At 49.9% G+C, this 143,312-nt stretch overlaps 1 protein-coding gene and 1 pseudogene across 8 annotated transcripts; one reads left to right on the top strand and one right to left on the bottom strand.

The window, feature by feature from the left end:
- Positions 1-4,806: 4,806 nt before the first annotated feature.
- LOC132497942 (nuclease EXOG, mitochondrial-like) lies at positions 4,807-16,869 on the top strand (annotated as a pseudogene).
- Positions 16,870-39,993: 23,124 nt separating this feature from the next.
- SCN5A (sodium voltage-gated channel alpha subunit 5) lies at positions 39,994-127,890 on the bottom strand. 8 transcript variants are annotated; one of them, XM_060109993.1, is made up of 27 exons: positions 127,606-127,890; positions 124,982-125,112; positions 117,513-117,593; positions 116,072-116,200; positions 108,763-108,854; positions 105,296-105,526; positions 103,869-103,932; positions 102,339-102,480; positions 101,639-101,836; positions 100,460-100,639; positions 99,223-99,594; positions 93,231-93,363; positions 92,070-92,305; positions 82,792-82,965; positions 81,148-81,504; positions 76,247-76,687; positions 74,664-74,825; positions 71,872-71,992; positions 70,804-70,958; positions 55,603-55,776; positions 51,525-51,647; positions 49,406-49,687; positions 47,213-47,266; positions 46,499-46,640; positions 45,734-45,834; positions 44,250-44,520; positions 39,994-41,234 (listed from the first exon to the last, which is right to left on the bottom strand). In XM_060109993.1, exons 1-27 carry the CDS (start codon positions 127,876-127,878, stop codon positions 39,994-39,996), a joined length of 6,060 nt encoding a protein of 2,019 aa, XP_059965976.1. In that variant the 5' UTR covers positions 127,879-127,890. The 8 variants fall into 8 exon arrangements, with proteins under 8 accessions (XP_059965976.1, XP_059965970.1, XP_059965974.1 ...); XM_060109987.1 differs by lacking the exon at positions 108,763-108,854 and adding an exon at positions 108,989-109,080 and having other exon boundaries at positions 45,734-45,838; positions 46,503-46,640; positions 127,606-127,878; XM_060109991.1 differs by lacking the exon at positions 108,763-108,854 and adding an exon at positions 108,989-109,080 and having other exon boundaries at positions 44,346-44,520; positions 45,734-45,838; positions 46,503-46,640; positions 74,664-74,822; positions 127,606-127,878.
- Between the last annotated feature and the right edge of the window lie 15,422 nt (positions 127,891-143,312).

Below are 143,312 nucleotides of genomic sequence, written 5' to 3'. Positions count from 1 at the left end.
TGTCTACATAGACTGGTGCTGCATCCACACAGGACCTAAATATTACATATTCTCCTTCACTGATATCCCAGAACCCAACCTCATATTCAGTGGGAATCTTGTGTATCAACACATCCCTGAGTTGATAGGACAAAAAGGGATCATTTTCAACATTTGCACATCAGTAATTTATGGTAGGAATTCTTTATGCTGTAAAGGGAGCCTGGATGGAGAGAAGGAAATGGGATGTAAGAAAGGAATATCCTGAAGATCTAACCTTGGCTATCATTAGGAAAAAAAGAAAAGTACTGTTGCAGTAAAAATAGAAATGAAGTTTTCCTTCTCCTGAGAGCAAGGAAAACAAAGGGAACAGTGAACACACAGGCTAGAGATGAAACATAACCTGGCCTGAAACAGTTAATCACTCCTAGTTTTATTTTAACTGCTACTTATCTGTAGTGTCTGTAACTAGATTTGTTCTTCACAAAGCTGACCTCACTCCCTGACACTATGTAAATTACATTCTGCACCTATCACCCCTAACCCTGTGTGAGTTACATCCTGGGCCTCTCACTCCCTAACCTTATTCCATCCCTGCACTTACATTTCCTATGCCCCCTTGTAACAAATCACCCCCTGTAGCTTTTGCATTTCAGAAAGAGGTCGCTGGCCCATAAACCAGAGACAAATGGACCCAATTACCAGAGTGCTGGACCCCAATTACCCGGCTGCCTGACGCCAGCTTTGACTGTTTTGAAATAATGCAAAGGAAAAAGAATGCAAGACATTCACTACTTTGATCCTTATCACATGCCTTGGGCTGCGAGCCCCACGTATAAAATCTTCTCTGATTCCCCAAGGAGGGGGTCACAGTTCTTGAGGTGCTAGCCTGCTGTGTCTTCCCTTTGCCTGGCAAAGAAAATAAAAAGCCTCTCTATTTCTTATCCTCCAAATTTCCGCCTGCGTATTTCTATTTGGCATCAGTGCACAGGGAGCCAAAATTTGTTGGCAACAGTATTGAAAGCAAATTTGTTAGGTAGGACCACCAGTGGTAGAGAAGTAAATGTTTGCAAGTTCTAAATACATGGGATTTCAGCAAGAAAAGGGGACACAGCCGCTGATCTGGGTCACAAATTTTACCTGAGAACCTGCCATTTCTTCCTCCTCCACTTCCAGGTTCCTTTCTCAGGCAATTTTATGTAGATACATGGCACCTGTACATCTTTGAGGGATCAGCACAGCGCCTCCACCTGCTACCCCCACTCTCAGAGGCAGGAGGCCCCTGAAATGCAGAAAGACCACGCTCCCCTCTCCTTTGTCACGTGACAGATTCAGGAGGAAATGCGCTCCTACATGGAGACCAAGGATATTCTCCTTCCCTGTTTTCATACGCCCTTCTGTCTCACAGTCAGCCAGGAATGCTGCTACGGCAATGGGCTATGCGGGGTGCACGGCCCTGACCCACCCACCCAGACTCTACTACCTTTCCTTAAACCAAAGGCTGGACTCAAGTCTCACACCACAGAAATATGAGAGCCCTCTTGCATAACCCTTGTCTCACCCCGGAATTGCCTGGGAACGTAATTAAAGCGAATTTATTTGTAATCTATATAAACCATGTTCACCTGAAACTATTTGTAATCTATATAAATCATGTTCACCTGAAACTATGTTGAAACGCTGAATCAAATACAATATTGTATGTCAATTATACTTCATTTTTTAAAAATGCACACTCACCCAAGCCAATAGACAGAATCTGTGAGGGAGGTCACAGGTAATAGTAGTAATTAAAACTCTCCATGTCATCTTTATTGTAAGCCTAGAGTGCAAAGCACTTATGTAAATCTTGCCTCTCAAATTTTAACATGTATACAAAGCATTCAAGCACCCATGGAAAAAACTGGGATTCTGCAGGTTTGGAGGGGGGCCCATGAATTGGCAGCTTTATCAAATTTCTTTCTTATACTGAGGATGCTCCCCCAGACCTGTTTTTAGTAGCACTAGAGAAAGCAGGCACACCACACCTCAGCCCCTTCCACCAAATACCTTCTCTCAAAGTGACTATTATTGGTTCTGTGTACTTAAAAAATTATTCACAACCTAAAAGTTGCGAGTTATGTTTAATTCAGCAGGAATTTTTAGGGCTTCAAGCCCGGGAGGCAGCATCTCAAGTAACCCTGAGAACATTGCTCCGAGGAGGCGAGGTGGGGAGCCAGGTTATATAGACATTTTGCAACAAAGGGCAGGTAGTCAGGAACATAAAAGGATTACTGTTAATTCAAGAAAACCAGATATCCCAAGTTAAGGAATTTAGCGCTTTTCTATGTATGGGAAGATGCAAGAGTCTGGGCTCACTGAAATCATTCCTTTGATATGCACCTCAGCTATCTGAGGCCAGTATCCTGTATTTTCACATTCTGAGTTTCCTCAGGGCTCACGGTAAGGAGTGGCTGCAGTCTGATGGCTGCTAGATGGCAGGTATTCTTTCCTTCCTGAGTTCCCTCAGGGCTCACCAGGTCTCATTGGAGGGCTGCAAGTGCTGATGACTGTGACATCCTTTGTTCACTGATATGGCAGGAAATACTCTTTTTCTCAGTTCCAAGAAAGACCATCATCAACATCTTGAAGGATCACATGTTTGGCTGGCACTTTAAAGTTTACAGAAGGCAATAAAGGCTGTAACATCTGAGTAAGTCTCTATTTGTTAAACAACAGGTATATAGTCATTAGTGCAACGATTATTGAGCATCTACTACTATGTGTTTACATTAGGTTATGGTTTTGGAAACCTCATGGATATTATTGGAGTTAATCTTCATAATACCCTGGGATTTTGGCACTAGGAGTCTCATAATAACCATGAGGACATAGATACTAGGACTCATCTTTCTCTCTCTTCTTCTGTTTCCCTATCATTGATTTTTTTAAAAAAAAGTGTTTGCAGGACTTCCCTGGTGGTGCAGTGGTTAAGAATCCACCTGCCAACGCAGGGGACATGGGTTCGATCCCTGGTCCGGGAAGATCCCACATGCTGTGGAGCAACTAAGCCTGTGTGCCACAACTACTGCGCCAGCGTGCCACAACTACTGAAGCCCGCAAGCCTAGAGCCCATGCTCCGCAACAAGAGAAGCCACCGCAATGAAGCCCATGCACTGCAAGGAAGAGTTGCCCCCGCTCACCTCAACTAGAGAAAGCCTGTGCGCAGCAACGAAGACCCAACACAGCCAGAAGAAAAAATTGTTTGCATACAATAGAAGCTACCTATAGATGGCTTCCTCTTAATTCAGCTCCGCCTTAATTCGGGTAACCTGTCTTTAGGTAAGGTCTCCAAACAGGGGTGTGGAAATGGGAGGAAGAGGCTCAGATGGAAAGCAAAGAAGGAAGTTTCAGGAGAACTTGCAAGAGAAAAAAAGGCCACAGAGATGAGCAGAGCCTGATCCACAAAAATACCAGCACTTTTACAAGCCCTGCATTCATGGCCATCAGCTACGTTTTCAACGTACCTACAGCCACCCAGGCCTAGAGCTGGAAAACTGCAAGCCCAGGAGTCAAGCCAGGTATTACAGGGTCCAGAGTCCTGCCTCTGGAGAAATAAAGGGAAGTCAGCCCGCAGACAGCCTTCACGCTGTCCAGCCACTAGGCCACCAGATCAGGCCGGAAGGGCCCCCATCAAATGCCAAAAGCAGACCTCTGTCCCCTATTTGAGGCGAGGCAACTTGAGCCAGAGGGTCAAAGCCACTCGGTAACCAAGCCCTCATGTCTGCCCGCGACCTTGAAGTTGCTCCAAAGCCGTCTCCTGGCCCTGAGGTCCAGCCAGGGAGCCTTAGCTGGGTTGCACCAGTCCTCTGGCGCCGCCTGGCGGATGTCCGCTGGAACAACAACTCTCAGCCCTTCAAACAGCCTCCCTCCCCTGCCCTGGGGGCTACACTGGCCTCGGGCACCAGCCCGCCTGATTTCCTCTCTCCCCTCCCTCTAAGGACAGTGAAGTGCCCCACTTAGGGTCCTACTGTCTCGCAAAGTTTCCCAGGGCACTCATCCCTCCCTACAACACCCATTACTTTATTCCAATTAGGCCTTAAAGTGACTTGATGTGACCTGGCTTTCAATCAATCAGCTCTCCCTCAGTTCAGGTGCCCTGGCTTTAAGTCAGGTCCACAAACAGGGGTGTGGGGACAGGAGGAAGAGGCTCAGATGGTAAGAGAAGAAGGAAGTTTCGGGAGATCTAGCAAGAGAAAGAAAGGGCACAGGGATGAGCAGAGCCCGACCCACAAAATACCAGCGCTTTTACAAGCTCTGCATTCACTACCAACAGCCTCGTTTTCAACATGCCAACACCCATCCAGGCCTAGAGCTGGAAAACTGCAAGCCCAGGAGTCAAGCCAGGTATCACTGGCTAGGGAGTCCTGCCTCTGCTGGCCCTGGGCACCAGCCAGCCTGATTTCCTACCTCCTCTCCCTCTAAGCTCAATGAAGTGCCCTATACAGGGGCATATATATCTCTCAAAGTCTCCCAGGGCACTCACCCCTTGATATTTCACCCCACTACTTTAAATCACGCAGCCTCTGAAATCACCTGAGTCTGCTTTAATTCAGGTGACTTGAAGTCTAGTGACTTGACCTTGCTGTAAATCAATCATCTCCACCTTAATTCAGGTGAGCTGGCTTTAGGTCAGCACTGCCGTGGAGGGGTGTGGCAACAGGAGGAAGATGCTCAGATGGAAAAGGAATAAGGAAGTTTCTAAAGAACTCTTGAGAGAAAGAAAGGGCACAGGGATGAGCACAGCCCACGCACTAAAATACCAGCACTCTTACACACTCCCGAGACATGATCGCCAACCCCCTTTTCCAGATGCCAACACCCACGCAGCCCTGCAGCTTGAAAACTGTAAGCCCAAGAGTCAAGGCAGGTATTTCTGGGTCCAGAGTCCTGCTTCTTGAGAAACAAAGTGCAGTGAAACCGCAGACAGCCTGTTAGGCTGTCTGGCCACTGAGCCAGCCACTTGCCAGGCTGGAAGCGCCCCCTTTGCAGGCTGAAGTCAGACCCCTGCCCCCTTTGTGAGGCGTGGCAATTTTGGGCAGGAGAGTCAGAGCCGCCCAGTAACCAACACCTTCACTCTGGGCACCACCTTGGGGTTCCACCAACCCCACCTCCCGCCCCATCTCAGAGCCTGGGAGAAGCAGTTGGGCTCCGCCGGTGCTCCTGAGCCCTCTTGCGTCCATCCCCTCTAACGACAGCTCTCGTCCCTTCCTCCTGACCGCCCAGCCCAGGGGCTTGCTTGGCCTTGAGCACCTTCCAGCCTGTGTTCGTTCTTCCTCTCCCTCTAAGTGCAATCAAGTGCTCTACAGAGGGGTGTTTCTGCCGTAAGGGTCCCGGGGCGTCTGTGATAGCTCAGGTCCCGACCTCTTTTCTAGGTGAGGCCACCCTCGTCCCCTCCCGCCTGGTGCTTTATCTCAGAGAGGAAGGAGCGCAGAGGGACTTGGCTGAATCAAGGGACCTGCTAGCTTACAGATGAGTTTTAAGTCAGAACGCCTCAAGACGCAATTAAATATTATTGGAACCTACTGTAGGAGCGGGAGGGGATGTTAGGAGGCTGAGTCCGACCGCAGTGGGTCCAGTCTTGGGACCCCGCACAGGCCCCCCCCCCCCAACCTCGCTTCCCCGCCTTCAGGATGAGGGGCGCTGCGACTACAGCCCGGACTCTGCACCTCCCCTCCCCAATTCCCATCGGGACGCGCAGGGCGGCCCCTCCCCACCCCGGGAGGCCCGAGCAAGCCGGGCGGAGGGCACCGGCGAGAGGAGGGACCAAAGTTCCCCTGGACTAAGACGCTGTGTGCAGCTCTTCCTAAAAAGCTGCAGTAGCAGCCACTTTGAGCGAACCCAGTGCGCCTGGAGCAGCAGCCCGGGGACGCGGTGCAGGGTCGGGACCGACTTACCTGGCGCGCCGCCCGGAGGGCAGACGGGGTTTCGGCCGCCGGGGTCTGTCCCGAGCGCAGTGGCAGTGACTCTTTGGGCGGGGTCGGGGGTCGCGCCGCCCTCCTCTCAGGCTTTGGGACAATCAGCGACCGTGGAGGCAAGAGAAGCGGAGCGAGGAGTTCAGGGTCCTTGCGGACCCGCGCGCCGTTCTGGGCGGTGGGGCGGGGCGGGGCGGGGGCGGGGCTACTTGGCCCACAGTCAAGTGCCCGGCCTCAGGTCAGGTGCCCCAGCCTAACGCCAGGTGCCCCGGCTTACGGTTGACAGCAGAGTCCTGGGATTTAGGTATCGTTCATCAAGAGTGGAGCTTATTGTAAAGCAATTATACTCCAATAAAGATGTTAAAAAAAAAGTAGGATTAAATGCTTGAAGCTGTAAAAGAGAAAATAGGATATATGAGCAAGGCACAATTTATTCTCACAAATAACCAAGCCAACTTGGTAAAGATTCAAATACAACTTCTGGAAACAACATTTCCATTGGAATAAAATCCCCAATGGATGAGTACACCTAAAATCAGACATAGTTGATAAAAGAAGTAGTAAACTGAAAGTTAGATGTGAAGCACTTCCCCATAAAGCAGGTTAGAGAGACGGAGAGAGAAAATATAAAAGAAAGAAAGAAAGAAAGAAAAAAAAAAAAAGAATGGAGCTTATGGTACAAAAAAGTATGGGTGGCTCAGAAGGAGGTTGAAGACTTCTACCACAATAGGTAGAACAGGGGCCGGATAATAGAGGGCTTTGTACTCCATGAAGACTTTGATTTTACTTTTGAGACACTGAGAAATCATAGGTTTTTTAAGCACGGATGACGTGATTTGGAGTGGGTTTTGTCAAGAGTATTCTGGCAGCACTCTGTAGAGTGGTAGGTGAGGAAGCTGGTGTTTGCATGAGAGGTCTGAGGCAAGGAGGTGAACTGAGACTTGACTGCAGAAGGCCATGTGGAGAAATAGAGAAAGAGTAACCATGAATTCACTTTTTGGGTGAGGAAGAGGGAAAAATTCGGGAAGACATCCAGATTGCAGTTAGTTGAATAAATGGGAGGAAAAACTTTTCTTTTAGACGCTTGGATTGTTTTTTTTCTTTAAGGTGAAGTTTTTTATGTGCAAGATATTTGAGAACTTTGTGGACTGAAGGAAAGGAAGATTGAAGATATAAGAGACTGTAATTAATGCTGTGAGGGCTGTAGACAGCTCCTGTTGATGTCTAAGATTAAGGATTCTGCCAGGAGGGTGGCTGAATGGATGTACTGTGAGATCTACAGAGGGTCGGGAATGAAGTGGGGTGAGGAGGAAGAAAGGTGATACAGTCAGTAAAAAGAGAGGGCTTGAAGGACTTCCTGGAAAGTCAAAGAGGAGGTGTGTTTGGGGGAACACCAAGTAGATGTTTAGTAAACGCTGCTTAGGTTACATGATTACTTAAGGGAGTCTGTGATAAAATTGAATGATCCCGGAAACAGAGTTAGGAAAATGAAAAGAACTTTAGGGTATATTCTGTCCCACTTGACTGGCTTATTATCTGCCCATATGGCTCTGATGAGCAGTGATGTGTAAGTCTCCAAGTGTTCACACAGGTGCTCACACCCTCAGAGTATGCCAGGGGTTCTTGTGGGAGTGAAGGAGTGGCAACAGAGTTAGTATTCCAAGCAGAGTAATCTCTCTCCTCTCATCAACTTACTAATTTTCGTATTTTTTTGTAATATTAGAAGAAAAAATGGCTTAAAGCTCTCTATATTCTCTTATTTTTCAAATACTAATTATTCTTGAGCTCTGGTAAATCCTCTTTACTCTTACCTTTGGAAAATAGGTTCTCCCAGCTTTTACTTCTACACCTTAAGTAATCAAATTACAGTTTTGTGAGTGTTGTGTTTTCATAAAATTGAAAGATTTGTATGACTAGCTTACCGTGTAGTAAAAGAAAAATGTATACAAAGTTTAAAAGGGAACATTAACCAGTAATTAAGGGCATTTCATGAAACAGCTTCTTGTGTGTGTGTGTGTGTGTGTGTGTGAATATTTCTCTTAAATGTGTTTTGGGGCTTCCCTGGTGGCGCAGTGGTTGAGAATCTGCCTGCTAATGCAGGCGACATGGGTTCGAGCCCTGGTCTGGGAAGATCCCACATGCCGCGGTGCAACTAGGCCCGTGAGCCACAACTACTGAGCCTGCGCGTCTGGAGCCTGTGCTCCGCAATGAGAGGCCACGATAGTGAGAGGCCCGCGCACCACAATGAAGAGTGGCCCCCCCTTGCCCCAACTAGAGAAAGCCCTCGCACAGAAATGAAAACCCAACACAGCCTAAATAAATCAATAAATCAATAAATCAATCAATAAATAAAAAGCCAAGCATTTGTAGCCCTTAAAAAAAAAACTTGTATAAGCAATCGGCAGGCTAAAAGAATAACCTCATGTAAAATGCAGAATCCAATTACCATTTTAAAAAAATGTGCTTTGGCCAAATGCTGTCGTGGAAAGTTGTTTTTCTTAAATTGGATATAATTTGTATTATCTATCTGCTGAAAGGGCCTAGAAGCAGTGATATGCTGTTAGCAATGTACCTTGAGACCAGATCTTCGTTTCTAGAAAAAACATCTCCTGCTGAAAGAACCCAGCACTTGCAGAAATGGATGATTCCAGGGATGGTGCAGGGAAAGTACAAACTGGAACATTTTGTGCCAGGAAGCAAGAAAGTGCTCAAACAAATGGTGAGGTCATGTCAAAAGGACACAGGAGTCCGCTTTATGGAGATCTAACTTATCGTGTCAGGAACTATTTGATATCAAAATAAAATGGATTATAGAACTAATAAATAGGAATCCATATTTTAATACATAAGTAAACACGTGGGTGTAAGGAGAAGCTTCTGTGTACCATGGACTGTCAACTAATAAGTTTGTAAGAATGAAAGAGAAAAATCATTTCACAGCCGTCACGGTAGTAAGTGTTTCAGACAATCATCAGTGGATGTTACAACTAGAGAGTGGAAGTTTTATGAGGAATAGGACATGTATATAGTCTAAAAGAATCCCACTGCAAATTACTTATTGATAACAAAGCAAGAAATGATAACTTCACAGTAAAGAAACTCCCCCTTAACTGAGTGATCAAAGTTAATATTGCGTGTATGGGACTTGCTGATAAACTCTACTTCCTGGTGTGATGCGCTAAGAAGGATACAGTATCACTTCTGTTATATTTCTGCACAAAATGCATAATGTTGAGTCTCATCATGCAGGAGTATCAGGCAAACCCCAACTGAGGGACATTACATGAAATAGCTGACTTATATTCTTCAAAAATGTTAGTGTCAAAGATAAAGCCTGAGAAATAAACTGTTCCAGATTAATGGAGACTAAAAACTAAAGATGAAAATGCATGAAAACAAATTGCATTGTGTTATCTTAGATCAGATCCTACATCAGAAAAACAAAAGTTGCTAAATAAGACTTTATTAGGACAATTGGTAACATTTGAGGTCTGTAGATTAGATAATTATATGTTATCAATGTTAAATTTCCTGATTTTGATCATTGGACTGTGATTATGTAAGTGAATGTCTCTGTGCTTAGGAAATACATCCTTAAGGATGTGTCTATGACTTATTTTCAAAAGGTTTAGGGAAAAAATATATATAGAGAGAGGAAAAGAGTGATAAATTGGGAAAAATGTTGAGTTGATGAACTTGGATGAAGGGTGTGCAGGTGTTCCATATGCCATCCTTACACATTTTAAATTTGCAATTAATTCAGAATGAAACAAATATATACATACATACCTTTTAGTATATCTTTTCTATAACAGAATTCTTATTACACTGGAATATATAAAACTAACCACTAAAAAGACTTAACCTTGTTTCTCCTAAATAGTTTATCAGTGAATGATATTCAGGCATGCTCAAGTAGCCTTGAAGAGAGTTTCAAAAGAGACCTATCAGCTCTTCTTACCCTAACTAGTGTCATAATGATGAATGTATGAGGGCAGTCAAGATCAGCTTCCTGAAGAGCATACTTTGAGTAATGGTCTTGTTTTCTTGTTTTTATTTTAAAGCATTATTGGTCTTTGGTCTTTTCTTTCAGATTCTGGGCCTCTGAACCTATAACAGTAGTTTTCCATGTCTATATTAATTGATAGGACCTATTCATGCTCACATTGGCAAATCTTTAATTCAACAAATCTTTAAGTATCTCTCATGTGGGAGGAATGTATATGGAATTATAAATGACATGCTTCAAACTACACTCTTGATTACTTTCTCCCTTCTTCCTCTATTTCACATCCTGAGAGTCATCTCTCTCTCTTAATTTCTTTGGTGTCAGCAACTTTTATCAGTTCTTTTACTTAGTAACTTGTACTCCGATTTTGCTGAAGCTCTGAACACCTGCAATATTGCTGCAGCTTCCACTAAGTTTCTCTGCACTTCCTACTTTCTGGCATAACAGGATGTTCCAGACTCATCTTGGGCAAACTCTGGAATCATCCATTTCTCTTGGTTCGTTTTAATGGGGACTGGTATTTAGAAACCAAGATCTGGGCAAGTTGATTCTCGAGTACTCGGTCTGGTGTTTGGCTTGTCATGTGTGTTCACCACATTTATTTTTAGACTTTTTTAGTGGGTGGAGAGAGCCCCGAAGAACATAGTATATGAATTATTTTGCCTTTAGTGGCGTACTGTTGGGAAGGCCTTTTTTCTCCATCTTCAATATTCCTATGCTTTTTGAGAAGGAGATTTATAGACCCTGGTCATAAGGGAAGCAGATTACCCTGTGTGTTATGTATGTGTATGTAAAGTTGGATGTTGATAGGAATCTATATCCCTGGATGGGTATGTAGTTTTTCATCTTTCTGGGAAGCATATCAAAGTGGCATCTACTTTTATATACATATTTATGTTTTTCACTAACAATTTCTATTATATCTTTTGTTAGATTTGGCATCATTTTTCAGATGAAACTTGATTTCAGGTGGAATTTTAAATTTAAAAATCTTTAGTATGTCTATTAGCATGAAAGCAAAATATGACCCTTTAATAAATTAAATTGGAAAAATTGTCTCAGAGCTTGCCATTTTAAGAATTTAGTTGAGCCAAAAATATTATATGTGTGCATACAAATATATACACATATAAACTTGGGCAAATTTGGTTAAGGAAAATAGACATGGGAGACAAAGGTAGGCAAGGGGAAGAGGTAGGAAAAGGTAGGATGTGTGCTGAGAAACAGTAAGTCCCAGACAGTTGGATTAGAGCACTTGTATAGGGAAGGAGACAAACATAAAAGGAAAGGATAAACAACAAGGACCTACTGTATGGCACAGGAAACTATATTAAATATCCTGTAATAACTGTAATGCAAAAGAATCTGAAAAAGAATGTATATGTGTGTGTGTGTATAAAACTGAATAACTTTGCTGTACCTGAAACAAATACAACATTATAAATCAACTATACTTCAATAAAAAGTTGTTTTGAAAAAAAAAAGAAGAAAAAAAAGGAAGATTTGCACCAAGTGGTAGAAACCTTTAATGCCCAGCTAAAAGTTCCAGTTATTTTCTAGCAATTCATAATAAAATCATTGTGGATAAAACCATGTCCTTTAGTGATGCTGAGAAAGGGGACACAGCATTGCCCAGCCCTCGAGGTGGGTCTGTTCCTCTCAAGGGATAAATACGTATTTGAATCATGAATTCCTGTTTCCCAGGGAATGTCTTACAATTATGTGTGGCAATTCAGAATGCCTGAGAAGTGGTCGTGTTTTGTTTTCTTAAATCCAGCCATTTAATATTTACTCCTTGTTTATGACTGTACTCTGAACCTTATTTTAGGAGAATATACCTAATAAAAGCGAGGTATTTATTTACTTTTCTATCTAGGTAATGAAGCATATATGTGTCTACTTTGGAGGAAGTGAAGCGGATGAGCTGGTGTTTATCGAGGGCCGTATATACCACCCGGTGTGTAGGTAGCTTTGTTCACGCCATCCCAGTCAGTCCTCACAAACGGCTCTTACAAACAAGCAGTGGTTATCTTCTTTTATAGGCAAAGAAATTGAGGTTTTGAGGGGTCATGTCCAAGTCACATTGCTAGTAATTGTCAAGGGGGAACTCCAAAGGTGCGTCTCTCTACTTGTATGAGAATTGCCAGTCATTCATAGTATTGTTTTTTAAGATCTCATAAGTCTACAGTGAAAGGATTGCTGTGCTCTTCATATATAGAAGCTTAAGGCCAGGAGGTAAAACATGGTGTGGATGGAGAGCAGTTACAAGTGATATTTGCTAGCCTGCAAAAATAAGAACAGAAAATGGGCCAAGAGGAAGATTCGTTATAGCCAGGCAGAAACGTCTGCTAGAATATGTAGGAAAGAATCACAGCATCATACGACTTGAGTAAATGTGAGCCTGAGGGAAGATTGGTAGCAATGATTTTATCAGAGTGAGTCATCTGACAGCTCTAATCAGAATCACCCCCTTTATTATAGCTTAGGTCATCCATGTGCCTATTTCTAGAAAAGACTGAATCAAGACAAGTGAAACATACCTGAAGATCCTGGCCTGAACATTATAATTGACTTGGCAGGAAAGTGAGCTTCAGATTTGACAGCTCAGTAGTGGTGGTGGTGGTGATGTTAGAAGTACTTAACAGTCTGGGTTTTCCTTCTACAGCATTGTTTTCCAAACTTCCACAGTTCCTGGAGGGGGAGGAAATTGAAAATATGTCTCCAGGGATCTTGAGGCATCAGCTGAAGTGATCGGGAATTTTTTTTGAAATCTCCTCTTTTATCTTTAGGCAATCTTCATTTTCATATCTGTTTTAATTGAAATTACTTCTTTTACTGGTTAAATATTTCTTTACCCCCATCCTAAATCACCCAGTGGAATTGACAATTTGGGAAAATGTGCTTATTTCACTGGCCTGGCATCTCCCACCTCTGCGCCGGGTGGGTGCCCCGTCTGAGAAGCACCATCTCCCAGGGTTTGAGCTCCCACAGAGGCTTTACCGGTAGCACACGGGGCTGCCACACCCTTGTTGACTCCCCACCCCTGTGATTTCCTCACTTCTGGTTCCTCTCTATTTATCACACTGTCATGGTATCTTTCTTTCACTTGATTGGCATGACTTTATTTTAAGGGCTTTATCTCTTGATGTGTCCAGCAGTTTTATTTTTAGAATTTCTTTTTTTTGTCTTACCAGGGGAATGTAACCAAATATCTATCTATCTATCTGAGTCTTGCAGGTACATATTTTTTCCTCACGATGCTGCTTGCTATTTCACTTAAGGCACAGTTGCTGCAGATATGACATGACAGAGGGCAGGCTTAGCCTGGGTATTGTTTGCGACCAGTCTCTGCTGGCACTGAGTCAGCATGAAGACCCAGCTCTGTGTGTGTGGAGTTGGGGGTGGGATGGGGGAGCAAATTGTCATCTCTGTCTCTTGGATAGGAGGGAACGAGCGCAGGCCAGCACGTACAGAAACTAATTGCAGGTCACGAGTGCCAGCTTTATGATTATTATATATATTGTATTTTCTAGTGATTCCCAGTTGATTTCCAGCTTTTGTTACAGCCTTGACAAGAGTTCAGTGCTTTCTGGTAATTTAACAGCAACAAAGATTTCCTTTGTAAAGTATTTTTATACCTAAGTGTTATATGAAAAGGATTATTGATGATTTACTGATACTAAAGACTTGGTTCACGTTAAGCCCCCGAGTCCTTTGTTTAGAGCATCATTTGTGTCCAACCTGTTTTCTTCTCCTGAAACCCTATTGTCCACCTTGAACTGGTCTAATCTTGCTTGATCCCATGTTTCCCCACTATCCCTCTGCAGAACCACCTTTTGTACCAAATGCAATTGCATTCCTGTCTTTTGAATGACATCTGCTACAAAAATAGCTTTTTACATAGGCCTTGCAGATTTCAAAATATTTTTTTTAAACTAACCTGTCTTTATATCTTCGGAACTATTCTATGAGATAGACAGCTTGGGGATTGTTATTACTCATTTTATGAATGAAAAAAGAAGATACCAATGGTCGTGACTTGCAACTTCATGTGAAAGCCCCAGGTCTCTGGGGTTTCAATCTGCTGAACCATTCTGCTTCAGTACCCTAGTTTCTAGAAACATTTCCAGTTTTCCCAAAAGTGGGAAGAATTTATTATGTAGGTTGAGTTGTCTACAGAGAAGATAGCTCTAAGATATTTCAGGTTTGTTTTTTTTTTAAGTTTTAAAATCAGGGAAGAAATAAGTTCTCTGAATTTCCAAATAGGACTGGTTCCTATATTAGATGGGTTAAATATTTTTACTTCCTGAGAGCAAAGTGGACTGAATCAGAGAAGATAGTGAGTTGGCTAAGTTTTCCTTTTTCTCTTTATTTCTGGGACTAGTATTTTATCTCCTCTTTGTTGAAATATTGTAAGTCATGGGTGAAAGAGTCACACTTTGTGGTTCTTAGTAGAATTTCTGTGTTCATGAGGTTTCTCAAAGGTAGTATTAGAGGTCCTCTAGCTATGTGAGAGTTTTTGAAAATCTGATAGAAATGGTAGATTTCCATGTGGTAAATCCATGGATCTTAAAATGTCAAGCTTCTTTACTTTTGGCTGGAATTTAATGCACCTGATTAGAAGCCCTGTTTGGCAGCACATGGGCATGACTGGTTAATTTTTTTGAGAGTTGTCATTTGTTTGTAGACAAGGAGTCGGTGAGGAGAGAATATAATCAAGTGACTGGTCTCCTAAGGCTCCAGATACTTGGGAGTCTGAGATCTGTGCTGCAGTGAGGGAAGATGTCCACCAGGTGGCACCAAGGATTTGCTTAACTGTTGGCTCCCCAGCTAGTTAGTGACTGGACCACCTGAAGCCCATTTAAACTTCTCCCCCACCTTGTAAACTATGGCTCAGCTGCAGCCACACCTTCAGCTCTGGTCCCTGACTTCCCCTGCACCCACCCACTCAGCGCTGCTGCTGCTGCTCTGTATCGGCGTCTCACCACACTGTGGGTGTTGACTCTTCCCCTGGATGGGAAGCTTCTTGAGAGCAGCGCCAAATGAATTTACTTTAAAGCTTATTCCTTTCGCTATTTCCAGCAGTGCCGGGCACAGGACCTCTGAGTTGCAGTGTTGAGTTAATATCTCTTGGTGATCTGTGGGCTAGTTGTGACCCTCCATTGCGTTCACTTTCAGTATGTTTTTTGTCTTGAAGGGCATGTTTATTTTCCCAGCTGCATAAATGACTTGCTGGAGGGGGTTGTGTAGTTTCATAAACCTTACTCTAAACTGCCCCCTGACCAACCACTTTCACTAACTTCCAAGACAGTTATAGAGACCATTCCTGTGGAATGATGGGTCTTCCCTGCAGCCCTGCAGTTGGCCTTGGCGGTGGGACTTCCCTGAGTGTTAGGCAGCAGATGGCCTCGGAGTTGTTAGGCTGTGCGCCGTGTGGGTAGGAGCTTGGGAAAAGCAGAAAAGAATCCTCTGTAGCTCTCATCCCTCTGCCTTATCTGGGTTCCCAGCGGGGCCTCCCACAGCAAGTGGGTTTGGCCTGGAAGGGAGGCCTCTTGCCAAGGAAGGGCCGGCCCGGGAGGAGCAGTAGTACCACAAGCATATAGTAGCTGGATTGTGTCATTTTATTGGAGACCATTAAGGAAATGGACGTTCATTTTTTTCTTTTTCAGAAAGCAGATAATGGCTTCTAAGCCAATTGGAAGGAAATTTGAAAAGGTTTCATAACAGTGTTATTTCATTATTACAGCCAACCTCCACAGGCAACCAAGTTGTTTTCAGGCCTGACCCTGGCTCTGGCTTTTTCGTTGTGTGGATACCTTTCCAAAGTGTTTGATCTGATGACACATTCAGGGGTTCTGTGTTTGATAGCAGACCCAAGAGTGTGCAGAACTCTGAGCAAACAGCATTTACATTTACCTAATGTAATTTTTAAAATGAACCACAGTCTAGGTGATACTGGAGATAGTAATACTGATGTGGTGTGTCTGGCTGCTTCTTGAAAGGCTGTTTGTTTAGCTCCCTAGTGAATTTGGTAAACCAAGGCCATATTTCTATTTCTAGAGCTGGGAGTTCCCCAAGCTGGCCGTTTTGACCTTTGAATGTTAGGAGCCCCAAAAGTTCTGATTATGAGACAGAGAGAAGGTGACAGCTTTTCTTGTCCATTAAAAAATCCGGGACCCACTCCTGGCATTCCTTTGTCCTACAAACAGAGCAGAGAATGGGACCCCTGCTCTTTGGGGTGGTGGTACTTTAAAGACAATCAGAATCTACCTGTTAAATGCTCATCTTCTCTGTGAGTCTGTGTTTTGGTTTATTATTACCTTTGGCAGTTGAATTTAAATCCATTGGGGGTGGGGTGGGGTAGGGTAGTTTGTAAGTACGTTTTCAGAAATGCATCTAAAAGTCTTTTCAGGAAAAATTTGGGACCTGCTAGTGCAAATTAGCATCGCTAATATGGCTGCTTTGTTTTTAGGTGATTGGCGAGGACAATGTGGCGGTGCCCTCCCACCTCTACAAGGTGATCCTGGCGCGCAGAAGCCAGGGATCTACTGAGCCCCTGGCACTAGGGGCCTTCGTGGTGCCCAGCGAGGCCATTGGCTTCCAGCCCCAATTAAGTGAGCTCCAGGTGAGCCTGCAGGAGCTGGAGTTGTCAGGACTAGTGTTTTTCCCTCATCTGGATGGAAATAGTGACATCAGGAACATCTGCTTGGTGGACACCTGTAAGCTCCTGGATTTCAGGAAGTTCACTCTGAGCACAAGAAAGATTCAGGGAGCCCGATCGGTACTCAGACTGGAAAATCCTTTCATGGAAAATTTGCGGAACGCAGGCATTGAACCCAGTGAGGACTTCATGACTCACTGCAAGAAGAAGCTGGAAGAACTCAAAGCTCAGAGCAGTCAGGAGTCCTGGAAAGAAAGCCCTCGTAGTTCACCTCTCAGAAGTGTGACGTTGTCTGTAATGAAGCAGGAGCAGCCTCTTTGAGATACTATGTTTTAGTGGCTCTGCTTTAAAATGATGGACTCCTAAATTTCAGACTAAATTTCTCCCCCAAAGATCAAAGATGTCAAATGTTTTGGCTGGTATTTTATTTGACGTGGGAAACTAAGGAAACTGTTAACGCCTGCAGATCACGGGCTGGTCTTGTGTCAAGTTAACAGGAGGGCTGTGTCTGTAGGATGACTCTGTGTGTGTGTCCCTCTGGATGTATTGTATGTGAAGGCATTATATTTTCTGCCTCCAAATCATACAGTGTCTTTGATGTATCTGCTCAGCCTTCGTGGAACCCAATATTGTACGTGTTCTTTCCCTGGGACTTGAACTGGTCTTAGAGATGGCTTTTGGATGTCCCCTGTGCATTGTCCTGACCATGTGTGTCATATATTTGTTTCTTGTTCCTCCCCTCATGGGCCTGCTGTTCCTCCTCTTCTGTCAACTACATTTTCTGCTCACTTAGTATGTTCTATATACTAAGCTCAGTGCTTTACATGTATTATCCTACAACTACCCCCTGAGGGAAATACCACTATCCTCATTTTACCCAAGAGGAGATTGAGGCTTAGAGAGCTGAAGTATTTTTCCCAAGGTTCATCTTCCCAAAGAAGTAATCCACAAGGAATGGGCACACAACAATGGGGTACATTAAAATCTTCCCTGACACAGAGGCTTTTGACTCAGAAAGACATATGTCCTGAGTGATGTAAGGGGTGTCTGTGATCCTGGGGCCTGCTTGGTAAGAGGGGTCTGGTTCCTTGTCTGCCATCAAGCCAAAGGGACTTTAATGTCCTCTGACTTGAACCCTCCTTAGTTCTTTGGGAAGAAACAGTCACAGGTATTTGAAGGTTAAAGGTCAGTGCTTTGGGGGGTTTATCAGAGTCCCTATCTGCCTTCAGAAATGCAATTCTTCTAGTGCCTGGCTGGTGCCAAATCGATGTGTTCCCTGCTTTCCAGATGGGCTTTTTGTTCTAGAGATTGAGGAACCTTAGAAGGGTCTGTGCCCACAGATTCACCAGCTTGTGGCCCACTCACCTTTGTGCCAGCGTGCCTACCTGGATGGCATACATAGGGCTGATGGTTGGCCCAAAGACCCAAAAACAGTTACCTCTGGGGAAAACAGTGGCTGTTTTCTGAGCCAGATCTCTAGATTTAGGTTTATGTGGAATCCTTTCATGGGCTGTCATAAGTGTAGGCAGTAAAATATCTTAAAATAGGACACAGGAACTTGTCTGACTGTGTCCTATCACTGCTGTCTTTCCAAGTGCTGTTACTAGAACAGTTTTCATGGTGCTTTGTGTTTGTCTCTAACAGACATGCCAAGGCTTTAAGATAAAGGTAAGATGATAATGACTGACATTATTCTGCTTTATTTGGGTAAAAAAGAAAGAAGTTGGAGGGTCAGAACACCGCAGCCCAATTAATACCTGCCTGTTTTATCCCACAGTTCCCCATTAGCTCGTGCCAGTCTTTTTCTTCTCAGGAAGAAAGAGCCAAAATGTCATTGTGACCAAAAAATCTGTTACTTTCTCTCCTTGTTGGAGAGGTGACAGTGGGGTCTGGGGGTTTTTCCAGGAGCCCGAGGGCGGCTCTGTGGGAGAGTTCCTACCGCCCATCTCAAGAGGCAAGCCCCCATCCGCTGTCCCCGGGGCCTGTCACTACATTCTCCTCTGACCTGAATTTCCAGCAGCCTTGGGGTTATTCCCATGCTGTTCTCACTCCTGTGTCACCACCTCAATGGTAGAGAATCTTGATTTTTAGGTCAATAAATTAAAGTGTCTTAACATGTTTTTAGTTCCTATGAAAAATGTTACCTGGTCATTGCGAAAAAAAGAGATAACTACTCATAATTAAAAAAGCAGTCTCCCAGTCCTCATTTTTATATGTAAAAGTTTTCTTGATATACGACAAGTGATGCTTGAATTGTTGTCTCAACACTTCCTCTAAGAGTCCCTCCAAAACAAACTTTGAAATGTAGACACTGGGTAGAGCTCAGGACTTTCCTTTGGATCAGATCACTTCCGCCTCCCCCGTGGGACTGTTGAGTACTTGGACTCAGATGCAGCAGAGCCCTAGGCCTCCCCCCAGCATCAGGTGTGTCCCTCTGGTCAAAGAAGCACCTTATTACTGACCTGAGCCAATCACCATCCAGCCGGGCCCTCTCCGGGTCCTGCCGTGGTCTCAGGCTGCACCTGGGACTCTGCCTTCCACTCTGTTTATGCTCAGGGAGCCCCTGGTCTGAGGGAGGCTGCCGAGGGAGAAGGACCCAGGTTCTGCTGCTGGGACCCCCCTCTGGGGGCGAGGGACTCACTCCCTAATCTCTCTCCACCTGCAGTAGCATCTTTATTTCGAGACTTCAGGCTCTTTGGTCTATGGATTGAGACTATTTCACCAATATTGTATGCAGCAAAGGGGAACCTTACACAAGTGGCAAAGGTAGGATGGGTGTGCTAGCCCCTTAAACACCTGCTAGTGTTTCTGCCCTTGTGCCTCCATCTTCAAACGACTGAAAACCTCCTTCCCTCCTTCAGGACTTAGAATAGAGCCCAGCAGGAGATACAGAGTCTGATCTTGAGGGAATGGCTTCCTGCAGAGCTGGGCTCAGCCTGCAGCCCTGCTCTTGGAGTGACTGTGAGTATTACCATGTCGCCTGTGTTCCCTGCCTTGATCGCGAGTCCATAAATATCATTGGCGTTAACAAGATGAATCTCAAATTTCCCATCAGCGGCCTGTCCCCGACCCCAGGGTCCACTGTTCTGTTCCCTGCTAACTCCCTACCACGTCCACCCTGTGTGCCCTTCCCCTTTCTGGGCCCTCACTCTTCTCCTTGAGCCTCTAATCTAATTCATTCTGGTGGAGCTGGTCAGGGGTGGCCTCACATCGACCATGGAACCCCTGCTCTTGCCCACCTCCATGCCCAGCCTCTCCATCCGGCCTGCTTTTCTGGATGTCGTCATGGAGACGGTCTATCAGCGGATCCAGTGCTGCTTTTCCAGTCCAGCCCCACCTTCAGGGACCAACCCTCAGGTCATCAGAGGGCCGAGTGGGATGCACTGCACTCTGTATAATTTGGGGCAGGGGAGATGGGGTGCTTGGATGGGCTTCTCTTCCATGTTCCTGAACTTGACAATTCGGCCAAGGGCTGGTCCATCCTGAGTGCACAGCACCTCTAGGGGTCACTGTGGCCTAATGCCACACCGCTGGGACCTCATCCCAACACAGAGCCTCAGTAGGCAGGCTCCAAGCTCTCAGGCTGGATGGGACGGGAGCGGGTCATCTCTTCCAGTGCGCCTCATGTTTGGCTCACGTCAGAGAAGCCTAGAGAGTTTAATTTTGCCCCCCAATTTTATTTTGAATAATTTCAAGCTTTCAGAAAAGTTGAAAGTGCAACGAATGCCCTGTCCCTCCATACTGTGTCTCTTTTGCATTCTTGTCTTGAACCATTTAAAAGTAACTCATTGTCTAAAAAATGTAAGTTGTAGACACAGCACTTCACTTTTTTTTTCTTTTTTTTTTTTCTTTTTTCTTTTTTTCTTTTTGGCTGCGTTGGGTCTTTGTTGCTGCACGTGGCCTTTCTCTAGTTGTAGCAAGTGGGGGTTACTATTCATTGCAATGTGCGGGCTTCTCGCTGCGGTGGCTTCTCTTGTTGCGGAGCACGGGCTCTAGAGCGCAGGCTCAGTAGTTGTGGCACACGGGCTTAGTTGCTCCACGGCATGTGGGGCCTTCCCGGACCAGGGCTCGAACCCGTGTCCCTTGCATTGGCAGGTGGATTCTTAATCACTGTACCACCAGGGAAGTCCTTTGCTATTTTTTTACTTTATTTTTTTTAATTGAAGTATAGTTGACTTACAATGTTAATTTCTGCTGTAAGGAAAGTGATTCTGTTATACATATATACATTCTTTTTTAAAATATTCTTTTCCATTATGGTTTACCAGAGGATATTGAATACAGTTCTCTGTTCTATACAGTAGGACCTTGTTATTTATCCATCCTATATATAATAGCTTACACCTGCTAAACCCAACCTCCCACTCCATCCCTCCCCCAGTCCCCTTCCCCTTGGCAACTACAAGTCTGTTCTCTGTGTCTGTGAGTCTGTTTCGTAGGTAGGTTCATTTGTATCATATTTTAGATTCCACATATAAGTAATATCATGTGATGTTTGTCTTTGTCTGTCTTACTTCACTTACTATGATCATCTCTAGGTCCATCCGTGTTGCTGCAAATGGCATTATTTCATTCTTTTTTTATGGCTGAGTAATATTTCATTGTCTATATGTACCACATCCTCTTTATCCATTCATCTGTCGATGGACATTTAGGTTGTTTCCATGTCTTGGCTATTGTGAATAGTGCACAGCACTTCACTTTTTCATACTTCAGCCTGAATACCTAAGAAAAAAGACATTCCCCTATTTCCAAAGTAACTATTATCACATCTAAGAAAATTATCAAGAATTTGATATCGTCTAATAAACAAGCTCAATTAGAATTTGCCTGCATGTTCCCCAAATGTTTTTTATACTTTTTTGAAACATCCAGGCTTCATTCAAGGCTCCTATATTATATTTTGTTAATTATGTCTAGTCTCTCAATCTAGAATAGTCTGCCTGGTGAGCTTCAAAAGAATAGTAGATTCTCCAACCCCAGAGTTGAAGATTTTGATTCAGTAGATCTGATGTGAAGCTGGAATCTGTATTTTCTAAACAAGCAACACTGGCAATCCTGAGGAGCAACCAGGATTTGGAACCGGACCATATGCCCTTCTTTGCTCCCACCCTCCCCCAAGGCACACATTCCTTAGACAGAAGTCTTCTGGCAAGCAGGTGGTCTTTGAGTTTGACCTTGTGATTATCAAGGGAAAACTTTCTCCTATCCCATTGGGCCCCCAGGTGCCCAATTTTCTTTATAGAGGAGCTGTATAACATTCAGCTGAAACCTTCCCCTGTAACTCCTGCTCATCAATGACAGGCCCTAACCGCCTTTCCAGGCTACACAGAACTGGCTGGCACCTCCTTTCACCTGATAGCCCTTTAGAGATAAGGTGCTCCTAATGACATCAGGGCATCTCATTTCATGCCCAGGCATTCATGGATTTCAGACCCTTCACCATGATTTCACATGTCTTCCTGGTGTGGCGACCACGTCTGGACAAAGCGTTCAGGGTGAGGTGATAGCAGTGCTGAATCGAGGTGGGGGATTGACACCCCACTTTTCTCACTATACCACTGGTTCACGTGGGACTCGCTCCAACTAACGGCTTCGGGTCTTTTCCACATGATCTACTGTCAAATCACTTTCTCATCATGTGCTCACATAGTCAATTTTTGGAACACAAATATGGCATTTTATGTATGCCCAACTATTAAGATTCCACTTGATTATAGTTCCTACCCATCTTCAGGCGAGTTCACATTCTGGATGATGCTGATTTGGCCATCTGACATGTTAGCTATGCCTCCCAGCTTTGAGATTGCAGATTGGAAAAACAAGCCTTCAATGTGTCCGTTAAAAACATTGAAGGAGACAAGAGCCAAGGAAGGTCCCTTTGGTAAAAAATTCATTTTACATGGCAACCTGCTTCACATACCCATGCAGCAAGTTTCATGTGATAATAATGGGCTCTGATATTTTCAGAACTTAACGTTCAATTCTCTTCCATGTCTTTAAAGAAACAAACACTAAATTGATTGTACAATGCAGAAATAGGTCTCCATGAAAATTTGCCTGTGAGTCACTCTGGGACAGGGAGATTGCCCACTGCACCTCTGGGTGCACACAGCACGGCTGGGCCAGCACTTTGGACACCTGTGCTGTGCAGGAAGACTGCCCAGCCCATCTTCCCACTTACACATCTGATGTTTGCCCTCCACCCCGCAAGGCTGTTGCCATTATTTTACTTTGCTTTGTAGTTCAGTCATTCATCATTTACTTGTCTTTGCCCTCCAAGGCCTGCTAACTCCCTGGAGGCAGGCAGATTGCAGAGTTGACTCCTTTCTGGGGCCTCCAGAGGGTTCTGTAAACAGCACGTGCCCAAGACGTGTTATGGAGTTACCAGCAAGTCAGAAATGTTGAGCTTATCCTGCTTGAGTGTCACTGTGCATGGTCCCTGTGAGGGAACCCAGGAAGGCTGAGGACTAGGGCCTGGCTGGGGGGCCAGTCCCCCTGCAGGGAACAGAGAGACAAGCCTCTGAGACGATGGCTTCTCAGAGGAGGGAGGAAGGCACGTGCATTGTTCTGGCTGTGAGCTTGTGGGCAGGCGCTGCGTGGAGCAGGGCCCTGTGCCTGGGATGACTCCTGGAGGCATGCTGAGCACCGCTTCCAGCCGGCTGGAGTTCCCTGGGCGCTTTCCCCACTCACTTTTCATCAGGATCCACAGGGTCTGGTCCTGAGGCCACCCATCCCAGTGGGAAGATGAGAGCAAGGAGGTGCCCGTCAGAGTGTGCTGAGCAGGGCTTTTGTGTGTTTGGCCCAGAGAGAAGCGGAGTTAAATTTAGGTCTTCCAGCTGTGTGCAGGTGTGGAACCCTGCCCTCTCCCCTGCCCCCAGCCAGGATCTTGGAATTATTTCTCTCCTCTCCCTCCCCCAGCCCCAGTTCCTCGACAGGCACAGGATGAACCATCATGCCCCTGGTGATGCCAGGGCTCATTTCTGCCCATATGTCTTCTAAGGCTGGGGACAGTGGCAGACAGTGGCCTTGAATTTGCCAGGCCTCCCCAGCAGCTCCGAGGCCTTGGCACATCTGGGGCCCGACTGGCTCTCTCTTAGCCCACTAGGCAGGACACATATTTTAGTTACCACCACCTCCCATGATGGGCCCTGACTTCTCCCCCGGCCTCCTGATTTCTGTGCTGTGTGCCCCCTCTCACCTCTCTGCCCCGCACTGCAGAGGGAGCCTTCAACCTCTCACTGTCATTGCCATTCAGACACGGGCCGAGACCTTGGATCTTCTCCAAGGTCAGTGGAGTCCAGGACAGTGTGACGTGTCTGTGTCCTCTTTCCCCATATGAGGCTGAAACTTGAATAGACTGGGATTCCTCAGGGGTAAGTGTGCTGCGACGCCTCCTTCACTGTGCCCCTGGGACCCTTCCTCCGGGGTCCCTGGCTGAGGCTCAGAGCCTTACAAGCTCTGGTCTAGGGTCAGAGCCTAGCCCTGCTCCTCTGCATACTTGCAATATGATTTCAGGTAAGTGGCACCCCCTTAACGCCTAGTCCCCTGTGTGCAGCGTGAGGTTGGGCCGGACACTCTCCAGGGTCCCTCTGTGTTCGGTGTTCTGACTATCCAGGGCAGAGTATTCCTTCTCAGAACGCAGCCTGCAGGGGTGCTTTGCAGGGAGACATGCAGGGGCAGCCTGGAGGCGCAGGGGATAGTGGGCTGAGGGGCCTCAGAGGAGGCGTGAATGAGGGAGAGGCTGAGCAGGCCGGTGTGGACAGCCCTGTCCCAGCCCTATCTCCCGTCCGCGACACCCTCTCCACACCCCAGCCCCGATAAGCGGGTGTGAGCCATGGCCACCTTGTGACAGGCCCTTTAGTGGGGAGGGGATGGCGGGGGTCCAGGCCTCTGCTGAATCTGGACGTCAGCGCCGTCCACCCCCACCCCCTTTTCCCTGCTGGGCTGGACAGGCCCAAGCAGCCCTATCCTCCCTGACACTCGGCCAGCGAGGTTCAGCCTCCTCAGGGGTGCAGGGAGCAGACCCCCCTCAGTCCTTTCTGGCAAAGAGCCGAGGAGGACGGCCACCCCTGCCAAGCTGCTCCTGCAGTGACCGTGGGGCTGGGGCCTGGCTGGTCCTCTCGTCTCCTGCCCTCACCCAGTCTCCTCCAGTCCCTGTGGCCATCAGCTTTCAGTCTTCCCCCCTCAACTCTGACTTTGGGGACACTGTTTCATCAGGGCCCACCTTCTTTCCTCCAAGGCCCCAGCCAGTGTTCACCACCAGCAGGCCAAGGCCAGAAACCCCTAATTTCTGGGTTTGTGGGCCTAGGGGTCTGAGAAGAAGAGAAACTGAGCTTGGAGCTCTCAGGAAGGGGAAGGGAAAGGCAAACAGGCTGGGCTAGAGGCTGCAGGACACCCCCAGGAAGGAGGGTCTTTGCCCCCAAGCCTAAGGCACTCAACTCGGAGCTTCCTTCTGCTTTCTCAGAGGCTCGCTAACATGTTCAGAGCTGAAGATGGCTTTGATTCTCAGGCTGCCACCATTGTGCATCGGGCAGCCCATCCATGTGCATTTGGGTGTAAAGATGTGCGTGTCCTCTGTGTGTGTTCCCATCCCCGGGTTCTGTTCTCAGCCTCTGCACAGCTTATGAGGCATCGAGGTCCACTGGCTAAGAGCACAGACTCTGGAGCCAGGCAGATTGACCTGGGGTCAGATCTCAGCTCTGCCGTCTTAACTGCTCTGTGCCTCAGTTCCCCCATCTGCAAAAGGAAGATGACAACGTGGACGATAGTACCACACACCTTGTAGGACTCTTGCAAGTATCAAATGAGTTACTACATGTAAAGTATTTGAACAGCACCTGCCACAGAGTAAGCACCATGGAGTTGTTGGCCATTATTATTTGTGTAAATTTTACTTTAATGTAATTTCACATATATCCTTTATGCAGAGTCACCAATTATTTATATTTTGCTCATTAATTTTTTAATTCTCTCTCTACATTATGTATAATATACTGTATATTCTATATTGTATATATACTATACATAGTATATACACATACACACTTTTTTCTCTGAATCACTTGAGAGTAAGTTGAAGACATCATGCCTTTTTACCCCTAAATACTTGAGAGTGTATTGGTGAGGACAAGGATATTCTTTTACAAAATCATAATGCAGTTAACAAAATCAGAAAATTTGTTATCTAATCCACAGGCCATATTCAAATTTCATCCATTGTCTCAATCATGTCTTCTTTCTATTTATTATTTTTTCCTGTTCCAGGGCCACCTGTTGCATTTAGTTGTCATGTCCCTTTAGCCTCCTTTAATCTGGAAGAATTCCTCAGCCTTTCCTTGTGTCTCTTGAACTTGACATTTTTGAAGAGTTTAGGCCAGTTATTTTGTAGAATGACGTTGCTCAAGTTCTGTTGCTGTTTCCTCATGATTTGTTTTAGGTTATGCATTTTTGGTAAGATTACCACAAAGGGGATGTTGTATCTCTCTCGGAGTATCACATGGGGAGGCACGCAATATCCATTTTCCCATTTGGTAACGATGTTGTCTCCAATCACTTGGTTTAGGAGGTGTGTACCAAATTCCCCTGCTGTTAAATTAAGAAAATTAAAGAGCAGCTGTGGGAGGATACTTTGAGACTATGTTCCTCATCAAACTTTTATCTTAATTTTCATCCATTGATGATTTGCTACTCCCTCCCTCCTTCTAAACTTACTAACTGGACCATTCAAACTGGCTTTTGACATGTATATACCAGTCTAAGCACTCTCTTACTTTCTAGGATGGTCCGGGGCTCTTCTTGTATTTTTTCTCTGCTCTAGCAATGAATCAGCCATTTCACCAAGGAGTCCAATTTCCTTTGAATGGAGAATGGTATTTAGAAACCAAGACTTGGGGCTGCCTGTGCCCGTTGATACTGGTGTATTATTGTTCCTCCTTGACCATTTTATCATCTGTTCACTTGTATGCGAAGGTTGGGGCAGCACCAGTGAGACTGCAGCTTGGAGATGGGAGGGGCAAAGGAGCAAGGTGACCTGCATAGAGTCCCCTCTCCTCTCTGGCTCTCTGCATCCTCCCCGCCTTCTCTTTCCTTCTTTCCCTCTTCATCATGACCTCATGTCCCCCTTCTTGGTCAGAATTCCTCTGGAGATTCCAGCTGTGGGAACCTCTGAAACCATTTCCCCAGCTACGTGTGTGATATCAGAGACAGACAACTATGTAACCTTTGTGTGTGAACAGTCAAAGGCAAAGATAATTTACAAGAAAGTTTTTGCTTAGAACAATCTGGTGACAGGGTGATTGGGGAAGACACATTTGGAAGATTTCCACCTGGAAATGTTCCTTTTTCCGGCATGAAAAGCACACAGACCCAAACCTGTGCTGAGGTTAAGGCTGGGGTGCCGTTGGAGGTCTGCTCTCCAAATAAGCCTCTGCAAGGCTCAGGGGACCCGCAGGAAAGGTTACAAGCCCCGTGCAGCCCCCTTGCCATGTCCACAGGTAGCAGGCACAGGTGCGGCTTAAAAAGAAACTGCCTGGAGTCCGGGGAAGGCCACTTGGCTGGCTTTGTTAGTTAATCAAATGTAGGGTGAGTACATATCCCTGGTCCCCCACTTGGGTGTTAGTTAACTGTTTTGAGTCTATATTCAAGGCTTCCTCTGTCTGAGATCCGGGGTATGGAAAGCTGGCCTCTGGAGGAAGTGCATTAATTTACAGAAGGACCCAGAGCCTCTGAGATGGAGGAAACAGTATCCAGTTGCTACTTCCTGAGATGAGAAGGGAAGGAGGTATACTGTGGGGGAGTGGCGTGACCACAATAAAGGCCTTGGACCAGGGGCTTCTGAAATGAAATGAAATGATCTTGGGGAAGCAGAGGTCAGGTGTAGTGGCAGGACCCCAGCAAGGGCTCCCCCGTGTTTCATGGGGGAACGCTGGCTTCAGCGTGGAGTCAGGCTACTGTTGGGAGGTGCTGAGCTGTGCTTGTGCTCTCTACTGGAGACTGTGGTTATTTATCCACAGGAGTGTCACCTAGAGATGAATCAAAGTGGGATTCCCTCCCTGGGCTCCCCGTGACTTTGAGGAATGGTACCACCTTCTGGTAGCCTGGGCTGGATCCTGCGAGGTGTCCAAGTGTCCTCAACAGTGACATGACAGTGCCATCAGACCTCAACCCCAATTTTGTTTTGTAAACAATTCAAGCAGAAGATGAAGTTCCCTCAAGAGAGGGACTGGATATGTCATGTAAATTCTTGATAGGTTGATAGAAAACATTAAAAGCTGATTGAGAGTGTTCCCTGTCAGTCCAGTGGTTAGGACTCTGAAGCTCTCACTGCTGAGGGCCCAGGTTTGATCCCTGGTTGGGGAACTAAGATCCCCCAAGCCGCACAGCCAAAAAAAAAAAAGCTGACTGAGGCCGCCTTTGTACTCTATGCTCAGGGGGCAGTTCATATAGCTACATTCACAATGCCCAGAGAAGTAGTGTTTTCCTATCAGCAGCGACATGGTGCGATGCCTCAGGCAGGTACAGGAACTTGCTATCTTGTGGAGCTTCTGCTGCCTGTGGTAGATATAGGAGGTTCTTTTCCATTATGGGTTATTACCAGATATTTTCCATTATGGGTTATTACCAGATATTGAACATAGTTCCCTGTGCTATACAGTAAGTCCTTGTTGTTTATCTATTTTATATATAATAGTGTGTATCTGTTAATCCCAGACACCTAATTTATCTCCTCCCCTTCCCCTTTGGTAACAGTAAGTTTGCTTTTTTTTATGTCTGTGAGTCTGTCTCTGTTTTGTAAGTAAGTTCATTTGCGTCATTTTTTAGATTCCACATATAAGTGATATCATATATTTGTCTTTCTCTTGCTGACTTACTTCACTTAGTATGATCATCTCTAGGTCCATCCATGTTGCTGCAAATGGCATTTTATTCTTTTTTATGGCTGAGTAGTATTCCATTGTCTCTGTGTACCTCATCTTCTTTATCCATTCCTCTGTCAATGGACACTTAGGCTGCTTCCATGTCTTGGCTATTGTAAATAGTGCTACAATGAACATTGTGGTGCATGTACCTTTTTGAATTATGGTTCTCTCTGGATATATGCCCAGGAATGAGATTGCTGGATCATATGGTAGCTCTATTTTTAATTTTTAAAGGAACCTCCATACTGTTCTCCATAGTGGAGAATTAATTCTTAAATAAAATAGGCCCCCAGTGAATCATCCACCCCGCTTGCCAAGTACTCTTTGGGGCAGATGTCAGAGGCCTGAGGGCCAGCCCAGGAGGTGGCCTGAGGAGGCCGATAGCCTCTTGTGGCACCTTCCTTGTCGTCCTAGTCAGAGACCAGAGGCACCTCCTCACCCATTTTTGGGTGCTGTGTTCTCCAATTTTGCACCCCAAATTGCTCCCAAGTTTCTCACCCTCCACCGTCATCTCTCCCTACAGAGACCACCTGACCTGTTTCCCCTCATCCGTTCTTATGCCCCACAGATCTTTCCCTCAGAGCAAGAGGTAGGATCTTTCTAAAGTACAAACCCAGCTGGCAACCTTGCCCTTCCCTGCAAATAGAATGTTGGCATGGATATGGAGCAACTGGAACTCTCATTGTTGGTAGGAATGAATGATGAACAACCACTTTGGAAAACATTTGACAACTTCTTATAGAGTTAAACATACACTAATCAGATGAAACTGATTAGTTGTCCCCTGAAACTCAATTTCTAGGCATTTACCCAAGAGATAAAAACATATGACCATACAAACACCAGTACACAATGTTGATAGCAGCAGCTTTATACCTGATGGTGAAAAATTGTAAACAACCCAAATGTCTATCAACTACTGAATGCAAAACCAACCACGGTACATCCATATAATGGAATACCTCTCAGCAATGAAAAGGAACAAACCAACACAGGCAGCAACATGGATGAGGCTCAGATGCATTATGCTGAATGACAGCAGCCAGACACAAAGGTTATGTGCAATATTATTCCATTATATGAATTCTCCAGAAAAAGCAGATCTATAGCAACAGAAAACAGCTCAGTGGTTGCCAGGGGCTGGGGTGCAGGAAGGGGTTGACTATAAAGGAGCATGAGGACGTGATGGAAATATCTGATATCTTGATTTTGGTGGTGATTATACTGCTTATACATTTGTCAAAACTAACCACACTGTGCATTTAAAAAGGGTGAATTTGGGGACTTCCCTCATGGTCCAGTGGCTAAGACTCCACGATCCCAATGCAAGGGGCCCAGGTTTGATCCCTGGTCAGGGAACTAGATCCCACATGCTGCAACTAAGACTTCACATGCTGCAGCTAAGAGTTCGCATGCCACAACTAAAGATCCCATACATGGCAACTAAGACCCAGCGCAGCTAAATGAATAAATAAATATTAAAAAAAAGGAAGAAACAAGGGCTAAAATCTTAAAAATAAATAACTAAAAAGGGTGAATTTGTTATGTGTAAATTATACCCCACGGAACCTGATCTAAGTATAGAAACAGTGGCTGGAGAGGATAGAAAGTACGATGGTCGTTGTTGCCTCATTGCGAAAGTGACATCCGATGAAGGAGGGGAGCCACGCACTCTCTGGGAGAAGACTGTGACAGAGAGGGAACAGCCACTGCTGAAGCCCTCAGGTGAGGCGCGCACGGCCTGGGCAGGAGCCAGCAAGGAGCTAGTGTGGCTGAAGTGGAGTAAGAGCCGGGCTTGTAGATGGGCTCAGACAGGCCCTGGGGAGTGGGGTGCATTGGGGGGCTGCAGAGGGCTCAGGCTGTTCTCTGAGTGTGATGGGGGCCACTCAGGGGTTCTGTGCAACTTGCCTTTTTTTTTTTTTTTTTTTTTTTTTTTTTTTGCTGTACGCGGGCCTCTCACTGTTGTGGCCTCTCCTGTTGGAGCACAGGCTCCGGACATGCAGGCTCAGCGGCCATGGCTCACAGACCCAGCCGCTCCGTGGCATGTGGGATCCTCCCAGACCGCGTCACGAACCCGTGTCCCCTGCATTGGCAGATGGACTCTCTACCACTGCGCCACCAGGGAAGCCCCAGCTTGCCTTTTAATAGACGCCACTGGCTGCTGTGTTGAGAATGGTCTGGGCCAAGGACCAACCAGGAGGACTTTGTAAGAATCCAGGCAAGAGGTGTTGGTGGCTCAGACCAGCATGGCGACGGTGGTGTTGAGGAGTGGTCTGACTTGGGATATAGTTTGAAGGCAGAGCCGACAGGATTTCCTGCTGGATTGGATGTGGGGTGTGTGAAAGAAAGGAGGTAGGGATGATGCCAGGGTTTTTGGCCTGAGCAGCTGGAGCTCCAGCTGAAAACCCCATGGGGGCTGCTGACTGGTGTTACCTGTCCCCTGGGGCCTGTGGCTGAAGTCAAGACAGACACGGGGGAGGGCTCGGCCCTGATCCTGGCTCTGGGGCTCAGGGGATGGGCTGCCTGTACTGGTTATTCCATTACCGTTTATTTATTGGCCTTATTGGCTTTTGTCATTTCCTCATTGTCTCCTGTCTGGAGAGAAGACTATAAATGTGATGGATTGATAAAGGATACAGGAGGCCCAATTATCTCTGTCGAGCCAGCCTCTCCTCTTGGTCAAACCCTCCCTGTTCTCCGTCTTTGCATCATCTCTCATTGCCTTGCAAGCAGAAGCAGCCTAGTCCCTGGCTGTCCAGGAAGAGGGAGTGCAACCCAAGAGGGTGAGTGGCAGACAGACGGTCCCCTGGAGACACGGCTCCAAGAGCAAATACAGGAGGCAAGCTCAGCCCCACAGAGGCCGGGCGGAGGCCAGCGGGGTGGGAGGGCAGGACGTACCGCCGCAGGTCAGCCCACATCCGGGGAGGGGGGCTCTGCTTCGACTTGCACGCCTTTCTGGAATCCGAGCTGGCGCCTCCCTCCACAAACGCTGGGGTGATGGGGCTTTTCTCTCCGGCAGCAGGTGCCTGGCAGCTGCCCGTGGATGCCAGCCCCGTGAACTGGCCTGGGAGGAAGTGCTTGTCGGAGTGGTGATTGTACGTGCTGGGCTTGGGCTTGGGCTTGGCCCGTCCCCGTCCCCTGCCCTTCAGGCTGACTTGGGACACCTACAGGAGAGCGGCGCCTTGGGTGGGGGCCCCCGGGGTCCCTCTGGGATCCTCCCCAGGGTCCCCTGAGACAGAGCTTGGCAGCTTCCAGGCTTTGAGTGTCATTTCTGAACCAGATCCCTCGGCCCCCACCTCAGGCCTGTCTGCCTGCCTCTGTCCCTGGGAATGTCCTGAGGCCCCTGGTCCAGGGTGGTTGGGACAGGAAGCCTGAGGTTCCTTCTTAGGATTTCAGGCATCTCCCTATGGTCACGCCCTGCTCGCTCCCCAACACGGACCCTGGTTGCTGTGCCTTGAGTGTGCATGTGTGTGAATCCGCACCTGCCTCTCCATGTAGGCGAGGATCTCATGTAGGTGGCGTCCTTCCAGAACAAACAGTGGAAGGTGGGACTGTGGGTGAGAATAGGAGCCGGGGACCTAAGAGGACAGAAGGGCAGGAAGGATTCAAATGGAGGAGAGGATCCAGGTGAACCCAGTGGACAGTGAACGGCTGTCTTGCCCCTCCCATCTCCAAGCTGCAGTCTCACTGGTGCTGCCCCAACCTTCGCATACAAGTGAACAGATGATAAAATGGTCAAGGAGGAACAATAATACACCAGTATCAACGGGCACAGGCAGCCCCAAATCTTGGTTTCTAAATACCATTCTCCATTCTTGTGCCAGCATTCCGGGGCTGCTCTCTGTGCCAGGCACGGGGCGGGGGCCAGAGAGTGTGGTGCGAGCGGGCCGGCCTGGCCTTCCCCAGCCCTCAGGCAGCGCACAGGACGGTGTCCTGGAGGTGTGTGCAGGCGGGGCAGGAGACAGTCCTGCGGCTTCCCCAGCCCATCCGCGGTGGCCTTTGGCATCTCCTAGCTCTCGGCCGCTGCCCGCTCTGTCTCCGCCTGTAGGAGTGAGTGCCTGTGCTCTCTCCCTGCCCCTCCCAGCCTCCCAGCACTGAGTCTCGTGGCCATCAAGGCTGAGGCGGAAGAGCGGCTGGCACGGGGCAGGGAGCAGCCAGGGTCCTGGCCCCAGGGTGAGAACTGACGTCTGTCCAGGAGCATCTCTCTCCCTGCCAAGGGCTGAGATCCTGGGCTGCATGCCTTCTTTCTGACACAGGAGCCGGCATCCGTCCCTCACGGAACCTGGACCCCAGCCTCACCCCAGAGTGGCCGGGTGACAGCTGTGGCGGTGTGGTGACCGCAAGGCCCACTCTTGCCTCCCTCCAGATGCACCTGACACCTCCCAGGCCAATATTTTATATTGGGGGTATAGTTGATTAAAAATGTTGTGTTAGTTTATTGTCAGTTTCAGGTGTACAGCAAAGTGATTCAGTTATACATATACATATATCCATTCTTTTCCAGATTCTTTTCCCATATAGGTTATTACAGAGTATTGAGTAGAGTTCCCTGTGCTATAAAGTAGTCCTAGTTGATTATCTATTTTATATATACTAGTGTGTATATGTCAATCCCAACCTCCTAATTTATTACCCTCACTACCTTTCCCATTTGGCAAACATAAGTTTGTTTTTTTTTATGACTGAGTCTGCTTCTGTTTTGTAAATAAGTTCATTTGTATCAATTTTCATATTCCACATATAAGTGATATAATATTTGTCTTTCTCTGTCTGACTTACTTCACTTAGTATGATCATCTCTAGGTCCATCCATGTTGCTGCAAAAGGCCTTATTTCATTCTTTTTTATGGCTGAGTAATATTCCATTGTATATATACACCACATCTTCTTTATCCATTCCTCTGTCAATGGACATTTAGGTTGCTTCCATGTGTTAACTATTGTAAAGAGTGCTGCTGTGAACACTGGGGTGCATGTATCTTTTTGAAATATGGTTTTCTCTGGATATATGCCCATGAGCGGGATTGCTGGATCATATGGTAATTCTATTTTTAACTTTTTAAGGAACCTTCATACTGTTCTCCATAGTGGCTGTTACGAATTTACATTCCCACCAACAGTGTATAGGGGTTCCCTTTTCTCCACACCCTCTCCAGGATTTATTCTTTTTAGACTTTTTAATGATGGCCATTCTGACTGGTGTGAAGTGATACCTCATTGTAGTTTTGATTTGCATTTCTCTAATAATTACCAATGTTGAGCACCTCTTCATGTGCATTTTGGCTATCTGAATGTCTTCTTTGGAGAAATGTGTATTTAGATTTTCTGCCCTTTTTTTTTTTTTGCGGTATGTGGGCCTCTCACTGTTGTGGCCTCTCCCGTTGCAGAGCATAGGCTCCGGACACGCAGGCTCAGTGGCCATGGCTCACGGGCCTAGCCACTCCGCGGCATGCAGGATCTTCCTGGACCGGGGCATGAACACGTGTCCCCTGCCTTGGCAGGCAAAATCTCAACCACTGTGCCACTAGGGAAGCCCTTCTGCCCATTTTTTGATTGGCTTTTGTTTTTTTGAGATTGAGCTGCATAAACTGTATATTTTGGAGATTAATCCCTTGTTAGTTGCATCATTCGCAAATATTTTCTCTCATTCTCTGGGTTCTCTTTTTGTTTTGTGGTTTCCTTTGCTGTGCAAAAGCTTTTGAGTTTAATTGGGTCCCATTCATTTATTTTTGGTTTTATTTTCGTTACTCTTGGAGGTGGGTCCAAAAAGATACTGCTGCAAGTTATGTCAATGAGTGTTCTGCCTATGTTTTCTTCTAAGAGTTTTATGGTATCCAGTCTTACATTTAGGTACTTAATCCATTTTGAGTTTATTTTTGTGTATGATGTTAGAGAATGTTCTAATTTTATTCTTTTACATGTAGCTGTCCAGTTTTCCCAGCACTTATTGAAGAGACTGTTTTTTCTCCATTGTATATTCCTGCCTCCTTTATCATAGATTAATTAACCACAGGTGTGTGGGTTTATTTCTGGGCTTTCTGTCCTGTACCATTGATCTATATTTCTATTTTTGTGCCAGTATCATACTGTTTTGATTACTGTAGCTTTGTAGTATAGTTTGAAATCAGGGAGCCTGATCCCTCCAGCTCTGTTTTTCTTTTTCAAGTTTGCTTTGGCAATCTTTTGTGCTTCCATACAAGTTTTAAGATATTTTGTTGTAGATCTGCAAAAAATGCCATTGGTAATTTGCTAGGAATTGCATTGAATCTGTAGATTGCCTTGGGTAGTGTAGTCATTTTGACAATATTTAGTCTTCCAATCCAAGGACATGGTATATCTTTCCATCTGTTTGTGTCATCTTTGATTTCTTTCATCAGTGTCTTACAGTTTTTGGAGTATGGGTCTTCTCCTTAGGTAGGTTTATTCCTAGGTATTTTATTCTTTTTGATGTGATGGTAAATGGGATTGTTTCCTTAATTTCTCTTTTGGATCTTTCATTCGTAGTTTATAGAAATGCAACAGATTTCTGTGTATTAATTTTGTATCCTGCAACTTTACTGAATTCATTGATGACCTCTAGTAGTGTTCTGGTAGCATCTTTAGGATTTTCTATGTACAATATCATGTCATCTGCAAACACTAAGTTTTACTTCTCCTTTTTCAATTTGAATTCCTTTTATTTCTTTTTCTTCTCTGATTGCTGTGTCTAGGACTTCCAAAACTACGTTGAATAAAAGTGGCAAGAGTGGACATCCTTGTCTTGTTCCTTATCTTGGAGGAAATGCTTTCAGCTTTTCACTGTTGAGTATGATGTTAGCTGCGGGTTTGTCATATATGGCGTTTATTATGTTGAGGTAAGTTCCCTCTAGGCCCACTTTCTGGAGAGTTTTTATCATAAATGGGAGTTGAATTTTGTCAAAAGCATTTTCTGTATCTATTGAGACGATCATATGGTTTTTGTTCTTCAATTTGTTGATGTAGTGTATCACACTGATTGATTTGTGGATACTGAAAAATCCTCACATTCCTGGGATAAATCCCACTTGATCATGGTGTATGATCCTTTTAATGTATTGTTGGATTGGTTTGCTAGTGTTTTGTTAAGGATTTTTCCAAGCAGCTGTGGGCTCAGGAAGACTTTAAGCAGCCTGTCTGCTGATGTGTGGGGCTGTATTCCCACCCTGTTGGTTGTTTGGTCTCAGGACTGGAGCCTGCAGGCTGTTGGGTGAGGCCAGTTCTTGGTGACAAAATGGCAGCCTCTGGGAGAGCTCACACCAATGAATACTCCCAATATCTTCTCCACCAGTGTCCTTGTCCCCAGAGTGAGCCACAGCTACTCCCGCCTCCCCAGGAGACCCTCCAAGTCCATCAGGTAGGTCTGGCCCAGGCTTCCATGAAGTCATTGCTTTTTTCCTTGGGTCCCAGTGGGCATGAGACCTTGTGTACATTCTCTTGAGAGTGGAGTGTCTGTTTCCCCTGGTTCTGTGGAGTTCCTGCAATCAAGCCCTGTTGGCCTTCTAAGCCAAATGCTCTGGGGGCCTGACATGGGGCTTAGAACTCTCACTCCCGTGGGAGAACCACTGAGATATAATTATTTTCCAGTTTGTGGGCCACCCACCCTGCGGGTATGGGATTTCATTGTATTGTGAATGCACCTCTTCTACCATCTCGCTGTGGCTTCTTCTTTGTCTTTGGATGTAGAATATCTTTTTGATAGGTTCCAGTCTTTTTTGTCAATGGTTATTCAGCAGCTAATTGTGATTTTGGTGCTTTCGTGTGAGGTGGTGAGCTGAAGTCCTTCTACTCCGTTGTCTTGTCTCACACCCCTCTCCTCATGTTGTTTTCACTCCTTTTGCTGCAATTTCTAATATAAAATATATTTTCTTTCACCACCCAGTGTACATACAGGCACTCACCCAAGTTTTCTATGTATATCTAAAACAATAGCTTCACAAGACAACACTTATCCTAAGCACATAGCATCCACGGCTATTTTAAATTCTGATATCATTTTAAAAAAAGCTGGTCGTGGCCCACTTCAATGGGACATGGCCTGCGCTTTGAAACGCCCTGGTCTGGTTGGGGAGACAATTAAACAAGTGTCACAGGAGGTTAAAGTGGACTGTCTCTGCCCCTGTTTTGACCAAGGGACTAATACCAAGGGTTTCAGGGTGCCAAACCATGTGTCCCTTGTATGCAGATGGCTTACAAGGGAAATGGAGCCGGACATGGGGACCCCATAGTCACATCAAGGATAGGAAAAGGGAACCTGTTGTGAGTGGGTTTCTTGCAGAGAACTATCATGAGTTGTTTCTAGGACCCTGTGGCCTTCTTCTGGGGGATGGCCTGTGTGTGGAGGGTGCCACCTTCTAACCCAGGCCTGCTGAGGGGGGCTTCCTGGGCCTTCTTGGAGAGCTTTGAGATGGAGGACTGGGCCTCACTGGGCCTGAAAAGCTCAAGTGGACCAGCCCTGGCACCTGGAGGGAGGGTTGCTCTGGTGGTGGCCTTGGAGCACACTGCTGCCGGGGCCTGGCCGCAGGCCAGTGTGGGTGGGGCAAATGTGCTTAGTGCTTCCTGAGGACCAGAGGCAGCAGGCAGAGAGGGCCTGTGTGAGCCTCCACAGCAGGGCTACCAGGAAGGTCCAGGGGCTTGGCAGGAAGAGGCTGGGAGTAGACCCACAGGTGCCCACAGGCAAAGGAAGGGTCACGGGGCACCCGGAAGAGTGCATTCCTAGGGCTGAGGAGACTACAGGGAGAAGGTCCAGTAGGGAGTCTCCAGAAAGCCAGAAGATGCCCGTATGAGAGTCCCCTCTAGCCGTCCAGCCACCCCATCTCCGACTGTCATAGGACTGGACACTCTCAGGATGAGGCTAAGATGGTATTTATAATAGAGTGGCTGAAGGCTGCTGTTTCACCCAAGACTGAGTGGAAAAGCCCCAGCATTGGCCTGTTTTTTACCCGGCGCCAGGGAAGATTGTCTCCACTGAATGAAGCTGAAAGGGACAGGAAGAGGCAAAAATAAAGGCTGCATTTGATTACACTGGGGGTCACCTTTGTTTACATACCGGCTTTGTGGGTTTCTGCAAAAAAAAAAAAAAAAAAAGTATGTGTGTATATATATATATATATATATATATATATATATATATAACTGAATCATTTTGCTGTATACCAGAAAATAACACAATATTGTAAATTTGTAAATCAACTCTGCTTCAATAAAAAAAAAAAAAGAACAGAGTCCAGGCCAGGTCATGTAAGCCATTTATTGGTTTGTTTTAAAAATATGTATCTTATTTACGCACGAAGTTTGGTGAGAAGTGCTTGGGTAGTTCAGACAACGGCTGGCACTTGGTGCAGCCAGCGTCGTCTGTCAGCGGCCAGCCCCGGGCACCTGCCTCAGGCTCCCAGGCTGTCCCCACACACAAAACCCCAGTTGCCTTCCGGTCAGCTGGGCCTGCAGGCCGGCCGGCCTCCCAGCCTCATCCCTGTCCATGCAGCAGGCTCTGGGTGCCAGGTGCCAGGGAGGGCACACATCTCTCCAAGCCTTAAGAGCACAGCACAGAGAGCTACAAAAATAAGATTTCCACTCAAGAGAAGCATCGCTGGGACAGTTAAAAACCACATCCCACACTGAACTCAAAGGGAACATGGGAGAAGAGAAATCACTGGGGTGGAAGGGGGTGGAGGCTAGGGCTGCCACCAAGGGAACTCAGGTGACAAGAAGAAACATAATACTTGTCTCGCCGGCAGTGTCCCCTTAGCTCCCCACGGCTAGCTCCCTGACGGCTCGGCGAGGTAGGTTAGGACAGCCAGCTTCTGGCTTCCCGGGCTGCCCTGAGAGGTGGCCGCCGCCAGGTGGAGGGCGGCTTTGCTGGAGAGCGGATTTGGGCAGCCGAGCCCCTGCCTGCACAGGCTCCACCAGCCACCGTCACTATCAGGGTGACAGTTCTCTACATTAAAAGATTTGCATATGCTAAGTAGGATTGTCAGCAGCTGAAGAGGCCCTGGGGGTGGTAATTGGACTAGAAAAAGTATTTTTCCCTGAAAAGGCCTGCTCATAAGACCTATGGGCAGCCTGGCCGCTTCCCTAGGAGGGCCTGCATGTGGGTGCCACCAGGACCCTGGGCTGAGCGGGAGGGGCTGGTCCAGGGTCACACTACTCCCTTTCCCAGGGGGCCTGCGGTCCATTCGCCTCCCAGGGCACAGGGACTGGGCCTGAGCCTCCTGAGGCCCCTTCTCTGCATAGGGCGCAAACAGCCCTCCCCACTCCCATGCCGCTGCATCTGGAGAGGAGCAGGAGGCCACATGGGCATCCCCTCACCGCTGGGCAGAGGCAGAAAGGTCCGGAGAAAGAGCCTGGGTGATGACAACAGACCCCCTTCTCCACATGGGCCGGGGGCCCCCGCCCTGAGGGCTGTTGAGTTTCTCAGCCCTAACCCCACGGGCTCAGCCTTCTCTTCCTCGCCTGTGGGGCAGGGCCGGCCAGGCTGGGCAGCAAGGACAAGCTGGGTGGCAGGAGGTGAGTGGGGCTCCTCCCTCAGGCCCTTCGTTTAACGTTAATACTCTAACAGAGGCCACGCTCTCCAGGGAAAGAAAGGCAACGTCAGTGCCGAGGACCAGCCCTGGGACCCGGGCCACTCTCTTCTGGAAGCTTGTTGTATTTGTAGAACTGACCCCAGGGTGGCCTGCATAAAAATACAAGGGGAAAATGGAAACTTGGGGACAATGGAAGGCCGGGATGAGCCCCGGCTGACAAGAATCCCACCCATGGGGGCCGGGAGGAAAGGCATGTCTCCCTTAGGCTAGGGTAGAAGAGGCTGCCTGGTGCTCACCTCAGGGAGCCCAGGCCACACGTGGCCTGTGTCTGGCCTCTGTGTGTATGAGAGTGTGCACACGCATGAAGGGGAAGGGGTTCAGCCCTCTTGGCACCTTAGCCCAACCCCTGGGCAGTGAAGGCCTGTGGGACCCACAATGGATTTCACTTTTGCTCTGACAACAGAGTCCCAGCAGCTCCATAGACACTCTTGTGCAGAGTTAAGAAGAAGCAGCGGGAATTGCTGCCAATCCATCCATGAAAAAAAGTTAGTTCTTTGCTCAAGTAAAAAAATATCAAATATAATAAATTTATGAAAGCCCGTTCACAACACATACAGTCTCAGTTTTGTATTTTGTCTCAGCAGCTGGGATGGAGTTGCTCGTCAGAGCCCTGGGGTGTTGCCTGACCAGACCCTTCCGCCAGGACTGGTACACTTCGGGCCTCTAGGGACAGGCCACCCCGAACGGCTGGCTTAGCCAAATGCTTACAGCTGTCAGCATAGTGCACAGGACTCTGCTTTGTCGGTCCATGGGGCCGAGGCTCATCTCTCACTCCCGAAGCCCAAGGCAAGGACAGATGGCTCAACGGCTGCTGGTCTGGGGCTGCATTCGGGTTTGCCATGACACTGTGCGCTGGCCCACCGGGGCACGCTCACACAACAGATTCACGGTCCCTGTCTGGGGACAGGGGCATGTCCGTGAGATCCTCGCTGGGGCTGTAGTCAGATGCCCGCGCCTGGGGGTTATCGCTGGTGGCCCTGGTGACGCTGTCATAGGAGGGTGGGAAGGACGTGGAGGAGATGGAGGAGCTGGAGGGTGGGACAAGGCGCTGGGAGAAGTTCTCGTTCATCATGTAGGCGATGAGGCCCTCCTGCTCGGGGGCATCCTCTTCAGAGAGGCCGCTGCCGCCCGCCTGCTGCCGGAAGAGGAAGGAGGCGTGCTTCATGGAGCGCTGCAGCAGGTGCCTGCGGAAGGCCCTCTGGATGATCGTGGCCGACACCTCCTCATGCTTGCGCCGGAGTGTGGTGGTGATGGGCTCATACGAGATCTTGGACGGGTTGGCCGCCATGAACTTCTCCTCCATTTGGATCTTCAGGGCGTCCATCTCCCCAGACTCACCCAGAACCCTCTTGGTGAAGGCAAAGAGGATGTCCATGCAGTGGATACGGTCCCCGCTCACCATGGGCAGATCCATATTGATGAGGCTTATCTGGTTGGGCTTGGCGATTCGGAGCGGCTCAGACAGGGCGTCAGCAAAGTCGGACAGGGCCGAATACTCAATGAACTGGGTGGCCTCCGGGTCAAACTTCTCCCAGATCTCATAGAACATGTCGAAGTCATCCTCGCTCAGGGGCTCCGTGCTCTCCTCCGTGGCCACACTGAAGTTCTCCAGGATGATGGCGATGTACATGTTGACCACAATGAGGAAGGAGATGATGATGTAGGTGGTGAAGAAGAGGATGCCCACGGCGGGGCTCCCACAGTTCCCCCGGGAGCCGTTGCTGTTGGGCAGGTTGGGGTCGCAGTAGGGAGGCCCCGTGTTGAGGATGGGGCTGAGGAGCCCGTCCCAGCCTGCTGACGTGGTGATCTGGAAGAGGCACAGCATGCTGTTGGCGAAGGTCTGGAAGTTGAACATGTCATCAATGCCAGCCTCCCACTTGACGTAGGCGAAGTTGGCCATGCCGAAGATGGAGTAGATGAACATGACCAGGAAGAGCAGCAGCCCAATGTTGAAGAGGGCGGGCAGGGACATCATGAGCGCAAAGAGCAGCGTGCGGATGCCCTTGGCCCCGCGGATCAGCCTGAGGATGCGGCCGATCCGGGCCAGGCGGATGACTCGGAAGAGCGTTGGGGAGAAGAAGTACTTCTGGATGATGTCTGAGAGCACAGTGCCTGTGGGAAACAATGCAGACTGAGGCCACTGATGGCATTGCTGTCCTCCCTCCAGCCCTGCATCGCTGGGAGGTGTCTCTGTACAGCAAGGAGCCAGGGAGCGGAGGCCTGGGTCACCTGGGGCCTGCAAGGACCCTGCCTCCACCCACCTCTTTGAGTCTCCATTGCTGCAACTGTGGTCCAGAAAAGGAGGACCTACAGTACCTGCATCTTTTGCAAAATGCCTTCTTAGCACTCCGTTCCTTAGTCTCCTGAGAACACCTGCAGAGCCGTATCAGGCTCATCTTCCAGATCTTGGGTTCTGAGGCCTCAGGGGACTTTCTCAGCATCTTGGTGGCCCACCTCGGACCAGAATTCGGGAACTTTTAGCTCCTTGCTACTCAAAGTGTGATCCAAGGACCAGAAGCCTGATCTCCTGGGCACGTATCAGAAATGCAGAATCTCAGCTCCGCCCCAGACCCACTGTGTTTTAACAAGCCCAGGTGGTTTGTGTGCACACTGAAATACAAGAGGCACTGGCCAGGCAGTCGGCCCACTCCCCGCACCTCGCCTCTCGCATCTCAGCCTCTCTGAGGTGCTTCCTATGACCCTCCCAACTCTGCTAGCTGCCAGGCCTGCCCACCCATCTCTACTGACTAGTCTGGATTTGGAGTTTCAAGGAGCAGGGATGTAAGTTATAGGAGAAAGAGTGGAATACACTTGCCTTGTATTGGCCCAAGTGACCTTTCCAGACTCCTCATATGATAATAATGTCACCGGCTGACATGTGTCCAGTGTTCACTGTCAACAGGGCACTGGGTTGAGCAATTCATACCCATCCATTTAGTCCTTCCAACAGAAGAAAGGGCTTACCCTAGGAGGTAAGCTGATACCATTATCCTCATTTGCCAGAAGAGGAAACTTATCCAAGTTACCACCTAGTCAGTGAGAAGCTGCGATTTGACTCAGACACTCTGGCTCCAAGTCGACCTGTTAACTGTGCCTCTCTGGTACACAAGCTCTGGGATCAGTAGGTGTTCTTGAGTACAGACTGCACCTCCTGGAATCTCTGAGACTATGCCTCAAGGGCTCTGTTCCTGTTCCTGACACCCTCATTCTCTAAAGCTTCTCTCCAGTCCCACCAGGCACAATCTCGCCCTCACCCCTGCCTGGGATCTCTCGGAGCATTTCCTGACCTAACTTCCAGCTTCTAACCATCTGCCCATCACTGCAGCCATAGCAGCCCCTGCTTTTGCCTCTGAGTCACTGAAGGCAGGGTCTGAACATGGCAGAAAGATGAAAGCTAGTCACCCCAAGGCAGAGGTCTGTGGGGGCAGGGTCAAGACTGGGCCCTGAACACAAGTGACAAAAGAAAAAAAATATTGATAAATTGGACTTAAAAATAAAAGCTTTGTGCTTCAAGAGATAACAATGAAAAAAGTGAAAAGACAACCTATAGAATGGGAGAAAATATTTGCAAATCATATATCTGATAAGGGACTGGCCTCCAGAATATATAAAGAATTCTTACAACTCAATAAAAACATAAGTAAGTCAATTAAAAAAATTGAGCAAAGGATTTGAAGACATTCCTCCAAGACATTATTCTTATTATATACCAAGATATACCAAGGAAAATGACAAATAAACACATAAAAAGATGTTCAACATCATTAGTCATCAAGGAAATGCAAACCAAAACCTCAATAAGATATCACTTCATACCCACTAGCGTGGCTATAATTAAAAAATACGGAAAATAACAAGTGTTGGTAAGGATGTGGAGTAATTGGGACCCTCATACATTGAGGATGGGAATGTAAAATGGTGCAGCCACCTTGGAAAACAGTTTGGCGGTCCCTCAAAATTTTAGATTACTGGTTGCCAAGGGGATGGGGAGAGGGAAAATGGGGACTGATCGCTAAATGGGTACAGAGTCTCTTTTGGGGATGAGGAAAATATTCTAAAATTAGAGTGTGATGATGGTTGCACAGCTATGTGAATATACTAAAAAGTACTGAAGTGTACACTTGAAAGGGTGGATTTTATGTTATGTAAATTATATCTCAATAAAACTGTTGTTAAAAAAAGAACTTGGGCTCTGAAGTTAAACAGATATGGGCATGTGCTATGGTCTGAATGTTTCTGTCTCCCCCTAAATTCATTATGTTGAAATCCCAACTCTCAAAGATGATGGTATTAGAAGGTGGGAACTTGGGAGGTGCTTAAGCCATGAGGGTGGAGCCCACATAAATGGGATTAGTGCCCTTATAAAAGAGGCTCATGGAGCTCCCTAGCCCCTTCCACTTTGTGGCAAGAAGGTGCAGGTTATGAACCAGGAAAAGGACCCTCACCAGAAAACATGATTATGCTGGTGCCTTAATCTTGGACTTCCAGCATCCAGAACTGTGAGAAGTAAATTTCTGTTGTTTATAAGTTAACCAGTCTGGTATTTTGTTATAGCAGCCTGAGTAGACTGTGTATGAATCCTGTCTCTGCTTCTCCCTAGTTGTATGATTTCCCTGCCTCAGTGCTGACTTTATAAGGTAAACTGCATGAGGCAGGTGATGTCCGAAGGAGCCTGGCACATACCTGGGTGGCTAGACTCCAGAATTTTCCATCTCCAGGGATAACTTCTACTTTACAGGGCCACCTGCCTCCCGACTCTGGAACCTCTTCCTCCTTCAGCCTAAGGGGAAGGCTTCCCTTGGGAAGGCAGGAAAGCCCCCACAGGTCCCATTCCCTTTTCCAGACTCATCCTCGAAACTCTATAATCAGAGAGATGTGTCCCAGGGTTCCAGGGAGGGTGGGGCCAGGAGGGGGTGCTGGGTCCTCTACCAGGTTGGCCCCTTGGCCTGATTGGGCCCTCCCAGATGTGTGTGTGTGTGTATGAGATGGGGGGAGAAGCAAGGAATGTAGAGAGAAAAGAATGCAGGAGCCTGGTGTACTTGTTATTAAGTACAGATCCAGGGCTGGAGGAGAGGGAAAGGCCTGGCCTGGGGAGAGCTTTTCTGCCTAGCCGACTTGCATACCCACCCACGATGGAGAGGATGACAACCACGAAGTCAAAGATGTTCCAGCTGTTGGTGAAGTAATAGTAGCGCAGGGCAGCCATCTTGATGATACATTCGCCTGTGAAGATGGCTACGAAGAGCAGGTTGATCTTGGTCAAGATGTTGACCTTCTCAGGGCTCTGGTCATCTGTCTCCACCATCATGGTCACCATGTTCAAGCAGATGAGAAACATGATGGTGACATCGAAGGCCTGCTTGGTCACAATGTCGAATATGAAGCCTTGGTACTTGTTCTGAAAGGAGGGGCAGAGGACGGGCTCAGCAGGGGCCTCAGACAGGCTAGCATGCCCCCATTGCTGCCTCTCAGCCCAGGCCACCTACCCTCTTACTTCATCCTCTGGGGCGGGGGGCAACGCCCCCAGACAGTCACGGAAAGAGGAAGAAGTCAGGATGCTGGCCAGCCTGGCTCTCCTGCTGAAAGCTCTCTGGGCTTCCAGGCCCAGCCCTAGGCTCTCTCTTCCCTGAGACCATCTCTGATGGCTCTTCAGAAACGGACCTCTCTTACTCCGAGTTTCCTCAGCACATCGTTCATCATGCTTCCCTTTTTGTTCCCACTGTCTGAAGGCTCAAGGTCAGATGTAAAGTTCAGTCCTAGTAATTGTCTCAGTCCTCAGGTTAACAAATTTTCTCCACTCTTTTCATGGAATTTATTTTATTTATTCTACTTGGGACTTCCCTGGTGGTCCAGTGGATTCTACTGACTGTATTTTATATGTCTTTAATTGTAAGATTATTTGGGGGAAGAGAGACGATTATAAATAAGTGAAAACACACGTGTGCACGTGCGCACGCACGCACACACACACACACACACACACACACACACAACTAACCTAGAACCAAGCATGGAGAACAGGAAAGTATCAGATGAAATGGATGAATTAGATGCAAAAACTGGGGCTGCCACTTACAAGCTAGTGATTTAGGTATCATTCACCTAATTAACCTCAGTACTGCCCCCATCCTGCTCCAATACACACACACACACACACACACACACACACACACACACACACACTTTTTTGGGCCAAGGGAGTCAGCCTAGCAGAGAACCCAGCACCCCTCTGGGCCCCACCTACCAGGGAAGTCTACTGCTCAGGGAGTTGCAAGGATGAGGTTATGCACGGGGGTGGGGGCAGGCTGCCCTGCGCTCCCTGGGGAAAGCCTGCAGCCCTGCAGGGAAGAAGGGGGCTCACCGAGAGGTTCCTGTGGGAGGGGAGTGTCCCCTGGGCTGCCATAGCCGTCTCATGCCTTCCCCTCTATCTCCATGAGACTGAGGCCCCTGTGCGTGGTTATAGGTCCCTCCTTTCCTGGACAGGCTGACGGCCCTGGGCTGGGCCAAAAGACTGTGAAGAGGCCCTGATAGCTGGTCCTGTGGCGTGGGGCCTTCTCAGGGTCCCCTCGGCTGATCCTCCCCACTCCCATCAAATCGAGAGCCTGACTCACCAGGGGCCGTGGGATGGGCTTCTGGGGCTTCTTGGAGCCCAGCTTTTTCATGGCGTTGTAGTACTTCTTCTGCTCCTCTGTCATGAAGATGTCCTGGCCCCCTAAGTGCAGAGAGATAGGCACCAGCTTCATTTTGGAGTTCTCAGAGCCCCCAGCATGGAGGGCACATGGATCTTGCCTCCTTGATGAGGGTGCCAGGGTTGCACTCCTCCACACTTCCTCTCCCAGGGCAGAAAAGTGTGCCTCTAGCCTGCACCAGAGATTTCCCCCACCCCCAGACCTGCTTCTCCTGGGTCCCTGTCCCCATTCTCCTTGAGCTCTCTCTGACTTTGTGACTTGCAAATCCAGTCCCTACTCCCATCCTCTCCCCTGCCCAGTTCAGCCACCTTGGAAGTTCTCTGCCCACTTGGTTTGCCTGCCACCCAATCAGGGCCCCTCTGATGGAGCTCCTGGAAGACCCTGGCCTTTGTGCAGCACCGCCCCCGCCATTGTCCCTGATCACGGACCAGGTAAAAAGACACAACCCTCACCCCAGGTTCTCTTAGGAGCCTCATCTCTCAGACTACGGAGGCGTGGGCCCCCTTGTTACAGGCTTACAGCTGTAAGCAGGTCACATCATGGACACACTTCTCTCCCACCCTATCCCAACAGGAGCAAGAAGAGGACCATCCCCAACAGGAAGGAAAAATGGGGCCAGGAGCCAGAAAGGCTCCCAAGTCCCTGGCATCCAGCCTTGCCCTGTAGCCTGGGGAACCTGCACTCTACGTATCTTTTTCTTCTGCTGGTTGAAGTTGTCAATGATGACACCGATGAAAAGGTTCAGGGTGAAGAAAGACCCGAAGATGATGAAAATAACAAAGTAGATGTACATGTAGAGGTTGTATTCCCACTGGGGCTGCTCTTCATACTAGAGGGGAGAAACCAGACGGGAGGTCAGACAGGCGGGAATGGGGGTGGGCTGGCTGCGTGTGTCAGAGGAAGGTCACCACATAGGGTGTATGTCTGAGTGTGTGTGATGGGTGGGTGGGGATGGAGTTGAGAAGAGTAGATGGTGGCAGGTGAGGAGGGCAGGCATGCTGGGCTCAGGGCTGGCACAGCATCCCTGCATGGCTCCTTCCCCTGGGCCACTGGGAGGTTTGAGTATATGGAGGCATCTCTCAGCCTGTAACTGTCAGTGTGATGGGGGTGGAACACAAGGACAGAGGAGAAACTTGATTTATGTCTCTGTTGGTTCCACCCCATCCTCCTGGGGTAAGACTTCGATTCAACTAAATTACAGTGAATTTAATTTGAAAGATATTTGCAAATTTGGGGACTCCTTGGGAGACCACACAACCTTGCCCCAGGGCCAGGCCTAGGCATTCCAGAGAGGCTCAACTCTGGGTTGACACAAGAGACCTGGCCCTTATGGGATGTAGACCAAGCATCTGGGAACCTCGGGTGCCTGACTCAGGCAGAGAGGCCAGTGTGACAACCTACCCCCCTGGAGTCCACAGCTGCATACATGATGTCCATCCAGCCTTTAAATGTTGCCTGGAAGGAAAAAACAAGAGTAAGGAAATCATTTAATTCTGCATCTATGGAGCTACTTAGGGCTCCTGTCTGGGCAGATGAGGCCAGGAAATAACCTCCTACAAGAAGCAAGCAGTCCATCCCACCCTTTCAGCAGTATCCAAATTGCTGGGTGGTCAGGGAAAGGCCTTCTTGTTCAGGGCTGAGGAGGAGGGGAAGCCAGCCAAGCAGACACCCCAAGAAGGTCATACAGTGGGAGAATAAACTTCTTGATGTTGGCCAAGAGACTGCTCTTCAGATCCACATTCATTTCAGATTCTAAAATGACACAGAAGCGCACAGCAGGTATCAGGGAGAGAGAGGTGGCTCTTGGGCTCTCAGTTCTTACTTAAGGACTCCAGGGCTGACCTGGTCCCCTTTGTCATGAGCCTTATGGCTTCTGCTTCATAGCTTTTCAAAGGAAGTCCCCGAAAAATCCCAACCTTCCCTCATACTTAAGGGGGTCCTTTTGCTAGTGGTGTGTTGGCAAATGGCTAACAAATGGCTTTCCAGAAGAAAAAGAAAAGCCCTGATTGTTGTGTTTGCCAACTTCTCTGTGTAAATACTCCCATCATTGCCATCCTTAAGTTGCCAACACGTCGTTACTGACCACAGAGTCGGGAAGAGATGCACAGAGTCGGGAAGAGGAGCACAGCGTTGTAATATTTCCACTGTATGGATATAATAGGTGTGAATAACCTCAAGAGCATAGATGATAATAAGTGGTTATGGTGAGTTTTGATTTCGTTTCAATATCATTGAGTTAATTACAAGTTTATAAAATCTAATTTTTAATAATGGCTTGCAAAATATTGGAAAATGTAGCAATTGGCTCTTGTGAGTCCATACATGCTGGCGCTGGCATGGCACACAAGGCAGGAAAGAGGAGGCCAAATAGGACAAGGTCCTGGCACTGGCTGCATGGACTGCCCAAGTCTGGGATGCTATGATGATTCAGAAGAGCCTGAGGGACATGCTTGGTGGTGAGACCAATTGCCTAGCGGATCTCACTTGTGTCCTTGGCAAAATCTGATTGTGTCCTGAGCCTACTTTCAGGGTATAAGCTGGTCTGCACAGACTTTCCATGTCTGAGAGTTTTTATGAGTCAGGCAGGGCAGAGGGAAACCAAGGTGGCCGCAGAGAAGGCAACTGCTTCAGCTCCCTGTGCCATGGGGCCCTCACCTGTACAGAGAGGTCTGGAGATGTTGTGGGACCTGCTGGGGACCACCCAAGTTTACGAGATGCCCGTGACCGAATTCTTCCCAGCCACTGTGCGGTTCTGTCTGCAACAGAAAGGGGGCTTTCCTTCCAAGTTCTGACATTCAGAAGGGACAGTCACAGGGATGGAAGGTGCTCCGAGTTTGGCTCTAATCATGTTCCCCACGATGTATTTCAGGGGAGTCGTTGGAGAAAGCTATCCCTGTGATTTAAGAGGTGGGTGGAGGTGTGAGGGGATGTGCCAAACTTCCCTCTATTCTGGGGACTAGAGACAGGTGTCTGGGCTTTTGGTTGGGACAGCAAGAAGAACAAGCTGCAGCTTTGCATGTTATGGTTCAGATTGATTTCTGTTGTCAAGGTTATTTGTATGCTGTGCATTATAATCACTGAAGCCACTGTCCTCACAAATCAATGGAAACTTTGGAAAGACTGGGGAAGGCCATGCCTGTTTAAACATCACACATCTTGCACATTAGGGATGAAAGGAAATATATTCTTTTAACAACGCAGGAGATATCACTACATTTTATAACAGAGGGGTGGCCAGAGTCACAATTTTGCTAATAGTTCAGTTCCTGGGTGTCTATGGTCATTCACTTGCAATCTGTGCCATCATACTGCCAAACTGACTGCTGTCTGGGGAGCTGGTTCTGCCATAGTGCTGAAGCCCCATGCCATACTTGGAGAATGTAGCATCTTCCTTAGAATGGAAAATCTGGGGCCTTCCCAAGAAGCCAAGAATTCCCTGGAGAATCCTAAGCCTCCTTTGGGCAACATGATCCTATTGTGAGGATCCAGAGTGGCCCCGCTCTCCCTCTCCTGCCCACAGCACAGGGGAAGGTGCCTGTGGCTGGTCAGCCAGTAGGAGGAAGGAAGGCCCTTCCCTACCCCCACAGGACTTACCACCTGCAGAAGGGCCAGGTACCCGGCTCCCACGTTGTCAAAGTTGACTTTCACCTTGGTCCAATACAATTCGCCAGTCACGTTGAAAGACACACAGTCGCTCTTGTTGTTCACGATGGTGTAGTTCAAGGGCAGGTCTCCCTCAGTCTGGTTGATGCATCTCCCAAACTTCCCCGCGAAGAGGTTCACGCCCATGATACTGAAGATGAGCCAGAAGATGAGGCAGACGAGGAGGACGTTCATGATGGAGGGGATGGCGCCCACCAGGGCATTGACCACAACCTCAAGTGGGCAGAGAAGAGGCTCAGTTCCTGGGGGTGCCCAGAACACACACCCTTTTCAAGGCCCCCAACCTACTGAACCTCCTGGGTATAGGTCCCTATGGGGGTGGGGAACAGTTCCTGTCCCCAATGAAGGGGAACCCATGGCTGGAAGCTCTGGCCGGCAGTGAGGGGAGTGAGAGAGAACACACACGCCTTTTGCTTTGCACCCTGAAGTCTGACACAGCTCAGAACATCTGCCTTTCCCTTCTTGGCTCTGCCCGGAATCCACGACCTTCAAACTTAATTTTCAGCAGGGTCTCTGCTGGACGAGTATGCCACAAGTCTGATGAGAAAGGGCCTCTGGACATACACTCTCTGAGCTAAGCTTCTGGTTTCCTTTGGGGTTGCTGCTACCGGGATGGATGGGTGTTCTCCTGTAAAGTGTGCCCAGGGGACCTCCGGTGGTATGGGTGGTACGTCTGGAGGGCGCTCTGACAGCCTCTCATGCTGCGGTGGGAGCAGGGCTGGCAGGGCGGGTGGTGTGCACGCTCCCTGTGCCTCTGCCCTCCCCAGGGAGAGGCTCTCTGACCCCATGGGGCCATGGCCCCATGTTCCTCATTTAAACTCACAGCACCCAGGAAAAGTATCCTTGGCAAAAATAACTGGGGACTCCACTCCAGTGAGGGACCTAGTTCTCAGCTGTCTGTGAGCCAGGAACGTTTGCCACACAGACTAGGAGCGGAGCTGGTGTGGGGCTGGGCGGTGGCTATGGTAATGCTGACACACGCAAAGGAGGGGGTCGGTCCGTGGCCCCCCAGCAGGCATGATGAACCTGGGAACAGGGTGGGAAACCAACTCTCCCGTTTGCCCTTCTCTGGCTCTGTGGCCGGCAGCCACAGCAGAGGCATTCCTGGCAACTAGTGTCTCCCCCATGTCCCCTTGTCCCAGAACAAAATGTCCTTGCTCCCAAAGAGACATTTAACTTAGGTCGGATTATTCACTTGTGAATGGCTTCCCACCAGAAATAAGCAGTTTGTCTCTCCATGGGTTGGGGGTGTGAGCAAAGTTCAAAACCATCAGCCAAACTGGGGCTGTGTAATGGTGCCTGCTGTGTCAGTGAGAGACACACAGACGTGTCTGCTAAGTCACAACAGAACTGTGCGCATTTTGTAAAAACAAGAAACAAAAAAACCCCCACACGCAAACACATGGGTTTGTTTTCTTGCTATATAAGATGGATAATGTTTTTTCTTAGTGGGCTTTTCAATTTGCCTTATATGTGCACATCCTTTGGTAAAGTTTGGTGACTTGAAAAAAACACAGAGGGCTCTGCACTTAGAAAATAGTGCCAAAGAGTTTACTAAGCAAATACAAACTGCTCTCTGATGGTGAGAATACAGCTGGCTCCTTCCTTGCTTCCTTCATCCTCCCTAGCACTGCCCTACTGCCTATCACAGAGGGAAGGCAGCCTGTGATGGCCAGGAGGCAGGGGACAGGGCCGGACACATGGAGCCGGGGCACACACAGACACGAGGCCCCGCTGGAGAGCAGAAGCCGAAGGGGCCCTGGGCCGGTGGGGCTGGCTGCAGCTGAGACACGTGTGCCCCAGGCCTCACTTCCTCTCCGTTATCCAGGGCTCTCTGACCCTCATGGAGCCCACAGGGCTGGGGGTGGCAGGCCTGGGGGGAGGTTCTCACAGCTCTCCATCTCCAAGTGCCACCAAGCCCAGCCGTGCTTCCTGGAGATCCTGCACATGCTCCCCCCAGGTCAGGGCCGCCTGGACAACAAGTGGGCCTGTGGGTCCCCTCCATGAAGCCACCTCCCACTGCCCCTGTGGGAAGAGCCACCCCTCTTACCCTCATGCCCTCAAATCGTGACAGGGCTCGCAGGGGTCGGAGCGCACGCAAGGTCCGCAGTGACTTGATGGGGCCCATCTCAGCAAAGCCCAGCGCGTTGGCCACCAGGCTGATCAGTGAGACCTGTGGGAGGCAGGGTGGGAGTGGAGCCACGGGGACAGCTCGAGACAGTGGCAGGGCTCCTGGCCCACCGAAAACAGGCTGGGTATGAGAGAGCCAGCAGGCCTTCCTGTGTCCAGTCTTTCTGATTCCCGGCTGGATCGTCTTCACAGGCTGTCCTGTGTTGGGCCAGCCTTCCTGCAGCCCAAGAGGCTGGGGGCAAACCCAAGCATGTCCCAGCTTTCAGACCTTCACTGAGGGCCTGCTGTGTGCACTTCACACACACACACACACACACACACACACACACACACACGTCTATAATAGCCGCACTCACCCCAAGACTTGGAACGCACCTCCCAATGCTACAGATGAGAAAACTGAGTTCCAAAGCCACCCACTAGTGTGGAGGAGCAGGGCCACAAAGACTGGGCTTTAGGTCCCATGTGCTTTCCTTCAAGTCAGATTCTTGGGCCTGCCCCTTCCCTGCCCTAACGTAGACTCTCTGGGGAAGGACTGTCCTGAGTTGAGTATGAGCAGACAGACAATCCTGGGGCATTTCCCCAAAGCTGGACCTCACAACATTCTGCCGTCTTCAAAGAAGGGAAGCGCAGATGGAGCCCCTGAGGACTGTTCTCTGCTGTCTGCTTTCTCTGCCCCGCCCTCACCGGGGCATTTCCACCCAGTGGATTTTATCCTTCTAAAGTTCCAGGGGCATCCAATCCCTTCTTATGTCACTGCTGGCCGGTGATCACAGGTTAGAAGTGGCCTCCTGCTTGACCTCGCCGGCAATCACCATTACCACCACCCTAGCTCTGAGGGCAGCCTGACGGTGGCGAGGGGCCGCAGGCGGGGCCCTGACTCCCGGACCCTCCTCCCAGGCTTGGAAGCAGCAGGTTGGGAGAAGGCTGGGCAAAGGGGCTTGGACGAGGAAGACTCCCAGGATGGACTTCTGTGCTGCCCCCACCCGGGAGAGGATGAGGGGCATCTCTCAGGGACTTGCTGCTGAGGGCAGCCAGGTCTGGCCAGTCTCCCCGCCTAGCTCCCAGCAGGCCAGCCTCGTCTGCTGCTTCCAAAGCTCGCCCTGCCTGCTCCACCCAATGTCAGTTGATGACAACTCCATCCTTCCAGCTGCTCAGGCCACAAGCCTTGGCATCATCCCTGCCTTCTCTCTGTCTCTCACTCCCTACATCCAACCCATCAGGATTTCCTGTTGGCTCTGCCTTCAAAATATGTCAGAAGTCCAAATATTTCTCACCACTTCCACTGCCACCATCCTGGCCAGGCCGCCATCATCTCTCCCCTGGATCACTTCCACAACCTCCCAGCCTTCTCCTTGCCTCCACTCCCCTCCCCCACCACCCTGACAGGGCGATTCTTTCATAACATGAGTCAGATGATGTCACTCTTCTGTCCAAAGCCCTTCAATGCCTCCCCATTTCATTCTAAATAACGGCCCATGGTTTTCAAAGGCTGCACCCGTTCTACCCCATGCAGTCTGGCCTCATCTCCTGCACTTCCCTTCCCCACTCCTCTGCTCCAGCCACTCTGGCCTCCCTGCAGTTCCTCAGGTATCCCAGGCACCCTCCTATCATAGGACCTTTGCACTGCTGTTCCAACCTCTGTTTGGAATGTTCTGCAGACATCTGCCTGGCTAACCCCAACTTCCTTCAAATGTCACCACAGTGAGCCAGCCCACTCTGGCCAGCCTGTTTTTTTTTTTTTTTTTTTTTTTTTTTTGCGGTACACGGGCCTCTTACGGTTGTGGCCCCTCCCGTTGCAGAGCACAGGCTCCGGACACGCAGGCTCAGCAGCCATGGCTCACGGACCCAGCCGCTCCGTGGCATGTGGGATCTTCCCAGACCGGGGCACGAACCCGTGTCCTCTGCATCAGCAGGCAGACTCTCAACCACTGCGCCACCAGGGAAGCCCTAGCCTGTTTAAAGTTCTAATCTCTATCTTCCTTTCTGCCTGAGTCCTGGCCCTCCTAACCCCCTTCCCTCTCTACTTCCTTTTCTCCATGTGTATACATCACCAGCGTAATATAAAGCTGGCTCATGTATTATGTTTCTGGTTCACAGTCACCTTCCTGTGTGCAGGCAGGGGTTTTGTCTGTTTTGTTCCCCAAGATCCTCAGCATCTACAATAGCACCCACATACAGTAGATGCTCAATAGTATCGAAAAAATGCATGAATTGAACATGGAAACATCCTTTTCCAGACCTTGAGGCCTGAAGTCCACCATTTCCATGAAGTGTGGGGATAGGGGGGCATGGCCAGCATCTGGAAAGCTGGATTCCAGCACCCACTTCCTTCTCCTTGACCTTGGGCCAGGCCCTTCTCTGCTGTGAGCCTCAGTTTCCTTCTCCACAGGCTAATTCTCCAATCTTGAGAATTCCAGGCCCTTAGGCCTGGCCTCAGCAGAGTTCCCCAAAGTAGCAGGTGGTGGGAGGTGGGTGGGCTTCCCCAGAAGTCTTTGCAAACTCTATCTGGACTGCCCTGGCGGAGTCCCAAAAAGCTGCAGGAACAGCTGGGTGAGGGGGCCTCAGGGCAGAGCTGCCAGGATCCCAGGGCTTCCCCCGGCCCTTTGGCAAGGAGGCTTCAGGGGTCCTCTCCCTCATCTCAGGGAGGCTCTGAGGGCTCCAGGCTGTAAGAGCATCCTGAGCTCCCCCCGTCTCTGCCACCTCAGCACCTCTCACCCCAGCATTAGCATCGGCCACTTGGGGTGATGAAAGAGGCCTGGGCTGGAGGCCCAGCAACGTGGATCTGTGTCTCCACACATACTCTAGCCCACGGAGCCATTCATGTTTGTCCTCCCACCCAGGCCTGGACCCTGGCCAGGCCCACTGGCAGCTGAGCCCCTCCCTTTAGCTTCTGGGCCTGAAGTGGGGACAAAGCACAGGCCTAAGCTCTTCTATAACTATAAGAAGGACAGCCCCTGCTGGTGGGCAGAGCTACGAGTGTCTTCTGGAAAGCTCTTCCCAGCCTGCAGATCCTGACCCACATCCTGCTGTGCGAGACCCACCACAGCTAGATGATGAGTCCTCGCCTGAGCCCTTCGCCATGTTCCCTCTGCCCTTAGGGAGCACAGAACCAAGGTTACCCCGCATTCTGAGTCTCAATTCTCACCCTGCTGTGGCTACTCTCCCACCTGACTGTGCTCAGGAGCCCCACAAGACCCTGCAGTCACCCTGCTTGGTACCCAGCAGTGTCCTGGGGCCTGGGGAACTGTGGGTCAGGGGCCTCCCATTCCATTTGCCAACTGGGTGCTCAGGGGATATGCCAACCTCCTACCCCAGGTCCCCTGGGCACACCAGAGGTCAGGCAAGCCCTGCCAGCTGCCTGATCACCCAGGGCAGCCACCTGGAACCCCTCAGCCAGTGTTCACACTTTCCTCCTTCTCACAGGTGACTCCAACCCCTCTCACCCTCCCCAAGTGGTACCTTCTACCTGAGCCAGGAGGATCTGCCTGCCCAGCACCCTTTCCCCAATCCTGTGCCCTCTGGCCTTTGGCTCATTCCATCTCCTATACAACACCTCCTCTGTGTGTGAACATGTAGGCTCTTAACTGGTCATCTGTGTAGTGGGCCTGACAGACACTTCACAAGGTGCCGTGGTGAGGGCTGCAATACGGGCTCATTGCTCCCCTTTCTGGACGTCCTGAGAGGGTGGGACCCCACTCCTGCCCTGGCTCACACCGCTGCCGGAACTGCACTTCACTATCCCCCGTGGTGAGTACAGTTTCTCCCAGAAGCCTAGGTTTCCCTGTGTCCCCAGTCGGGGGTTTGATGGCAGAGCCCAGGTATCCCCTCTGTGACCCCAGACTCGGGCTTCCTGCCCCTTTGCCCACGGGCACAGCCAAGATGCTCCACTTCGTCCTGCTGCCCTGTCCTTCTGTCCTTCTGCCCTCGGCCTCAGCTCCTTCTCACACTGGCAACGGGCGCCCCCCTCCTCTCTTCCCTTCAGGGGCCACACTTACGTCCACAATGAGGAAATCGAGCCAGCACCAGGCATTGGTGAAGTACTTCTTGAAGCCATAGGCCACCCACTTGAGCAGCATCTCCAGCACGAAGATGTAGGTGAACATCTTGTCGGCATACTCCAGCAGGATCTTGATGGTCTTCCGCTCCTCCAGGTAGATGTCCTCGAAGGCCTGCAGACCAGGGTAGACAAGGTAGACATGATATCCTGACCCAGCCAGTCCCACCCTGCACAAGCCTTCATCTCTGACAGTATCTGCTGCTCAGGAGGGCGGGGCAGAGGGGAGCCATGTCGTGGAGGGGATTCCTGAGTGTGCCCTCTGAGCCGTGTGTGCACCATTGCCGGGTTAGGAAATGATGTTATGTGGTGTGTGGACAACAAGGCAGAATGTGTAGTGAGAATGCTTCTTCCTTCACTTTAAAGAGCAAGTCTCAGTTCAGTGCTAGTGCATTGTTAAGACCTCTCTAAAACAGCTCAAGGCCTGCTGCTAGAAACAGCATACACTTTCCCCACCCCCTCTATTCCACTGTGTTTTTACTCAATTTACTTTGGCAATTACCTACTTTTCATAGGAAACAATATTGGTTTCCAATGACAATGATCATTCAAAGTTGCCCTTTAAAATAAACTTATTTAAACAAACAAAAAAACAGTGAATGTTCATCTAAGGCAAAATTTTAAAGAAATGATAGTAAAGGCAGTTTGTAGATATGAAGAGTAGGAAACACAGGACTAGATGAAGTCAAACCTCCTGCAGTGCTCAGCATCTGGGAGTCAACATTCCTAAAATGCTAGAAGTTGTTGGTCTTTTCCCACCTCCTCACTGCTGCCTCAACCCAAATCCCCAAGCCAACAGAGAGACTCAGATGGCCCCAGCTGCCCTCTTCTAACTCCAGGCTTCTGATCTGTACCTGCCCCTCCTGAGTTACCTTCCCCTATCCAGAATGTGCTCTGAGGCTCCCAGTCTAGGCAACTGAATGCGTCACTGAGGGCCCCAGGGAGCTGCCTCCACCTGTCGCTCTGGGCCTCCCTGTCTGACTGCAGGGCCTCTGTGAGCTACAGTGATCCAGGGGGCTGGTGCTGTCAGCAGTCAGATTAGCAGACCACATAGCTAATCTGGTCCATGTAGATATGACAACAGGATAATTCAGGCCCCAAAATGGACTTTGGTAGTTGTTCAAGACAGAAAGTAGGCCTGTTTTTTTCTGATTATAAAAATGTATGCCTCCTATAAAAAATGAAATAATACAGAAATTATAAAAAAGAGAATAAGCAACAACAAAAAAACCAAATAACCCAATCAAAAAATGGGCAGAAGACTTAAATAGACATTTCTCTAAAGAATACATACAGATGGCCAACAGGCACATGAAAAGATGCTCAACGCTGCTAATTATTAGAGAAATGCAAATCAAAACTACAGTGAGGTACCACCACACACTGGTCAGAATGGCCGTCATTAAAAAGTCCACAAATAACAAATGCTGGAGAGGGTGTGGAGAAAAGGGAACGCTCATACACTGTTGGTGGGGATGTAAGTTGGCACAGCCACTGTGGAAAATAATACAGAGGTTCCTCAGAAAGCTAAAAATAGAATTACCATATGATTCAACAATCCCACTACTGGGCCTATATCCAGACAAAACTATAATTCAAAAAGACACATGCACCCCCTATGTTCATAGCAGCACTATTCACAATAGCTAAGACATGGAAACAACCTAAATGTCCATCAACAGAGGAATGGATAAAGAAGATGTGGTACATATGTACAATGGAATACTACTCAGCCATAAAAAAGAATGAAATCATGCCATTTGCAACAACATAGGTGCAACTAAAGACTACCATACCAAGTGAAGTAAGTCAGAAAGAGAAAGACAAATATATGATATCACTTTTATGTGGAAACTGAAATATGACACAAATGAACCTATCTATGAAACAGAAACAGAATCACAGACATAGAGAACAGACTGGTGGTTGCCAAGGTGGGGGGATGGGTTGGGAGAGGGAGGGAGTAGGAAGTTGGGGTTAGCAGATGTAGGCTTTTATATACAGAATGGATAAACAACAAGGTCCTACTGTACAGCATAGAGAACTATATTCAATATCCTATGATAAACCATGATGGAAAAGAATATAAAAAAAAAGAATGTATATATATGTATAACTGAATCACTTTGCTGCACAGCAGAAATTAACACAACATTGTAAATCACTATATTTCAGTTAAAAAAATTGATTAAAAAAAAAGAGAATAAAAGGCATCTCCAATTTTATGACACAAAAGTAACCTCTGCTAACATTTAGGTGAACATTCTTTCAACCCTCACTATTTGTATGTATATATTTGAGTGCACGATTTTATAAATAAGCTAAGATATTTTGCTTTGAAATTTCTTTTTCCATGAAACAATCTTTTGTGAACATTTACTTACTAAGTAATGTGAATACATACAAGATCTATCATTCTTTTTAAAGGTTGCATAATATTTCATTATTTGCATATACTACTGTTAATTTAGCCATTGTTTCCAATTTATCCCTAGTAGAAACAATATTGCAATGAGCACAGTGTCTGATTATCTTGAGGATAAATTTCTAGAATTGAGGTGCCAGGTCAAAGTTATACTTTTGGTACAGATTAGGAACAGGACCTCCAAAAGGGGACACCAATTTGAGACTCCTTCCACAGTGCATGAATGTGGCTCTTTTCCCACCAACCACACTGGTGCAGTTTCTCCTTTGTCACATTTCCCAGACTAATGAATGAAATTTGTATTTGTTACATTTTAATTTATCTTATTACTAGTGATACTGACATCATCTCCTTGGATATTTGCAGTGTTCTCTTTATAAATTGCCTGTTCATGTCCTTTACCTATTTTTTCACTTGATGGTCTGGTTTATTTGGGGACATTAACTCTTTGTTTTATATACTTTATCCTAGTTCTGTGCCTTTAAATCTTGTTTACTTTTGTTTACCGTACTGAAGTTCTATAATTTACTTTCACTTATTATTATATCATTTAATATATTTATATCATTTGTTATGATTTTCATTTAGTAAAACCTTTGGCATCATGTTAAGAAAGTCCTTGCCAGAGACTCCCTGAACAAGATGGCAGAGTAGAAGGACTTGAGCTCACCGCCTCTCATGAAAACACCAAAATTACAACTAACTGCTGAACAACCATTGACAAAAAAAGATGGGAAACTACCAAAAAAGATACTCTACATCCAAAGACAAAGAAGAAGCCACAACAAGATGGTAAGAGGGGCACTTTTGAGATACAATCAAATCCCATACATGCCAGGTGGATGATATACAAACTGGAAAATAATTGTATCACAGAGGTTCTCCCACAGGAGTAAGAGTTCTGAATCCCACATCAGGTTCCCCCAGCCTGGGGGCATAGCATTGGGAGGAGGAGCCCCCAGAGCATTTGGCTTTGAAGGCCAGTGGGGCTTGAGTACAGGAGCTCCACGGGACTAGAGGAAACACAGACTCCATACTTGGAGGGTGCACACAAGGTTTCATGTGCACTTGGACCCAGGGCAGAGCAGTGACACCATAGGAGCCTGGGCCAGACCTACCTGTGGGTCTTGGAGGGTATTCTGAGGAGGCAAGTGTTGCCTGTGGTTCACTGTGGGGGCAAGGACACTGGTGGCAGAGGCCCCAGGGAATGTTCATGGGCATGAGCTCTCCCAAAGGTCAACATTTTGGCACTGAGACCTGGCCCAACACAGCATCCTGCAGGCTCCAGTGCTGGGATGCCTCAGGCCAAACAACCAACGGGGTGGGAACAGAGCCCCACCCATCAGCAGACAGGCTGGCTAAAGATGTCCTGAGCTAACAGCTGCTTGACACACCCCTGCCCACCAGAGGGACAAGACTCAGCTCCACCCACCAGTGGGAAGGCACCAGTCCCTGCCACCAGGAAGCCTGCACAAGCCCCTGGACCAACTGGACCCACCAGGGGGCAAACACTGCTAGTGAGAGGAGCTACAATCCTGCAGCCTGAGCAATGGAGACCACAAACACAGAAAGTCAGACAAAATGAGATGGCAGAGAAGTATCTTCCAGATGAAGGAACAAGATAAAACCCCAGAAGAACAAATAAGTGAAGTGGATATAGGAAATATACCTGAAAAAGAACTCAGAGTAATGAAAGTAAAGATGATCCAAGATCTTGGAAAAAGAATGGAGGCACAGACTGAGAAGATACAAGAAATGTTCAACAAGGAGCTAGAAGATTTAAAGAACAAAGAGATGAACAATACAATAACGGAAATGAAAAATACACTAGAAGGAATCAATTGAAGAATAAATAAGGCAGAAGAACAAATAAGTGAGTTGGAAGACAGAATGGCAGAAATCACTGCTGTGGAACAGAATAAAGAAAAAAGAATGAAAAGAAATGAAGACAGTTTAAGAGACCTCTGGGACGACATTAAACATACCAACATTACAAGGATCTCAGAAGGAGAAGAGAAAGAGAAAGGGCCTGAGAAAATATTTGAAGAGATAACAGCTGAAAACTTCCCTAACATAGAGAAGGAAACAGTCACCCACGTCCAGGAAGCACAGAGAGTCCCATACAGGATAAACCCAAGGAGGAACACTGCAAGACACATATTAATCAAACAGACAAAAATTAAAGACAAAGAAAAAATATAAGAGCAACAAGGAAAAAGCAACAAATAACATACAAGGGAATCCCCATAAGGTTATCAGCTGATTTTTCAGCAGAAACTATGCAGGCCAGAAGGGAAAGGTATGATATGTTAAAAGTGATGAAAGGGAAAAACCTACAACCAAGAATACTCTACCTAGCAAGGCTGTCATTCAGATTCAATGGAAAAATCAAAAGCTTCACAGACAAGCAAAAGCTAAGAGAATTCAGCACCACCAAACCACCTTTACAACAAATGCTAAAGGAACTTCTCTAGGTGGAAAAGAAAAGGCCACAACTAGAAACAAGAAAATTAAAAATGGGAAAGCTCACTGGTAAAAGCAAACATGCAGTAAAGGTAAGAAATCATCCACACACAAATGTGACATCAAAACCAGCAATTGTGGGAAGAGGAGAGTACAAATGCAGGATATTGGAAATGCATTTGAAATTAAGAGACCAGCAACTTAAAACAACCTTGTATATATACAGACTGCTATATCAAAAACCTCATGGTAACCACAAACCAAAAATCTACAATGGATACACACACAAAAAAGAAAAAGGAATCCAAACACAACACTAAAGATAGTCATCAAATCACAAGAGGAGAGAACAAAAGAGGAAGGGAAGAAAAAAGACCTTAAGAAAAACAAAAATAATGAACAAAATGGCAATAAGAACATACATATTAATAATTACCTTAAATGTAAAAAGATTAAACGCTCCAACTAAAAGACACAGACTGCCTGAATGGATACAAAAACAAGACCCATATATATGCTGTCTACAAGAGACCCATTTCAGATCTAGGGACACATACAGACTGAAAGTGAGGGGATGGAAAAAGGTATTCCATGCAAAGGGAAGTCAAAAGAAAGCTGGAGTAGCAATACTCATATCAGACAAAATAGACTTTAAAATAAAGACTGTTAAAAGAGACAAAGAAGGACACACAAAAATGATCAAGGGATCAATCCAAGAAGATATAACAATTGTAAGTATATATGCACCCAAAATATATACTTACAAAAAATAGGAGCACCCCAATATATAAGGCAAATACTAACAGCCATAAAAGGAAAAATCAACAGTAACACAACAATAGTGGGGGACTTTAACACCCTACTTTCATCAATGGACGGATCATCCAGACAGAAGATCAATAAGGAAACACAGGCCTTAAATGACACATTAGACCAGATAGACTTAACTGATATTTATAGAGCATTCCATCCAGAAGCAGCAGAATACACATTCTTCTCAAGTGTACATGGAATATTCTCCAGGATTGACCATATGCTGGGCTACAAAGTGAGCCTCCGTAAATTTAAGAAAATTGGAATCATATCAAGCATCTTTTCCAAACAAAACACTATGAGATTAGAAATCAACTACAAGAAAAAAACTGTAAAAAACACAGACATGTGGAGGCTAAACAATATGCTACTAAACAACCAATGGATCACTGGAGAAATCAAGAGGACATCAAAAAATACCTAGAGACAAATGAAAATGAAAGCATGATGACCCAAAACCTATGGGACATGGCAAAATCAGTTCTGAGAGGGAAGTTTATAGCAATACAATCTTACCTCAGGAAACAAGAAAAATCACAAATAAACAACATAATCTTACACCTAAAGCAACTAGAGAAGAACAAACAAAACCCAAAGTTAGTAGAAGGAAAGAAATCATAAAGATCAGAACAGAAATAAAATAGAAACAAAGAAAACAGTAGAAAAGGTCAATGAAACTAAAAGCTGGTTCTTTGAAAAGATAACAAAATTGATAAACCTTTAGCCAGGTTCCATCAAGGGAAAAAAAAGGGAGAGGACTCAAATCAATAAAATTGGGAATGAAAAAAAAGAGAAGTTACAATGGACACCACAGAAATACAAAGGATCATAAGAGACTACTACAAGCAACTATATGGCAATAAAATGGACAACCTGGAAAAAGTGGACAAATTCTTAGAAAGGTACAATCTTCCAAGACTGAACCAGGAAGAAATAGAAAATGTGAACAGACCAATCACAAGTACTGAAATTGAAACTGTGATTTTAAAACTTCCAACAAACGAAAGTCCAGGACCAGATGGCTTCACAGGTGAATTCTATCAAACATTTAGAGAAGAATTAACACCTATCCTACTGAGACTATTTCAAACAATTGCAGAGGATAAAACACTCCCAAACTCATTCTATGAGGCCACCATTACCCTGATACCAAAGACATATGAAGATACCACACAAAAAAAGAAAATTACAGGCCAATATCACTGATGAGCATAGATACAAAAATCCTCAACAAAATACTAGCAAAGCAAATCCAACAATATATTAAAAGGATCATACCCCATGATCAACTGGGATTTATCCCAGGGATGCAAGGATTTTTCAATATCCACAAATCAGTGTGATACACCACATCAACAAATTGAAGAATAAAAACCATATGATCATCTCAACAGATGCAGAAAATGCTTTTGACAAAATTCAACACCGATTTATGATAAAAACTCTCCAGAACATGGGCATAGAGGGAACCTACTCAACATAATAAAGTACATATATGACAAGCCCACAGCTAACATCATACTCAGTGGTGAAAAGCTGAAAACATTCCCCCTAAGATCAGGAACAAGGCAAGGATGTCCACTCTTGCCACTTTTATTCAACATAGTTTTGGAAGTCCTAGACACAGCAATCAAAGAAGAAAAAGAAATAAAAGGAAATCAAAGTGGAAAAAGAGAAGTAAAACTATTACTGTTTGCAGATGACATGATACTATACATAGAAAATCCTAAAAATGCTACCAGAAAAGTACTAGAGCTCATCAGTGAATTTGGAAAAGTTGAAGGATATAGAAATCGGTTGCATTTCTATACACTAGCAATGAAAGATCAGAAAGAGAAATTAAGGAAAGAATCCCATTTATTATCATCTCAAAAAGAATAAAATACCTAAGAATAAACCTACCTGAGGCAAAAGACCTGTAGTCCAAAAACTATAAGACACTGATGAAAGAAATCGAAGATGACACAAACAGGTGGAAAGATATACCATGTCCTTGGATTGGAAGAATCAATATTGTCAAAATGACCATACCACCCAAGGTAATCTACAGATTTAATGCAATCCTTATGAAATTACCAATGTTATTTATTGCAGAACTAGAAAAAAAATTTTTAAATTTGTATAGAAACACAAAAGACGCTGAATAGCCAAAGCAATCTTGAGAAAGAAAAACGGAGCTGGAGGAATCAGGTTCCCTGACTTCAGACTATACCACAAAGCTACAGTAATCAAAACAGTATGGTACTGGCACACACAAAAAAATATAGATCAATGGAACAGGATAGAAAGCCCAGAAATAAGCCCATGTACCTGCAGTCAATTAATCTAAGACAAAGGAGGCAATACTATACAATGGAGAAAAGACAGTCTCTTCAATAAGTGGTGATGGGAAAACTGGACAGCTACATGTAAAAGAATGAAATTATAACATTCTCTAACAAACATCATACACAAAAATAAACTCAAAGTGGATTAAAGACCTAAATGTTAGACCAGATACTATAAACTCTTAGAAGAAAACATAGGCAGAACACTCTTTGACATAAATTGCAACAATATCTTTCTGGATCCACCTTCTAGAGTAATGAAAATCAAAACAAACACAAGCAAATGGGACTTAATTATACTCAAAAGCTTTTGCACAGCAAAGGAAACCATAAACAAAACAAAAAAAGTAACCCACAAAATGGAAGAAAATATTTGCAAACAAAGTGACCAATAATGGATTAATCTCTAAAATACACAAACAGCTCATGCAGCTCAGTATCAAAAAAATAAACTCCCCAGTCAAAAATGGGCAGAAGATCTAAATAGACACTTTTCCAAAGAAGACATACAGATGGCAAAATGCACATGAAAGGATGCTCAACATTACTAATTATTAGGAAATGCAAATCAAAACTACAATGAGGTATCACCTCACACCAGTCAGAATGGCCATCATCAAAAAGTCTATGAACAGTAAGTGCTGGAGAGGGTGTGGAGAAAAGGGAACCCTCCTACATTGTTGGTGGGAATGTAAATTGGTACAACCACTATGGAGAACAGTATGGAGGTTCCTTAAAAAGTAAAAATGGAACTACCATATGATCCAGCAATCCCTGGGCATATATCTGGAGAAAAACATAATTCAAAAGGATGCATGCACCCCATTGTTCATTGCAGCACTATTTACAACACCCAACACATGGAAGCAACCTAAATGTCCATCGACAAAGGAATGAATAAAGAAGATGTGATACATATATACAATGGAATATTACTCAGCCATAAAAAAGAAGGAAATAATGCCATTGCAGCAACATGGATGGACCTGGAGATTATCATAGTGCGTGAAATCAGACAGAGAAAGACAAATATCATATGCTATCACTTATATGTGGAATCTAAAAAAAATGATAAAGGGGCTTCCCTGGTGGCGCAGTGGTTGAAAGTCCGCCTGCTGATGCAGGGGACATGGGTTTGAGCCCTGGTCTGGGAAGATCCCACATGCAGCAGAGCAACTGGGCCTGTGAGCCACAGCTACTGAGCCTGCATGTCTGGAGCCTATGCTCGACAATAAGAGAGGCCGCGACAGTGAGAGGCCCACGCACCACAATGAAGAGTGGCCCCCACTTGCCACAACTGGAGAAAGCCCTTGCACAGAAATGAAGACCCAACACAGCAAAAATAAATTAATTAATTAAAATCAGTTGATGATAATCTATTGAAAAAACAAACAAATAAATAAATAAATAAAATGATATAAATGAACATATTTACAAAATAGAAACAGATTCACAGACATGAAAAAACAAACTTATGGTTGCCAAAGGGGAAAGGTTGCGGGGGGGGAGGGATAAATTAGGAGTTTGGGATTGATATATACACACTACTATATATACAATAGATAATCAACAAGGGCCTATTGTATAGCACAGGGAACTCTACTCAATATTCTGTAATAACCTATACGGGAAAAGAATCTGAAAAAGAATGGATATATGTATATTTATAACTGAATCACTTTGCTGTACATCTGAAATGAACACAACATTGTAAATCAACTATACTCCAATATAGCATAAAAATTTAATTTAAAAAAGACTATAGGGACTTCCCTGGTGGTCCAGTGGGTAAGACTCTATGCTCACAATGCAGGTGGCCTGGGTTGGATCCCTGGTCCAGGAACTAGATCCTGAATGCATACCATAACTAAGAGTCTGCATGTTGCAACTAAGAGTCCATGTGCTGCAACTGAGAAGTCTGCGTGCCGCAACTAAAGATCCTGCATGCCACAACAAAGATCCTGCGTGCCACACTTAAGACCCGGTGCAGTGAAAAATAAATGAATGAATGAATGAATGAATCAATGAATAAATAATTTTTTTTTTTTTTTTTTTGTGGTACGCGGGCTTCTCACTGCTGTGGCCTCTCCCATTGCGGAGCACAGGCTCCGGATGCGCAGGCTCAGCGGCCATGGCGCACGGACCCAGCCGCTCTGTGGCATGTGGGATCCTCCCAAACCGGGGCACAAACCTGTGTCCCCTGCATCGGCAGGCGGACTCTCAACCACTGCGCCACCAGGGAAGCCCTAAAATTTTTTAATGTATAAAAAAATAATAAAAGACTACAAAAAAATTTAAATTGAGGTACATATGAAAAAAAAGAAAAGCAAAAAGAAAGCCCTTGCTTATTGCAAGGCTAGAAAAAAAATGACCTTCCTTTTCCTTTTCCTTTATTCCTTCCTTCCTTCCTTCCTCTCTCCCTCCCTCCCTTCCTTTCTCGTTTCATTGTTTTATATTACAATTTTAAAAATCTAATATATTTTGGTTGGAGCAAATATATATTTTAATATTTTTTTCAGAGTGACTAGTCAAGTGTCCTAACACTTTATTAAAGAATCCACAGAGTAGAAGTCAACACTATCATCTACCACATTTCTATATTTGCTTAAATGTATTTCCAACCTCGGTGTGGTTCTACTGCTCTCTTGGTCTATTCCTGAATTAGTGTCATATGAATTTTCCTGGCCATTTTTCATAATATTTAAGATAAACTTAAGCAATGTTTTTTCGAATTCCCTTTAAAATGTTAGAAATTTATTACTGCCTTGAGTTTAATAACTCATTAGTTTTAGGAACTAATACAGTCTTTCTGCCCAAGACCAGAGTATATTTATAGTATGTTTATCTGTTTGTCTTATTTTACACTCCTTAGGCAAGTTTAATAGTTTTCTTCATGTACCTCTTATACATTCCATGTTATATTCATTCCCAATTATTTTATGGCTACAATGCCTGGCATGTAAGGACTATTGGAGAAATGTTACTTGTGACTAAGTGGTTTCTGTTAGTATAAAACAACAGCAACATCAACAATTATTTGTATATTTGTTTTCTAACTGGCCATATAATGTTTTTAATAGGTTTTAAAATTTTTCTAAGCAATCACTATCTACAAGTAATGATATATTTCTATTATTTTAAACTCATTTTATACTTGACTATATTAACTTAAATTCTTCTGTTTTTCTGATTTTTATACTGTATGTTTAATTTTCTTGATTAATTGCACTGGCTAGTACTTCAAGATTATTATTAAATAATGAAAAACAGCTAAAAGGTAGTTAAATCATCTTTTTCTTTTTCCTGACTTTAATAAGAATGTTTCTAGTGCTTTACTACTAATGATGATGGAAGAAGTTAATTTGAAAGTAAGTTTTTCATTAAGTAAAGGAAATATATTTTATTTCTATTCTTACCAAAGTTTTAAAAATCAGGCATTCATTGAGACAATTAAATGGTTTTTCATCTTTGTCTGACTCATATAAATAGATTTCCTAGCAGGGCATCGTTCTGACTTCTTAGGATATACCTAGCTATGACTCATTTAGTCTTTCAAATATTTTACTGGATCCTATTTGCATGTATTTTAAGAATTTTGCATCACTATTCACTAGTACAGAGTATGAAAACTGGTCTGTGGTTTTACTTCTGGTATACTTAAGGTTTTAAAAATCAGCACTATTCAGCTTTCATAAAAAGAATTTGTAGATTTTCCATCTTTTTTCATACCCTAGAAGATTTTAAATAGGATTGAAATTATTTTCTTCCTTGAAAATATGAAAGAATCCACTCTTGGAGATGTAAGAGCTTAGACCTAGTGGTTTATTTGATTGTTTTAATTTTTGAAGGAATCAGCTTTGGAAATTTTATCATATTTACTATTTATTTTCTAATTCATTAATTTGTGTTTTTATTTTATTAATTACTTCCTTTGCTTTATTAAAAATTTTTTTTTACATTTGTTTATTTATTTATTTATTTTTGGCTGTGTTGGGTCTTCATTGCTGCACGAGGGGTTTTCTCTAGTTGCGGTGAGTGGGGGGCTACTCTTACAGTGCACAGGCCTCTCACTGTGGTGGCTTCTCTTGTTGCTGAGCACAGGCTCTAGGCATGTGGGCTTCAGTAGTTGTGGCAAATGGGCTCAGTAGTTGTGGCTCGGGGGTTCTAGAGCACAGGCTCAGTAGTTGTGGCGCACAGGCTTCATTGCTCCATGGCATGTGGGATCTTCCTGGAACAGGGCTCGAACCCGTGTCCCTTGCAATGGCAGGCAGTTTCTTAACCATTGCACCACCAGGGAAGTCCCTCCTTTTCTTTCTTTAAGATTATTTTGTTGTTGTATTTCTACATTCTTGAGTTAATGAATTTATTCTTTCTATTTAATAATGAAAATGGTTAAGTCTATTAATTTTACTCATTACAGCTTTGGCTGCATCCCACATGCAGTATTACTGATATTGTTATTTTCTAGTTTCTTTCACCCTCTCCCAAGTCAAAGTTTTTTCTATACCTCTATTTTTCCTGTCTTATTTTTCTAGATTTCAGGTGGACAAAACTGGTTGAACTGTAATCTTTGATTTATGACACACTGTCATCTTTGGTCCATGAATAGTCTCTATTTATTTGCTTACTTATTAATATAATGAACACCCATGAACCCACCATGAAACTATTTTCTGTTTGATCCAAAGTTTAAGAATAACTTTTACATTTTTAAGGGTTTGCTTTCAATCTTTCTATTTTTGCTACACTTAGCAGTCTTCTTATCTGTAAAACAGTGCTTATCCCACAGGGTTATTATGAGAATTAATGTATTAATGTTTGTAAGATGTTACAACAGGGCCTGGCACATAGTCAGTACTATTTAAGTGTTAGCTACTATTTTTATTATTATGTTAGATCAAATTTATTAACTATACATATGTTTTACATATCTCATTGTCTTGTTCTTTCTACTTGATTGGTCAAGCGCTAATAGAAGTGTGGTAAAATCTCACTGTACTACTGCACTGTTGCCACTTTTTTTCTGATTTTGCTTTGTATAAGTGCTATGAAACCCCAAGTAAATATATTCATAATAGTTGTATTTTTATTATAGGTTGGACCCTGTTTATCTCAATTTTTGCCTTGAATTCAACCTTGTTTAACATTAACAAACAAAAACACTCTGATTTTTGTTGTCATTGTTTGCAGTTGTCTGCTATATCTTATTATTTCCTTTTACTATTTCTGAGTCACAGTGTTTCAGATTTGTCATTTGAGAACACATAGCTGAAGATTTTTTTTCTTCAGTCCATTTAGAGTCCTTTTCTTTTAAAAGATGAATTTTATCCAGTTACACTTATTATTAAAACACATGCTTGATCTTGCCTTTGCCATACTGTTTCCTGATTTAATGCCTCCTTGTTCCTTTTTTCCCCCTATCTTTTGCTGTAAAATCTCTGTGTTCTTAAAAAATTTTTCCCTTCAGCAATTTCAAAGTGATACATAGTCTGCTTTCTGTTAAACAAGTTTATAACTTTAAATAACACACTCCGACTTCTTTTTCTCTGTATATCATTGATGTGTGGTTTTTTTTTTTTTTTTTTTTTTACAGTGCTTGGCTCTCTACCCTGATGAGATTCACCATTCGCTTGCCAAAACTCCTCCTCACTCATGCTAGGCTGAGCTTTTCCTCCACAGCCTAGACTAAATGGCTCTGGCTGCCCTTGTTTGCGGCTGTTTAAAAACAAAACTCGTTAACATATTGTCAAATCCTCCTTCTCTGAAGCCTACAGAGATTTGGCTCTAGCTGCTGATGGTAAAACAGCATGTAGCCTGCAAGCCATGGCTCCAGGCCCACTCTGGAACAGGGGCAGGGCAGTACAGGGTGGGATGGGAGGCCCAGAGGTTTAGAAGTGATAGCTGCAATGTCTCCCCATGGCCTGCCCCGACAGGAGGCAGCATGTGCTGGAGACAAACAGCCTGGGATCAGAGTGGCCCTCTCCCTCTCTATAGTCCAAAGCATTCCTTGTTAGTTGCTCACCCATGGGGTTCTAAACTTCTCAACAATATCAAGTGCTTGCTCCCTCTGGGCTAGGAAAGTTTCTGTTTGTTCTGATCACCCCTCTCTCTGCCCACCAGCACCTTTCACAACCCTCTCCAGGGCTGTTCCATCTCCTAGAAGGGCTCTGAGAGATGAGTAAGGTGCTTGGGAACCAGATAGGGCATCCCTGGAGTGCCTCACTGCTCCTCCCAGCCTCACCAAACCTCCCTATTTTCCATAGTCCAGTTCCATCTGCTTCCTCCAGGGAGTCTTCCTGATTGCTCCAGTTCCCCCTGACCTCCCATCACCCTGAGTCATCTACTCCATTCTTACTCAACTCTCTCTCGAGCTGATCTCTGACTATCTCAAACCTGCTGAATCTGATTTCTCCAACTAGACTGGGAGCCCCTGAGGCCAGAGCCAGAGTCTCTTCTTCCTATTGCTCCTCCATGGCTCACAGGACCAGTAGATACAAGGAGAGCTTAGTAAAGACCTATTGAACAAATGGAAAGTCAAGACAAAGGACTCGGAATCTGACTCTCTTGGCTCAAACGCCACATCTGTTGCTTGTGAGTGGTGGGGCTTTGGGTGAGTTACTTAATGTTTCTACAAAGGGTTGCTATGGGGATTAAATGTGATAATGTGTGAACTACATAGCTTGGCCTCTAGCCCTAGAAGACATGGAATGAGTGGAGCTACCAGTGTAATATCAGCCTGCATTGTTAATTGCATTGAACCAGTCTGACAGCGTGTCTGATGCTGTGTGCAGGTGGGTGTGTCACCAGGGCTTGGGTGTAGGTAACTGGTGACCTGCGACCTATGCCAGCTGTGCACTGTGATCTGGGAAAATGACTTCCTTTTGTGGAACAAGGAGGCCTGGAGAGATGACCTCTGTGAGCCCTTTCTGCTCTGACCTCCATATGTGCTGTGGGTGTTGACAGTTTATGAGTTGGTCCTGATCTGGGGCCCTGGGGGAATGCATTTTCAACAGAGACTCCGCCCCAGTTTCTGACCTGGTTTTCCAGCTGGAGATCTCCTTTCTCTACCTCCCCTCCTCCTCCATACCGCCCTGCCCAATCCCCAGGAGGGTACCAGCGTTCCACTGCTGAGCAGGATCATGAAGATGATGAACGTCTCGAACCAGCTGTGCTCCACGATGTGGTAGCAGGTCTTGCGCAGCCTCCACCAGACCTTCCCTGGGGCCTGCGTGGTGTCCACGGTGCAGCAGGGACAGCGCCGGACACAGCCTTTGGGGGAGGGAGAGGAGTCAGACCCAGTCCAGGGCCTGCAAATGCCCACATCTGATGGCAGAAAGTTGAATGGTTGAAAGAATGACTGAAAGAGGTTACAATGATGGGTAATGAACTGGGCAACATGGTGGGTGGGGCCATGGCAGGGGGTGGGTGGCAGAGAGGGGTGACTGTGAGTGCTGCCCTCAGGAGCCCACACTCAGCAGGTACCCTGTGGATAGGCTGAATGGACTAGGCAACCAGTAAGTAGATGAAGGGGCTGGCAGTTCTGGGCAGGGGCAAGGCTGGGGTTGGGATGAGCTCCAGCTTGTCCTGTGCTCATCTGGGAAACTCTCCCCCTGGGGGAATGTACCAGAACCCCCTGGGGTGCTGTGTCCCTGGCCTTTCTCCATGTTTGCAGTTTCTGAGCCTTGGGAAGGGCAGACTCCTCACTGATAGCCCCAAATGATGTGCCACATGGAGGGCAAACCCTCATTTTATCCCCAGCTGCCCTCCGAATATACCATGGATTCATAAAAGCTCTAGATGCCAGTCACCAGCACAGCCACATGCCACACCCACCTTGAATATTTACAGAGGGCCTACTATATGCCAGGTGCTATGCCAGGGCCTGAGGGAACAGGGGGAATTAGATCCAGTCCTTGCCGCTGTGGGGACACCTGGTCATGCTACCGTCCCACACACGCAGCCGACCCACAGCTGCCCAGCCCAGCACGGCACGGGCACACTTGCCATGACTCACGTCACAGGCAGGTGGAGGGGCCCCCAGGGTCTTGAAGAATGGGGGGGAAATGGCAGGCACCCAGGTCAGAGTGGGGTGTGACATGGCCCTCTACCCCCAGGAGCTGCAGGTCCTCCTGCCCCGGTGGACAGGGCTGAGGCTGGGCCAGAGGCCCACCCAGGGCAGTACCTTTAGTGAAGCAGTCCTCTGGATCCTTGATCTCCTCTTCGAGGTCGGGGATCTGCTCCAGGAGGTCAGCAGTGTTGGTCATGTCTGCTGTGCTCCCCTCAGAGTAACTGTTCTCATGTGTCTGTGGGCAGGACCGTGGGGTAGGGTGGGTGAGGGCACGAGTGTGGGCCGTGTAGCAGCCTCCAGCCTCAGGCCCAGAGTCTGGGGGGAGCCTGGGGCTCCCAGAGTGGAGGTGCCCAGACTATCCTCCATTGCACACCTGGGGAATCTGAGCCCGGGTGAATGGGAACCTGCCATAAAGGTCACCTAGCCTGGACCTTAGGGCTCCTGAGTTTGTGATTCTAGTCTACTGGTGTCTAGGGCAGGGTACAGGGGGTCGGGGAAGGGTTCTGGGAAAACCCTGGGAATGGGGAAGGCATCCAGGTGGAAGTAAAACAGACATGGGGTGCAACAGGGACACACACTGGGACATGGACACATAGTGGCAGCTCGGCACACACAGAGGAAACAGGCATGCCACACCCAGAACAGAGTCAGAGCCAGGATCATGGGCACACACAGGTACCAGGTCAGACATGTGAAGAACAGGCCAGCAATCCAGCCCACATTTCTCACTCAATTCATGTGGGTGCTGGTGTGATGCACAGAGCCTGGAACAAGAGTGAGAAGGTGCTGGAAGCTTTCCTGCCCAGCTGTGCAGGGTTCTGCTGCCCTGATCCCACATAACTTGATTATAGAGAGGTGTGTGCAGGTGCCCTTATGAGTGTCTGTGTGTGTCACATGTGGGGTGCCAGTGTATAGGGGTGTTGTAGTCCTGCCCACTTCCCCTCTTTGGGCCAGTGCACCCGTCTCCAGCTGCCATGAATACTGTTTAGCCAGCCCCTTCTCCAGAAAAGTGTCTTCAGCCAGGGACCTGCAATCCCTGGAAATGGCTCGGTGGTTACATCGAAGCCAGGGGTGGCTGACGACTAGTGACTGACTGATATGAAGGACACCAAGCTGAGGCTGGAATCCAGCCAGCATGCCATCTGGAGCTGCTTCTTTTGCCTCATCCTGCTTCTATCACTTCCTTATGGGTCTCTCCTGAGGGCACTCCCTCAACGAAACATTAGCACAGGAAGCCAGGCTCCAGCTCTGCTTCTAGGAGCCCACCTTAATGATAAGTATGGTGGGGAAGGGGGTTCTGTAAAGGAAGAGCAGCCTTCATTTGCTTCAGATCATGTCTACATCCCCCAGTGCAATTGGCCAGCCTCATGCCACTCAAGCTCCACTCTACTTAGGGGCGAGCTGGTTTGAGTTCTTGGGCAGCCTCTGCTCTCAAAGTTGCCTTCTTTTTCCTTCCTTCCACTACTCACTCCACCGCTGTCTCAAAGTCCTCTTTAACCCTGAGGTTTGTGATAAGGAAGGGCTGGATCCTGGTGAGAATGCAGAGAGTGCTCCTGGGTGCAGGGTGGTCTCCCGTGGCTTTGAGGGTCATGTCCTTCTCCCAGCTTCGTTGAGCGGCACTGAGCTGGGAGAGGCACAGTCAGAGGTCTTCATGCAGCTTTTCTTTTCAGACACTGGAGCTGTCACGCAGGAGGACAAGTACTCAGAATCCCGCTGCAGGTGAGATGAGGGGTCCTTCTCCCAGGAAAGCCCCAGCCCACCTCGCTCTCCCTTGTTCCCACCGCGACCTGATTTGAAGAGGTGATGAAGTTACAAAACTCGTTCAAAGGTCAACGTTCTAGTACAGCAGCCCCTTCTGTCCGTGACCTTCTGCTACTCCTATGTCTTCCTGTTCCCACAAGCCTTGGTGTGTCAGACCCTCCAGGGGGAGAAGTGTGACCTGTACAGTCAGGATGATGATTCCACCAGGCCCTCGTGCTTACAAACTGGCCATGATCACAAAGCCTCCAATGGGCCCATCTCATGTAAGGAACAAGGCAAAGGAGAAATATCCTGTTGGAGCAAGTCACAGCTGCCTGACTGAGGGCCGAGGTCAGGCAGCAGTTCAAGGGCCCCTGAGTGCTGTCTCTGAACATATAACCTCCACCTTCCTTGATGCTTGGCAGAGCCGGGGTGGGGTGTAGTCAGCTGTACCACAGTCCAGTTAGCTCAGGGGTTGCAAGCTCAAATGCTTACAGGGCCAGGTAGGTGATGGAATGAGGGCAGGCAGGTGGGAACTGGCAAACCGGAGCGCTCCAGCCGGTGTCAAGGAGGCGGCGGTTAACACTCGTCTCCAGCAGGGCCGCTCTTCTTGCAATTTTTTTTTTTCAAGAGAAGCCCGAAATGCAGATTTTTTTTTACATAAAAGCTTCTGGGTTTTAAATGTTGGTAGCAAATTCAAATTAAAACCCTTTTGTGTCCCGAAGCCGTCCGGCAGGCCTTGTGTTTGCTGCCTCTGCTTTTGTCCAGGTGAGAAGCAGCTGGTGGCTCGTGTGCCAAGGACTTGTTCTCAGAGCTCCCCACAGCACCCTGGGGTGGGCTGATTCACAGGACAAACATGTGCCGACAGGACCAAAGCAGAGGAACCGAGTGAGGAGGGGGTGAACAAGCAGAAGTTTGGGGTTAGTCTTGCATCGTGGTCCTGAGGGGCTGTTTCCAGAATTTCCCCATGGCTCTGGGCCCCAAGCCGTGTCTCCCCTATGAGGACAGGGCTGCCCATGCCCCCCTCCGCAGACGGGTCTCCCACACTGGCTGTGACGGCGGCTGTGGTTCCCAGCAGCAAATGCAGGCCTGTGCCCAGGGCCTCTCACAGCCTCTAGTCCCAGCAGCAGTGCCCCACCGGCTTCAGGGACAAAGGTGTGCATTACCTCACTGCACCCTGGGGCTGGGACCTCTGTTCTCCGCTGCTGCCGCAGGTCTGCCTGAGCTGCACTGGCCTCGGCCCCAGTGGAGGTGGTTTCTGACACCTGGCTCCAGGGCCTGGGCTCCGGGAGGGCCTCTGGGCTGCCAGATACAGGCTGGGATTCCTGCTGAAGAGACCCCCCACCCCAGCCCATGAGCTACCAGGTCGGAGTATTTCTAGGACCCTGGCTCTGCTTCAGGCCCTGCCCATGCAGCGGGGCACTGCCTCCTGCCCTCTTCATGAGGTCTCATCTCACTGAAGACCCCTCCCTCGGGCGTCCTGAGGCTGAAGAAGGCTCCTGATAGGTTCGGGCAAAGGGCCTAAGGCTAGACAAATCTCCCCCCTCCCACTCCTTGAAGGGTACAGCTGGGCTATGATGCCCAGCTCCCAGATGCTGGCAGCTCTACTTAGGAAGGACATGCTGACTTTTCCCAGAGTTCCCATTGGACCCCAGCTTGCTTGATTGTGTGCCCGCATGTGCACACACACACACACACACACACACACACAGGCCCCAGGGAGCCAGGGCCAAAAGGCTCAAGAGAAGGAAAGGAGGAGGAAAAGGAGGGGCAGGTGGAATTCCACTCCTGTGCTGGGAGTGTCCTGGAGCTAATTGGAAGCTGTGGTCCTGGCAACGCCAACGCTCCCCCTCCCCCAACCGACACAGTGGCTGTCCCGCAGCCCGACTGAAAGGGCAGAAGCTGACCTCTGGGACCACAGGGAGGCAGGAGGATGTGGAATCAAGCCTGGAGCCTCAGATCAAATTCCATGCAAGGGAACAGCTGCTCTTCTCAGCCAGACCCACCCAGTGCAGGCCCTGAGGAAGCGGCCAGGATGGGCCCAACGAAACAGAGAGAACCAGTCCTCGCTGTTTGACCTGAGACCTAGGGAGAAGCCATCTGAGCCTAGCTCAGGCCATGAGAAAACTGAGGGAGCTCGGGTGGCGGTGAGGGGTACCATCCCGGTTGTCCAGACTCTAGTCCCAAGTGTTAAAAATAACAGGTTGGGAGATAAGATAGTGCTGTCTCTGACACCTGCCATCTTAGGGATGCTTATTTTTAAATCTCAGAATTAGCCCTGGGCCTGGGAGGAGGGGAAGGGGCAGTGGGGAGGTCTGGAGGCCACATTCCTCCCTCACCAAGACATTCCACCTTGTTAGTCCTGGAGGTGACAAGGTCAGGGCAGGGTCTGGGGGCCAGGTGTCCTAGCTCTGTCCTAGATGCATGAGGAACTCCTAGCAAGTCTCTCTCTTCTCTCTCTTGCTGTGCCTCAGTTTCCCTTTCTGTACAGTTAGCTGCCCGTGACCAGCCAGGGGATGAATGATGGACAGCAGTCCCTCCCAAGACGCCCTCCTGGGCTGGGCTGGGCTGGGGAGAGAGGGTTGAGAGCTGGTTTCACCACGCCTCCATGAGGCTGGTTTTTGGGGGATGGCCTGTCTTCTCCCTCCAGGCCACACCTGCTGGGGCAGATGCTCTGAGTGAGGCTGGGTCCCCTGGACAGTAGGTGCTGCACACACGGTGTGGGGCTGGGATGGGGGATGGGGCTCACCTGCTTGCTGGACTCTTCCTCTGTGCTCAGGTTGTTCTCCTCATCCTCCTCTTGGTCATCCGTGTCTGACTCGGCCACGGCGATGGGCACACACACGGGCTCTGGATCCCCGGGTGTGCCCTGGCCTGGCCGTTGGCCCTCCTCAAACCGTGTCTCCTTGTGGGCTGGCAGCACCTTCTCTGTCTCTGAGGGTGGTGGGGGGCTGGAGGTGGTGATGCAGCCGGGCAGCTGGCCCTGGGTGGCGAGGGCCACAGGCTTCTGAGCCCGCCGCTGCAGAAGCCCACAGCAGAAGTCCCAGGTGGCCCGCTTGATGAAGCGGAGGCCCCGCTTGATGCGGGCCAGGGCCAGCTGGAGGTTGTTCATCTCCCCGTCCTCGTCAGGGGCTGTGAGGTTGTCTGCACTGAAGGAGCTGAGCAGCAAAGCCAGGAAGAGGTTCAGGACCTGTGGAGATAATGCCGTGCCCTGCGTGCTCAGCCGGGGCTATGATGAGCACTGCCAGAGGCAGACAGCTCAAGGCTTAAACCTTGGGCCCTAGGCTCTCATCCTAACCCCTCATACTCCTGAATATAGAGAGTTTGGCTATAAAAGGAAAGACAAATTCTCATCCTGAGGTAGGCGATAGGCCCCAGGCTAAGCAGCTGCAGCTGGTCTCCCACTGATGCTTCAGATGGGATACCAGAGGGAGCACTGGGCCCTGATTGGGTGCGTTCTCATGGATTTTCTGGCCTGACACATGCTCAGAGAAGGTCCTCAGTCTAGGGGAAGGACAAAAGGAGGGAGAAGACGCCAGCTGGAATCCATCTTGGCTGAGAGATGCGTGCCCACACCAGGACCAGATATGGAGATGATTGGCCAGAAAAAAAATCTGGAAAACTGGCCCTATTTAAGCAACCTAAGCCCCTCCCTCTGAGCTTGCCTGTGTGCTCTTCCACACACACTTTGTTTTTTCCACACTTATTTTGTTTCTTCCACACATATTTTGTTTTTTCCACATGTACTTTGCTTCTAATAAATGCTTTTATCTTTTTCACAATCTTGGTCTCTTTGCTGAATTCTTTCTTCAAAGAAGAACTGAGGTCCTTCTTCCAGCTTTTCACTGCCAGAATCAATCCCTCCTCCCGAGGACTCAGATACAGTCTGAATTGAGGGTGTTCAAACCCAGGTTTCTTGGGTGTTGGCCCAGGTTCAATGAGAGAACCATGGGTTCATCTGATGTCAAAGCCTGCAGATGGGGCCTTGCTGTCTTGGGAGTAATGGGGGGCAGTGAGGTCAGGGTGAGCACAGGGCTGCTCCCTGGGAAGTGGGATCCAATCTGGGATCAGCAGGGCCCACCCATCCATTCATTCATCCATCACCCATCTGCTTTTGGGGCTTTCCTGGGAAAAGGCCCCTGCATCTGTTGGTGAAGGAGGGGCAGTGATATGCCTCTGAGTTCCCCACTGAAGCTGGGTCACCACTCAAAGATCTGGGGCTCCAGCTGTGGAGCACTCTCCACCTGTGTCCCCAGATCCGACCATGTTTTCCAGGTGAAGGACGTGGGAGACTGAGCAGAGAAGAGGGCAATGCCAGGAAAAGAGGCCAGGTGGCAGCCCTTGGGCGCCTGGGACTAACTGTAGGGTCAAGCTACTGAGACGGAGTTGTGTCCAGGCAGTGAGGGGTGCTTGGATGGGTGCTGCATGCAGGATTAGACACTTGGATAGAGTGGAGAGACCTGGGGCTGGTGCCAGGGGAGGGGCTGAGGCTTCAGAGGTGCCAGAGCACACAGTCTCTGCTTAAGTTATTTATTAGGGGTTATGGACTTGATGTCCCTAAGGGGGGTTTGAAAAATCTCTCTGTCCTTGGATGGTTCTGGACTACTGCTTGTTGTTAAACCACGTTGCAAGTGTGAAGTTTTAGCTTTTGTTAAAAAAGAGAACTTTTACTGAGCGACAAGGGACTGGGCTTGGGTCCATTTCCATCTCAGGGAGAGTAGTTGAAGATGGTGGTGGGCTCATTCCACACAGGGGTCAGACTGGCTCGTGAGCATCACCAGGCCAACAGGACAGAGACCCAATCTCCCCACCTTGGGCTTGGGTCTCCCCTCTGCAGCCACTCCCAGAAGGGAGTCCAGTTGAATGGGGGCCCCTATAGCAGGATGGTGTGTGAAGGTGGACACCCAATCTGAGTCCCTGCTCTGGCTTCTAACAAGCCCCTGAGACATGCTTGTCAGCGAACTGGGAGTGAGAATTCTGGCGAAAGCAGTGGGCAAGGTTGGAGTGCCAGGCCTCAGAAACCTGCCTTTGGTTTAAACAGTAACATTCATGTGGACAGTATGGAAAGGTTAAGGAGTAGGCTCTCCTGTTCTATCTCCACAGAGAGATGATCACTTTTGACACTTGGCAGTCTCTTTTATGTCGTCACTGGGGGGGTGACGCATGTGATGTGATGCAGAGCTGCTGTCTACACTGACCTCTGGCCAGGCCCCTGGCCTCTGTCCACACTGGCCCAGGCCTGGCCTGCCTCAGCTCCTGGTAGCCCACCCTGGGTTCACATCCCCTGACCTCCAGGCATCCGGGGCCAGGCTGGGGGCAGGGCAGGGGGTGCCTGGGCAGCCTTGTCCACCCACAGAAGATGCTAGGGCCTCCCTTGCCGCTGGCTTCAGAAGTTCGGCTGCTTCCGGTGCTTTCCCTGTCAATCACACTGCTGCTCCCCAGCCCCTGCCTGATGATCACTTCCCATTTCAATGACAATCTTGCTTCCACCCACGCCCCGAAGCAGCCCAATTCCTGAGGCAGCCAGGGAGGGGGCCGCGTGGGCTGCGTTAGCTTCCCTCCTCCAGCAGCCTCTAATCTTCTCATCCCCAGGCAGATCTGCTCGGAAGTCGCAGGCTGTGTGTGCATGAGGGCAGCTCAGCCTGGCCCTGGGCTGAAAGCTCTGTGTACTCGCATCTTCCTTGGAACACAGAGTCTGGCAGCCCCAGAGCTGTGCCAGGGGCTGAGCGAGGGGCACCTTGAGGGGCGGCAGGTTTGAGGGGATGGGAGGGGGGTTGCAGGGCCCACCAAAGAGCTGGGTTCCACTGGCACTGTGCACTCTGCTTCCTCTCTGGGCTCCACCCATGGAGGCTGAGGAAGACCGACCCCAACTTGGCCTGGTTAAGTCACATGGGAGGAGAAAGCAGGCAGGTCTGGAGAAGGGCTCTGGAATCTGCAACCCACAGTACTCACATCACCTAAAACCCCTCTATGAGCCGCTGTGAGCCTGCGCTGCCCACACCATGGGCAGTGGGAGCCAGACACTGCAGGTGTAGCGTTGGAGCATGCGTGGTCCCCCTGTGTACCCAGGAAGGTGGCTGCATGTCCACAGTGGACACTGACCTCTCCCTGAACAACGGACCCCTCTCAAACTTGCCTCTTCCAAAGGCTCCTTCTCTGGCATTTAGATTTTGATATCTCTCAACTCCAGAATTGCCCACATTGTAAAGACACAAGGCAAGATGCACTTTCCCTGGGACAGACAGGTGGCCATGGGAGCAAAGACCTGGGCTCCTCATTACAGGACAGCAGGGACTCTCACCACAGCTATTCAGGATGACATACAAGGTTCTCTCGGGCCCCACCTCACCTGGACCACCACCACCTGCCTGTGCCTCTGCTTTGCTTACCTTGCTTCTTCCCTCTCTAGCATCACCCGTCAATCAGGTCAGTGCGAACCCCTTCCACCAGGAAGCCTTCCTTGATTTCCCCAGCTGAAGGGGCTCAGCACCCATGGGCTCCCTCTTAATGGCTCTGACCATTCTGACCAGCTTGAGAGTTATCTCAGGCCTGTTTGAACTCTCCACCTCCTCACTCTCTCAAGGTGGTGAGCAATGTCAGAGCCACATTCATCTCTGTATGCCCAACAGCATCTGGCACAATATTCTGCACGCAATGGGAGCTCAGCAAATGTTTGTTAAGCTGAATTGAACCAGGTGATAAATCACTGACAGTGAATAACTAATAAAACAATGAGTAGATGAGAAAATAATTAATGGATATAAAATGAATACATAATGAATAAATAGGTAAATAGATGGGTGAATGAAAGAATGAGCAAATGAAGAGTGATGTGCATGAATGGATAGCTAAATGAGTGAGTGAGTAGATAGCTGGATGGATAAATGAGTAGATGGATGGGACTGATGAATGAGAGAATAGATGAGTGGGTTGATAGATGGATGTAGAGGTGGATGAATGAATAGAGGGATAGATGAGTGAGTGGAAAGATGGCTGATGGATGAATGAATGGATGGATGGGTGGGTGAATGAATGGATGGGTAGATAGATGGGCAAATGGATGGATGAATAGGTGTGCGTGCGTGTGTGAATGGGGGTTGATGGATGGATGGTTGATGGATAGGTGAATGGATGGGTAAGTGAATGAGTACATGGAGGTTGATGGATGAATGGCTGGGTGAGTGAGTGCATAAATGGGTAGGGATATTGGTAACTGAGTAGGCAGATCGATGGAAAGGTGGACAGGTGGATAGGTGAGTTGGTGGGTGGGTTATTGATGAGTGGATGGATGGCTGGATAGGTAGATGTATGAATGAGTAGAGAGATGAAAGAGTGAATGGGTAAGTAATAGATGGATTGATGATACATGGATGGATGGGTAAGTGGGTGCACAGATGGGTGAATGAATGAATGGGTGAGTAAACAGATGGAATGATGGGTAAATGAGTAGATGGATGGATGGGCTAAATCGATGGATGGATGAGAGATTGATGGGTGGATGGATTGTTTGATAGATGGCTGAGTGAGGGAGTGGACGGATGGAAGGAAGGGTAAGTGAATGGACAGATGGATGACTGGGTGGGTGGGTAGCTGGGTAGATGAATGGATGGGTAGGTGAGTGAGTGTGTGTGAGGCCCCTGGCCAACTTACCACGAGGTTGCCAATGACCATAACAAGCAAGAAGACCAGCAGGCACAGTGACTGCCCAGACACCTCCATGCAGTCCCACATGGTCTCGATCCATTCACCACAGAGGATGCGGAAGATGATGAGGAAGGCATGGAAGAAGTCCATCATGTGCCAGCGAGGCAGCAAATCTGAGTCACTGATGCGGTGCCTCAGCTCTGAGTAGTTCTTGCCAAAGAGCTGCATGCCCACCACAGCGAAGATGAACACGATGATGGCCAGCACCAGCGTCAGGTTGCCCAGTGCCCCCACTGAGTTCCCGATGATCTTGATGAGTGTGTTCAGGGTGGGCCAGGACTTCGCCAGCTTGAAGACCCGAAGCTGCGGAGGGAGGGGTCCTTGTGAGGGGCTCTGGCTCCCACTGCCCATAGACACCCTCACCCCAACAGCTCCTGCCTGAGAACCCAGGGCACCCTTAAAGGTCACCGACACCTGTTTCTCCTCATTTGTCCAAGAGCACACACTATTGCTTCTCTCCACAGCCTGAGGGCAGCTTCATCGGGTCCTGCTCTGGGAGTCAGGTCAACAGCTCCAGACTCCTCCCCCAACCCACCCCTTCTCTTTGTACCCACACCAGCCTCCTACCCACCTTGGTCTCACTTCCAGGAACCACCCAGTAGATTCCCCATCATGGAATGTCCCTCTTCCAGAACTTTCCTCATCAGGTATCCTTCTGGGCGAGCTCAAACCACCCCTGACTTGCCCAGTCACCTCCATCTTTCTCTCCTCTCAGTCATCACAGAGAAAGGGAGCTGGTGTTTAGCATTTATTAAACACCCACTGTGCCAGGCCTTATGTTTAGGATGGATCAGCTCATTCAGAACTCCAAATAACTACATGAGGGTGGCACTATTATTATGTCATTTGACAGATGAAGAAGCCAACCCTTAGAGGTGGAGAATCTTGTCTAGGTCCCTTGGCTCTTGGCAGTGGAGTCGGAATTAAAACCCTCAGCCTAGGCTTTCTATTTTGCCCCCACCAGTCTGCCTTCCTAGCCACAAGTGAAGCCACTTCCTCCAGGAAGCCTTCCCTGACCTACCTCTAGCCCCATGCCTGGACCTCTTAGACATTTTGAACTCAAAGCAGGGTCCACAGACCCATAGCTTTGACATCATCCGAGACCTACTGAATCCACATCTGCACTTTAGCAAGATCTCAGGCAATTTGTGTGCACATTAAAGTTTCAAAAATGCAGATTCCAAAAACAGCAGGTAGAGCCTCAGCAGACTTGGTTCCACCTGTTGCTTGTCATGTGGCTTTGGGAAATTGTTTCATCTCTCTGAGTGTGGAATGGGAATGTAGTAATACTAGCTCCTCTCCTGGGATCCTATGAGGACTAAAGGGGGCATGGTGAATCATTAAGGGCTTTGTAAATCGTCAGGATGGATGGACACCCCAACTGCCCCTCTGGAGGGAGGGCTATCTCCCTCTGTCTTGCCCACCTCTGTGTCCCCCACATCACCAGCACTGGGGTACCTAGCAAACAGCTGTTGGGTAAGGCATGAAAGATCACAGTAGGGGTGATTGAGTGGTGACTCAATCGGAGGGGGTGTGGCTCAGTACCCCAGGCCCCCACCCACTCGCCCCCTGCCGGGCCCAGCCTTGTACCAGGCGGAAGGAGCGAAGCACCGACAAGTTGCCCATGCGGGACAGGCCCAGCTCCATGAGGCTGAGGATGACGATGATGCTGTCGAAGATATTCCAGCCCTGCTGGAAGTAGTAGTAGGGGTCCAGGGCGATGATCTTGAAGGTCATCTCTGCTGCGAAGATCCCTGTGAAGACCTGGGAAGCAGCGGGCATCAGGGGTTCCCGACGTTTAGGCTGGAAAAAGCCTCTGGAAGCAGGGGCTCCCTGCCTCCTGACTCTTGCTCCTGTAGGGTCCCCATTCTGGGCTGTCAGCTCCGACTGCACCCAGAATCCCAGTGGGTGCCTGCTCAGCCACGGCCTGGTCCCTTGGGGACACCTCCAGCCCGATGCCTCCAGCCAGCTCAGCTGTTTCCCAGGCATGACCCACCAGCCTGGGCCTCAGAAACAGCCAGGCAAACTGCAGGCTCTGCAGGGACTCACAGCTCTGGGAGGCACCTGGGATCAGGGGAAGCTGGGGTGGGCCTTGACACCACAGCTCCAGACCCCTTCCAGCCCGTGTGTCCACAGGAAGTTTCACACACGCCAGATACACACATTCCCACAAACACGCTTTCATGGCTCATGGCTTTTGCCCAGGCTGTTCCCACTTCCTCCCTGTCCACATCCTGACTCTTCTCACTGTGATAACAACCAGCCATCATCTCTTGAGGCTTGACTATGTACCAAGAGCTGGCTAAAATGCTTTGCATATGTTGTTTCTTTTAATCTGTCCAACAACCTGATGAGAAAAGTATCATTAACCCCATTTTACAGGTACAGAAACTGAGGCACTGAGAGGTTAAGTAACATGCCTGGGGTCAAGTAGCTCATAAATTTGAGAACGAGGAGATGAACTCAGTGCAGTCCTTCAAGATTTAGAGCAACCACTCTCCCTTCTAGAAACGTTCCTGAGGTGGGCAGGGGCTGGGCTTCACCTGGTTCACTGACTCATGAGTCCTGAGCAGCCCAGCTTCAGCCGGCAGAGACTCAAGGTTAAGGAGTCCATCGTGTGATGGGCCAGGCAGCCCCGACCATGGCCTACGGCTCTGAGCTGTGTCAACTGCTATGGCAGGAGGGAGCATGGCTCTGGGAGGAGGGGATATCCCCTGAGGGTGCGGCTAGCAGGAAGTTGGTGCCTGTATATCAGGCCTTCCTGGAGCCAGGTGGGGTAGGGGGTGGGGTTATCCTGAGGGTGGTGAGGAGGCTCTGCGGTCTTCTGCAGGGGAGGCCTGAGGTCAGAGGGCCTCAGTAGCTGTGGAGGTCAGAAGCAGGGCCATGGCTGAGGCATCTCACTGAGGTCAGCACTCAGGAGTGGGGGTTACCTTGTCCTTGGCACCTGCCCTGAGGAGACTCTGTGCTGAAAGGAGAGAAGGAGAGGCATCTGCACCTGTTGGTGGCCCCAGCACCAGCCCTTTCCCTTCTCCGGAAATGAGGCCCTGTGGCAGTGGGCTGGGGAGCAGGGGATTGCTGTTGGCCCAGGGAGGGCACTAGGATGGCAGGTGGGTGGGCACCTCTGCACTACCATACAGGGCACCACCCATCAGCGCAGCCCATGTGACTTCAGTGGTCCCTTTAGTGCTTGTGCCCAGAGAGAACTGTCCCTCCACCAGCTGGGGTCTTAGGGAAGGGAGAGCCCCCGAAATCCTCCAGCCTCTGCTCAAATTCCTAGGCTGCCCTCACATGTGAAGAGGCAGCCTTGGGTTCCGCCCCTTTCCCTGCCCCCCAAATTTTTCCATCTCTCTGACCCCATCTCCCACTACTCTTCCAGCCACGCTTGCCTCCTTGCCGTCACCTCCTCAGGGCCTCTGTACCTGCTGCTGCCTTTCCCTGGATCCTCCCCTCCCCAATCCACAGGACTCACTCCGTTCAGGTCTCTGCTTAAAAGCCACCTAATCAACTCAACAAAACTTCTTAACACTTAAAATCGGGGCCCCACCCACGATTGTGCTTATCCTCTTCCTTGCTTTATTTTTTGTTCCCTCATGCCACCCTGACATACTGTACGGTAGCTGTGTGTTTGTATGTTGAGTCTCCTCTGGCTAGACTGTAAACTCCACAGTAGGAGGGACCTTTCCTGTCTTACTGTACCTGGAACAGTGCCCAGCCTATAGGCGGGCCATCAATATTGGCTGAAAAAGCATGCAAGTGGTTGGGCCTTAGACCTCCTGCAGCGCCCAGCTCCATGTCCCTGTCTTCCTGAGGCCTTCCCTACTCAGCAACGGCCCTCACCCAGCTGCATTCCCTGCGCTGGGCTTTGCTGAGAGCCCCTAAGTGTGGGGCCTGGATTTGCCCTTCCTTGCCCCCAGCCCTCTGGTCTCCCCGGCCACTGCCTGAGGATGCCAGGGTGAATGTGTGCTTAAGACCCACGAGTGCTAATACTCATGTCTCGGTAAAGGAGCTCAGGAAAGATCCCCCACCTCACTTTGCCCAAGTTTGCAGCTGTTCTGGCAGCAAAATAGCAGATACAAGGTGGTGTTGGAAGTCAGCAAGAAAAAGACAGCAGAGGGAAGCTCTTGGGGGTTGCCTTTGGGGAGGTGATGAGCAGAAGAACCAACAGCATCACCTGGAAGGTCTTCAGAAATGCAGAATCTTGAAGGCCCCAGACCTGCTGAATCAGAATCTGCATTGTGACCAGACTCACAGGTGATTTGAAGTTTGAGAAGTGCTATTTTTGAGCAATGGTTCTTAAACTTGGTTCGCCTTGAACCCCCTAAGGAGTTTTAAAAATATTGATGCCTGAGTCCCACTTCCACAGATTCGAGTTAAGTTGGACTGGAGTACCCAAGTAGCGAGAGTTTTATCATCTTCCCAGGTGATTCTAATGTACAGCTAAGCTTGAGAACCACTGCTTTAGAAGTACATGAATTTTGGTGTGACTCCTTCCAAAGGATCACCACTGGCGTTGTAAGGACATGAGATCAAAGCTGGATGGTTTAAGATGTGCAGAGAATGGCAGCCAGACCCGAGTTCCAAAGTAGGGTCTGCCACAGAGGGATCTTGGGCCAGTTTCCCCATCTGTCTGAGCCTTGAGTGTTCCCATATGTAAAATGGGGATAATAATAACACCATAGGTGGTTTCTAAGAGTTAGAGCTAATGGATGTCAAGTGGATACTGCCTAAGAGAGGGCGGTTGTTGTTCTCATTGGCCTCATTAATTATACCTGCTGAAAACTCCAGGCCCAGGCAGGGGCTTCAGATACAAACGGCTCTGCATGATATATAGGCTCACTGGGACCTAGCAGGCAGGCTGTGAATGTGGGCACCCACCTCCCCTGACTCCTGGCAGGTGCTACATGGAGCCATCAGTGCTAATCGTGGCTTCCCAGGAAGTGGGAGGACTTTTGAGAAACCCCAAACTCTCCTGACCTTGGCTAATGTCTTTAATGGGATCATCCTGTACACACTGTAAACTTGCTTTTGAAACGTAACACCTTGTGAACATCCTTCCATGCCATTTAAACATCATCTACAGCATCATTTTCTTTTTCCTTAAAAAAAAACTAGTTGTGGGATATCCCACGGTACAGATGTGCCGTAAGTAGTTTAACCATTTCTTTGTGATGGGCATTCTTCTGTCCCTATTAAAAACATTGCCAGGACTTCTCTGGTGGTCTAGTGGTTAAGAATCCTCTTTCCAATGCAGGGGACGCAAGTTCAATTCCTGATTGGGGTACTAAGATCCCACATGCCTCGGGGCAACTAAGCCCACGCACCACAACTACTGAGCCTGTGTGCCGCAACGAAGAGCCCTCGCGCCAAAACGAAAGATCCTGCACGCCGCAACTAAGACCCCACGTGCTGCAACTAAGACCTGATGCAGCCAAATAAATAAAATAAATAAATTTTAAAAAAACATTGCCATAATAGATATCCTTTCACATACATATTTTAAAACAACTTGCCCAATTATTTTCTTAGTATAAATTTCTGGAAATGGAATTGCATAGCCAACAAGCATTTTTAGAGATTCTGACACATAACTGCTAAAAGATCCTCAGAGATCGGTTTTAACCAATCCCATGAACCACATGGGATAACTGTTTCCCTCATAAAAATGCTAATTCCTGTCCCACTAACCTTTCCAATCCAATAGGACAAAAGCCATCTTTTACTGTCGCCTTGTTGGACATTTCTTTGAGTTTTGTATTTCTCCTTTTGTGAAATTGCCTGTTCATATCCTTTACTTGTTTTCCTATTAGGGTGTTTGCCTTTTTTTGGTGTTGTTTATAAAAGTACTTTATATATTAAGGGTATTATCCCTTTATCTACTGTGTGCATTGCAATTTTCTTGGTTTGTCATTTATCTTTGTTGTTGTACTTTCTAAAAATTATAAAATATTTTAAGCATATAAACAAGTATAGAATAATATGATGCATCCTTTGTACCCACTACCAAGCTCTACCAAATATTAACATTTTGCCATACTTGCTGCAAATCTTGTTTCCTTTTTCCCTTAAAATAAGAGCAAAGACTTAAATAGCATTTACTATATGCCAGGTACTGCACTAGTGCTTTACATATATTGAATCACTTAATCCTCACAATAACTCTATGAGATATTATTGTTATCCCCATTTTACAGATAGGGAAACTGAGATACAGAGAAGTTAAGTCACTGGCCCACATGATGAAACCTGACATGAGCCTAAACAGTTGGCTTCTTCTGCATAGTCTTGATCACCACCTGCCATCGCAGGTAAAACCCATAGAACTACATTCACTCCGAGGTAATCACCATCCTGAATTTGATGTTTATCATTCCCACGCATGTTTTTACAGTTTTGATGCATAGTATTTTTGCAGTTTTAAGGTTTCTATAACCATATGTGTTCTTTTTTGCAAGTTCCTTTTATTCTTAACATCATGTTTGTGAGATTTATCCATATTGAAAGATGTATACATATTCTTTCTAATTGTGCACAGTATTGCACAGCATTTCATACTGTGCACTAATTGTGCACAGTATGAAAACACCACAATTTATCCATTTTTAAGTGGAGGGATAGACATTTAGATTGATTCCAATTTTCCCTGTGACTAACAATGCAGCAAAGAGCTTTCTTGCACATGTCTCCTTGTACAGACATGTGGGACTTTCTCAAGAATATGTATATCTGAAACTAAGTTATAGGGTATGCATATCCGTGACTTATCAGATACTGTACAACTGTTCCCTGAAATGGTTGTACCAAACTGACACTCTTACAAAGTGTGAGTTCCCACTGTTTCATATCATTGCCAACACACAGAAGTTTATTTTTGATTCTCTAATGGGTGGGAAATAGTATCTCAATGTTGATTTTATTTGCATTCCTCTGTGTTTCTTTTCATTGGTTTATAACTATCTGAATTTCCTCTCTGTCATTTCTTCTGTCCATTGTTGTGGTTGTGTTTTTGCCAGTGGATTGTCCCTCTTCTCTTTATTGATGTGTAAGCATTCAATGTATATTCTGGACTCCATGTCTTTCCAGTTAAATACTTTTCATAACATCAATTCCAGTTTGGGGTAGTGATTTCACTTTGTTTACCATATCCTTTATTGTACACATATTACAAATTTTTTAACATAGGTAAATTTAGCAATCTTTTCTTTCATGGTATAAACTTTTTGTATGTTGGAGAAAGCCTTCCCAACCTCCAAATTTTAAATATTCTTCCACATTTTTATTCTGAAAGCTTTAAAATTTTATTTTATTGCTTTTAGGTGTTGAATCCATTTTCCCTGCAACTAATTAATGAATATGGTATGGGGTAGGGATCTAATTTATTTTCTTCCATAGAGATAACCATTCTGGGGACTTTCCTGATGGTCCAGTGGTTAAGACTCCATGCTTCCAGTGCTTCCACTGCAGGGGGCGCGGGTTGGATTTCTGGTCCAGGAACTAGGATTCCGCATGCCATGCAGTGCAGCCAAAAAAAAAAGGAGATAACTATTCTTCCCAATCTTATTTATTGAATATCTGTCATTTTCCTATTGATTTATAATGCCATCTCTGTTATTTATCAAGTCTCCAAATATGCATTTCTTATTTCTGAGTTCTTGATTCTGTGTTACTGGTCCATTTTTCTATATTGCACCAATACTATAATGTTTCAATTACTATAGCTTTATAATATATCTTATACGTGGAAGGGTAACCTCCCCAGCTGTTCATTAATTTGTTTCATAGACATTATTTTTCCATATTAATTTTAGGATTGTCTTTTCAAATCCCATGGGTAAAAATGTGTTAGGATTTTGATCAGAATTACATTAAACATCCAGGTTAATCTGGTAAGAACTGATATCTCTATTCAGAATTTCATCCATGAAAATGGCATATCTCTTCACTAGTTTATTCTTTTATATTTTTCAATGGTTTTGTAATTTTTTTCATATAAAATTTACAATCTTCTGCTACATTTATTCCTAGATTCCTCACAGTTTTTATTGCTATTGTAAGTGTTAACTTTTAGAAATTACTCTCCAACTGATCATTGATGGTGGCTAGGAGCAGAATTAGTTTTAGTATGTAGAGTCTGTACCTACTAACATTGCTGAACTCTCTTACTGGTTCTAATTGTCTTTCTGTAGATTTTCTTGGATTATTTCTATAGATAAAAACATAATCTGGGAAATAACATTAGATCAGTTTTCCTTCCTTCTTTCTTCTTTTTCTTCTCTTACCACATGGACAAGGACTCCAGTATAATTTGGACTCGAAGCAGGGAGACGGGAACAAAGCTAGAGCTGCAGCACAGCAGTGTAAGGCACTAGGTAAGAGGATGAACTCTAGATACAAATGGCTTGGATTTGAATCTTGGGTCTTTCGTTTCCTGGCTGTGTGACCTTGGTTAAATTATTTCACCACTCTGTGCCTCTGTTACCTTATTAGTAAAATAGGGGTAATAATAATATCATCTCCCTTACTGGTTGTTATAAAAATTAGGTGTTCAACAAGTATTAGCTATGATTACCAGGATCACTTTGTGTGTTAATTTTTCAGACATAGGTTCCAGGAACACCCAGGTATAAATTTGAACTCCAAATCTGTATAAGGTCAGATTCATAGTCACAAACTTCTGGAGGTTACTTTCCCCACTCCCTCACCCCCCTCCAGCCCTGGCTGAGACTGACAACCTTCCTTCTTTATTGTTTCCCAGGGTCAGTGTGTGAATTTATTTTTAGTTCACCATTTTACTGAACATAGGGTCATATTCTTATGGGGCTACTCAGTTCCAAACCCTACCTGCACTGTCCCAAATACCAAGTCCTGTCCCTTCGTGTTCACAGAAATCCAAGCCCCCAAGATTACTCAAATCAGCACCCCTCCCACCCCCTAGGGCAACTACAGAACGATTTCACACGTTTACTGCTATGGTTTTTAAGTCCCTCTTTGTTTTTGGCACTTGGGGGTTTTTGTTACTTTCTCATGAACTTTACTATGCATGTCAAAGAAAGTTTGCTGTATTTTTAATTGTTTCATAGTTGGAAACATCTCAGGTTTCCTTGTCCACAGTATTGCTAGGAACAGACATTTCATTTGCCTTTTACCTTTGTTTATATGATGGGCTAAACATTAGTGAAATCTATCAGTCTTCTCCTTTATGGAATCTGTCTTTAGTGACATGCTTAGAAAGGATTTTTTCACACCAAGATTATTTACCTATGCTTATTTTTGTGATTTTGTTTCTTTACATTTAATATTTAAACCATCTGGAATATATTAACTGCAAGACAATCAAAACCTTACATACTAGCAATAAAGCTATCCAAACAGAACAAAATAAGCTGTAATCCAATGACATGACCTATTACTAATAACTGAATCACAAATTTAACACATCTGCAATTCAATCACAACTTAATGCTCCAGGGAAGCCACCAGTGCTCTTCATCACCTTGACTGCTGCTCAGTCCAACCCAACGGTCACATTCCATTAAAACTGTATTCAACTGAAATCCTACGTAACCACCCTCTGAAGACCACCCAACACAAGGCAGGCACAATTGTGCCACGAGACTCCTACAGACTGATATCTAGCTTTTCCTTCTGTTTGTATACAGAAGAAGAAAAGAAAAGCAGAATCACAGCAAAACAGACTCACATTTGTGAAAAAATTTGAATAGACCCTGTAGAGAACTATCTAGAGTTCTGGATATGGAAAGTAATAAGGGAAGAAAATCCTCACACTCCACAGTGTAGGAGACATGCCTACCTGTGGGGGCCACCTGTGCAGCTGGGACCAAGACAGGGCTGGGTCTGCAAGAGGAGAGAGCTTGGACTGAATGACGCCCTCCCCCCACTCAACCTCAGTGATGATCCCAGGAGCTCCTTTCAGAGGCCAGTGGGCTCTCTGCAGCCTTGCTCTAGGATCTTCTGCAGAAGGGTTGACCCTTTGTTTACCTGGACAGAGCCAGTAGGACCCTGTCCCCCAGAATCAGGAGAAAACAGCTACATGCCCAGCTATGCCATCACTATGTCACCTCTCTGGCCTCAGTTTTCCATCTTCAGAGTGAAGAGCTAGGACTTGATTTGGTGTCAAGAAGAAAAAAATCAGAATTAGAACCCAGACATTCTGACTTCCAGGGACAGTCTCCTTAATAACAACAACAAAGATAATCACCACAGCTATCATTTATTTTGAGTGCTTATTGTTTATCAAACTCTTAGCCAAGCACATTATACACATTATCTTATTCAATCCTCATTAGCTTCCTATGAAGTTGATATTGTCATACTAATTTTACATTTATTAAATTCAACAGATACTTACTGTGCCAATTACTGAAACTAAGTAATTTGCTTGAGGTCACATAGTAAGAGCTGAGTCAGAATTCAAATCTGGCTCTGCCTGATTTACTCACTCCATCCATCTGTCCATCCATCTATCTCTCTATCCTTCCCTTCCTCCTTCTCTCCATCCAGCCATCCATCCATCCTTTCCCTAAGAGAACTGCCTCTTTTTGCATACACTCTCCTCCTCCATTACTAACTGCCACACCTCATGTCCCCACACATTTCAGGCTCACACTCAACTCACTTTTGTTTTCTAGCTTTTGGGCATCTTTATCCCCAACCTCTCCCTCCCAATCACATCTCTCACAAAAGCTGATCCTGAGGCTCCTTCCACAAGGTCTTCCACAATGACTCCTATCTTCAGAAGATCCTTTCGTGTTCTGAGTCACTTCTCCCTTACCCACGAAGGCTGTGCCAGGTGGCCAAGAGCCCTTCACAACACGATGCCCATTTGAGAGTCAGCTGCCAGCAGCCCTTACCAGGTTTCCGACCTGCAGCATCTCCTCAAATTCAGTTGTCATGTTGTAATGCTCCAGTGCCATGAAGAGTGTGTTAATCACGATGCACATGGTGATGGTGAGGTCGGCGAATGGGTCCATGACCATGAACTTCACTCTCTGCTTGACGGACATCCACAGTGGACAACACTCCCAGATCAGGTAGCGCTGGGCGAAGCGATTCCAGCATGGCGGATACTTGCGGTGAGACTCCAACTCTGGGTGGGAGAGGGCGGGGCAGAGAGCCAGTGAGCTGGTTTGTTTTTGTTGACCGACTCTTAGATAACTCGTGGTATTCCAGAAAAGATGTATGACCTACCCAGGAGATGACAGGGGGACAGAAAGAGGGGCAGGGAAAACTAAGGGAAAGAGTGGCCTATGTCCTGGCTCCTTACTCTGGGAATACGGGAGAAGAGGGCCACAGGGACAGAAAACCAGGATGGATGTGGGGAAAACTGGGACAAGATAGATTAGGACAGATGTGGGCTCTCTTGAGACAACACTCTCACATAGATCTGGACACTCAGGGGAGGTATAGGCTGAGACAACATCTGAGACAGGCAAGTTCAGATATGAGGACACCCAGGACCCAACAGGTAGGAACAGATGTGGATATCTGGGACATGTAAGGACAGATGCGGGGGTGGGATGCCTGGGACAGAAGTCATATTGGACAGGAGAGGACAAATCAGGGGGGTGCCAAGTTCAGGATGGATTGGGTGTGAGGTTGCCTAAAGTGGGACAGGCTTGGACAGATGTGGGAGGCTTGGAATAATCCTGGGGTAGATATGGGGATGGCTGGGATAAGCTAGAACAGGCATGCTTGGGATGGGATGGTCCCAGAAGACATGGGGATGCTTGGGAGAGGATAGGATGAGACCAATGAGCACCTAGGACAGGCCAGGACAGCTGTGGGGATGCTTGGAAGAAACACAGACATGGCTCCTGAGGATGCCCAGGACAAAACAAGATGGAACAGATGAAAAGACACCCAGGACAGGCCACAGAGACTGGAAAGTCTGGGACAGCTGTGTGGATGTCCAAGGCAGGCAAAGCAGCTGGGGTGAACTTGGCTCAGGGCTGGCTAACTGTGAGGGTGCTCAGACTAGAAGCGGGGAGTGTTTGGATGACACCAGGGCTCACCTTCCAGTACACTGGTGAGGACGCTGACTGCACTGAGGGCTCGCCGCCGCTCTCCTGGCTCCTCGAAGCCATCCACACACGGAGCCTGGGGGGTCAGCATCTGAGGCCTGCCTGGCTCCTCCGACGGTGTGGTCTGGGTGTAACCGGGAGATATGCGTCAGCCTGGGGACGGGGGTCTGCCTGGATCTGGGGCAGCTGCCCCAGACTCAGGTTGGAGAGGTCACAGGGGGCCAGCATGGGGGTCTTGATGGGACACTGGGCGCTGGGCTTCTTTGCTCCCAACTCCCTCCCAGCTAACAACTCCCCTCTCGCCAATCATTATCTCCTTCATTCTTTTTTTTTCTTCACCATCTCTCATTAGTGGTGATTCCTGAGTGTGGACAGGAAATGACATGTACCAGGTTCTTTTAACCAGATGCTGACATATACATTAGTACATGCAAAAACAATCTGGGAGTCTTAATTGACCCCAAGCTCCCCAGAGTCAAAAAAAGCTGAAAAAAAATCCACCATGCTCTAAGGTGACATTAATGGAAGCAGAAAGCACAATGCTCAGACATAGCTGGTGGGAGCTCCTGTGGAGGCAGTTTGGCTATATCTACCAAGAAAATTTTAAATTGGCTCTGCAGTTCCTTGTCTAGTAATCAAACTTCATAAATAATTATACACGTGCACCAAAAATATGTATGCAACAATGTTCACTGCAGCGTTGTTTCTAATATCATAAAAACAAAACAACTGATCAATAGGAAGAATATTAAAATCAATTATGGATACAGTCCAACTCTGGACTCTGACTCTGACAATAAGGAGAACGAGGCTGTTACACATATGTTCCCATGGGAGCACTTCCAAGACAAAGAGTTTGATGAGAAAACAAGAAAAAGATCTGGAAGATAACACACTAAATTGTTAAAGTGGCTACATCCCGGGAATGGGATTGTGTGGGAAGGGCAAGGACTTTTACTTCTGCACTGTTGGATTTGTTTTCAACGTGCTTGCACCTTTTTTTTAAGTAAAAGAACCAGGCCTACAAATAGAGATGGGGTGTGTCCTAATGAAGGGGGTGGCAGCAGACATTCCCTAGGCTTACTTCAGAGCCCCCCACAGAACCAAGAGGGGCCCGCAAAGACTTCATGTCAGCATGGCCATGCAAGACCACAGTCCGTGAGCCCAAGCTGGGGCTGATGAAGGCACTGCGCTGTTCAGCGTGCAAGAGCGACGCTCTATAATCTGTCAGAGGGAAGATGGGCCTAGACAATGCAGGGTGGCAGAGCCAGGGCCCGGGGTGGGTACCAAAATGATCTGGGCTCAAGTTCAGGTCAGCTTTTGCAATTGGTAGGACTGCCCTAAAGTGTTGCCTAGGGAGGGAGTGAGCTCCCAGTCATTGAAGTATTCAAGCAGAGGCACCTGAGAAAGCTGAGGTAGCTGGTGGAACAGTAGTACCCTAGGTCCAACGCAACCACAAATCTGCCCAGCTTAACTCACAAGCATGCCTTAAATTCTCTCAACTTCTATCCTTTACCATCTGTGATAGTTTGGGTTATCATTCAACAAATATTTACCCTTTCCTCTCCCACTGTGACTGAAGCAAAATTTCCTGTCTTATTGGTGACACACTTGCTTTGGCCAAGGGAATGTTAGTGAACATGATGTGAACAGAAGCTTTGAATGTGCTTGTGCCATTTGCTTTGCTCTTGTGCTCCAGTAATCCTCCAGGAAAAGAGCTTCCCCAAGTAGCTGCCACACTTTCAGCCCGGGACAAAGACAAGGGGAGCAGCCCTGAGCCTAACCTATAGTATGGAGCCAGGCCATGTGCAGTCCGAGGCAGAGCTGCCCAGCCAAGGTCAACCTAGACCAGCCAAACCATGGTCAACTTGCAGAGAAGTGAGCGTGAGAATAAAGGCTTGTTGTTAACCATTGACTTTGGGGGTAGTTTGTTACACAGCAATATTGTGGAAATAGCTGACTGATACACTGTCCAAGTGCAAGCTGTCATCATCTCTTTCCCAAAACTACTACAACAGCCTCCTAACTGGCCTCTTCTCTCCCCTCTATTGTCTACACAGCTGCAAGGGATTTCCTTAAAAAGTAAATCAGGGGCGGGCTTCCCTGGTGGCGCAGTGGTTGAGAGTCCGCCTGCTGATGCAGGGGACACGGGTTCGTGCCCCGATCCCGGAAGATCCCACATGCCGCGGAGCAGCTGGGCCCGCGAGCCATGGCCGCGGAGCCTGTGTGTCCGGAGCCTGTGCTCCGCAACGGGAGAGGCCACAGCAGTGAGAGGCCCGCGTACAGCAAAAAAAAAAAAAAAAAAAAGTAAATCAGGGGCTTCCCTGGTGGCGCAGTGGTTGAGAGTCTGCCTGCTGATGCAGGGGACACGGGTTCGTGCCCCGGTCTGGGAAGATCCCACATGCCACGGAGCGGCTGGGCCCGTGAGCCATGGCCGCTGAGCCTGTGTGTCCGGAGCCTGTGCTCCGCAACGGGAGAGGCCCGCAAAAAAAAAAAAAAAAAAAAAAGTAAATCAGATCATGATAATCCTCTGATCAACAACTCCCCCCCATCTTACTCAGAGTAAATCCAAACTTTTCTATAGCTTACAAGGCCCTGCATAGGCTAAATCCTAACTCCTCAAACTCATTTTATATCCCTTTCTGTTTCCACCACACCCGGCCCTGCCTGACCCTCTTATCCCTTAAACATGTTGAGCTTCTTCCTCTTCAGTGCCTTTACACTTTCTGTCCCTTCTGCCTAAAACACTATTTTTCCACATCTTCGTGGCTGGCTCCCTAAAATCACCTGTTAGTCAATTTTAACGTCACCTCCACATAAAGGACTTCCCTGCATATTCTAACTAATAGCCCCCATTCCCAGCCCTCCCTGTAGCACCTTTCTATCACATGACCCTTACTGGTCCCTAGAAATATTGATCAGTTTACTCTCTGTCTTCCTGCCTACAATGCCAACTCCATGAGGTCAGAGTTCTTGTCTGTTCTGTTGACTGTTATATCCTTGGAGCCTTAAACACTGGCACTCTAGGCAGAGGGCTGGCACTGGTTAGATATGGGCTAAATGGATAAATACTTGGCACTCAGGGGCTTGGGTTAAGTTCTAGCTCTGTCCCTAAGATGACGGGGTCAGGGAGGGGGGTGGGTAGGAGGGAGAAGAATCTGTTCAAGGTGCCTCCCCCACTCCCTCTGCCTTTGGGCCAGGCACACATACAGGCAGCAGGCAAAGTAAACCTTCAGCCTCTGCCCCAAATTAAAGTGAGCTGTCTGTTGGGCCTGCCCCCTCCTGTGTTGATGAAGAAACCACTATGTGCCCGACACTGTGCTTTGTTTTCAGACTAGAACTGGGCAGAGGTGTCACAAGGGACTCAGTTGAAGCAGGCAAGGCATCCCCAGGGGCCTACAGCCTGCTAATCTCTTTAACTTTTCAACATCTCCATCTTGATCCACTAATTCCTTTAACTTTGCAGATAACCCCCTTGGCCTGCTAATCCCTTTAAGGTTATAAATGAGCCCCACAGAAGTGAGAATGGGTGAAGTCAGAGTTCCTGGTAATGAAGTGTTTGAACTTGGATTCCTCCCGACATGTGCAGTACAATGAGATGATTTTCTCCCTAATGAGATTAGGGAATTCTATTAGCGCTCCAGATGCTGACCTGGTTCCACAAGGCTGAGGCTCCAGGGCTGGACCTGCAGCAACTGGGAATCTGTGTTCTTGGGAAGTCAGACCCCCGCCCTCCGGGTAATGGCCAGGTGGGTCCCCAGACCCACCCAGAAGCTATGGTCTGCCCCCAATGCGTTCCCAGGACCCTCTCCTTGACTCCCTGCTCCAGAGGAGCACGAGGGCCCCAAGTCTTCACTCCTTCCGTCCTGCTCAATAATAACAATCATAGATAATAATAATAATTATTGAACATGAGGCAAGTACTGGTCTAAGCACCAGACAGATATTAACACTTATAGTCCTCACCACCACCTTCTTTTTTTTTTTTTTGCAATACGTGGGCCTCTCACTGTTGTGGCCTCTCCCGCTGCGGAGCACAGGCTCCGGACGCGCAGGCTCAGCGGCCATGGCCCACAGGCCCAGCCGCTCCGCGGCATGTGGGATCCTCCCAGACCGGGGCAGGAACCCGCGTCCCCTGCATCGGCAGGCGGACTCTCAACCACTGCGCCACCAGGGAAGCCCCTCACCACCACCTTCTGATGTGGATATTATTTTTATTTCCACTTAACAGATGAGGAAATTGAGGCAAAGAGAGATTAATTGCCTGTGCAAAGTCCCACAGCTAGAGCAAGTGTCTGAGCTGGAGCAAAACAGGCCATCTGGCTGTGAGCCCCCTCTTCAGCCTGCCTCTACCTTCCTGATCAGGTTTCCCTGTCTTGTCCTGCTTCCTCTGAAGGTCTGCCCTCCTCCACCTCCTGCAGGCCTCGGGGTCTGAGACCCACATTTGCCCTTTTCCTGGGTGGGCTGCTCTGAGCCCTATGTTGGGGGCAGGGGTCAGCAAGGGCACCCGGTGACTGGTTGGGCAGACATCAGCCTGTCATGGGATAGGCTGACTGAGTGATCAAAGCTCTGACTGGCCTCTCATGATCTGGCCCTCCCTTCCCATCACCTTTCTGACAATTTCTCCAACTCCCCTCTCCTTTACTCCCTGGTTTCCAGCCACACTGCCCTTGTGGCATTTCCTCCAATACACTAGGCATGCTTCTGCCTCAGGGCCTGTGCACTTGCTGTTCCTTAGGCCTGGAATATGTTTCCCGCAGATGATGCAATGACGGTATGTTACTACAACGTTATCACCACATCAACGTACTCGTGCGTGTCCTGATTGCTTTACACATATTAGCCCATTCATCCTGGCTTCGATCCTGATGTGGGTATTTTATTTTATTTTACTATTTTTTTTTTTTTTTCTTTTTGCGGTATGTGGGCCTCTCACTGTTGTGGCCTCTCCCGTTGCGGAGCACAGGCTCCGGACGCGCAGGCCCAGCGGCCATGGCTCACGGGCCCAGCCGCTCCGCGGCATATGGGATCCTCCCAGCCCGGGGCACGAACCCGTATCCCCTGCATCGGCAGGCGGACTCTTAACCACTGCGCCACCAGGGAGGCCCTATTTTACTATTTTATTTTATTTTTTGGCTGCACTGCGTGGCGTGCGGGATCTTAGTTCCCTTAGCAGGGATCAAACCTGTGCCCCCTGCAGTGGCAGTGTGGAGTCTTAACCACTGGACCACCAGGGAAGTCCCTGAGGTGGGTATTTTAAATCCATTTTACAGACAAGAGACCTGAGGCACAGAGAAATAAAATAACTTGCTCACAGCCATCCAGCTGGTAAGCAAACCCCATCTGTCTCCAGAATCTGGGTGCTAACCCCTCTGGTATACCACCCCTCACCTGGTTCCCCCGCTCCTTGCCTCCTTCAGGTCATTGTTTAAATGCCTTGCAATAAGGGGGTTTCCCTTTCCCTCTTCCCCACTTTTGTCCTCCCACAGTACTTAGAGCTTGGGCTAATATTACTTGACATTTATCAGTTTGTAAAGTGCCAAAATATTTTGAACTTGATGAATAACTGTTGCCCAGAAGCTCAGAAGTGTTCCCTTGCCACTCTGGCCTTTCTCCAGATTGTCCATGATCTGCAACTCTCCAGGGCTCACACCTGGCACACACAAGACCTCTAGGGCACTGGTCCTGTGCCACCACAGTGTCTCAGTGCCCATGCCTTACTAGCTGCTAAATATTTAACTGTCATCCCTGTTTATCATCATTACATACCATATATGGATACATACCCATTTTTCTTCTTTCTTTAACTTTTGTCTGTCTGGAAGCTCTAGGAAGCAGAGATTTTTTGGTAGGCTTATTCACCCCCAGAGCTCAGTACACAATAGGCACTCAGTAAATACTTGGTAAGTATTTTTAGACCTGGCTCTGGTGACCAGTCTGGGAGATGGGACCTGCCTGGCGCTGCATGGCGGGGCGGACTCACCGTGTCCAGGGGGCGCTCCAGCATCATAGGGCGGACGAGGCGGCTCCCTGGGGAAGTGGCCTCAGGGTTGCCTGCCCCCAGCAAGGAGACCACCCCATTGCAGTCCACAGTGCTGTTCCTTTTGCCATTGAGGACGTGGCTTGGAGTTGAGGTTCCGGGACTGGGTTGTCCCTGGGCACTAGGCCGGCGCAGGGGCCAAGGCACCAGCAGTGATGTGCGGTGGCTCTCACTGTCCCCGGCTGTGCTGTTTTCATCATCTGCAAAATCTGTCTCAGAACCCATGTCCCGTCGGCGGAAGGTGAAAATGCTTCCATGGCTGGAGCGTGGCTTCAAGGAGGTCCTGCTGAGGCCGTGGGTGATGCTGAGATGATTCTGAGGGCACACAGAGAGGGGACAGGACCAAGACGGCTCTTCCCGTGCTCCCAGCTTATCACCTGTGGCTTTGGCCCCAGCTCAACTTGGAGCATTGAGGGCTTTTGTCGGCCACATAGGAACTGGATGGGCTGAGCCGGGGGTGCTCAGAGGAGGGGTGCAGCGTTAGAGGCAATCCTGCATCTTCTGGGATCTCTGCTCACCTGAAGCCTGTGCCTCTGGCGCTTTGAGATTGAAGCTTATCTGGGGGAGAAGGGGGCAGGAAGGCCCCTGCAGGCAGGCCTGGCCCGAGCAGGGGCTGGGGCAATCGGTCATGTCCCTCACTCATTTGGGCACATCCTTGAGCTCCTACCAATCCACACCATGGGGAGTCCCTCAGTCCCAGCCCCAATGCTGGGGACTTAGCTGAGGTTGGGGATATCCTAACACCCAAATGTACCCCATCCCTCTGCCCAGGGCTCCTTCACTCTAAGAGTGACCATGGGAAACAGGAGGGGCTGGGAGGGGACTCAAGGAATATTCTCCTTGGGGAGCAACCGCGGGGGCTGTGATAGCACCAGGGGACTAGCACGATGGCCTTTTTTTTTTTTTTTTTTTTTTTTTTTTTTTTTTACGGTACGCGGGCCTCTCACTGTTGTGGCCTCTCCCGTTGCGGAGCACAGGCTGCGGACGAGCAGGCTCAGCGGCCACAGCTCACGGGCCCAGCCGCTCCGTGGCATGTGGGATCTTCCCGGACTGGGGCACGAACCCGCATCCCCTGCATCGGCAGGCGGACTCTCAACCACTGCGCCACCAGGGAAGCCCCACGATGGCCTTTTGATGCCGGATCCACCCTGAAAGGGCCAGAGCCACGGCCGGGGATTACCACTGCTCGGGGACCATCCTCCGAGTCGGACTTGGGGAACCTGTCATCCCCACACTCCTCCGACCCTGAAGACATTCGTTTTCTCTGCTTGCTCCTTCTCTCGTGGGAGACTACTGTGGCCAAAGGGGACATCTCCAAGGAGCTGCGGGACACGGTGTCCACACCCCTGATGGTGAGGGCCTGAAAAACGGTGGAAGAAGGGATGTCTTGGTCATTGAGACATGATGCAACCTCAGGCCAAGGTAGGCCAGGCAACTCTCAGCGCCTCTGTTTTCCCCAACAGTTAAGTGGACTTTCCCACACACCCCCAAACGAGTACATCATGGAGAGGTGAGCTCAGACAGACCCAGGATGTTTTGAGAAAGATCCAGATCCAGGGATGAAGAGAGTAGTGGCTTAAGTGGGCAGTTCTTGGAAGAGTGGAGTGTTGGGGCAGGTGGGAGAGGGGGTGTTGATGAGCCGAGGTAGTGACAGAAATAGAGGGCAGGGGATCTTCGAGAAGGTTCGGCTGGTCAAAATGGGTGCTGCAGGATGTGGCATGGAGCAGTGAGAAGGAAGTGGATGTCCTTGGCCTAGCTTCTAAAAAGTTTGCTCTGCAGTTAGCCTCCGGGTGTGGAACTGTGGGGACAGCCATGTCAGCATCGCCAGTGCTCATTTGCTGAGCCTGTTCAGGCCTCCAACCTTGGGTCTTCCTCACTACCCCATCAGAAGGTATCCCTTGACTAGGATAAACTATGTCTACGGACACATGGTTCTCTTCTACCCAGCATGCACGAGGCTCATGGCAACCACCTTTAGCCAGAAGCTACCACCTTTACCCACGTGGCACCACCATCACCCAGAAGACACCAAGGTCATAGGGAAGGGCGTTCCCCAGCAGGCACCATACTCACAGGACCCACCTTTACTCAGCAGGCACCACTTTTACCTAGCAGGCACCTCCCCATGAACAGGATCTTGTCTTTACCCAGCAGGTAACAAATTTTTACCCAGCAGACACCACATTCACAGGAAATACCTCCACCCACCAGACACTTGCTTTACCCAGCAGGCACCAGCTTTACCCAGCATGCATCACTTACAGCCACCAGCTTTTACCCAGCAGGTGCCACACTTATAGGCATCCACAATCAGGTGAAGGCTTGTTCTGGAGGCTCCTTGGCCACACTGCTCACCCACCTCATGCTCTTTCTTGAGCATCTCCATGGCTTCCTGGAGTCGCTTTTCCTTCTCCTCTGTCTCAGCAATGGTGGCTTGGTTTTGTTCCTCGTAGGCCATGGCAACCACAGCCAGGATCAAGTTCACCAGGTAGAAGGAGCCCAGGAAGATGACAAGCATGAAGAAGATCATGTAGATCTTCCCTGCAGACCTCAGGGTCTGGGGGAGCAAGGGGGCGGAGGTCATCTTCACTGGGGCCCCTTCTGGGTCAAGGTCATAAATCCCAAGTTGCCCAGCCTGGCTGTGCCAGGGGTTCAAATGGTCACAGCCTGGAGAGGGGGTAGAGCATGTCCCACCTATAGAGGGAAGTGTCCTAACCTACAGAAGAGAGTGACCTGCACACAGCGGGCAGTACCCCACCCATGGAAGGAGGCAGAACGTTTCCGTTGACACAGGAAGTGTCACACAGGGTGGACCAGTGTTCCACTAACAGAGCGTGGAGTATCCTGTATAGAGGGCTGGGTACTTGGTCACCAGCAAAAGGAAAGTTTCTTTGCTTGCTGAGTCCCCATCCCTCAAACGTCCCCTGTGCCTCCTCTCTTCTGACCAGTGGGGAAGCTGCTGGGGCGCTTGTGACTAGTCATTTGTGCAGCCTGGGCCCTGGTGCTAGACACTGAGCCCATTCCTGGCAGCTCTCTGCTGGCCCCATGCACCCACGTACCTGCTGGTAGAGGCGCTCCCAGCAGTCCTGCGTCATCAGTCGGAAGAGCGCAAGGAAGGCCCAGGCGAAGGAGTCGAAGCTGGTGTAGCCGTAGTCAGGGTTCTCGCCTGCCTTCAGGCACCTGTAGCCCTCGGGACATGTCCTACGGCCAGACACACTGACTTTGTCCTATGCTGTGAGGGGTCCTCTGCCCCTGAGACGCTAGCTCCACAAACCTACTGCCACACTGCGGGGTCCTGCCGCCGTGACTTTTCATGCTGTGCCTCCCACCCGGGACACAGTCATCCTCTTTTCTCTACCCATCTGTATGCTGCTAGGCCTAAATCCAGCTCCCTCTGCCCATGTGACACACCATCCCAGCTGCTGTCTGCATTGCCTCTCCCCTCCCAGAGGAAGTGCCAAGGGCCTGGCTCAGGTTTCTTCCCTGCCTGCCTACCCCAGGGGAGTTGGGCACAGTGCAGACACACAGGGGGAGCATGAGGCTGAGGTGAACAGGATGGAGCCCAAGGCAAAGGTCAGGCGGCCACGGGGCTGTGGGATGATTCTAGGGTGGATGGGCTGGGGCCCGGCCATGTCTGGAGGGGACAGCCTCTCTCCCAAAGAGGGAGCACTGGTCTGGAGCCACGAATGGAGTGAGTGTGTGAGAGAGAGGATGGGGGCAAGGGGAACTTGGCAAGTAGTAGGATGCAGCCAAGGGGCCTCTGTGCCTTGCTAATCTCCTAAATTAAGAAATTAAGACTTTTCCTTTAGAGACAGGAAGGGCTCTGTGGCCATTTGAACCCCTGACACAGCCAGGCTGGGCAACTTGGGATTTATGACCTTGACCCAGAAGGGGCCCCAGTGAAGATGACCTCTGCCCCCTTGCTCCCCCAGACCCTGAGGTCTGCAGGGAAGATCTACAAATTCAGAGATGCGGGACTACAGCCCCGAAGAGCACCTCCCTTAGGTGAGCCTGTGTGACCCTCCCCATAACAACCTATGGCACAGTCACACTGACCCAGGTGCTGGTGTGCACAGGGCCCTGGAAGCTGCACGTGGCTACTGGTCATCTCTGGGTACCACACCCAGGCTGCAGGTCCAGGCCCTGCTTGCCCTGGAGGAGAGTCTAGGCTGCCGGGGGAGGCCATACTCACTCTTGACCTGATGGATGGATGAGGAGGAAGGAAGTGAAGACAGGAGGGGGTGGGTGCCGCCCTGGGGGGCTTTGAGAAGGGAATGGAGCCAGGGTTGGGCTAGTGTGGGGCCCTGTAGGGTTTCCTGGGCTGCCCCCCAAGTCCAGTCCCATCTTCAAGGCTCTGTTTGCCTTCCCTGAAAAGCCGAACCCCCACCTCTTTCTTCACCCCTTCCCAGCTGTCTCCCTGTGGAGGTGAGGGGCAGCTGCCATGGGCCTGGCAGGGAAGGGAGGCAGGGAAAGGTCTTGCTGTCCCTGGGGTCAAGGGCATAAACTGAAAGCACAGTCAGCTGATAAAGCACTGGGAGGAGACTCCCCCAGCTGGGTGAGGTGGCACTGGGTGGGTGGGTGCTACATACCCAGCGTCAGAGCTGTTCCCACACAGTAACACATCAGAGGTGCCATTCTTGAGCAAGTAGTTTTCTGGAAGAGAAGCATCCAATGGTGAGAGGCACGTGTGGCCCAGACTCCTGGGGGTTCCAAACTGTACCCTGGGCTTTGGGGAGGTAGACACTGCTGGGGGTCTTCCGTCCGCTCCTCTGCCCTCTGCCTGACCAGGTCTGAGACAACTCTGGCTGATTCCCTGGGCTTCCTCTGGCTCCTCCTCTGACGTTCAGCTGCCAGTGTCCCCAGGTGCACTCAGGAAATCCCCATAGGGAGCTTCCGGACCCTGCCCCACTCAGGGGGCCAACCTGGGTCAAGAGAGGCCCTGAACAGGAGGCAGGGGTTTGTTCAGACATGGCTGGGGCTGGACCAGATGAGACATAGGACGTCAGTCCTGTCGCCTCCACTCTGTGACCATCCATCAGTCCCCATCACTCCCCACTATCTACCTTAGTCTTAGGTGTCAGTTCTCCAAGTGTGGTCCCCAGACCAGCAGCATCAAGCATCAACTGGGAACTGGTTAGAAAGGTAACTTCCCAGAGCTACTGACTCAGAAACTCGTGGGGTGGGGCCCAGCAGTCTGTGTTTTCCAGAGCCTTCCAGGTGACTTTGGTGTACACATACGTTTTAGAACAGCTGCTACGTGGCCACACTGAATCCCAAGCAAATTTACTCATTGAGTTTCCATCTATTTCTTTTTTCCAAAGTGGACTGCTGGTGTATGTTAGAGGCCTTAACTTCAGAACAGCCCTCGGGGTCCTTGTGGCCTGGAATCTGGCCTTGTACCAGCATCTACCTTTGGTCTAGACTGATGGCTCTAGTCAAGAGAGGTGCTGGTCATCAGCCCGGAGGGTGGAAGTGTAACCCATGGGGCAGTGAAACAACTCGAGGGGCTCATATGGGTTTGTACAATCATCAAGCTTGTCCTGGGGTGCATGGGTATGGACTTAACATCCTGACGAGGATCACTGAAGTCAAGTGACAAAGCCCATGCCAAGCAAATGGGGCCTCTACTCTGAAGCCTCACAAACTACCCCAGCTCCGTCCCCCCACCCTTTCCCAAGCGAACCCCCTCTCCCTGCTGGCAGCCTGGTCTCCTCACCATTCCTGACCCTTCAAATGTTGTAGCTGCCGTTCTCCTATCTACCTCTCCATCCTTCCCATTCTTCAAGTGTTATCTCCCCATCTAGCCTGAGAACTCAGGAGGACAGGTGCCGAGTCTGCTCCTCTCCTGTCCTCTCTCCTAGAGCCCCAAAGGGCTGGGGCTGGGATCCCTGACACGCAGCCGCGTCTCTGGGGGAGCAGGTAGGGCTTGGACATCTTCAGAAGGAGGCCTGTGTGGGAGGTGCTCGGCCCTGGTGGCCCCACAAAGCCCTGCCTGGGCCGCAGAGCCAGTCAGCACCTGGGTCGTTGAGGTAGAGGTCCAGCGATTCCCAGACCAGGCCGTCGGCTTCCACGGAGCCGTTGGTGCCACTGAGCACCGTGAAGTTGCGAACGCACTTGTGCCTCAGGTTGCCCATGAAGAGCTGCAGGCCGATGAGGGCAAAGACGCTGAGGCAGAAGACCGTGAGGACCATCACATCAGCCAGCTTCTTCACAGACTGGATCAGGGCCCCCACGATGGTCTTCAGGCCTGGGGGAGGCGAGGAGGAGCTCAGAGTCACCCATGGCACCCGTGCTCCCCGCTCCAGTGGACAGGGGCCGGGCCTGAGGGGTGCCGGGCTTGGGGGGCGATCATGAGGTGGGGGCAGGGGAAGGAGGCCTCTCCTGGGCTTTTCAGACCAAAACCTCCCTTTCCTCTGCTGCTGAGAGTCTGTCCTGATCCCCCCTGGGGCAGGAGTCCAGTCTGGCTGTGTATTTTCAGAGGGGCCTAGTTCTCTTTGCTCTCCATAGCCAAATAAATGAAATAAGTATGGAAAATGCTGTTTCCTTGCAGGAGAAAACACTCAAAGCCCATCACCCTCTGGATGGTCCCAAGTTATGCCAGGCCTGTCCCTTTAAATGTAGTTCCTGGAAAGGAGACAGAGGGCCAGGCCCCCTCCAGGGCAATGGACAGCCTTGGCCTTGATCCTGAGATGGGGAGAGACACAGCCATTCTTGGTAGGGGAATGTGGTGTGTGCACTGGGGAGGTTGGCGGGGGGCGGTCTGGCTAAGGCCATGGTGGGTGACGTCCTAAGGGGCCTGCTCTGGCTCAGGCCCCACTTTTGGGAAAGGCACAGGGGTACCTGTTTTGTATTTTCCTCCTCTGCCCTGTCCCCCTGGGACCCATCCCCGTCCATCCCACCCCCCAAAGTTAAGAGGCCGTGATCTGTTAGTCGCACGGCCCAGATCCCTGCAGAAGCCAGTGCCGCACAGAAAAACAAGTGTAGACGCCTTTGGTCTGACACTTGGCTGCGGTCCTACAGCAAGTTCACAAGTTCGAGCAGAGCATTGGGAGCGAGGGGGCATCTCTGCCAGCAGCAGGGACTCACCTCCCATCCCTCCTCCCCACCCTTGCCCCCCATCAAAGCGGCCAGATCTCAGATTAAGCTCCATCCGTCCATCGTCCAGCCGGTTAATGTGTTAGGAGCACCAGTGCGGCTGTGCCCGCAGTTGCTGTGCCCATGACTCAGAGACAAGGAGGCGGCGATGGGCAAACACAGGAGAGGGGAGAGGAAGTCCTCCCCACAGTACCGCCAACGCTGCTGCCTGCCCAGGGCTCGGAGGCACTCCGCGTTCTCTGTGAAATCATCCTGGCAGATGTTGGCAACTGCCTGGGCACTGGGTGGACCTTGCAGGGGTCTGGGCCCAGAGTGGTGGAGGTGGTGATGGTGGTGGCGGGGTTCACGAGCCCTCTGTAGTCCAGAACTACGCTTCATCTCTAGCAGAGCTTCTAGGACCCTCGGTGGGCATCTGGTTCTCCTCGCCACACTTGGAGACCCACCCATAGTGTGGGGCAGGGTGGGGGCAAAGTGAGGGGCCGTGGGCAGCAGCCCCAAATTAAACTCTGCCTCCAAAGTATCTGTGGCCTGAATCACTCAGTTCAAGGCTCTGAAAAGCACCTCCTGGTCTGTGGAGATAGTGTCCTTGGGGACAATCAGTTGGTGACCCATTCCTTTAACCATTCCTCACATTGATGAGAGTCCACTTCCGGCAAGAAGGATTCCAACCAAGTAAAGGGATTCTTTCTGAGAAGACCCAGGAAGAGATGGGTCCCGGGGGATCAAGTGGGAAATTCTCCCTCCACTGAAGTTCTAACAGGCTGGGCGAAGAGCCCTTGGAAACTAACCATTCCGATTCATTCCCGTTTTAAAGGAAAGGAGACTGAGGTCTGGAGAGGGCCACGGCTATTAAGCCTCAGCTCAGGGAACCCGTACTCAAGGGAGACGTCGGTAATGCTGACCACAGCGTTGTCCTAATGACCGCTTTCAGGGGCTGCTGTGAGCTGCCTCACTGGGTTGCTGGCAGCTTTGAAGAGATCCAGTGGGACTCCCCGGACTGAGAAATATTTTCCTTTGTCAGCCTCATTTTTTAAAAATAAAACAAACTGGAAGATGGTTTTTCTTAATTGTCGTGGTCAGTGTGCTCATCTATCCTTGCCAGGTGTGTGCTATGAAGTCCCCAGGGCCCTAGAGGACTGACCCTGGCCAATGACGCCTGTCACAACGTTGGGGGGGCTCCGTGGGGATGGGAACAGAGTGCCCCACTCGCTACGGACTCTTAGCAGAGGTCTGGGCCACGTGCGGGGAGCGTGCGGGCAAGTGGCTCCTGTGCTCACCCTATGGTGGGTTCAGAGCCGGGAGGAGTACTGAGGCTCAGTGTGAAATCAGCATAAGTGGGGGCTCCTCTTAGTAGATAATTAGCCCCACCGGGGGAGTCTGAGCTCCTTCAGGGAGCTCACAGCAGGGTCCCTGCCTCCCTGGGGGCAGCAATAGCAAATGCAGGCCAAGGGCCCATGACCCCTGAGCTTTCCAAGTCAGGAGTGGTTACAACCATCTGGCTCACCAGCTCTGACATCTCTCCAGATCGGTGACATGCAACCTGTTTCCAGCTGCCTTCTTAAAAGAAATGCCTTCTCCAGCTCTGAGTGGGGATGCACTTAGAAAAGTTTCTGGAAGGGGCCTCTGGGCTCTGAAATCATTATAAGTCTTTGAGAGCTTTCCTAGATGGATGGGGTGGACTGGCTTTCTAGAGAGGTCGTCTGGGCCTCAGAAGGTTTCCCGGGGACAATTGCCAACATGCGTCAAGGAGAATTTCTTCCCAAGGCTACCATGCACGGTTTGCTAAACCTCTACCGCACATGCAGCAAAGGCTGTTAAACGCCAAGGACCGGTGACACCTGTCCACAGAGCACTCTCCGTTTCACAGAATGGGGCTGCGGTATCGGCTGTGTGTGTATCACCAAAGGGGGCTCAAGGCAGGGAACGGGCACTCAGCCATGAAAGGCCATGCCTGAGCTATCCTTTTTTACTCTGGGTGTGGTTTCCCTCACCAACAGTACTTTTAGTTTCCTTATCGGAGGATGATGCTTCAGGCTGAAGCAACTCACATACAAGCTTTCAGCTATTCCAATAGTTGAGTTCAGTTGGGGAAATAAATCACCACCTTGGGAAGAATTTGGGTTCAATCCAGGACCTGCCATGGAGTACTCTGTGCCCCCGGGGGTCTATGGTGGTGGGCTTTGCTGGGGTGGGCAGTCCGAAGCCCATTCTGAGGCATGGAGGGGACAGCCGTGTCCACTGAAGACAGCCCCCGTACCCAAGCTCTGGGAGAGGTATTCTGGGGACAGGCACATTTGAAGGGGCCTTCCCGAGGGTCGCCTTGGCTCCCAGGTAGCTGGAAAGGCCCAAGCGTGTCCCTCCAGCCTTGGCGTTTAACCTGATTTTCACCTGAAATGACTGATATAGTTTTCAGGGCCCGGAGGACTCGGAAGGTACGTAAAGCTGAGACATTGCCCAGGTCCACAAATTCAGTGGTGTATCTGTAACAAGGGAAATTCACACACAAGACAGTGACAACACGCCAGTAGGACACACAGTCAGAGGAGCGGGGTGGGGGAGACGGAGAGAGAGTCACTTGTAGCTGAGATCTGGGAGGCAAACCTGGGCATCTTACCTGGGATAACTGAAATAGTTTTTAGAGCTCTCAGGACTCTGAAAGTTCGAAGAGCCGACAAATTGCCTAGTTTTATATTTTCTGATACATACCTGTAGAATCAAATCACAGTTATTGGGAATTACAAAGCGGCACCTCAGCCCGCCCTCCCCGACCAGCCCTCTCCCTTCTCCCCCTCCCACGGGGAGGGCTGTGCATGACCCGGGGCCTCCCCTAAGTTTTCTCCCTGATCTCATCCCTCCTGCCACGGGGAACCTCAGCGAGGGTGCCTTAAGGATGTCCACAGAGCAAGCTCCCAGGCGGCTCTCTCGGTGATGGTCCTGTGAATAAACAGCGTCACGAGGCAATGACTCTGCCACGTCCTCCATGCCACTTGGGAACTAGGACACGAAGCCACGTGGTGGGGTCTGAGACTGGAGACACAGCAAAGAGGGAAACTCCATTTTCCAGGAGGCTCAGGCCAGGTGACATAGGAAGCAAGCGGGTTTCTGGTCCTGGTTTTGCTCTGTGTCTTCTGCAGTGTCACCAGCTTGTGCCCGGCAGCTCTGATCCGTGGGACCCTGAAGTCTAGCTGAGACCGCTGTGGAGGCATGGCTGGGTGTCCGAGGGCATCCCACTCCCTCCTTCCAACCACAAATCTCTGCACAAGGCGTGGCTCAGGAGTCCCTGAAGTCAGGAGGTGGAGGTGACTTGAGTACTCAAAGGGAGAAGAGTTCCCAAAATGATGCTTTGGAAGATGAGATGGGAGGTTGCCCAAATATTTAGCTCTTAACTACTCACAGGCAACGGCCAACACAGGAAAAGAAAAAAGCAGGTTGAGGGGTCCTAGGGATGTGCCAGCCCCTCTCCCATGAGTCCACCCCAGTCTTGGTGTCTCCTCACGATGGCCCTGGGTCTCCTCAGGAGTAGTGACCTCGGGAGGCAAGCAGCCCTCCTCGGTGTGTGTCCCGCTTGGGCCCGAGTGGTGCTCAGCAGGGTTGAGTGGCCGTGGGGCTCCCACCTGCAACTTGGACAATCGTCCATCCATAGCTTCCACAATCACAGGAGGAAGGAGTCGGTCTCTGGCTGGCAGGGACCCGCCCAAGCAGAGCGTGAAGACATGCGTGGATGGGTCACATGACCAGGATTTCTGAGAGATGGATGGATAGTATGTGACCAGGGCTGTTGGGACAGTGGCAAGTGACTTGTGATATTTAACCAAAGGTTTCATATCCAGGGTGTCTGAGATTTAACCAAAGGTTTGACAAAGAACAGCAGACTCAGGATGTCTGATGTTTAACCAACCGTGTCCGAGCCGGTGTCTGAGTGACGTCAGTGCAGGGACACTGGGTGAGGGTCGCGGGTGGGCTGACAGTGCTGACGGACTCACTCTGCCTATCACTGTGGGCCTCCAGGACCTTCCACTCGGCCCAGAGTTTCTGAATCTGCCTTCAAGCTCTGGGGTCTGCAGGGAGGGACTTGGCAGGCTGTGACAAGGGACTCAATGTCCTCGGGTCAGCCGGGGCCAGCTCTGACCCTGGGCTGACACCAGCTTCCTCTCCATCCACCCATGGGGCTATTGCGTCTTTATGAGGCCCCATGGACGAGGCCTGCTCCCTTCTTTCTCTCCACATCCCTGCAGAGCTGGGAAGTCAGCAGACTCATTCTCAGCAGAGCTTTCCTTCTGTCTACACCAGATCCTTTCCATGGTGTGGTTTCCATTCCTTCTGCTGGACTCACTGCAGCTTGCAAATCTTTCTTGGGCACAGCAGTCAGATGCAGCCCTGTGCTCCGGGGGGCGTAGAAGTCACCTCCCTTGTTCTGGCCCATATACATCTATTGATTTAGTCGAAGCTCCCTCTCAACTTTTTTTTTTTTTTTCTTTTTTTTTTTTTTTGCGGTATGTGGGCCTCTCACTGTTGTGGCCTCTCCCGTTGCGGAGCACAGGCTCCGGATGCGCATGCCCAGCGGCCATGGCTCACGGGCCCAGCCGCTCCGCGGCATATGGGATCCTCCCAGACCGGGGCACGAACCCGTATCCCCTGCATCGGCAGGCGGACTCTTAACCACTGCGCCACCAGGGAGGCCCTCCCTCTCAACTTTTGATGGCTATTCTACTTTCTGTGAGGGCTCTGACCCTCAGGCCTCTGTCCCACACTCTCCTCTCAGGCTTGGACTCTCTGTCCAGACATGGTGTGGCCATGGGACTGCCAGGTTGAACCTGGACCATTGCCAATGTCACTGTTACATGGAAGCCACAGTTCCAGCCTGTGGATGGCTCTGGATCCATTTTCTGCTGCTACTCCAATGGGTGTGGCCTGGGACAAAGTTTTCTTGTTCAGGACACTGGCTTCAAGGCTGTCTCTTCTGGTTACAGGGAATGGGCAGAGAACTGTGTCAAATGGAGAGGGAACCAACCGTCCCTGCTTCAGCCTCTTGTCCCTTCCAGACCCTGCCTGTCCCCTCGTGTCTCCAGTGAAGCCCTGCCCATCTCCTGCTTGGATTTAGCCTGTCTTCGCCTGTCCCAGTGTAGACCCTGCCTTCCCCACGCCCTCAGGGCCCCCAGCGCCGACAGTGCTTGCCCTTTGCTCAATTCCTGCTGGGCATACGAAAGCTGAGACCCCAAGGTATGTGCTTCCGGCAGCCTTCAAGGCCAGCTGTGTGGCTGAGAACAGGGTGGGGCCAGTGGTTGCGTGTGGGTGAAGTCAGGTCACACGTGGGAGAGCAATACTGAGGAGGAAGAAGACTTGACGGCGGGGCACAGAGCAGGGTGAGGACAAGGTGTGTCTGTGACCATGTCTGTGACACGGGGGCTGCTGCCTCTTTTACTTGACCCAGAACCTAGTGCCTGGCTACTTCCCATTTGGGGGCCCTAGACCCCCACCAAAGCCTCTCTTGGGGCCCCGGAGAAGGGCAAGGCAGGAGAGACCCTGTATTTAGCAAAGGGCCAGCTTCAGCGGTGGCCCAGGTCAGGGTGGAGCTCTGCTCCTGCCAAGCTGGCAAAACGCTCCTCCAAGCCATTCTACTCTTTCTGCTGTGGCCAAGCGGCTGGGCAGGGGCAGACAGCTGTGCGGGTGGATCGTGGGCCCTGACACAGAAAAAGCAGCCGATGGTGGGTGAGAATTCCACCCCATCACACCAGCCCCAGCGCAGGAGGGAGCCTTTTGGAGGCTGAGGAACCATGAGGAAGGCAGACCCTGGCCTTCTTCCTGCTCTGCCCCTATCTTGCTGTGCAGCCCTCCCATTCCAGGCAGACGGCCCCTCCTGGGCTGCTAGGCAGAGGTACAGGCAGCACAGCACGTTAGCTACTGCGGTGATTGCCACCCTTTCCTCTCTGCTCTCCCTCCCTTTCCCTCCATGTTTGGTTTCCATAACAACCCCAGAAGGTGGGAGGCTGCGCTAACTAGCAGGTAATGCCCAGCTCAAAGGGGGCAACAGGAAGAGCTCTGGCTGCGGGATTGCAAGTGGAGCCTGGCAGGCTTCCTGGCACCCCCTCCAACCCTCCACAATGCTAAAGTGGGTGGGGTTGGGGATCAGGTGGAAGCCTAGCCAGAAACATCAGAATAGGGGTGCTTCTCAAGGTTACGGGTTAGGAGACTTCGTTTGAGCCCCAGCGTTGCTGCTGATTCATTCTACAATTTTAGGCAAGTGGTAGGCTCTCTATGAGCCTCAGTTTCTCCATCTGTAAAACGGAGGGTGGGATGGGGAGTTTCATTGAATAGAACTTTGTTGCCACTTAAGACTCCTCTGATGATTCTAAGAGCCCTCATTATTGAATCACTTTGGCTATAGCAGAACACTTTTCACAGCATTACCATGGCAGTAATTCATTGTTTTCATAAGGCAGGAGCACTGTCAATCAAAGTGCCAGGCCAATCCAGCCCAGAGCACAAACCTGACATGCCAATGGGCCCAGGCAGCCCCAGGGGAAGTTAGTGGACCATTTCTGTGAGTCGCTCGGAAACCTGGAAATAGTCTCGTGGCCTCTGAGGCCCCGTTCTGCTTTTTCTCCCCTGGTTCTGGTCCAGAGTGAAGGCAGGAGGGCTTGGTGAGGAAGGCACTCCTGCTCTGCAATTCCCAGTGGAGGGAGAGGTTTTCTGCGGGATTCCATGGGGACTGACTGGCATGAGACAGGACAGGAGGACTGGCTAAGGACTGGATGGGGAGGACTCAGAGCATCTCTCAGAGTCATGGGCTGATGACAAGCCAAAGCCTGGCTCCTGCCATCAGACAAGGGGCCCGGGTTCTGGGAGCGTAGCTGCCATGACACAGTTCTGCTGAGGCTCCAGGATGGGAAGGTAGGAAAGGCTCAGGCAAATGCTCTATCCTCTTGAAGCCCCTTCCTGTGACTTCGGGCCCTCAGGGGCCAATGGATCACTGCGCACCCCACCCCCACCCCCACTGTAGGGCACCTTGGAGCCTGGGCCCGCCTTAGCCATCTTACTCCATTCCCATGAATGCAAGCCCCTGGCTCTGACAGAGAATGCTCCCTCCATTCTCACACATCAGACTTGCCTCCCAACTCTTGTGTTCTCAGCTGATGATCCTGCTTCTTACCACTGAGAAAACAGAAGCAATCAGAAGAGAAATTCCTTCTCTCACTATCGGCTCTATCAATCTACCTCCACTGCCACTTGAAATTCTGCCTTCCCTGCTCTTATGGCCAACACTTCACCCAGACCCTGGATTCCTACCCCTCGGGCCAGCTCAAGGGCTTTGCTCCTGCAATTGTCCCCTTTCCTCCATCACCAACTTCCCCTCTCTCGTGGATTGTTCCCATCAACTTGCAACGATGCCTCCCTTCTTTAAAGGTCCTCCCTTCACTCATCCTCCCCTCTGGCCACCACCCTACTTTGGCTCCTATTTTAGAGCAAACCCCACAAAGCAGATGGGTACATTTGCCTCCCCCCCACCCCGCCCTCTTCCCACCCTCCCTCAAGACTTCTCTAATCAGCCATGTGTCCCCCACTCCCCTGGAAGCCATCTTGTCAAGGTCAAAATCATCAACCATTTTTATGTTGTTGACTTCAACGGTCCGTCTTGGTTCTCACCTTCCTCAGCCTCCTTGTGGCTTCTTTCAAGTCGAGTCACATTCCCCCGTTGGTTTTCAGGATACTGCTCTCTCCTGGTTTTCCTCAGCCCTCCCTGGCAGTTCCCTCCAGTTTCTTCGCTCCATCCTCCTTTTTTGTGACTTCAGGATGTTAGAGCGTCCCAGGGTACAGTCCCCAGGCGGCTTCCCTTCCCTGGCGACACTCCCAGATGATCTCATCCGGTCTCCTGGCTTTAAATACCATCTGTATCCCGACAGCTTCTAAATTTATACCTCTGAGTGGACCTCTTTCCTGAACTCCAGGTTGGAAGATCCAGTTGCCGACTCGATATCTTACCCTGGATGCTTTCATACCTAATACATTCCAGACCGGATGTTTGATTCTTCTCCTCCCTCTGTTTTCCAGGCCAACGAATGGTCGCACCAGCCACCCAGCTGCTCAAGCCAATAGCCACCCTGAGGTCTCCTGTCAGGCCTACCTTCAAATATACTTAGAATCTGACCATGTCTCTCACCTTCTCCACTGGGACCCTGGTCCTAGACACAATCCTCTCTCCTGGCTACGAAAATAGCCTCTGAGCTGCTCCATCACTTCCGCCCTTATCCCTCCACAGAGTCCTGTCCACAGAGCAGCCAGGGTGATCTTCCTAGAATGTAAATCAGACCACGTCCCTCCCTGCTTTTAACCCCCGTTGGCTCCCATCACACTTGGCTTTTATCATGGCCTGTAAGGCTGCACAATCTGTCCCCCACACCCCACTACTCTTTCCCTTGTTCACTTAGCTCTGCCCAGGCCTAAATCTACATTGGATTCATGGCAAGTGGTAGCCTCTCTCTGAGCCTCAGTTTCCCCACCTGTAAAATGGCAGGCTGGAGTCAGCTCACAAGCAGCGTGCCTAGAAACAGGGGTTCTGATGCATGTTCTGACCACCAGGCAGAGAGCACCCCATCAGCAGGGTCCAGTTTCCCTCTTCTCTCTCCTCCACTGCATGGATGAGCTCAGAGCCGCTCACATCCAAGGGTAAATAAAGACTTTGTCATGAACAGGTGGGTTCAGTGAATCTGAGAATCCTAGAAAGTGGCAGTTGAACTGAACCTCTGATACCACCCAGCTCAACACCAACCTTTTACCAGCGGGGAAACTGAGGCTCTATAAGGGTAGGGAGTATAACCCTCATCAGCTCTGCTCTTGCCAAGGTGTGGCACCCAGCCCTGCACACACTGGGTTTTCCACACACATCAGGCTTTCACAAAGGGTTTGATGGCTGAGCCCCTGACCATGACTCCTGCATGGGAGGCCTGCCTTAATCACTCATCCCCACCAGAAACCAGCATCCGTTGCCTGAGACATCCAGAGTGGCATGCCTCAACACAACCCCTAAGCAAGGGTCCCTTCCCTGGCAAGGAAGTGGGGCCTCAGCTGGCATGGCAGCAGGCCTGGGGTCACATTTGCTTACTGTGTCCCTGGCATCAGTTTTCTCATCTGTAAAATGGGAGTAAGGAACCCCCACCCAGGTGACCTCTCTGGCTGGTGTGAGGACCCACTGGATCATGTGAGTGACCAGGCATCTCACAATGTGCCAGACATTGACTCTCTGAGTGGAGACTGCAGCCATGCTGGGGCACCTGGCATAAGCTCCTGGGGATGCCCAGCCACTTCTCTAGCTCCTTTGCTCTCTTTCCTGCAGTTTAAATCACCTTGGAATCCAGGTCACTGTTCATAGTGGTCCAGAGATTTCAGGTTGTAACATTGGTTTCCCTTGACAGAAACGGCAGAGGATGCTAAACCAGAATCTTAATGGAGTCCCTTGAGCAAAGGGCTGCCACAGAGCCACAGATGAGCCAGGGGGCCTAACCAGCATGGCCGCCTGAGCTACTCTGAACCCGTCTCTCCCCACCAGCGTGAGCCAAGGGCCTCCACGCCATCTTCCTCCTGCAGAGCTGATGTTGCCTCTGCAGGGAGGCAGAGGGGGCTGGGCAGCCTGGGGCCAGGAGTGGCGCCCACGCCTGTCAGTGTGGCCGCACCCCACACAGCACAGGGGCGAGGTACTTACGCCATGACGATCACACTGAAGTCCAGCCAGTTCCACGGGTCCCGAAGGAAGGTGAACGCATGCAGGCAGAAGCCTCGAGCCAGAATTTTGACCAGACACTCAAAGGTGTAGATGGCAGTGAAGGTGTACCTGGGGAGGAGAGACCAGTGGGCTTTCTCAGGGAGGGTGAAGCCTGCAGGCCAGGTTGGCAGGAGCCCTATGCAGCTTCCCTCTCGAGGGCTCTCAGACCAGGCTCCCTGCAAAGCCCCCACGGCAGAGCTGGAGTTGGGGGCCGGAGCTTCGTTCCAAACACCTGGTCAACTTAGGCATCTTCCCGTTTACTCAGCGTTGTGCATGCCCATGTGAACCCTCCATCTTCTGTCTCTCGGCTGTCTTGATGTAAGAAGACCCTCCATGTATCTCCTCACCCCAGCCCTGGGGGTCCAGGTACACAGGCATACGGTGGCCACTGTGGGACAGTTAGGACACTCAGAGTCCTGGCCCCTCACTCTTGTTTGTGGATCCTCAACCACCAACAGGTAGGTGGGTACAGCTGTCTACCTTGGGCTTGGAAAGGGGGTTTGATGTTCTAACACTTGAGGCTGGGAGGTTGCTGTTCTCTGTGTCCGGGGCCAGCTGAGCAATCCCAAGTGTTCGGATGCTGGGACTGCGGCCCACGGGGCCACAGCCATGCTTGTCTCCAGGTCTTAGCAGCTGGATGCAGACCCCAGCACCAACCGTGCTGCTGGGTCCTGTGTGAACAAGGAGCACCACCCGGCAAGCCACTTAGGTAAGAGAGGCTGTCCCCTACATTTCGTTGGCCCCCTAAAGACAGGGCCTGTTGGGTTCCACTTAGAATCTATGGGTCAGGTACGTTCATTTGGGAAGAACCAGGCACAGTTTTCTAAAACTGTGCAAATGGTTATAGGAAGCAGGGCTTAGGGAAAAGAGGCAGCAGAGTGTGGTGTTGAGGTCGGAACAGTCCTGGGCCTTTTCCCGGCAGCCACACCCCCTAGCTGCAAGGTCTGGGGTGGTCACTTCTCCAGTTCTGTCTCTCATCTGTCAAATGGGCATAGTGTCTGTACCTGCCCTATTGGGTTGTCATGAGGGTTACATGATGCTTATTGTTCCAGGATAGTGTCTGGCATGCACCAAGTGCTCCATCAATTATTAGTAGTATTGTCTCAGAGCCTTCTGCAATACCATCAGTCCTCTTTAGGGTGGCTCAGGGAGAAACCCTCACTTTGCCAACCTGGAGAGCTTCCTCTCCTGAGGACATAACTCAAAGCATGAAGTTGGCAGGACTGGAAGCAGCGAAGAGGGAAGGGCTAGGGCAAGGACCACCCCCCCCACCAGGTGGGTGAGTCCCTGGGCCTCTGCTGGGGTAACGTTGAGGCCAAGAGTCTGGAATGGAAAAGGCAGGGCGGGAGGGGCTGGCTGGAGAGGCCCTGAAGATACTCACTCGACATATTTGGTCCAGGGTGGAGGGTCGTGCTGGGCCATGAACACGCAGTTGGTCAGGATGGTACACATGATGAGCATGCTGAAGAACATGGCGCAGGGTCAAGGAAAGCCGCCTGCAGGGGGCCAGACGGGCTGCCACCGCCAGGGGGTCCCGCCCCAGGTGTCGGCACCGCCAGGCCAGGGCTGCCAGACCAATGACACAGGGGCTCCCAGGAGACACACCGGGGCTCTGCCCAGTCCTTGCTAACCCCTCCCCACTGAGGCTGGACACCTGCCCTGTTCCACAGCCCCCAACAGGGACCAGACACCTGAATTCCAACAGCAGAGTCCCTTGTAGGGCCCATCCTGGAGAGAAGGGAGGAGGGGCCGGCCCCCAGAACTCAGAGGTTTTTACCCATGGCCTAGTGGGAGCCCTGTCCTTGGCCACATTAGAGGGAGATGGGTGTTTATAAACAGCTCCTCAGGGGCCCCTGTTTCAGGGAGAGGAAAGCCACGGTGGCAGGGCCCCGAGTTCCCTTCTCCAATTCTATGGGAGCAGCCCACGCTGACCTTTGAGCTAGGACTTCTGCCAAAATGTTCATGCCTTGTCTGGACACAGTGACCCGGGGGGAGGCAGGGGACCACATCTCTGGCTGCTTCCTCCTTTGCACATGCTCTTCACTCGTGGCCTCTGCTTCGCCTAGTACACTGCTTCCCTCCTTCAAGGAGTGCCTCCTCCAAGCAGCCTGCCCTGACTCCTTGCTTGCTGCACCCCCATGGCACCAGGCATCCCTCTTTTAGCATGGCAGTGCCCGTCTGTCCCCACCAGAAAGGAAGCCCTTCAAATGCTGGGATTGCATCTCGGGCATCCTCTGGGCCCTTGGTCTCACACTGAACTGCTCCAGGCCTTGTCTGATCCCTGAGTCTTTTTTTTTTTTTTTAATATATTTATTTACTTTTGGCTGTGTTGGGTCTTTGTTGCTGCACATGGGCTTTCTCTATTTCCGGCGAGCGGGGGCTACTCTTCGTTGCAGTACGCGGGCTTCTCACTGCGGTGGCTTTTCTTGTGCAGCACGGGCCCTAGGCGCATGGGCTTCAGTAGTTGTGGCACGTGAGCTCAGTAGTTGTGGCTCGTGGGCTCTAGAGTGCAGGCTCAGTAGTTGTGGCGCACGGGCTTAGCTGCTCCGCCACATGTGGGATCTTCCCAGACCAGGGCTCAAACCCGTGTCCCCTGCATTGGCAGGCAGATTCTTAACCACTGCGTCACCATGATCCCTGACTCTTTGGCTCCAAGTCCCAGGCACTGCTTCAGGCTGGACAAAGCTCTGACTGACCGCCATGGCCTCCCTTACCTCTACCGGACTTGCAGAGGGACAAGGGCCAGACCCTGGGCCTCTTGTGGGTAGGGGCACCCCCGAGAGGCCCAGCCCAGAACAGGGACACTCTGCTGCCCCACAAATCCTCTCCCCAGCCCGAGAGAGGAAACTGGGCCTCCCTTCCCTGCAGCTGCCCTCAGGCTCACCACCTTGTCCCGGCCTCAGCCCTGCGGGCAGCAGCTGCCAGCCAGGCGATTCCCACCGGAAGCCCAGGAGCTGCAGTAATTGAGCTCCGGAGGCCTGCCTCTTCCCTCCCCATCACAGTTCCACCCGTTCCCATGGCTTGGCCCAGCCTCGGGCCCAATGGGGAGCCCAATGCAGTCAGACTGGAGATGGGTCTGAGCTGGGGTACTGACTTTGGTGGGGGGCTGGCCCAGCTGGAGAGAGAGGTGGGCTATGTCAAGGAATCTAGGTGAATGCCCTCCACACCTCCAGCACTCCTTCTAGGGAATCCAGGGAATCAGGCAATAGCATGTCAGACCTGGCCCCCAGTTCATAACGAATTCTCCAATTTCTCATCTGAGATGAGAGGGGTCAGGTTTTGGGACACCCACCCCAGGGTTTGGATACTCAAACCAGAGTTGCTCAGCTCAGCGGCCAGGGCCTCAGGGAACCTTGATTCCTCCCCAGCCAGAGGGTGTCTCTCCAGACACTGAGGTCCCTCCCTCAGCTTGGTATCTGTGCATCCCTCTGCCTGGGGGAGGGTCTCCATGGCCAGGCCTAGTTCCTCTCCAGCTTTCAAGGGTAGGATCAGATACCCATCTCAGTAGCCTTTCTCCCCTACACACGTGCGCACGTGTGCACACACATTCCCGTTCCTCACACCCCGGCTCTCTGCCAAGGCTTTCCTCACTGGGCAGGCAGTTAACAAGCCCCTCAACCAGACTTTATTCAGCCCCACAGATCCATTGCTAAACCAACCGAGGATCAGATGACTCCTGAAATGTGAAAGTAATGATGCTAAGAGCAAGCATTTATTGAGCCCTTCCTAGGTGCCAGGCTCTGTTCTCTGCATCTATTAACTAATTCAATTCTCCCAAGAATGCAGGAGGGGTTCCATTTTGTCTCCATTTTGGAGATGAGGAGACTGAGGCACAAAGAGGTTACCCTGAAGGATGCTCTAGTAGGCAGAATAATGCCCCGCCTACCCGCCAAAGACAACTACATCCTAATCCCTGGAAACTATAAACATTAATTTATACAGCAAAAGGAACTGTGCAGATGTGATTAAATTAAGGATCTGGAGATTATCCTGGATTATCTGGGTGGGCCCAATGTCATCACAGGGTCCTTATAAGAGAAAGAGGGAGGCATCACCATGATGCTTATGAGAAAGACACCACCAGCTGCTGTTGACTTTGGAAATGGAAGGGGGCCAGAGCCGAGGATTTCCCGTAGCCCCGAGAAAACAGAAAAACCTAGAAAACAGACTCTCCCCTAGAGCCTCCAGAAATGATTGCAGCCCTGCCAATACCTTGCTTTTAGCCCAGTGAGAACTTTTTTGGGCTTCTGACCCCCAGAACTATAAGGTGGTAAGTCCGTGTTGCTTCAAGTGGCAAAGTTTGTGGTAGTTTGTTACAGCAGTCACAGGAAACGACTGTGGGTACAAACCACAGGGTGAAGGGCTCTGTAAAGTGTGAGCAGATGGCCACCCAGGAAGAACAGAATTATTTGTCATTTTTAAGAACAAACATCATGTGAGCACATGTGTGTGGCTCTGTGTAGGAGATAGGGAGGCCTCTTCGCCATTGAACTGCTCCAAGATAGGATATTATGAGAAACCAGTCCCGCCTCTGGCTGGGCTGGGCAGGAAGGCTTCCTGGAGGAGGCATTTAGACAGGCACTGGAGGCTGGTTAGGGTTCCTCCAGCCGTCAGTCAGCCCAGCTGTTCCTGGTGAGGCTCAGAACTGGGGAGACCCCTGTCTGGGGAGCCAAGCCTCTCCCAAGCCCTCTCTCAGTGCACACACCACTCATAGCTCTCATTAGAGTGGAGAAAAGGTCACTTGGCAGACATCAGCAGTGCGGTCCGCCTTGGACCAGAGGACTTGGCGGGACACAGACAGAGGGGAATCAAGGTCTAGCATCAAGACTTAGGGAAGAACCAGAGTAGACAGCCCTTCTGAGCCCTGCCAGCCAGGGCCTGGGTCACACGGTGGGAAAAGACAAGTGCTCCCTGAATGAATTTTGGCTTTTCCAGACACAGCAATGGAAGGTGAGGCACACAGACTCTGGTCTCTGCCACTTGACTGCTCAAAACCCTGCCTGGCTCTCCTATCCTTGAGGACAGCCCTTCCATTATTCTCAGTCTTTCCTGTGTATGTGACCTTTTCCTACCTAGACTGAGCCTTTAGTCCATGTGACTGCACCCAAGCATCCCTAGGTCCCCCATGGAGCCATGCACACAGCCAATACCAGAGAGATAAGTCAAGTGTACTCCTGGCCAGGGCACACCTGTTTGCACTGCCTGGTGGTTTCAGACTGATGACCGAGCTGGTTTCATGTGTGGGCAGAGGCAAAGGCCAGCTCTCCGGGGCTGAGCTCAGCTGAACATCTTCAATCCTGCCGTGTCATTGTCCCCAAACACCCACTCCCAGCCTCATAATTAAAATGCCAGCAAGGACTGCCAGCCTGGGTTGTGGGGAAAGCCTGAAACTGGGGCTGCCTGTCTTCAGGTCCTAAGGAGTCAAAAAACTCCCAAAGAGAAGGGAATTAATGGTCGGGGTATTTTCATATATTTGTGCTATTAAATTAACACACACACACACACACACACACACACACACACACACACATACAAACATGTGGTTTGATTGCCCATTTGAATCTTCTAGGGGAATGTGGGAGGATTTTGTGAACAGATCCTATGCACCCAGGAAGGCAAAATGCTGCTTGCCATGAACGTGCGGCCTCTCTGAATGTGACTGCAGTGGAATTAGGCGTTCTGTTGGTTTCTTTTACTTAATCCTGGCAGGAACACATTCTGCAGGATTATAACAAAAATACATCAGAAAAAAAAATTCTACATGCCCATATTTACTTTTTAGGCAACTTCCCAGGGACGCGCTGCAAGCGTGGAGCCCAGAGCAAAGCTGCACTGAGTTATCGCACAATCACCAGCATGTCACTGGGAATGTCTGGATTGTGGCAAGTGAGCGGGATTTCTTTCTGGAGAGCAGGGACTGCATCCCTGCCCCCTCGTAAGTTAGTCTTTGCCCCTACTGCCCTGTCCAAAGGGCCTGGCACAGAACTTTGCACACTGGGGACTGAGATGTTTGAATGGCTATAGAAATGTGTAAGCCAACAATCAGTTTCGGTTTTGCAACATGAAGAAATTCTAGAGATCTATGGCACAACCATGTGCCTATAGTTAATATGACCACACTGGACACTTAAAAGTGATTAAGATGGTCAATTTTATGTTACATGTTTTCTACCACAATAAAAAAAATGTAAATGGAGAGAAAGCTCATAATTCAAAACTTGAAATCTGTGGGCATTAGAAATGCATGGTGACTGCCAATGGGCATGGGGTTTCTTTTGGGGGTGATAAAAATGTTTTGGAACTAGAAAGTGGTGATGGTTGCACAACCTTATGAATATACTAAAGTCCACTGAATGGTACACTTTAAATGGTCAATTTTATGGTATGCGAACTGTATCTTGATTGAAAAAAAGAGAAATGCATGAAGAGCTTGTAGATTTCTAGGCCTCACACTGGTGATTCTGGTCTGGAAGGGGCTAGGAATCTGCATTTTTAACAAACTTCCCAGGTGCCACTGGCAGACTGACATTTGGAAGTGACTGCCTTAGAGCAGTATGTGCAGAAATCATGGAGACCTTCCTAAAATGCGGGTTCTGGGCCCAAGTTTCAGCAATTCCTTTAAGATCCTTGTGATACTGCTGCTGCTGGTTGGTGTACCACACTTTGATGGCAAGACTCAAGGACACAAGAGGGGCTGCTCCCAAAGCCCACAATCCAGGCCCCTCTTCTCCCTCAGTGCCCCCCAAGCCCGCTAAGGGGCGCTATTGGAGGCCAGCAGTGCGCTCCCATCCCCAGGCAGTGGAGCGTCAAGGCAGCTGCTCAGAGCCCAGCACAGGGCCTCCCAGATGCTGAGCCACTTCCCTGGGGCAGCTGCCCTGGGAGACAAGGTCCACCTCAGTGACCTCAGAGCCGGTCCTGCCGGGCGGAACCAGCCCCTCACAGCCTCAGTGCCACCGCTCGGTGGACCCTCTGGCCAGGCTGGGGACTGCATTGCCCCTACCGCCTCCCTGGCCTCAGCTGCCCCATGGCCCAGCTTTGCAGGAACCCTGGGGCTGCAACTGCATCCCTAGGGGCTGCGGTGGCTGCCAAACAGAGCTGGGTTGTTTAGATACCTGGAGAAGAAGCCCCAGGTGGGAGCCGGAGCATGCTTTCAGGGACACCACACCCTTGGAGTGAGGCCGGAGACAGGCTGAGAGCAAGAAGAAGGCTGGACTTTCCTCCCGCTGCACTGCTCTCACTAGGCTATGCCCACATGCCGGCAGAAATGACAACTGCTCATGTGGTTGTCTAATCACTCTGAGGGGACTGTAAAATTCCCAAGGGGGCAAGGACAGTGTCTCATTCAGCTTGACGCCCCCAGGGTGCCGGGCAAAGTGCCTGGTGCCTACAGGGAGCTTGGGAACAGTTGCAGAATGGCTCAAAATTAAATCCAGGACCACCCTTGCCTCATAAAGTAGGATGCAGCTGTGAATGGTAGGCTGCCCCTGAATATAGTCTCTCCCCACAGTGTCTGCCCATCCTAGAGACCACCCTACTGATGCCACAGCCATGGCCTGCATGGGCTGGGAGCAGGGGGTGGCCCCTGGACATACATGTGTCTCAGGATCTCCATGAGATAGGCAGGAGCCAGTTGGAGGGGCTGGAGAGCGTCTGCAAGCAGAAAACAAACGGGGCCCTGAGGCCCTCTCACTGGTCCCTGGGTTTGGAATCCGGCATCAGGGCACAGGTGGGCAGACAGTGGAGCCAGGAAGGAGCACCCCTCATCCCTGCCTGGCAGGAAATGTCCCCGGAGCAGTCAGCATCTGTCTCTGTTACTCAGTCCCCCACTGAGCAGCTGTTTTCCTGAAGCCTCCTGCCCTGACCAGAGGTTAATGGGTGAGACCTTCGCCTTCGCCTCAGAAAAGGTCCATCCGGAGGGGGAACTGAGGGGGGACCTTGGGGAGCTCTCGGGACAACCCGCCAACCCAACAACTAATCACACCACTGAGCTCAGCATCATTGATTCAATTAAACAGGCAAGTCAGCTGCAGCTAAAGCAAAGCTGCCCAGGCCCTCACAGTGAAACACACATGCCTCTGACTCCACAGCCAGACACCTGCACCCCCACCCCGAGAGGCTCCATGTGTAGGCCCCTTTTCAAAAGTCCAGAGAACAGCTGTTTCCCTGTCCCATGCTCGGCCCAAATGGGGTCCTCCTAGGGCCCAAAGACCAGTACCCGTCCCTTACCACACTGCAGCCGTCCCATAGCTCTCCTCCGCAGCCTGAAAATTTTTTAGGTTGTGGTTTATATAACTTAACGCTAACCAGAGTTCTTTGAGATACTCGGAAACTGCAAACATTTTGTCAACACCTAATCAAAAAGCAAGCGATGCCTCCCCTGAAAGAGGCCCACATGTGAATAAACCAGAGGCTTCTTTACTGGGAAGCATTTTTTCCTTGGCTGAGCCCCGGTGACCTGCTTGAGGTCCCAGCTGGTAGGCGGGGAGGTGCAGGCCCAGGGGGTGCAGTGGGAGGGGACATGTGGAGCCAAGACCAGAACCAGGGGACACTGATCGGCCTCATTTCTTTTGGGATCCTTAGTAGCTGAGCTTCTAGGATGTTTCTCTCCTGAAGGATCAGAGCCGAATCCCCCAAACTTTCATGTGTCCATGATCCCCTGGGATCTTGTTAAAATGCAGATGCAGATTCGGGGTGGGGTCCGAGAGACTGATGTCCAACCGCTCCCAGGTGACAACTGTGTGCTCGTCTGAGGACAGACCGGGAATCAGCACCACCCTCAGCCCTAAACGCCCCATCCACCATCCGCCCCCCTCCCCCGCCCTGTTTGGGGCCCACACAGCGGGGACAGACTGCCAAGGATATGAATGAACGAGGATCTTCACGGCCACTCTCCGGATGGGGTGGAAGGGGCTGAGGACATACAAGGCGTTGGTGGCACTGAACCGGAAGATGGTCTTGCCTTTGTTCAGGACGATGAAGGTCTGTGGACGGAGAGCTGCTTTAGGTCGGGTGGCAGCCCCTAGGCCCTTATGGAGAGAGGCTTTTGGGGGGCAGTTGTTGGCTTAGAGCCCTAGAGCTCTGGAGAAAGGGTAGGGTGAGAGGAAGAGGAGAGGGCCTGAGGGAGAGGTGGGGGGTAGGGGCAGTCGGCACATTTGGCAGGTGAGTGGACCCTTGCTGGGTCACCCACGGCTGGGGTGGGATGAGATCAAGTTTAAGGGATTGTCAGGTTGGGTGGATTTAGTTTCGTTTGAAAATTACAGTCCCAGCCAGAAGAGGCCTTTCATGATCCTAGCCGAGTTGTTATCATAGCGGAGGCCAGGACCCAGCTGATGCCCCCTCCTTCCCCTCTCCCTTCTGACCCCTCTGTACTCCCCCACGAGGCCCACTGAGGAGTGAGGGTCTGACAAGGGAGCTGGGTCAGCAGGGAGGACTCACAGGTGAGAGTAGGGATGAGGAAAATGCAGAGCCCAGCCCAGGAGAGCGAAGCTTTCCCGGGGACCGTGTCTCCTGGAGTCCAGACAGATGGCAGCCCCACCTGACCCCAGAGGACACGACCTAGTGTCTTCCTCGGGGGATCATGTGCAGCCCAGGGTAAACCCGCTCCCTGCGCTTCCAGAAGATTCTATCTACATAGCTCAACGGGGCATGGGAATGGACAATGGGTGCTGGAGGCTGAGCCACGAGCACATCGAGTGGGCATTTGAGCCAGATGCCACCCTTGAGGACAGCAGTCCATTCCCCCTGTCCCGGCTCAGTGGGCACAGCTGAGGTGGCATAGCCTGGGGCTGTGCTTCTCCAAGGGCTGAGTTGTTGAGATAAGGTTCTTTTTACTCGGGGCTGGGGAGACAAGTTGACCAGATAGATGAGGACTGAAAGTTCTGCTGTGGTGCCTGCATCACCCGGTGGGGCTGCAGGCAGGGTGACCGGGGGTCAGCAGGAGAGATGGGAGGTTAGAGACCAGAATCCTACCTGGGGCCACCACTCAAGTGTTCCCGATCACAGGGACAGGAGAGTGTCCCTGACTCCTCCCAGGCTCAACTGCCAACAGCCCCCAAAGCCCAGCCCAGCCCTGGCCTACGCTCAGCTGTCCCTGTGCCATGACTCCTGCCTGTCCCAGCTAACTTCAACCGCATCACCACTTTGATGCACCACTCACACCTTGACTTGTCCCCAGCTGCGGCCTTAACCCGACCCTAATTCTCACTTCCAGCTCTGACCAGCCAGGACCTAGGCCCACCCAACCTGACTAATCCCAATGTCTAGTCTAACTCTGACCCCAACCGTGGCCCCAGGCCCTCACCTTAACCCAGCTTGAGTCACTCGAACTCGGGGGGGAATCGAGACCAGGTTCAAGGTCTCTTCTCCCACCTGTGCATATAGCCTGGGTGGGCTTTCCTTCCACCTACCCACTCACATGTGCCTGCACACACAGAGACAATCGGCACCTCTCCCACCCTCAGACTCCTGGTCTCCTGAATGAAGTCTCAATGCACAGTGACACACAACTCAGACGCCCGGTGACACTGACACGCAACACTCATACCCGCCAGGTGCTCACATTCACTTCCTCAGCGCTTCCTCAGCCCTGGACCAACTGCAGTGATGTGGGCAGGAACCATCCTCCACGGCACCCAGCCTTCTGGGGAAAGTCCTCCCCCAAACTCAAACCCGCCTTCTTCCGGCAGTGAGGCCCGAAGTGTGGGCAGCCGGGGTGGGCATGCCCGTGGTCTGGCTGGGTGCAGGGCTGAGCACACGGTCCTGAGAGGTGAGGCCAGGGCAGGGGACCCAGACGGGGGAGTTGACCTCCTGGGTAGAAATCCATGCCTGAGGAAGCCTGGGTTACCCTGTCCTAGTGGACAAAAGCCCCTTCCTCTCCCTACACTCAGGACGGACAATGGCAGAACCATCCCTCCCTACCCCTCTCAGATTTCCCACTGGCCGTCATGGTCCCATCACCAGCCCACAAGGCCCAGGATGCTGCTGCCGTGGCCCCCAGCCTGAGCTGTCATTACATAGCCAGTGCCTAACAAATTCCGTGGGGCGGGGGATGGGGGCTACATGCTGTCTCTGGTTAGGAGAGGGATCACATGCTGTGCTCTGGGGCCCAAATTGGACTCAGGGCCTGACTCCAATCCACACATACCACGGGACCGGGAGGAGTCCTCCAGGGGTGAGAATAATCTAACCACAGATGATTCCCAAAGTAGATACTCCACCGGGAGGCAAGATTTCAAGTGTGGCTGCCTGCTCTTTCTTTCATAGCACCAAACCACCTCAGGCTGCATAATTCTGGCCTTTTATTCCGGAACTCTAACACTAAGGTGATGGGAATATAGATCACTAATGACTCACTCTCCCAAGGCCCAGGGAAGCCAACCCCAAACAGAGCCCCGTATGGAGGCGAGGCCCTCTCGCTGTCTGCTGCGTTGACAGGGATGCTGCAGGGAGGTGGGGTGGGGGTGGGCAACAGTCACCTTTTGGGTGCTATAGAAGGGGTCCAGGTCCTCCAGGGGCTCCCCAATGAGCTCTCGGGGTGGGTTGCCATAGAGATCCGGCAGCTTTTTGGAGGCCTGCAGGTCCAGCTGGGGCTGGGGAGCCTCCTCCTTGGGCAGCCCGTCTCGGCTCTCCTGCGAGGTGGCCGAACCTCGGGCCTGCTTCTCTGCCATGCGCTTCTCGATGGCCGCCAGAGACTCCCGGGTGAACCTGCGGAAGCTGCTGGTGCCCCGACGTAACAGGAAGTCTGCCATCTTCTCATCCTGCTTCTGGGGCACAGGCTGTCCTCACACTGCCTGCAGGGAAGCTGAAAGACACAGACATGGGGCTGATGCTGCACCCACGGCCAGGGGGCAGGGTGGCCAGACCTGGGGGGACTGGCTGGGCTGGTGGAGGGAAAGACCAGCATCTTGGCAAAGATGCTCCCCACCTCTCCACCGGCACACTTGGCGGATGCCGGTCTGGGCAAACCCAGAGCCCTCCAGGCTCCAGGGAATGCATGGGGACCTGCAGGAGGGTCACTCCTCCCTTTCCCATCCCAATGAGCATGTTTGAATGCAAGTAGGCACGAGTGACTGGGTCATCGGGGACCCTCCATTCTACCCCACTCGATACAAAAGGGCACACTCATACCTGTTGGTTCCTTAACCAAGCCCACTGAGACACTTCTCACAACTGATGCCGACACACCCTGGGCTGAGGGGGACACTCCATGGGGCAGGGAGGGGGCCTGTCACCTTTTTATTTCAGATCCCTGACCAGGCTGGTCCTGAACAAATGAAGGATGGAATGAATGACGAACACATAGATGAGGGGCAAGGGTGTTCGCAGGTACCCACTGCTGCTCTTCCTCTCAGCTTGTCTCCTCTCCAGGAAACCCTGGGACCCTAGGAGGGTGATCAGAGCCCTCCTGGGCCAACGTCCCAACCCTGGGCTTCTTTTCCAGGCAGATCCTCGGCCTGAGTGGTGGGACCAGAGGGTGGGGGACAGTCTGTCTGGCCTTCCCACAGCACCACGCACCTGCGTGGGGGAGGGCGCCCAGACTTCACCTGGGGCACGGAGGTTCCAACATCTGGCCACTGAGGGGGTATCTGGATCTGCTCACCGAGGCCCAGGCAAGCCCTGCAGGTTTTTGGAAACAGCTGGGTAACAACTTGGCAGCTGCCATCCAGATCTTGGCACCGCAGAGCTATGTACACAGCTGTCACAGAGCCCCCTGAGAGGATCTCAAAGAAATCCCCAGAGTGAGGCATCCTTCCAGAGATGGAAAACGCTGATGGAGCATCCCAGACTCCTCATGCTTCCACTCACTCCCCTCCTCCTGAGTCTGAACAAACCAGGGCCCATCTTGAGTAATAGCAGAACCAGAAAATGGTGACCGCGCTTCCGCTAGGACATCCAGCCGGCAGCCGCATGTGACGTCAAACAGGGAGAATGTGGCCCCCGGTGGCCTCAGATGATCCAGGACCTGGTGTGAACAGGCTCTGACTCTGACACGGAGGCCGGAGAATGTGTACCCGACTGCCCCACCAAAACAGGATGTGGTCGGCGTAGCTCCTGACTGGGACGCCACTGCCACCGGGAGGGGGAGGCCCTGTCACTAATTACCACATCAAACCCGGGCAGGGCCAGGCACCTGTTGGAGATCTCTGCCAGGACAGAATCCCTTTCCGTCAAAGACCAGCTCTGCCTTGATCTGACTCCTGGGACACATGTCACCAATGACCCCAATGAGCGGCTGCCACCCTGACCCCTGCACATACCTCGCCAAGGGCCCAGGCTCCGGTCACCGTGAAGTAGGCACCTGGCCAGGTAACAGGTAAACAGTGAGCAAACACAACACAGCCAGGTCTCAAAAGGCCGCCTCTGGTCCGCAGGGAGATGCAGCACGGAATGTGTGACGGGAAGCCAGAGGAGAGAGGTCCCGGGACGGACACTATCAGAACCACCCCATCCTTCAGCCTCTTGTTCTTCTGGTTCACTCCAGTGAAGTTAAAGGAACATCTTTGTTGAAAACAGCAGGTGAAGGAGGAGGTCCCTGTTTAATACAAGCCTGTCCCTGTCTACCTCCATCTTTGCGTGAACAAAGAGAGGCGTCTGTAATACTCGTCACCAAACATGAATGGTGACGTTTTTTCCTCGGCTGGTGGAAGTTTAGGTAATTTTAAACTTTCTTCTTCATGCTTTTCTTCAGTTTTGAATTATTTATGATGATCTTACATTATTTTTTCAAAAACAATAAAGTCATTATTCTTTTTATTACAAAACAAAAAACAAGGCAGCCTGGATGAGAGCAGCCCCTTCCTTGCAGGGCAATCCTCTCCACTGTGAGCAATCATTAGTCCTGTAAATCAGGAAGCCTCCTCTTTTACTTGGAATTATTTCCTAAAAATAGTGTTCTCTGTCTCACTGTATCCATCTGTGTCCACATGCCTGCAAGGGTTCTGGAGACACGTGGGCACCCATGGACCTAGGGCCCCTGGTACATAGCGGCGTGTGTGTGTGGGGGTGTGTGTGTGTGTATGTGTGGTGTGTGTGTGTGTGTGTGTGTGTGTGTGCACACAAGCTTGCACCTGCATATATATCTGTTCTGGTAAAGGTGTTTTTAAAATTTGTATTGAAGTCAACTGTTCATACAGATTGGTGCCCAAATCCTAAGTGTACACACAGGTGGATGAATTTCCACAAACCGAACTCACGCAGTCACTAGCACCCAGGTCAAGAAATGGATAATTTCCAGTCCCTCTGACTGGGGTTCCCCCCTAGTCAGCAACTGGATAACCCCTCTCCCGACTGCTAACAGTCAGGAGACTACCTTTGTTTGTCTCTGCAGCTCAGAGGAACCTAACAGACCTCTTGGAGTGATGGGGAAAAAATCTGGGGGGAATTGCATCTCATTCTCATTAACCTCTACCTGAAATTTAACATTTCCTTCCATTATGAATGTAGGCAGCAAGATGGAAGTGTTAGCCATACCTGTGACCAATAGAAATGCAGCTATTTCCCTGTTCCATTACAGGGGCTGCAGTATCTCAAATATCATTAATGCCATGGCTACTTCAAAATTACAACACTTATTAGATATTATTATTTAATATAGTAATAACGAAGCCCCAATGACAGGGCCCTGGGTCCTCGGAAGGGTCTTGCCCCAGCTGGCCTCCAGCAGGGCACCAGAACCCCTGGGACTCGGCAGTTTGTGAAACCAGATTCCAGATGAAGTTCCCTGCTCCCCAGCAGCCAGGCAGCTTCAGGTTCCAAAGTAAACCTGCCAAGAGCGTCCTTTGTCTCTGGGTCCCCACAGGTGGCTCACTGTGGGTGGGTGGGATCTGTTTTCTCCCTTGTTCTCCCACTGCCTGCACCTGGCTCTGGTCCTGCCCTTCCTTCAGCTGCTCAGGGCCCACGCCCTGTTGAGGCTGAGACTGGCTGAGCCCTGGCTGGAAGCTTTCCGGTGATGCCAGGGTAAGGAGAGATCGGAGTAGATCTGAGGACACTCCAGGCTCAGGCCCAGCCATACCCCTCAGGCCTGGGAGGGCAGGCCCCCAGCTTTGCAGGGAGGACCCACTTCTGGCTGGGGAAGTGCAAGGAGCCTCTATCTCACACAGCTCCATCATGTAGGGGAGCCTGGACGAGATTTGATTCAAAGATCACACAAAGATCATACTCTTCTAGATGCCGGCACCCCATGACTCTCACCCTCACACAGGACAGCCTCTCCACCTGCACCAGCTTCTCCACCAGCAACAGTCTCTCTACCTGTAGCAGCTTCTCCACCTGCACCAGCTTCTCCACCTTCACCAGCTTCTCCATCTGTACCAGCCCTACACCTGCTCCCCAGGCTGGGACAGCTTCTTCCAGATGATCCCTCTTCTTGGGCCAGTTTCCCCTGTCCTATTGGTGTCCCTTGAGCTCTAGGGACCCCCTATTCCATCTTGTCTCAAGTTCATCAGCTTCTGTTACTGGGTGCATCTCTCCTTCAGTTCTGCTTGCTCCTGAGAGTTGCTGGGAGCAAACTGTGAACCCTCCTTTTCAAACTGGCTCCTCCTGACACCGTTTCCTCTGACACTGGCCACAATTCCCCAGCTCCACCAAACATCAGGCCTCCATCCCCAAGGCCACGGTCATGGGATGGGCCTTCTGGCTCCAGCTGGGACCAGTCTGATCCCATTGCCACCAGCCTCCTCCCTCTTTCCCTCCACCCACCATGTGCAGCTCCCATCGCTCCCTAGTTCAGACATTGCCAAACACTGTCCATGCCCTGTGCAACGGCAGAGCCACCCCATGCTCCCCTCACTACGCCACCTCCTCCAGGACGCCCTCTCTGATTGCCCACCCACACTGACCTCCCTCCTTTGGGTCAGGAGGCTGAGCCCCACATCCAGCCCTGGATCTCTTCCTGGCCTCGGCTGCTCTCTGACACTTGTTAGCGTGGGTCTGGTCTCCCCAAACATCTTGGAAACCTCATCTTAGGGCAAGGCTGGGTCCCCCCTCCTCTGAGTCACTGGCCTGTAGGTGTGGGAATTCACATCAGGGCGGAAATGCTGTGGGGAGAGAATATGGACTGTTCACACCGGAAACTGGACCGCCCTAGACTATCTCATCTTTTTGTCTCCTCCTGAAAGACGATCTCCTGAATGCACAGGGCACATAGCTGGTGCTCAGTCAATGGTGGTTACAATGCCGTGACACGGGACACGACAGCCCAGCAGCCTGCAGTGCAGCCATGCAGTGCTGGGGTGGAGGAGGGATGCGCAGGACTTCCCTGGTTTTAGCACTAAAATTCCTGCATCCCAGATGCCCTTCAGTCCTGGACAAACCAGGCCAGTTGGCCGTCCCTGGGGTGAGGAGGGACCAGACTCCAGCCTAACCCCTCCTTGCAGCCCCTTCCTGCCCACTCCCCTCCCGGCTCCTGAAGGCAGTTCCTGAGTCACTTCTGGCATTCTGCTCACCTTGGAATCGGAGCCTCTGGAACACAACAGGCAAAGAATATTCTTTGCCATGTAAATTTATTCAAAGAGCTCTGTGGAAGTGATTCCCTGGCTTCCTAGAAAATCTCTGCCGGCTTCCTCTGCTCTGGGCGCCTCCTTCCCGCCCTGCAGTCCAGGTGGCCTCGGGCTGGAGCACCCACCACCCTGGGCACTAGTTCCACCTGTGCCCTTCCACTGCCCCTCAGTCCTGAGGGCTCAGGGAGAGGGTGTGGGTGGCCCTGAAGCAGGGGCTCACTCCCCACAGGTGTGAGGAGTATCAGGAGCCACTTCATTTCTCCCTTGAGGAGAACCCGTTGAAACTAATCAACACCTCAACCCACAGACTCATTTTAATGACTCAGTGAACATTTAATCAGCACCCACTGTGTGCATGGCCCTACAAATGACTTCTTAGAATACTTTTCTTCCCTAGGTGATAGGTCCCAAATCAACAGGTGTGATGACAAGAAAGGGGGAAAAGTCATCAGCAAAGAGAGTATGGTAGCTTTTAAGGAAATTTCTACTCGGTCTTGTTGAGATTGGCAATGAGAAAATGCCCTGGGCCAGAGAACCCAGCCCTGTGACTGGGTCTGCTCACCCCTCTATCTCTGGGAGGCTTACTAGTCCTATGCGGGATAGGGGCATGGTTAGGGCTATGGCTTGGAAGCAAGACTGCCTGTGTGAACCTGGGTTCTGGCCACTTGTATGTTCTTGGGCAAGTTAACTGATGGTTCTCTACCTCAGTTTTCCCACAGGTAAAATGGGGTTAATAATAGTACCTATTTCACAGGGCTGTTCTGAGGCATAAGTGTATTAATACTTGCACATGCTCGGCACACAGAAAGTGTTCAATGAGTGTCATTTGCTATAATCATTGTGGCTATTGCTGCTATTCTTTTTCTCCTAAGAAATCCAGCTCAAAAGACCCTTCTCTGAAAAACCTCGTCGCTGCCCACCCCAGTCCTCCCCGCCTGGCTGGGCCTCCCCTTCTCTGCACTCCTGGCACACTGCGTTCCTATACTGGCTTCATCACAGGGTAGAGTAATTTGCTTCCACATCTGCCTCTCCCTCTGGCTGTGTCCTGAGCTCCCAAAGCACAGTCTGGCCTCAAAGAGGTGCCTATAAGGGCCTGGTGAATGAAGGAATGAACGCATGAATGAATGAGTGCCAGATTAACCTTCCTACTGCCCAGCCACTAACCCACACTGTGACCTTGGGACAACGTTATTACCACTCTCCCTCCCCCCTTTCTGGACCTCAGTTTCCTCAACCATGAGCTGGGGTGGGTCATCCCAGCAGCATCACTTGCTCATTAGGTGCCTGGGACTGTGCTTATTCCATCCTTATAACAATCCTAGGAAGAGGGGACGTTATTATCCCCATTGTACAGATGGGAAATCTGATGCTTCAGTCTGTCTGAAGCTAGGCCTTAAGCCTAACCACTGCACGACACTGCCTCCCACCTCTGAGGACATGGAGAGCAGGGAGGAAGGGTCAGGGCTATCTGTGGCCTGCCTACCCGGGCTGAGTATGTCTGTGATCCTCACTCCAAAGCTAAGAGCCGGCCCATCAGCCTCCTCTGAGGCTGATCCTCCCTCTTCGCAGCCTGTGTGGCCAGATGGTCCCACAGAGACCTGGCCAATTTCTGCCCTTGTCTCTCCAGCTCTCCACACCAGATAGAGCTGCCCAGTCGCATAGGAAAGCCACTCTGCACCTGTGGCTAGCGAGCACCTGGCAGGTGGCTAGTGCCCATCCAGATGTGCTGTTGTTACATCCACACTGGTTTGGAAGGCTTAGCATGATAAAGAATGTCACCTATTTCATTATTAACTTTTAAATATCGATTAAAATTTAAACTGATCATATTTTGGATATATGTACTGGGTGAAATAAAATATATTAAAATTAATTTCACCTGTTTCTTTTTACTTTTTTTTTTTTTTTTTTTTTTTTTTTTACGGTACGCGGGCCTCTCACCGTCGCGGCCTCTTCCGTTGCGGAGCACAGGCTCCGGACACGCAGGCTCAGCGGCCGTGTCTCATGGGCCCAGCCGCTCCGCAGCATGTGGGATCTTCACGGACCGGGGCACGAACCCATGTCCCCTGCATCGGCAGGCGGACTCTCAACCACTGCGCCACCAGGGAAGCCCTCTTTTTACTTTTTAAAATGTGGCTAGTAGAAAATTTTAAATTGCATATGTGACTTGCATTTGTAACTCAAATTATATCTCTATTGGATGGCACTGTCGTAGAGTTCCAGCCACGGGCCCTAAACCCTTACAGAACCCCACCTGCTTTGGGGCTGGGCCTCAGGCTAGCCTGGGGGTGGGGGAGGGGAGGGAGCAGAAAACGGAGGGGAGGAGGGCTGGAAGGTGGGGATGGGTGGAAGGAGGGTTAGAGGGTGGGGATCCCACAGGCTGGGATGGTAGGGGGTGGGGGGAAGGGGAGGGGTCGACAGTGTGTTTCAGGCCATCCCTCATGCCCAGGCAATTATATGCACAGTCCTGGCTCTCCCGGGGTAACCGCTTGGACAAAGGCTCAGCGGGGGTGCCAGCTGGTGCTCGTGGCCTGTGCATTCAGGTCCCTGCTCCCAGATCAAAGGCACATTGGCACGTCCCTGTGCGTGCAGGGCCTCAGCTAACCGGCTCCCTGCAGGCTCCTCTCCTTTGAGGCTGCACAGGCATTAACCCTGTCCAGTCTGGACCCCAGTCCTCGGGAAGGGGGCGAGGCATCATGAAGGGGCTTTCCTTCTCTAGCTGCCATCCCAGCCCCCAGCAATCTCGGGAAGTCTTGCAGAATCATCCCATCCCTCCCAGAGGTGAACACACCCACCGCAGAAGCCGGGGACGCCCTCATTTACATGCATTTGCATCTCATTTATTCCAACAGTCAGGCTGAAGCCGAGGCTAATTCAGCTGACAGTAAAACCTCACCCTCTTGCTCTGCTGAAGTGATTCTCCAGTCAGGGATGAAAAGGGGGTCCCTGAGACCAGGCCCCCTGCTGGACTGGGAGCTGATGGAAGAGCTGTATGGAGGCAGGGGCACTTTTGACCTGAGCCCTGAACTCAGCCCAAGCCTCCTTCCTGCCTTTTCATCCCCCTTCCCCATTTAAGGATGGGGACCTGGGGGCTGGGAAGTGCCAGTTCATCCCATCATCTCATCTGAGTGTTCAGTGGTGTTTTGGTGCCAGGCCAGGGGAAACACAAACTCCCCAGGTCATGTAGGGCCCCTTCCACCAGGCACACAGCACCCCCTTCCCCCAAGCCCGAGTCTTCCTCCAAACACCCTGTACCGCTCCATGACTAAGGGAGCTATAATGTGCTGAGCAGCTCTGAGCTGTCAGAGCTGCTGGGGCCCTGGGTCTCCTGGGTGGAGACCTGGATGATCTACTATTCGGAGACCACAGAGCCCAGAGGTTGAAGAGCTGGCTCAGTCAGCCTGGGGCACTTCTGCCCCAGACCCTGTAGAGCTACACCCACACAATAACAATCGGGCCAGAAAGGTGTCCACTTGTGGCCCAGGAAACACCCTCCTGGAACAGAGGTGCCTCTGAGACAGCAATCAGCATCCCAAGTCTCTCTCCAGCCCAGTTCCTTCCAACTCACTTTCCCCATCTGGGCTGAAAAAAGGTTCCGCAGTGGAACTGCACAGACGCCATGGCAACCTAGGCATTTTGGGGGCACCTACTGTGTGCACTGAAGGAGACAGAAATGCTCCCAGAGAAACCTAGGAGCCCTATGCTACAGGGTCATTTAGCCCCCAGAGGGATAAGCCAATCCACTAATCCACAAAATCCACAAGGCAGAAGTGTCCATGACACAGTATAGCCAAATGTGCAGCCCTTGTGCCTTGATACTCTTTTAAATTGAGGTATAATACATATACAAGAAAATGCCGATTTTAGGTGTACAGCTGGATGAGTTTTAATAAATGTATACGCCTGTGTAACTACTACGCCAATTAAGATGGTTCCACACTGTCCCTTTCCAGTCAACTTTTCTGACTTCTATCACCATAGATTAGTTTTGCCTGTTCTGGAACTTCTTATACATGGAATCACACCGTATGGGCTCTTGTGTGTCAGCTGTTCTTACTTAACATAATGCTTTTGAGAATTTTACTTTTTATTTGTCGGTGAGTGCCATTTAAGTTACTTGTGCAATACACTGGGAACACAAGTGAACCATCTGGGGACAAGTCCTTAATTCAATCATAAAACTTGAGGGCTGGAAGGGACCCGAAGTCCAGCAGTCTCCAGGGACAGTTGGCCCCAGGGGATCTTTAGGGAGTTTTTTTCTCTCCTTCCCTCAGACATTTCCTGAAATGGAAGCTCAGCAATTACACACCTAATAAACACCCAGGCCCAGCAAGTGAGTGGGAGCTTTCCCTACGTTTCCAGTTTTGTTATCAACTAGCTGTCGCTTTATTTCACTGGCAGTCTGTGCTGCTTGTGACCCAGCACGGTGGCAGGGTCGGCGCCGCAAATGGCCAGCTGAGCTCCTGTGTCTTCTTCGGCTCAAGTCTGGCCGTGGTGGGCAGGCCTCTGTCGCTCAGCCTCCCTGCACCCACACACCAGTAGGGTGTCCCCTGGGTGGGGCCCTGGGCCCAGCAGGGAATGGACCCAGGGCTGGTATTCTTCCCAGGAAAAGACCCAGAGGCAGGCAGCAGAGGGAGGGCACCTGGGCTCTGAGGGGCTCTTTGGACCACTTCTGTGCTATCGGCCCAGGTCGATGAGGCTGGGACTTTGATGGCCAGGCAGGAGGTATTGATTGGGCTGGGCTGGTCCCTCCCATGGTCTGATCTCCCCCTGCCCCTCATCTTAGATCCTGCCAGGGCACCTCCCAGGCCAGCCCGGATGGAGGGATGCTAAGGTAGCCTGAGAGCCGAGTTGGTACTTCAAGCCAGATTACCCTTCCTGCTCTGCTGTCTCTCTGAGAACTGCCTCTTGAGCCAGGTCCTTCCTTCACACAGGCCTTCAAGGAATCAATACCCGCCAGAAAGGTGTTTACCACCCTCCTGATGCCACGAAGAGCCTTTCTACTGTTCAAGATCCATTCCCAGAAAGCACGGGGAATACCTGGGCAAGGCCTGGGTGGGGCAGGGAGTCACTGGCTCTAGGCTTAGTGCCACTTGCATGCCTGTGTGACCTTGAGCCTATGGGGTGACCAGTACCAGCCCTTGGCCTCTCAGAGCTGTAAGGAGGGGAGTGAAAGTCCTTGCAGATGACAACAGCGGTATCTCCAAGGGGGTGAGGCATCTTCTCGGGCCCACACAGACTCCGTGAGAGCAGCTTCGTCCTTCCACTCAGCTAATACCTCTGTGGGGACGTGACTTTCCACTGTCTCCCTGGGAGATTTAATCAGGGAAGAAAAACTGAAGGGGAGAGAAAGAGAAAGAACTCCAGCCTCGGAACATAAACATTCTTCCAAAAACAGGCCTGAAAACTTGATCTGATCGCTTTCACCTCTCCAAATGCTATGCATCTTCCATGGCTGGGCTCCAATCCCACCTCCTCCAGGCAGCCTTCCCTGGCTGCTCTGGGCCACACTGACCTCCCACTGGGAAGGCTAAGCTTCCAATGCCAACCTCATATTTACTCCTGGGCAGACCTCTCTCTGGCCAGTGGGGTAAACCTGGGAGGCTCTGAGAGTCCTCTTCTGCCAGTAAACAGAGCAAGGAATGAACAAGAGATTGACAAACTGTCCCATCAGACTATGGTTTCAATAATCACAATGAAATTTTCTGTTGGGCTTGGGGCACACTGGATACCCCTCCAGGAAACAGAGTTGGAGATGGGTGGACTATGGGCATCCAAGCTCCCCAGCCCATGGCTGTGGTAACTCTGCAGGGATGGGATGAAGCAGGCCTGGCAAGGGAGGTGATACGAGTTTCAGAGTCTGTGAATCAGATGGCTCCAATGCTCTGCCAGATGCAGTGGCTGCCCCCGAAAAGCCTGGTCCTGGATTTCCTCCACTATTTGAGGGCCCCAGGTCCCAGGAATTCACTTGGGGTCTCTATAAATAGCACCCATCCCATATTGATCATCTTAAAAATACACAGGATGTTCCAGGACCACAGAGAGGAGAAGTGTCTAAATTTAGTGTCACCCTCAGGAACCGCTGGCAGCCCGAGGTGAGTGGTGTAAGCCATGCATAAGCAAAGGGGCAGTCTGAAGGGGCTAACGACTGAGGGAGGGAGGTGGAATGGAGGCAAGGGACCTCTCTATCTCCACCCCAGTCCCTTTGCTCGAGCACAGCAGCCAACCCTGCTCAGGAGCTTGGCCCTGCCTCAGGGCCTTTGTACTGGCATTCCCCTCTTTACAAGACATTCTTGCCCCAGATCTCCTCAAGATTGCTTCTTTCTTGTTATTCAGGTCTCAGTTTAGTCTCCTCCTTCAAGATGCCTTCCATGACCAGCCAGTCTAGCATCACTCCCATCTCTCCATCACATCATCCTGTTTTATTTCCTTCATAGCACCAGTCACAATCTAAAATTATCTTCTGTATTTAATTGTTTCGTGGTACCCAGACTGTCTTTCCCAACAGTATGTAAACTTCATGAGAGCAGTTATTGTACCTGAATTGTACAGCTTCTAGAATGTTCCATGACAGAGATTAGGTGCTAGATGTCCTGTCCAGGCTCTCTCCGACTACCTGAGGCTGAACTCAGACTCAGACCTCTGCTGCAGGTTAGTCTGGGCTGGCAGAGGGCAGTGGGCATCAAATCCTGGGCTCACTTCGAAGCCTCACCACCCCTGTGACCCCTCCCTGCATCGTCCAGCCTCTCTCCACAGGCTGCCCCCTGGCTTCACCTTCTCTTCTCTGTCTCCTTTGTGGATTTAGCCACAGGACTTTTAGCCCAGGCCCTCTACTCCTGGAAACCTGCTCTAGACAACCTCATCTTATCCTCAGACACTGGCTTTCTGGAACACTTTTCTCTCCTCAGAGCAAATCTCCCTCTCCTTCCTACTCCCTGCCCCCAGCAGGAATCACAGCTCCTGCCATCAAAATCACCCTCTCAGAGCTTCATAGGAAGAGTCATTTCACCCCAGGCCTTCCTGACCGGCCCACTGGACAAACCAGAGCAACTGAGACCCCACGGGCACACTTTCAACTCACAGACCGCTGGCCCTCCCTGTGAGGGAAAGCATCTTCCCCAAAATCTCAAGCACATGGACACACTGCACGGATGCACACGCCTGCAGTGTCCACTCCAGGCTCTTCCTACAGCCCTCCCTCGACCCCACCCTCCCCCCAGCTCCCCTCTATCTCTCTCTTCCCTCTTAAACCATCAAACTCTTTGAAAAAGCTGTCTACACATGCTCTCTCCACATCCTCACCTTCTGCTCACTCCTCAACCCACTCCAAACTGGATTCCATTCTCACGAATTCATTCATTCATTCATTCATCAAAATCCATCTCTACTCAGCACCACATTCTGTGGGTGCCAAGAGGAAAATTTCTGTTGTCAAGGTCACCAGCACCCTCACAGTCGCTCAGTCCAGTGGACACTCTTTTTTAAATTATGCATTCTTTTTCATCTTCCCATGAACTTCTCAAAACGTATCTTCTTAACTCTCCCAGCACAAACAGGAGACTCCCGGGACGCGCGCCCTCCGTGCTTTCTGTGACACCTCCCACTGCTGGCTGTCCTCCTACCTCTCTGACTGCTCCTTCCCAGCCTCCATTGCAGACTTCTCCAGCCTCAAGTGTTGGAGTGCCTCAGGGCTCCAGACTGAACTCTCTTCTCTCCCACCCTCTTCTCCACATTAGGATCACCTGGGTGCTTTCAAGACTACTGATGCCTGGGCCTCACCTCAGAGTCAAATGAATTAGAATTTCTGGGGGTGGAGTCTGGGCATAGGTTGGTTTTGTTTAAAAAGCTTTCCCTGTGCACCTGCAGCCTGTGCTCTGCAACAAGAGAAGCCACCGCAATGAGAAACCCATGCACCGCAACAAAGAGTGGCCCCTGCTCTCCGCAACTAGAGAAAGCCCACGCGCAGCAACAAGGACCCAGCACAGCCATAAATTTATTTATTTATTTATTTATTTATTTATTTATTTTTTAAAAGGTTTCCAAGTGATGCTAATATCACCAGGGTTGAGAACCACTGGTCTGCATTCTCACTGGAAAATCTAATTCACTGCCATGGCTCCAACAACCAGCCTCTGCAGACGATTCCAAGTTCCTACCTCCAGCCCAGATCTCCTTCCTGAACCCTGGACCCTTCCCTCCAACTGACTGCTAGATATCAGCATCTCCCTGGAAGCACTACGCATTCAGATCAGAACCCTGAAACATCCATCACCTTCTCTGTTCTGCATCAAGTTTGCCAACCAAACTCCACTTGCCCATTCCCCCCACTCCCCACCGTGTGATACAGCAGCAGTGAATCTCACTTAGTGAGCAACCGATGTTGGGGATGGGAGAGTGCCATATCCCTTAACAGGGAAGGAAGTTGGAATATCACAGGTTGTATCACCTGTGGTCACCTGCCTGTCCCTCTCCTTCAGCTGAAAAACTTTGGACGGCACCCATGGTCTGCCCCGGAAAGGTAGCACAGTGCAAAGCAGATATACTGACACCTGGGCTCAAACTGAAGTCCCGCTACTTAGTAGATGTGTGACAGTGAGCAAGTTACTTAACCTTTCTGGGCCTTCAGTTTCACCACCTGCGAGTTGGTCATTATTATGGTATCTGCCTCCAGGGTTGATTCAAGGATTCAGCGAGATGAGTCTTATAAAGTGCTTAGTGCCGTGCCTGGCTGGCAGAAAGCACTCAGTGAATGTTAGCTATTTTTAGTACCATTACTGAGGATAAATTCCCAATTCCTGAGCGGAGCTCCAAGGGCCCCCGTGACTGTGACCTTGGCTTTAGCTTTTGCTCTTCTCTTCCTCACACCATGGGACCCAACGGGCCACTGAACGATTGTACTGTTTCACATCTCTGTGCTTTTGTACATGATAGTCCTGATGGCTAGACTGCACCTTCTCTACCTAGAAAACTCCTATTCATCCTTCAAAATCCAGCTGGAAAGTTATTTTTGTTAGATAGATACCCTTGACTCTCCTGGCCAAAGGCAATCATTCCTCTTTTGAGTGGGTTGTGGGCACACACTTCTATCATTGTACACTTTTCCAATAAGCTTCCCAAGGGTCAGCAGGAACCAGCCTCCTACGAACAGAACAGACACTGCCATTTACCACTGTCCCAGGCTGCCCCCAGGACTCCCTTCTCCTTGGATTCCCTGAGCACCAGCCTCTTGTTCTCCCCAACTCCCAGTTGTCTCTGGTACTTCCTACCACTCCTCCGAGCTCCATCTTCATGTCGAGTGAGTCAATCCTGGAAATTTTCCAGAGGGGCTTCTATCACCAGAGTCGGGACCAAGCACCCCAAAGGCATAGCAGCTGCCTGTGCCACACTGGGCTGAATGCTAGTTCTTGGCACCTCAGGGCCACTTCCCTTTCTGCTCAGATTCTCTTTGATGAGTCCTAGGTCAATTTGGCTCTCAGAAAGTAGATCTCAAGGCATCTTCACCCTGAGTGGGGCTCCCAATCCACTGACTCTCTAGGTGACCTTGGATTAGTCCTTGACTCACTCTCAGCCCCAGTTTCCCCCCTGCCCCCGCACGATGTGGTGGTGATGATAAGGTTACTGAGGCTCATTTCAGCATGGGGCTGAACATTCTAGTGTAAAATCTGTGTTCTGCACTCTGGCCGTTCCCTGACCCGACCCTCCCCTCGCTCCTGTGACTGCAGCGGGGCTTAAGCTATCAGCCCGTGCCAGCCTCATTCCACCTTCCAGCTCCATTACCACCCACTCACATGCACCTGCCCAATTCTAACTGCGAGAGGCTGAGGGCAGCAGCAGGGGCCTGGCCTCCTGATGACCTGGGCCTCTGCCGCTCAGGGTCCCTCTGGATCCTGAAGAGATGGTGGGAATCAGGGAGAGAACGGATGTGCTGTGGCAGGCACGGTGGGGTCATGTGGAGTGCCTGTCTCCACGGGGCAGTCTAGCCTCCCAGTGGTGGTGCCTGCGTTCTCAGCAGGATGGGAGGAGACAGCTGGGGAAATGGAATGGCAGCCCAGAACCCCAAGAGGAGACTGATCCCGTCACCCGCACTGGTCTCAAAGCACTAAGGAGAGATCGACTCCTGCCACAACCTCGGCCATGGCTTCCTGATTCGGGGCTGTGCACTGGCCTCCAACAGGTGTTTGCAAGGCGGGCCTATGGCCAGGGCCTTGTGCCCAGCACCCACCCCCCACCAGCACTCTCCACACCTCCATCCCCCACAAGGCTAGGCACCTCTACTTCCTTCCAGGGCACCAACAAAGACGATCAAAAAACAAGTAGAAAACGGCCTGGCCTCCGGCCTCCCGGGTCAGAGCTAGGAGGGCAAAGAACTCTCCCCATCCCAGAGCACAGATATCTCCCCTGTTGAGAGCACACGGAGATCTCTCCACTTCAGGGCTCACAGAGACCAGATGTGTCCCCTTTAGGGCGTCAAGAGGGCAGAGAGATCTCTTTACGGTCGGAGCGCGCAGAGATAGGGCACACAACACAGATCTCTCCCCCGTCAGGGTGCACATAGATCTGTCCCCGGTCAGGACCGGCAGAGATCTCACCCCAGAGAGGACACCCCCAGCGGACTGCTCCGCGGGGCCCAGAGAAAGGGGGGGGGGGTATAGCCCCTTCTTCCATTCCCAGACCTTCTCGGTCAG

This window comes from Mesoplodon densirostris, chromosome 10 (genome assembly GCF_025265405.1).
Source record: "Mesoplodon densirostris isolate mMesDen1 chromosome 10, mMesDen1 primary haplotype, whole genome shotgun sequence".
In the NCBI taxonomy this organism is placed as follows: domain Eukaryota; kingdom Metazoa; phylum Chordata; class Mammalia; order Artiodactyla; family Ziphiidae; genus Mesoplodon; species Mesoplodon densirostris.
Note: the sequence above shows the minus strand (reverse complement) of the source record. Positions and strands in the feature narration are given on the sequence as shown.

Bases quoted from the DNA above. Each gene is read 5' to 3' on its own strand.
- SCN5A (XM_060109993.1), bottom strand. From the start codon at position 127,878: ATGGCAGACTTCCTGTTACGTCGGGGCACCAGCAGCTTCCGCAGGTTC. The intron at 102,481-103,868 runs GTATGTAGCACC...GTCTGGCCGTAG, and splicing joins GGGAACAGCTCTGACGCTGG to GACATGTCCCGAGGGCTACA. The intron at 92,306-93,230 runs GTGAGCCCTGGT...TCTCCCACCCAG, and splicing joins CCTCACCAGTGTACTGGAAG to AGTTGGAGTCTCACCGCAAG.